Below are 144,179 nucleotides of genomic sequence, written 5' to 3'. Positions count from 1 at the left end.
CGAGTTTTAGTAAAAAAAATGTAGATTTACGTTGCTGTTTTTGAATCAAACAGCGTACACTGCAACGATAGAGATTATGATTAGATGGAGGATATTGCTTAATTAATGAGGTGTTTCCACCAAAGAAATCTATCCGTCTCATATTTTACAGTCTTGTTTATTTCCGTACAAGATTATATTCAAAGTGCTACTTCTAACCACACTCCCACAAAGTGCAACACACCTGACTGAGCTCTCCATCGCCAAACTGCCTCATTAGAAAAATGCTTTCCTCACCGCTTCCATTAAAGGATAACTTTGCTCAATTTTTGCTCAATATAGAAATCATTAGATCCTCAATGCCAAGGTTTTATTATTTTCAGTAGAGTACAGTTCTTAAATGCCTAAAACGCTCATGTTAGCGTTCCTAAGTAGGAACGTCTGCTGCATCGTAGTATAAAATGGGATCTCACACAGACCTGCTTAAGGAGCCTTGTCTTTGTGTGTAAAGTCCCGACCAATAAATGAACCCTAACAATACCAGACTAGAGGGCTGTGTCAGCCGAGCTGTCAGAGGAGCAGCTGGATTCTTTCTCAGGTGAATCTCTTGAAGACAATTGAACCCTTTATGTGTTACCTCACCGGAATGAACCTTGAAGTGGGATTATCCGGTTATCTGCTTATGCCCTTGATATCGTCTGTGACTGACTCTGCAGTCAAAAAATAAAAAAATAAAAAACTCGGAGGTGATGATAGCGCACAAAAATACAGAAGAAAGATTGTTGGGATGCCACTAAAACAAAGGCTAAAGATAGGGTGCTTCAGGGCACATAACCATGAATTCCTTCCAATCCTTCTCAGCTGGTGTCTACTGCTCAAAGGCAGCAACAGGATCACATGTGCACTCTCATTATACAGTGACAAAAGAAGGTATTCTCGCGTAGACAAGAGGACTTTATGGCTTCTAAGTATGTCTATGGTATGTACATGGGAAGACTACATAGCAGGTCACTACAGAATGTCAGGCTCATGAACGTGCTGCTTAGTTCCTGAAACATTCTCTACGAGGTGAGCATCAATCTATCACTTCGTCCTGTTTTTACATGGAACAAGTCTGGGCTGGGTTTAAAAATGGGCTGCCGGCTCAGCGTCCTAAATTTCACTGGGCCTTGAAAGGTTGATGCCATATTTACTGTGTGAAATATAATGCAATGAGATGTGGCTATTAGAATGGCTGTAGCTCTTTTTGATCAGAGCCCTCTGCAGCACAGAGCTGTCAGTGGAGCTGCGCAACGTTTTTATTGGGTTGGAGATGCACAGCTCATCAGGGAGCTGGAGTAACAGATAGATGGATCCTGTGGGGTTCCTGTACATGAGTGCGACGCAGACAAGCTCAATAGTTCTGGATGTTTCTACAGTGTTGCTTCACTTACTGTTTAACTATCCTTTACAGCGTGAAAGCGGTGACGAACACACGATAAACTTCTTGCCCTCCTGTCTATCTTCTGGAGTGCTTAAATGAGACATTACAAGGTTATTGCATGTAAAGATTATTTGAACGTGGAATTATACGCTTCTATCTGCATTCTGAGATATTGAGCTTCAACGTTTTTACATCCTAGAAAGCAAAGCTGACACACAGCAACGTTCTCTCTTATTTTTCAAAATAACAAGCACCCCGAGGGAACTCTAGATATCAATTCTGATTTAAAAAAAGATTTAAACAGGTGTTTTGCAGATCTAATGCACCTTGTGGCAAATTTGTGATATGTGATATTGAGCTACATAAATAAAATTGACTTGACTTGACTAATACTGAGAGCTCCTATTTCACTTGGAATTATAATTAAGGTGAGGAGGACAAAAATCACATTTCTTTTGACTAACAGTTTAGTCTTACTTTGTTTTAATACACAACATGAATTATATGATTCCTGAATGAAGTTATGATACAAGATATTTGGGAACAGACAACAATTCAGAGACATGCTTTGATTCAGACACTAAAACATTTAATTGTACTCTCTTTTTCTGTTTGCTGCTGTCCTTCTGTGTGCTAAATTTGACTCCACCTTTCTGTTTGGATAAACTAGAGATATCACTGTAAGTGTATGAATGTAATCCCTGTCATCAGTCTATAATGTCTGACTAAAGAACACAAGTTACAAGCAAAACAAACAGGGATCCAGTTACTGTGAACATGATAGAGTTTGTTTGGCAACTAGCAGTTTTTTTTCTCATTTCTACATATTATTAGTCTTGCCATAATTACTTTCATCAAGTTATTAATGATACGATTTGTCTTTTTAACAAACAGTAGCATGAGCAGTGTAATTAACTTTAGCTAGATATCTTTTAAGCATGATAGCTAATGTTAAAAAGCAACATTTCAAGTTCAAACAAGATTTAAAAAATGACTTATTTGGCATCTGTAATAGTGTTGTTTAAGGTCTGAAATTCAATTATGAGGAGCCTAATTGAAAGAGATGATTAAAGAGTAATGCAATTATATTTTTTTGACAATTTTTTTGCGCAATAGGAAAGTTGAAGAGAAATGAAGAGTCTTTGGCAATTCTCCACGACTCCATCGTGAGGTCATATTTTAAAGGGACATTTCAGATATTTTGTATGAGGTACTTGTCCAAAGCCAAAGACCTGCGTTCGGCAGGCCCCCAGTTCGGAGAGACAGACAGAAGTTAAAGCTCAGAAGCAAAGAGATGTACTTCTGTGGAGGGGGTCAGCAGCAAAAAGGTATTTAGCCACATAAAAGAAAGGCCAACCTAAAAAAAATCATCGCCGCCGGCTCCGGAGCCTACCCTTTGAGGACGCTGGCCGACCCTTCGCCTTCGCCCAGCAGCTCCTCAACTCGGTCAGGCGCTGGCTCCAGCCGGGAGTCAACTCCGCCGAGGACATCGTCGGACAGGTGGCCCTGGAGCAATTCATCGCCGGACTCCCACTCTCCTCGGCGAACTGGGTCCAGTGTCACCGTCCGGCCAGCCTCGAAGCTGCTGTCAGACTCGCAGAGGACCACCTCTCCCTGCCCCGGCGGAGCCTGCGGGCTGAAGCCCGGGCCATCTCTCATCCACAGCTCCGGCCCGTTCCAGCCCCGAGGAGGTTCCGGCCTGCCAAGGGCGCCGGCTGCTGGGGAGAGACAGGAGTGTCCCAGCTGGAGGCCAGACAGCTGTACGGAATCAGGTAATCAGTCACATAATAAATGCATGGTGATGGCTGGTTCTGTTCTCTTGCAGTAGGCTGGGTTCCACAGGAGACTGTAAAAAATAAAATGAAGTCAAAGAAGTCTGGTGTATGTATCTATAACTGATTTATGTGGCTATAATATTTGCTGCCGTCCAAAGCACTACATAGCTTTGTTTCCGTGCTGGTACTCTTGAAGACTCGGGGCAACGCTGTAAGTAATACGTTAACTATGGATAAGTCCCTCATACAACCCCATTTCAAAACACCCAAACTATCCCTTTAAGGGGTAGTGATGCCATGCGCTGAACAGGAATGATGGAGCCATTGCTCCTGATGGAGAACAATGGCTGAAGATCTGGTTGGATGAGATAAGGAGCGGGACTTCTGATGAGCTCACTGGAAGGACCAACTGGGAAGACGGGTTGGCAAGGAGTCCAGAGTTGAATGGGATGGCGGGAGGTCACTTCGATCTGACACTGAACTGACAGCTGACAGCAGCAAAGAAAGGAACAGAGGTCGAGGTCAATTCCAATTGCTATAACTGAAAGAGTGAATAGAGTAAATAGAGTAAGCGTGAAGACACTCAGTCTTTGTGATTAAACTTAGCTTCACTGAAATCATCACATGTGAGGTTTAAAAATGTCAGATTTTTCACAATTTCATGAATTAGTCAGCTCCTTTAACCTCCATCACAGAGGAGACTCAGTAAGGAGGCGGAACAGGATCTGTCCTCCGCCGTACATTTCAAACACTGATTAGTGCTTGGATATTATATTTGTTGAATTAAAGGGCCAATAATGGTTAAACAAAAAATGTAATCGACTCAAAATGTTAATATCCTATCAGAGAACAGCAACTCATTTTAAATACATACCCCCTGGATACATTCTTTTATGGTAAGCGTGTCATTTCCAATTGTTAATGTTTCTGTATTGCTGGTAGCATACTTTGGCTGCTCCAGCTCGACTCAGTTAATGTTGTTATATTCTTGATCACATCGGCTAGATGAGCGGCTCCGCACCATGGTTAGTCAGCGGTTAGCAACTGTAGCTGTTAGCAAGCCCCCTGTAGCCGGTGTGGGCCGACCAGTGATATCTCCTGTTAGCTGTCCCCCGGCGGGGCCTGAGCAGCCGGGAGACTGGGTGACTGTCCGAAAGAAGTGTTATCAGAAGCCCACGGTTCTCCCCACTTAGTGACACACCAGCTGAGAAGCCAACTCTGGTTATCGGTAGCTCAATTTTGAGATATGTTCATTTTGAGACACCAGCGACGACAGTCACGTGCATTCCGGGGGCCAGAGCGGTCGACATAGAAGCACATTTGAAACTGCTGGCTAAGGCTGAATGTAAATACAGTAAGATTGTTATTCACATCGGCGGTAATGACACGGGATTGCGTCAATCGGAGTGTACTAAAGTTAATGTGGAGTCGGTGTGTACATTTGCCAAAACAATGTCGGACTCCGTAGTTTTCTCTGGTCCTCTGCCATATCTTTTGAATGATGACATGTTTAGCCGCATGTCATCATTCCGTCGCTGGCTCTTATGGTGGTGTCCAGATAATGATGTGGGCTTCGTAGACAACTGGCGGACTTTCTGGGGAAGACCTGGTCTGATTAGGAGTGACGGCATCCATCCTACTTTGGATGGAGCAGATCTCATATCCAATAATATTACAAAGTTTATTAGTGAACCTAATCCATGACAACCAGGACCAGGAGACAGAGTTGCAGTCTTACACACTTCTCTGTGCTTCTTTCCGGATAGTCACCCACTCAAATCCCCACGACCACTGAAATTAATAAAATCAATGGTTAACAGAAGAGGAGTTATACATGAAAACCTAATAAAAATAAACACCACCGCTGCAAAAGTGCAACTAAATTGAAAAATTAAATGTGGGCTCTTAAACATCAGATCTTTATCAACGAAAGCTGGATTGGTAAATGATTTGAAATCAGATAATAAGATTTATTTATTTTGTCTCACTGAAACCTGGCTGAGACATGAAGAATATGTCAGTCTAAATGAATCCACTCCAGCTGGTCATATTAATACTCACATTCCTTGAGGCACTGGCCGAGGAGGTGGAGTTGCGGCCATATTTGACTCAAACCTCTTGATCAATCCTAAACCTAAACTAAACTATAATTCTTTTGAAGGCCTTGTTCTTACGCTCTCAAACCCAACATGGAAATTAATAAAGCCAATTGTATTTGTTACCGTGTACCGCCCTCCTGGTCCGTATTCTAAATTTCTATCTGAACGTTTAGTCCTTAAAACAGATAAAGTAATTATTGTAGGTGACTTTAATATTCATGTGGATGTTGATAGTGACTAGCCTTAATAATGCATTTATCTCAATATTAGATTCAATTGGGTTCGGTCAACTCACTGTTTAAACCACACTCTGGAACTTCTTCTGGGATATGGTGTTGAAATTGAAAGTTTATCAGTGTGTCCACATAATCCTCTTTTATCAGACCATTTTTTAATAACTTTTGAAGTCCTGTTACTGGACTACAAGCCAGTAGGCAAAATATCCTACGCTTGATGTCAATCTGATAGTGCTGTGACTAAATTTAAGGAAGTGATTCCATCAGCACTTAATTCAATACCAGGACTCAATATCAATATAATGGAGGACTCCAATGCTAACTTTAGTCCCTCCCAAATTAATTATCTTGTTGATAGCGCTGCAGCCTCACTGCGAATAACACGCTTCTCTAAAGAAGAAGATCATAAAACAGAAAAGAAAAGCTTGAGAAATCTTGAAAGTAAATGGCGTTCCACTAAATTGGAAGAATCTCGTTTAGTTTGGTTAGATCATCTTAAAACGTATAAGAAGGCTCTTCGTAATGCCAGAGCAGCTTATTACTCTTCCTTAATAGAAGAAAATAAGAACAACCCCAGGTTTCTTTTCAGCACTGTAGCCAGGCTGACAGAGAGTCACAGCTCTACAGAGCCTTCTATTCCTATATCTCTCAGTAGTGACGACTTCATGAACTTCTTTAACGATAAAATTATAATTATTAGAGACAAAATGAATCTCCTCCTGCCCTCAATTGGTAATGACTTAACTTCAACCTCTGGAATTTCAAAAACATCTGTAACTCCTGAAATTTATCTAGACTGTTTTACTCCAATCAACCTTAACCAACTAACTTCAACAATCTCATCGTCTAAGCCATCAACCTGTCTTTTAGACCCGATTCCAACTAAACTGTTTAAAGAAGTTTTACCCTTACTTAACACCTCATTATTAAATATGATCAACCTGTCTCTATTATCTGGTTACGTACCACAATCTTTTAAAGTAGCTGTAATAAAACCACTTCTTATTAAAAAGCCTAGTCTTGATTCAGAGGTTTTACTAATAATAATAATAATACATTTTATTTTGAGGCGCCTTTCAGCACACCCAAGGTCGCCTTACAGTGCATTTAAAAGTTAAAACAGCTAAAACAAAGATGGAAAACAAATTCGTCAAACCGACATAGATAAAACCGGCAAGACAGTGAATGTGAAAGGAGGATCTGTGATAACAAGTTGATTGTGTTTTAGAGTTGGTAGGTTTTGAGGTGGGATTTGAAAGTCGTAATGGAGTCAGACTGTTTGATATGTGGAGGCAGAGAATTTCAGGGCGCGGTGCAGCTAAAAGCCCTGGCTCCCATGGTGCTAAGGCGGGAGGTGGGGACAGTCAGGAGTCCGGCTGAGGATGAGCGCAGGAAGCGGGAGGGGGTGTATTCCTGGAGGAGGTTTGAGAGATAGGTAGGGGCAAGGTTGTTGAGGGCTTTGTATGTGAGCAGAAGGTTTAACCAACTATAGCCAACTATAGACCGATATCTAACCTTCCCTTTCTCGCTAAGATCCTTGGGAAAGCAGTCGTAAAACAGTTGTGTGATTTTTTTTTTTACATAATAATAGTTTATTTGAAGTTTTTCAATCTGGATTTAGAGTTCATCATAGCACAGTGATGGCACTGGTGAAAGTTACCAATGACCTTCTATTGGCATCAGACAAAGGACTTGTCTCTGTTCTTGTCTTGTTAGACCTCAGTGCTGCTTTCGACACTGTTGATCATGACATTCTACTACAGAGACTGGAACATTGTGTTGGCATAAAAGGAACCACACTAAGCTGGTTCAAGTCCTATTTATCTGAGCGATCTCAATTTGTATGTGTTAACGATAAATCCTCCATGACAGCCAAAGTCAGTCTTGGAGTTCCGCAGGGTTCTGTACTTGAACCGATTCTATTCACCTATATATGCTGCCTTTTGTCAATATTATAAGGAACCACTCTATAAACTTTCATTGTTATACGGATGATACCCAATTATATCTATCAATTAAACCAGACGAAACCAATCAATTGGCTAAACTTCAAGCATGCCTTAAGGACATAAAAACTTGGATATCTAGCAACATTTTGATGTTAAACACAGACAAAACTGAAGTTATTATACTTGGCCCTAAACGCCTCCGAAATGCATTTACTAATGACATAGAAGCTCTGGATGACATTAATTTGGCCTCCAGCACCACCAGTAAGGAATCTTGACGTTATCTTTGATCAGGTTCTGTCTTTTAACTCCAACATAAAACAAATCTCAAGGACTGCCTTCTTTCATCTACGTAACATTGCAAAAATAAGACAAATCCTGTCTCAAAATGATGCAGAAAAACTTGTCCATGCATTTGTTACTTCAAGGCTGGATTACTGCAACTCATTGTTATCAGGTTGTCCCAAAAAGTTGCTTAAGACTCTTCACTTGATCCAAAATGCTGCGGCACGTGTATTGACAAGAACTAGGAAACGGGATCATATTACTCCTGTATTAGCTGTTCTGCACTGGCTCCCGGTAAAATACACAATATAATTCAAAATCCTTCTCCTGACTTACAAATCAATTAATGGTCAGGCTCCAGCATATCTTAAAGATATCATAGTACCTTATAAACCAACTAGAGCATTGCGCTCCCAGACTGCAGGGTTACTTGTAATTCTGCAGTCTTTAAGAGTACAATGGGAGCCAGAGCCTTCAGCTATCAAGCTCCTCTCCAGTGGAACCAGCTTCCAGTTTGTGTTCGGGAGGCAGACACCCTCTCCACATTTAAGAGCAGGCTAAATACTTTCCTTTTTGTTAATGCTTATAGTTAGGGCTGGCTCAGGTTTGCCTTGGATCAGCCCCTAGTTATGCTGCTATAGGCTTAGACTGCCGAGGGACATCTCCCTGCTCTCCTCCTTCTCTTTCTTTCTCCTCCCATGCCTCTCCCCTCTATCTGTATGCATTTATGTAAGTGTATGTTACTAACACAGCATCCGGGGCATCATCCCCGGAGTTTCTATGTCTCTCATGTGGCAGGTTGCCACTGATAAAGTTTACGTCAGGATCAGGAATCGTGGCTGCGCCTGCTGCCCTGATCCTGCTGGACACCGGGAAGCCTTTTTGACATTTTCCTGGATTCATCCAAACTTTCTCTTTTTTCAACACAACCTCATTTCTGTCAAATGTTGTATTTGTACTATCTTGTTTATCCTGTACACACGACATGTACATGTATTTTAAAGGTCTGAATAGTCTTTTGAAAAATCAAGCAGAAGTGTAAACACACCTATATATGCACACACTGGATTTTAAAAGGAGGTCACCGCATGACAGACTTTTCTGCAACACAGAAGCACCTTCCATTTCTTTGGGGATAGCAGAGAAGAAGGAGAACATAGGATGAACCAAATAACAAAGAAATAGCTGGTGAGTTCTCCAGCCCAGATCCGGCTCCATTGTGCTGGCTGACATTGACGGAAGCCCCGAGCCTTCCTATATGAGGAAATTCTAATATCTCGCAGGCTGCTGATGACTGTGCCCTTTCTTCCCCTTTTCCCCATTGTGTCCAATCCACAGATTCGATTTACAGGCCTTTAAAAATGATTCAAACTTTTATTGCACTGCTCACTGAACAGAACACCACAGAAATGAAATATCGGAGGAACAAGACAGACATATTTTATTTGAAAGTTTTACTCACTTTCTAATGTCACAGCTGGTACACAGTGTGGGGTCAGGCTTTCATTGTTTTAGTTTTTAAGCTCCATCTTGCCAACGCCGTTAAAATATACTTTACTATTTTCACAGGGAAATGGGCAGCCCTTTTTTAAAAGACAGTTCTAGATATAGTAGATAGTCAAGAAAAATGTTGAATGAAGAAACGCGTTTTGATCATTTCCGTGCATTCTCTCTTCCTCTCTCCCCTGTCTCCTTTCTTGGAAAGAACAAATCCAAGGCCTCATCAGGAAATAGAGTGAGGCCAGACATATATTCATTTGAGACAAGATGCCAATAACCTACAGTCATGATGCATTAACTTACTGTACTGGAGATGATGAAAGTGGAGGAAAAAGGTTTGAAAGCCTACTCTAATGACAGGCTACATTATGTATATAAGATAATTATTCAGACCTCTAATTGCGTAAATATGGAGAAATTATTCTAAGAGCAGCAGACGATCGAGCCTTGCTCAGGGCCACTGCATTATATATACAGTGCAGTAAGTTAGCAATGCATAAATGTATGGGGAGGAAGAAGTGTGAGTTGGTTGGTAAACTGCAGGTAGTGAGCAGTAAACACATCTCATCGACTCTCATGGCAGCGTTGCCGTGAACTCATTGATCTGCTCACAAGTAGAGGAGGGGCAGCTAAGTAACACTTGGGAAATCATATTTGACCTAAAATGTCACCAGTGGATCTTCCCCCACGTAAACTGGGCAGGGGGAAATGAATGTTAAGGGAAGAGGACAGCCTTGAGAGGATTGTCAACATGGATTTCCTGGATTAGTGTTTGGGGGCAGCGGTGCGGAGTGACTGAAGATACATTCGTGGCTACGAAGGTAATTAATTAAAAATGTTTGTTACGCACTCTGCTATATGTGATAACGCCAATGCTGATGCGATGTAGTGAGGGAGGAGGTTATCTGAGCAGACCATGCTTAGAAAGTCATTTCATTAGGGCCAACTTTATCAATGCCTTTGCATCTTTTCTCCACATTTGTTAATATCTGCCTCTACTGAAAATGCAGGACCATGTTTCTTAACAGTCTCCACAACATCCACCAATTAAGATTCATCCCATTAAAGTCCAGAGCAGTCAATTTGCCAGCATGCTTTAATAGATGAGTCGGACTTAGCGGGAGATTGGAGCTGATTGCGCCCTTGTTCTGTTCATTTGCACAGACCGCCAAATTAATTGACTCCTGTTTAGCGATCCATTGGACACACACTATCTGCTGGCAGCCTCCTCCTGACCCCGCTCACGGCAGGGAACAAAAGAGCTGCGATTGTTTAAACAAACTGTTTGTTTTTATTCGTGGCATATGTGCAGGTGCTTTGTTTGTGTGTGTAAAACAAAGATAGAGAGAAAGACAGAGATGTGTGTATCTGCTGCAGGGATAATGAACAGGAAGAGTAACAGGAAGATGAGATCGGCTGCAGAAAAGTAAGGTACGATTGATGTGGATAGCAGAATGTGCTTAATGTAAATCAGCAATTGATTCATAGCTCTATAAAAGAATAAAGTATGCAATGAACGTCTAATGAATATCTAATTCTCTAATGGTACATAGACAGCTGCAGCCTCTTATCTTTCTAGTTGTTGCACAAGATGCAATGGACATGCAGATAAAACTTCAGAATTATCGCACTGTACTTTTACAAAAGTTAACTGAACTTTTAGTTCTGGAACGAGTTTACAGACGAACCAAGAAGAGTAAACATGAAGCCATTTGGACTCTCTGGTAACTCATGATTGGTCAGTTTTTGTGACAGTGATCCTGCATCATCAGTGTTAAATGGGAAAATCTAATTCCGGGGATTAACAGCAAATCAAGCCTATTTTTCTCTAAAAGAAAGAAATAAGCATTTACTACTGTAATAATACACGTTACTGTGTTGTTGCTACGTATAACCTTTTATTGGGGAATATAAGGAAAATATATGGGGTCGGTCACAAGGCCCATACACTTCTGTTTTCATGGTTCAGTAAAAATCCTCACTCTTAAGTGCTGAGACATAATAATAATAACAATAATAATAATAATAATAATAATAATAATAATAATAATAATAATAATAATAATAATAATAATAATAATAATAATAATAATAATAATAAGCTTTATTTGTATAGCACCTTTCATACAAGAATTGCAGCCCAAAGTGCTTCACAGCAAAAACATAACAATTAGTACACAAATAGACAGAATAAGAGCATTTACAGTACAATAATCACAGTGTAGATGTAAATGAGTCTGAAGTACCATTATAAAAATAGCAGATAAAATAGCAGATAGAATAGCAGATAAAATAGTATAAAATAGCAGATAAAATAGCAGATAAAATAGCAGAATTAAAATAATATAATATAGTAGAATTAAAATTGTATAAAAATAGCTGAAATAAAATAGCAGATAAAATAGCAGAATTAAAATTGTATAAAATAACATTGGAATTCACGCCTAGTTTCCCTATCTGTGCCATACTTAACGACCCTACTGCCGGGAAATAACATTCATCACACCATTCTTGTAGTCTTTCCAGGTTTTTAAGCGTTTACAACTCTCCGCTCCATACTTGACCTTCATCAAAAACTCAAGTGGGCTTTCGACTTCCCTGGTCGATACTTTACTTCCCTTTGTCCTCGTTGTACAAAGTAAGTTAAAACACAATCGTCACTGTGAGTCCAAGATTTTGTTTATGGTAAAATCCAGATAAAACCGTTTAACCTTTTCAGTCTAAGGCAATATCTGACTTCTAGTCTTCTCTGCTGTAACTAGTGTGTTTCTGTCAGCTATCCCTTAGGCTAAAGGAGTTCAATATTTGACTACTCGTCTTCTCTGCTGTGACTCGTATGAAATACCTCTGTCAAATATCTCTTAGGTCAAAGGACTTCAGTATTTAACTACTCCTCTGCTCTCCTGTGAGGAGTATGAAATATCTCTGTCAAATATCCACCCTTGATTCCCCTTCTCCTTTCCTTACTTTAAATGATGAGAAAACCATTTCTTCACTTAATTTTTCATCAACGCCAAGCAGGTCCATCAAGAAGCAAACAACACAAAACCCACAAATTAAACAAAAACGCGTTATGGTAAATAGGGTCAAACATATATGATTTCTCGTTTCTTTCTCAGTTACCTTTACACATTCAATATTAAACCAGGCATGGCAAAAATGTATAAAATCAGTTAAATGAGTTTAAAGTGGCACCATTAAAAGGTTAAGATAAAAATATATAAAATATTACAATTAAAGGCTAAAGTAAAAAGATATAAAATATCACTATTAAAAGGCTAAAGTAAAAAGATATGTTTTTAGCTTACTTTTGAAGATATTGAGCGAGCTAGCCTCCCTAATGTCTGCAGGTAAAGTGTTCCATAGCTTTGATGCATAATTGCTAAAGGCTGCATCCCCAATTTTCTTTTGGATGTTTCTGGGAACATTTAATAAACCAGTAGTGGATGATCGTAATGTTCTTGGGGGCACATAGTTTATTAGACAGTTGGCAGTGTAACTTGGTGTGGTTCCGTTTAGGGCTTTGTATACAAGAAGGAAATCAATCAAATCAATTCTAGAAGTTACTGGATGCCAGTGTAGAGTGGCTAACACTGGACTGATGTGGTCTCTCCTCTTGGTTCTAGTCAGCAGCCTCGCTGCAGCGTTTTGGATGAGCTGAAGTCTCTCAGTTGATTTTTTTGGGAGGCCGGTAAAGAGTGCATTACAGTAATCGAGTCGGCTTGAGATAAAAGCATGGATTAGTTTTTCAGCAGCCTTTTGATTTATAAATTGTCTGATTTTAGCTATATTTCTAAGGTGGGAGAATGATGTTTTTGTCACCTTGTTTATGTGGGATTAAAAGCTTAGATCGGAGTCTATGATAACACCAAGACTTGTAACTTCAGGTTTAATCAAAGGAGTAAGTTTCCCCATGTTATTCAGCATCATCTCTCTTTTTGCTACAGGACCTACTAATAGGATTTCAGTGTTGTTCTCATTTCATTTTAAGAAATTATTGCTCATCCATTTATTTATTGCTGACAGACAGGTGGTGATGGAGTTAATAGCTGTAGTATCATTTGGTTCAGCAGAGATGTACAGCTGTGTGTCACACATTGTGTTCTCTAATGATGTCCCCCAGTGGTAGCATGTATAGGGAGAACAGTAATGGACCGAGGCAGCTCCCTTGTGGAACTCCAAAGTGGGCATCATGCTTCTCTGACACATGATCTCCAAGCCTGATAAAATACTTTCTCCCTTTGATATATGTTCTGAACCAGTTTAATACACAGTCAGAAAGACCAACCAGTTTTTCTAGACGATTAATTAGGATGTCATGGTCGATCGTGTCAAATGCTGCGCTCAGGTCTAGGATAAGAATTGAGACCATATTTGTATCAGAGTTTAGTCTGAGGTTACTAATTATTTTAGTCAGAGCAGTTTCAGTACTATGGCATGCTCTGAAGCCTGATTGAAATTCCACCAGGATGTTGTTTTCTTTAAGAAAGGAGTTTATTTGGACAGAGACTATTTTTTCTAGTATTTTGCTGATGAATGGAAGGTTAGATATTGGCCTATAGTTGGTCAGCGTATTACTGTCTAGGTTAGGTTTCTTTAGCAAGGGTTTTACAACGGCTGTTTTGAAGACGTCTGGGAAGATGCCCGTTAGAAGAGACGTGTTTATAATATTTAGGACGTGACTTGAAATGCTGTTGAATATCCACTTTTAATGGAGCAACAATACCAGGGTAGATGACAAGGTGTTGTTTAGATTTTCAACCATGAGATTTAAGGAGTAGTCTGAGCATGGCTCAAATGATCTCATGATGTTAGAGAATGCTTCCTCTGCTGTGTCATCTAGTATTCTTTTTTTGACCACTGTCTCTATTTTGGTCTTTGTTAAGAGTAGGTTAGCATCAAAAAACACACAGTGATGGACAGATATTGGTAATTCGATTACTGAGACCTTATCGATGTCCAGCCTTGTCGTTATCACTAAGTCTAGCGTGTTACCATGCTGATGAGTAGGTTCACTGATATTTTGTATCAGCTGTCTAGTAACTTTTCAAGTTCAATAGTCTTGGGATCATTCTTCTTATTTACGTGAATATTTAGGTCTCCATGCAGGATTATTCTTTCACATCTAGTGATGCTGAGTGAAATCAGCTCTGAGAATTCCTCTAGAAATAGTGCTGAATATTTTGGTGGCCTGTACAATGCAAAGATAATTCTGCTTTGAGCTTAATAGCAAAATACTCAAATGATGTAACTTCACCCAGGTCAATGTCATTACATATAAGACGCTGATAAGATAGCGGCAATCCCTCCACCTTTCCTATTTTGCCTGACTGCCTGATAGTATTTATAGTTTGGAGGACACGTCTCAGTCAGTGTTGCCACACCAGTAATGTTGTTTAACCAGGTCTCAACTAGAAACATACAGTGCAAGTTCTTTTGAACTATCATATCATTAATCAAAAAATATTTGGTAGTTAGTCATCTGAAATTCAGAAGAGCCACTTTCAGCTGCAGGGAGTTTGTGACAGGAGTCAAAGCCGGTCCTGGCTGTGCACTGATATATCTAAGATAACCAGATGCAGTGCGTGCTGAGCGCTGATTATTTAGTCTGGTAGTAGTCAAGACAGGAACGGCATGACCAGTTTGGGGGGGTGATGTCCTTGAGTGTCCATGTGCGGGCTTTTGGCATAAGCCAAGGGGGAGGTGTGGGGGACGTCTGGGAGGGGGGAGAAGAATGGGGGATGATGGTGGGGTATGATGGTTTTGAGCGGGGGGTTATTTGAGGTGTCAGTTTAAGACCACCTTTCACCAATTTGTTCATCCTGTCACTAAAAAGGAGGAAGGGAGAGGAAGATGAGGAAGAGGGGGAGGGGGTAGGGTGTCTCAATGCTACTCCACAAAAATTCAACTTCATCCATGTCTGGCGGTGGAGTTGAGGGACTAGGGTCCTTGGTGTGCAGGCTTGTTGTGGCTGGTACTGCAGCAAGGTCACTCGCTCTAGTTGTTTGGACGTAATCATGGTGGTTATCTGGTGGTGTGGGGGTTGGTGTCTCCTTGAATTTAGCCAAAGTCGGGTGGCTAATGGCGTGATCCATATTGGAAGCGAACAGTTTTTCTCCAGATCTGTTGAGAGAATGTCTATTTCTTCCAAAAAGGCCTCTACGCTGCTAGAACAGATTGAAGTTGTCAATAAAGTTCACTTTGTGCAGGGGACAGGCAATTGAGAGCCAACTGTTGAGCCCCAAAATTCTTCTAAAACGATTCACTCCTGACCTGGCAGGTGGGATGGGACCACTGATGTATGTTTCAATGTTTTTAGAGCCTACAACTTTTAGCAGTTCAGTGAAGTCACGTTTTAGTGTTTCCGTTTCTCCCCCTTGAGATATCATTATTCCCAGCATGAATAATGATCTTGTTCACATATTTGTGGACAGACAGCATTTCTGGAAGTTTTTCTGTTATGTCACAGATAATTTCATCAGGGAAGCAGTATGTTTTGGTATCTTTCTTACCGTTAATGTTAATGCCTGATACAGTAGAGTCGCCGATAATTAGTGTTGCTGGCTCAGTGATCTGTGGTCCTCTGTTTGGCGCACGTCCTCGATCCGCTGTTTGCTCAGTGATCCGCTGATCGTCCTCCGTCTGTTTCTGTGGTCCTCTGCTTCTCGTTCTGCCTGGCGCGGGACTGACAGGCGAGCTGGGTCCTCCAGTGGCGATCCAGACTTGGTTTGTAGCGGTAGGAATCTGTTTTCCAGCTGTAGAGACATCAGTGGCGGCGGGGCATTCCTTGCCGTGTTTACTGCTACAATCCACAGTTGCGTAGCGGGGGTTGATGTGAGCCGTTGCCGGCATGATGGCAGTGGGGGCCAGTCTCTTTCTGTCAAGTCGGGTTCTTCTAGTTTGTTAGGGGTGGCTTTAAGTCCTGCTCCATGCTTATTCCAGACGTCATCTATATGACTGTTCTCCGGGGCAAGCTGTAGCTTCACCTTTGGGGTCCATTGTATTGTTGTATCCTTCTCTTCTAGATGAAATATCTTTGCCTGAAGTACGGCAATCTTCTGTAGATGTCCACGGCAATCCGTGCAGGGGGGCATATCCGTGAAAATTAAATTAATATTAGCAGAAAGATGCAAGCAGAGGTAAGCAGGGGCAAGAGGGGCAGAGAAGCGTCCGCACAGTATACTTGTTTCCATGGTTACAAAACAATCCTGTTGATCGCTTCGTAAGAGTTTGAGATGTCGTGTTCTTAAGGGTTCACAATCAGCAGATGGATTGTAGTTTAGGTTCTAAGTTCATGTTCGATTCACAAATCTTCTATCATAGAATCATTGGCTTTCACATAATGGACAAACTGCACCAGACTCGGCCTTGATCCAGTGTTTAGTCTGCACCATAGTTCGAATTATAGTTTTCACACCAAACTAATAGAGGTGGAAATGATGAATCACTTTTATGATTCGAAGCGCCTGCTGCCCTGGTCCTGCTGGACACCGGGAAGCCTTTTTGACATTTTCCTGGATTCATCCATACTTTCTCTTTTTTCAACACAACATAATTTCTGTCAAATGTTGTATTTGTACTATGTTGTTTATCCTGTACATACGACATCTATTACAGTCTGTCCGTCCTGGGAGAGGGATCCCTCCTCAGTTGCTCTCCCTGAGGTTTCTTCCATTTTTTCCCCCTTTAATGATTTTAGGAAGTTTTTCCTTGTGAGATGCCAGGGTCTAAAGACAGAGGGTGTCGTAACCTGTACAGTCTGTAAAGCACACTGAGACAAATGTATAATTTGTGATATTGGGCTATACAAATAAATTTGATTTGATTTGATTTGATTTGAAGTTCAAAGATTTGCAGTCATTGACTATGTAGTGTATTCACTTCTTTCCCGAGATAAGCCGCTGCATAACCTCAGAAAAATACACTCTGGTACAAGTGAACGCAGAGTTGTTTATAAGGTTCAGCACTGATTCAGACTGACTTCAGCTCAGTAATACCTTCAGTCTGTTGCTTTGTGCTGCAACATTCAGTTTGGTACAAGACTATCCTACACAAGAGGTTAATGGCTCAGCAGACTATTATTTACATCTGAGTGGTCAGCTTATTATTTTTTCTGTGTCTTTAATGGTCTTTTAATAAGCCTTTAAATAGAAGGTATATGTACTGGGCATTACATTCACCAGTGAGAGGAGCTCTACTACTAAAAGCTACTTCATCCAATGACAACAGTGGTTTAGTATAGTCACTTCAGTTTAAAGATTTGTAGATTTGTTCACAACTATTCAGTCTAAATTTACTGCACTAAACAGAATGCGGCAAAAGTTTATTTTGACAGAATCAAATAGGTTAGGTTACGCACCCTCAGCCTTCATCAGAGTGGCCATACGATTGTTTCATTCAATCCAACCAGAAGAAACATTTGTCAGACCACCAGTGGTAGGAAATTATTGTTGACTGCAACTCTGGCAGGTACTGTAGTCTTCACTCTGGCTTTCATATCACAAAGCATTGACAGTGTGCGACTTTCTTGGATTTCACAGATTGAGCTCTGCAGGGGTCAAAGTTGACCGATGAGCTTGTGACAGGTGAAGCAGACACTTGTTGGCAGGCATGCCACAGGAACAGAAGTAACCATGGCAATCCAGCGTGAACACGACAGCTCCGGAAGCCTGAACACGTTCTGTTCCTCCTCTATCATTATTCTGTTATGGATATGCCAGCTGGAGAACAGAGCCACAGAGAAGAATTCAAAACAACCAAAACAATAACCCATCTTGTCCACTGAAGCCGGATGATGCTGGAATCAATGTCGTTGTGCTGAGGCCAAATATTCCCCACTTATTTTTAACATGAAGCATATATCTGGATCCAGCGCCACTGCTTAGTGACTCACAATTTTGGAAGCAGGGCATTGGATTTCACTCATAAATGTTTTGAAATCCAGCAATATTTATGATCATCCACTTTTATGGCTAATCTATAGCAGAACCATTAGGAATGCATTAGTGAGTGAAGTATATTTGACCTAATCCTGGTAATCATTGAGAAGTCAATAGCCTGCATTAAGCCTGCCTAAATAAAAACTATGGCCTGGCAGTGTTTTTGCACAAGTCAATTGAGTACCACTTTCAGGACCCTCTCCCTCCACGCCCTGCTAATTGAGACATTCAGAACGCGAACATGATCCCTCTGTGACTATTTTAAACCTCAGGGACACAGAGGAAGAGGCAGGAGAGGGGGAACGCGAGATGGTTGAAGAGAGAGAGACGAAGAGAGATACAGTAAATTAGGAGCGGAGTATGAGTATTCATCGAATTACCTCTCCTTCAAATGACCTTTATGTTTATTATTACATACAGTTTAAACATTATTTGCTGGATTCTTAAAACGCTCCGAATGGGCTTATCAAATTTGTGTTTTTTCAATCATCAAAGCAGAGAGCAAATACAAAAAAACTGGATTAGTGGATTGATGGTAGCTTCTATGAAAGCAGCCTCATAGGTAATTTGGCGTCCAACTGAGTGCACTTCTAAGGTACAGACTAAAATATGAATATAACTGTTTTCAAATGCCACAGTGCTTCTTTCTTGCTACTTACTTCTGAGTCACGTACAACCACTGAAAATAACAAAAGGCAAACAAAGGATGAAATTTCTCTAAGAACTCCTGATTTTCACTCTAGCAAAGAAATGGAAGTCTGTCGGCGTGGTTCCACCTTCTCCGTTTTGACAGCTGGCTGGTACAAACCAAGACTTCTGCAGTATTGTAGCTTTGGGCGTACGTGCTGTGTTTGTGAGATAAATGGCGACGTGTGGAACAGTCTCCAGAACACTCCACCTCCTTTGTCACCGAGTCAAACTCTCAGGCGCTGCTCTGGATCAGCTGTCTGGCTGAGGTGAATGAAGACATGAGGGGTGGGACGACTGTCAGGAAACTGTTCCCGGCAGCCTTCGGCCGCTGCGCCTAATCACACCCTCAAGTGTATTATATCTCCGCTGCTCCCCTCACGCCCAGGGATCTACTGAGAAGTACAAAGGAAAACATGCACAAAACTATTGGCTCAGTTCAACCAAGATGTTCCACCAGGCTGTCTCCCATGAAAATACACCTATAGGTTTCAGTTATGGCAACATTGTTAAGGCAGGCTAATGAGAAGAGACACATTAAACTGATTAAAATGCAAATGACCTTTGCATTTTCCCCAGAGCTTTTAAATGTTTTTTAGCCAGTGGTTTTAAGTGGTTTAAGACGTTACATGTCTACTATTTGAATCCAATTTATAGACATATTGACCCATGAAAATCACATGCAAATGGGATCAGTCACGCTGAGGTTAAGTGAGCGATCTTGGCAGCGGGTAAGAATGTTACGGCTCACAAATAGCTAACGGATGGTTGGACGTGGCCCGCTTGAGTTACTCTCTCTCTCTCTCTCTCTCTCTCTCTCTCTCTCTCTCTCTCTCTCTCTCTCTCTCTCTCTCTCTCTCTCTCTTCTTCCTCAATAACTCAGCCTTGGCATGAATATAAATGGAGACCGGTGAAGTGCAGGGACCGGGTGCCGGTGAATGGCTTTCTGCTCGGCCTCCGACAGCAGCGCTCCCCTAATGGGTTCAGCCTGACTGGATTCAATCATGTCCCCTGATACCCTCTGAAGAGGATGCAAATTGTCAATCAGACCGCTCTCCCCTCCCCTCACGCTGCCCCATCTTTTTCTTGCTGTCTTCACCACGTTCCCTGTGATCATCTTGCCATCATTCACCTTGGTCTTACTACATATTAGCCACACCTCCCGCTTCCTTGTCAGACCTGTCTCGATCTGCCTTGAAGATATTGACATGAACTACCTCCAGAAATAATAAGTGCGGAGAAGGTCATATACATGCAAAATTCATCAATTCATAGTTTTGCGAGCTATAAAGAGAGCAACGCTTGCCTGGGATGCATTTTTCCGTGTTTGTGTGCACATAAAGGTCTGTGGCATTTTAACTAATAAAAGCATCCTTCCTTTCTAATAATTGGAAGATAAACTGAATATTTTACACGGGCATTTCTATTATTTCCATTCAACAGAGAGAAGTAATTGTTCCACTGATTCATAACTGGACAGCCTCATAAAAATGAAAGAGGATAATTGTGCTTTTGTTTAATCCAGCAATTTTAGGCTAACAACAGCAGCTAGGAGGAGATGACATGTTTTGATTTGTAAAGGTTAATGTATTTGTTGGATTGCCTCATAATGCAATCATATTTCATTAGCCTCATGTAAAAACAATCACACTGTGAAAGCTCTTGCTCGGGGGCAGACACAATTATTAGAAAATTAAACATATTTCCACAAAGGATGACAATTTAATCCACCCTGTGGGCTACAGGTGCACCCAGCTTCCCTTCAAAATAAAGGGTTTCATGAGACTCATTAGTTTGTGCCATGCAATACTCACGCCTCAAGACACAAGGCATCTGCATGCTGGGGTGTCCTTGTGGCCTAATGGTCAAAGACAAAAAGCATGTGGCTGAAATTTGGTTGGACTTCAGCTTGGAAAGGGAGGCCCAATGTGGGGCCGTGGGCCAAAGATGGCCTCCCATAAGTTCCCATTTGGCCCAGCAGATGTTTTTAGCAGAAAAAATAAAAATATTAATTAAAAAAACGTATAATATAAATCGCTGTTTTGCCGTTTTATGTTTTATGAGGACAATTTGTAGGATCCAACATTTTGCATAATTTTTTCGTAATTTGAGCACGGTGGGTAGAGTGGCACAGAAAGTCAGTTTGGTGCGAGTGAGGTAAGAAAACAATGGTAAGACCAGTGTCTCCAACAAGTCATTATACTCTAGTTGAAAAACTAAATAGATAATTTCTCACAGCCTTTCAAAACAACCCATATGTGTGCTTTCTCACAATCATAGTACAACTTGAGACCTTCTGTCTCTAGACCATTAACAAACACAAGAGACAAAACACTCAAAATCACACACATATTTGTGTCTATCTAACTGATAACTGCAACTCACATACATTCATGTCACTCGCTGTTTGGGATGAATAAACACAGACTCACAAAAATGTAAATTTGTGGTACACCACAATAGGTTGCGTGTCAGCACAATTTTCCACCAATTCACAGCCTCACACTGTCAGCAACACTAGACTACTATTCACTGGCTTCCCTACACCATCTACTCCAAAGTTGAAATAGAACAGGATGGTGCTGCCATGATCGATGACAGGGGTGATGCACTGCAATTAGCTGTGATGAATTGCAAGGCTCTTTAGATACTCTGTAAATAATTGATTTTAAAAAGAAACATCAGATGTAGGCATTCCAAAACTACAAGCATCAGTGTCAGGAGGTGATGTATGGAAACTCAGTTAAGAGCCCATTTCGCTCCCAATCCACCGGGAGAGGAGAGGCCGCAGTAAATAACCACTACATTGCCAGAGGGGGAAAGGTAGCGAGTGGACAGGAGGGGAGAAAAATCCCTGTAATCTCATCACCTTTCTTCCTCCCTCTGCTTCCTGCTTATGCTACTTCATGCATTCATATTCACCTGATTCCCTCTCTCCCCATCTCTCCTATGTGTGTCTCAATCTCCTTTGCTTTCTTTCCCCCTCAATCTCTCTCCTTTCATTCCTGCGTGCCTGGCGGACGATTGCTGAAAGGAAGGTGGAATTGGATGCCTCCTTCACAGAGCTTTCCTTTGAGACTTGTAGGAGATTTTGTTTTGCTGGAGTGAGTTGTTACAGCTCACTGGCTCATCCAAAACATCAACTGTCTGCCATGGTCAGCAGTGGCCCTTAAGAGTTCAAAGCATTCAGGGCAACAAACATGCTTCTGTCACATCTTTACGACACACACTTGCCATTTAACATGATTAATTCATCAAAGACATCCGAATGATGCTTTACCTTGATGGTTTTCATTTCCTCTTGTGTTTGAAGGGATGGGAGAACATGTTGTATGCTCTTTCAGTCCTGTCCTAGAGTCAATCAGCAGTCATTATTATCTAGATTGGGTGAGTCACTCTAGCAGATGTGTGCTCTATAATGCTGCTTTCAAGTATAGCTGAGTCATACTGAATAGCACTCAAAGAAGAGCTCAAAGTCTCTCTCCAACTCCAGTGAATCGTATTGGAAAAAACAATCCTTCGTGGGTAGAACTCTGGGTGTTTGGAATTCAAAGATAAAAGATTTTCCTCAGGGCTTCACCGACACTTCCCACAGATCATAATTGTCAGCAGAGGGAAAATGGTGAACACCCTTGTCTCATGGCTGACGTAAAAGGTCGCTTCAGTTCCTCCATATTACCCTGACCTGCTCAGCCACCGGTTCATATGACGCCAGGTGGTTGACAACTCTCCCCTATTTTTCCCCATCTCTTCACAGCGAAGCAACAGAGGGTTTAATCCCTTCCCAGAGTTTGAACCCATCTCCTCTCTTATCTCCTTCTATTTCTGCTTCCTTGTGAGTGATGGACAGGCAGCTTGAGCCGTTATGGAAGGCAGCCAGACAGGTCAAAGGTGAGCGAGCGGAATAATCCCTTTTTGAAACCCTTCTCCCCCACTGAAAAAAAGCTGGCATAAGGAAGGTCAGCATGTAGGCTCTGTCCTTCCTCAGCATCATCCAAAGATTGTACTGCTCTATTCACTCTCTTACCTTGAGAAGCACACAGCTGGCTTATCGCCCTGGAATTGGCTGTGCAGCATGAATGCAGTGGTAGAGAGAAGCCGGACGAATGTTTGAATGGGAGTCGAGTGTGAATGCTTTACCTGTTTCACTTTATCTGCCGGCCAGCTTCTCTCTATCCTCTCTCTCTTGTTTCCCTCTTACTTTTATCTCAATCTATTCTACCACACATTCAATAACTGTCGGTGATCTGTGTTTTTAAGAGTGAAGATGGAGTCTCGTTGAAATGGATCATGCCTTTTTTTTACGGGTCAGTATAGGATCAAACCCACATTCCTCTACACTGCGTCCAGGTGTATGCAGTGAAATCAGTGGAGAAAAAGTTTCCAGGGGCCATAAACATGGCTTGATGCTAAATTCCGATTTCTTACCCCTGATCATATCTTATACTGTTCACATTCATGTGACCTATATCTTACATCTGTGTGAAGGGATCTCTGACCTGACACGCTTCAATGACTTGCATGCAACCACGTTAGAACAACAAGAAAAAGGAGTCAGGAGTGGTGGGGTCACAGTGTTGAGGGTTTTACTGTATGGAGGAACAGCTCCTCCAAAATCAATTGTTCAGGGCTACATTCCAGTATCTCTGTCAGAGCTCACGACAAAGCAGCAGGACTCACAAGGCAAGTTATCACCTTCAGAAAGCACCTGGCAGTCGGTCCTCTATTGGTTGGCGATTGTAGTTTCAACGGACACCTCTAATGTCCGTTTTTGGTTTTGATTCTCCTATTCTAAATACTGCTCCTAATCATAGACAGAAATAAAGATATAGTGAAAATGATGTTGCTATAAAGTTGCACCAAACAATATTCTTATATTAACTACTGTATCTTTAATGTGAAATGGTTGCTTGTAGTGATGAACCCAAAGTCATTGTGAGTCTCTTTGTGGTCTCTTTGCAGTTGTTTTAGTCTCTTTTTAGTGTTTTGTGTCTCTCTGTAGTCAGTTTTATGTTCCTTTTGTGGTCAGTTTGTGTCTCTTCTTGGTTGGTACTTGTCTCTTTGAGTGACATGTTGCAGGTGAAGGCCAGGCTGGGGCCTGACACTTTGGGCCCCTGGGCCTGTGCCCAAGCATCTATGCTTGAAGGTAAAAACAAAAACATTTGCTTCACTTTCACAGCTTTCATCAGCCTCATTTCCACACAGCAGGCGGGTTAGTGACTTTCTGGTGAACACAGAGGAGCATTTAGAGATAGATATTTCCCTCAGGAGAAGTTGGAGACAAAAACGGAGAGTCTTTAGATGAATGGTAATGCTGGTACATGTCTGCTGGATGTGTAAGGCAAACTGTGTGCAAACATATCATCTTGTTAATATGTCAATGTCTTGTTTACAGCTTGTTGAAATTCCCCCGAGGTGGCCAATAAATCAATTAATGCAAGCTCAAAAATCAGCACTGGATGTGAAAATAATGTAAAATGCATTTTTGCTCGGTAGCTTTTAATGAATATTCACAACGTATAACCAATTCTTCCAAAAAGACTCACAGACTCAGCATCTGAATGTTATACGGTAACTCTGGAGTAGAGTCCACATCTGTATTAATCAAAGAGTCAGATAAATCACTCCCTCTTTAACTAATGTGTGATCAGTAGAAGTGGAGTTGAGGAATATTGACAGCTGCCATTCTGAGGAAGTCTTGTGCAATTACATATCGGTTCCTTTTCCAATTTGAAAAGTGAAAAGCAATGGGTGCAGGGTGTTTATGTCTCCTTGTTCTCATCAGTATTACTCTCTTTATCACAATTTTTTTCTCTCTGTGAGTCCCCTGTCTCATCAGTTTAATAGTAGTATATTGAGCAAAGCATTTCCACAGGTGGTCTCCTCGGGCAAGAACCCAACCCCACTGTCCCTGGTCCAATTACAGCAAGAAGGAGAGGACATTTTTATTGGTCTGTGAGGGGACATTTCCATGGCTGCCATCATTTCCAGGAGTAGAGTCGTCTAGCGCTCAATTACTCCTCCATCCTGAACTGGCAAGGGAAAGGATACGTCCCCTGCTGAGACCTGGTGAGTCCCAGCGCATTACCAGCACAGAATTTCTGACCCACTTCAAACACAAAAAAAACCCACAACTTATTTTCACTGCTACCTGCAGTATATGATTGAATATGTGGCAAGTAAAATTACCTTGGAGTTTGGGTACGAAGGCACCAGCACACAGACTTTAATAATATACTTTTCCATACAACACATAAAAAAAGCATTTAAAGCAATTTCAATACCCTTGAGTGCAAAGATGCCATAAGTAATACATTATCTCAAAGGTAAGGTAGTGAAAGCCAATTTAGTAACACTAATAACTATGATTTGTATAGCACTTTACAGGCCGACATGTGCCTACAAAAGTGCTTTATATTCAAACAACCAAAATAAATGAATCCATGCCCGACTAGAACTGTTTGTATGCAGATGATTTGATTCCTCCCTGCTGTGCTGGTTCTCAACAGTAAACGTACGGTACGAATGTATGCAAAATAGTGCTGACAAAATATACAAATAATTTACTGAATAACATGTGGAACAATGTTAAACAAATAGTCTGCTGACTGCTTGTGAATTTCAAAGTTGCCAGTTGATGTAAAAACGTGGCTTCTTGTGGTTCTTTAAATGCTGCTCGTTATAACAAGAGCAGCATACAGTTGACTGACAGTTTCGGATTTGTTTGCCAAGATTAATACTGCTAGTCATAATATGCCCAAATGTCAGGCAGTGATAAGGAACCTCGTATATAAATGCGTATGCAGATAGAGAACAACATAATGTTGCATTAGCAAATACTACCAAAGGTTCCACACATTATACGTCTGACAAGTGGTGATGTTGGTGCAGGAGTATACATTTTAACAGTGGGTGACAAGCATTTGTGAAGAAATGATCTGTAGTTAGATAATATAGATGGGATGCAAACTGTGATCGCTGGTATTGAATTGACAAGTTGACTTTTTACAGCAGTAACAGTGTCAAATGTCCACGGAGGCTATTAAATATCCAACATTTAAAATCAGCCAGGCAGCTTTACAGGGAAGTGAAACATTTGATGTTTTGATTCAATTTCATAAATATTTGAATGTGGACATTTTAGCATTGGAATGGATTTTGGATTATTTGTCCAAATAGTAGCATAAAAATACAAAATTGCAGAGGACTTAAATCAGAGCCAAAAGGAATCCCATCATTTAGAGTCAGTTAAGGATGTTCCTTTAAGTCCTCTCACCAGCATCAGTAGCAGGGAGGAGATCATGTGAGGTCATGTTGACTCATCTGATCAGTTTAAAAAAAACATATCTCTTATTTCTAGTTCTAGTGAAAACTACGTGGTTAGGTTTAGGAACAAGGTCAAGGTTTGGTTTAAAATAAGTATGCCTACGTTTGTTAAGTTTGCCCAATCCATGCCCAGGTTTCGTGACTGCATTGCATCAACGTCGCTGAGGCCTGACGCCTTCATACTGTTAGAAGTCTCCAAACTGGGCTACATGTTTGAGCTGACAGTATAACAGATGATCACAGAGCTGGAAACAAAAAACTAAGTTGAGAGACAGAGCAGCCATAGTATAAACAGTTCTTACCGTGTGTAGAGGCATTCTTATGGTCGGCAGTGTGAAGGCAGGCAGGACTAGCAAACAAATCGAAAGGGCTATAACAAGCAAACAGGTCATATAACAACAGGCACAGGCAAAACACAATTTAAGGCTCGAATTCCAAGACAACATACACAATCTGGCCGAGGAGGACCACTGGTAACAATCTACTTGTCCTGCACTAATGGGACTAAGGGGCAGCTGTGCTGACAGATGACAGGTGATGGCCAGGGAAAGGAGATGGAATGAAAAAAGCCCACAGACACACATATACAGTAGTATGCCCAACCTCCTCCCTAAGACTTTATACAGTGGTATAATGTCACACTATTTCTGAACATAAAAAATGACCAAATTAAAGAAGAGTGAAGTGTGTCAGTGACGAACTGACTGGAATTTGCCTCTTGTTGCAAATGAGAAAGTAATTAGGGACGCGACAGCAATATTTCTGTTTATGGCTATGAAATAACAATTTTCTTTTGTGTTTTCCTTGGAGGATTTACACTGACATGTTAGCGTTTATTCTCTCAGGATCTGCTGACAGTAGAGAAAAGCTGAAGGTAAAGCCTGAGAGGTTTCTGTGTAGAGAACTGTATATCCACTTACCTTACCTTATACACTTAAAATTATATTGTTACAAATCGACAATATCCTAATGAACACCTATGAACAATTGCAGATAAAGGATGTTCTGATAAATGTGAAATACATTATTTCTACAGATCACGCTCCTTTGTTACATTAATCATCTTCCCTTCACCATCCACCACTGAGCAAGAGTTGCCACTGAATACTTCTTCCAAATTAATTTTCTCTCCCTAGCTTAATCTGTCTTGCTATTTTCTTTCTCTCCCTCTGTCTCTGCCTCCCTGTGTCACTCTACCTTTCTCTCTGATAGAATATCTTATGGAGCCCATGTCTATGGAGAGTAGGTTTAATAACACAACAGCTCCCCTCAAGAAATGCTTGGTTTGCTCCAGTGAGAAATGTTGAGACGTATGTAGGAATAATAGTGGACAAGAACTCATTTTTTATAGGAGAGCAGAAAGCGGACGGGGGTTTAAAAATTATATTTTGGTACAACTAGCGGGTGCATATTGAAGCTTGTTGGCTCCACTGGAAGGAAGAGTTTTATTAGCCAGAGGGAGAAATAGAAAGACAGAGAATGACAGAATGGGAAAGGAAGACGGAGAGCGAGAGACCGATGTTGGCACACCCTGCTGTTTAACAGGGCTGCCCAGATCCAAACACAGAGTTGGCCAGTGATTGGTCGGTTGTGGTTAGGGCTTGGCACGGGCTGCAGCGACAGCTGTTTGGAAATGATGAAAGCCCCTGAGAAGGGAGACAGGGAAGAGCGGGAACAGGACAACAATCCAGAATTACTGTGAAATGCTTCTGTCCCAGTCCATTCTCCCTACACAGCTTCGCCTGACGTAGAATGAAAAATAAGAGACCGCAACAGATCAACAAAAGGAAAGAATTAAGATACAAATGGGAGACTTTTGTTAGTACTGCACGTTGGAACTGGAAGGAACATGCAGTAATTGGATGCCTTCAATCTTAAGTTCTCCTCTGAGGCTTGTTTGTGGGCCTGTTTCATTTCACGCCTTCATCTCAGTCCAATGGGACAGATCATAGAGACATTACGACAAAATTAAATTCAAGCGTACATGCTATTAATGCTCCTTACAAAAGGAAACATCAACAACTATGCACAAATACAAATAATCCTATTTATTGGTAATCAAGCCATTCTGTGCAAATATAGCTTGACAGTGTAGGAACACTAATCAATGTGGTAATTACTCTGTAGCTCCTGCTTAATGTGAATCTGGTCACTTAACATGTGGTGTGCTTTAACCCAACAGAAATCCAGATGGCAGCTTCACATTTCATATCTGCATTCACATTAGATTTTTGCAGATCTATGTGAATACAAAGGACGCAGTCCAAAGGCAAAAAACACATCAACAAACGGCTTAAAACAGGAATAAGTGCCGCACCGCTCTTATTTTTTATCCTTTTTACCCAGTTTTCAGCCATAAGAGGAAGTCTCTGTTAACAGCTATAATACCCAGTCGGGTACTCACATCACACTTTGAATAATACAACAGAGGGAATAATACCCCCCCCCCACACACACACACACACACATACATACACACACACACACACACACACACACACACACACACACACACACACACACACACACACACACACACACACACAGACACACACACACACACATCTCTTCCTCCATTTTGTTACATTGTGCTTTTCTAAATTCAGCTTCTTTCTTCCCTGCACATTGTAACTCTGTGAGGCTGTGCACATCTGGCTGTCAAATCACATAATGGCGTGTAAAGAACAAGCAGAGGTGATAGCAGTAGCAGCAGCAGCAGAGATAGTTCAGGCTGCCCTGTGGCATGGCACAGTGACCAGCAATTAAAGAGCTTATTAACCATCTAACAAATTCTACCTACGATACTTGACAACTGGATCAGGAAGATGATAGTGTTACTGTGCAGGCTGTAGACATACACTGTTCATAGCTATACCTACGACACGTAATGCACTGTAAATTGTGTAAATACCAAAAATAATAATTTGTAATAAATTGTGAACCAGGAGGTATAGTTATTCTAACCCAAACCACAATCTTTTCCTGTCAAGACGGAAGACTTTATGCATGTAATAAGCGAAAATTGACATGTGTTGCTGGACATTCTTAGGAGAACTTTAACTTTTTGAAAGATATTATACAGACGGTTGCATGAGGATACGTTGGGCTCGGAGGCATACACCGACTGTATTTACACAAACCCTAGCAAGCAAAGAAATCAGGGTGCTTTAACAGCTCCGGGACAAAGTTTTATCCAGATATTCATCATCAAGTTCATCTGTCTGTACTCCCCCACAGAACCAGCACTATGCTCACTGTCTGCCAGTTTATTTAGCCCCTCAGCTGTGTATTGTTTTGAGTAGCATAGGGTTCATTTTCAGTGAAATGTCAGACTGTGAGTGAGTCAGCCATGGCAGGTGCGTGGGATTTGCATATACTGTAAATTTTCGCTTAACAGTGTAATAAGTTAAAGGGGAGCTCCTCCACATGGAAGGAAATGTGTTGGAGGAAAACATACTCCACACAAACAACACTTTCACCTGCCTGCCTGGCTCAGGCCCAACGGAAACATACACATGGAAACACCGACGGCTGTCTTTCCTTCAGAGGCAGCGGGTTCAGTTAGTGAGCATGTGACAGAAGGATGCTCACAGACTCTTTCAGGCTGCCGCTGCAGATGCAGGTTTGTTTCAGGGTGGTAAAATATCAAAAAAAGGACAGGCTGTAAAAACAAATCACCATCACCACACAAACAGGTAGAAGGAGCACAGCCAGCTCGTAGTAGATACTATGGTGATTGCTGCGCCCTGATGGAGCACTCTGCCTTCTATTAAAAGTGCTGTGCTTGGAGCATATTTCACTCTCACCCCTTAAATGCTGGCGGGCCATGACTAAAGAAAAGGCACATTTAGTCATCTTCCCTCCACACCCTTTCCAACTCACACAGATGCAGTGCAGATGGATGCACTCAGACACATTCAAAGTGAGCTGAAGGCTATACTCGCACATCTCCTGACGTTGTGGAAGGGAGGCTGGGATGAAAAGAGGGGTGGGTTAATAAAGCATTCTGCATTTGCTGATGAAGTCTTGATGCAGAAGTGGGCAGTCTTGCTTTAAGACATGTGATCTCTCTCTGCTCTCGCTCTCTCGGCTCTCGCTCTCTCTCTTTCCAGCTGGGCTACATTGTAATACACGCACACACACGCGCGCGCGCGCCCTCACTCACACACTCGCTCGCTCTGCCTCTCTGACACAGACTCTCTACTTAGTGCGTTGGAGAGAGGACTGAGGCTCACACTATCAGCACAGCTTCTCAATGGGGGGACGCAGCCAAGAGCAGACAGAATAGTCATTCCATTGGAGCCTTCCGCCGCACGCGTGAAAAGGAGTCGACAAGTGAGGGGGGGTAAATTAGCTCCCTGTCATCACAACATAGGAGTTCTACTGACGGAGGAGAGGCACAGACTGAACGGAGGAGAGGACAGGAGATCTTGTACGTATATGGCAGAGACAACAGTGACATGATCAACCTGCCATCAACTCAGCTCCTAGTCAGTTTGTGACACAGACCTCTGGGTGTTTTTGGTGACTGTGTTGCCCGACGATTTCAAAAGGAACTCTGCAGCGTGGGTCCAGAAGAGAGAATAGTGTGGAAGGAAAAACAACACAGAATTTTAGCCCCTTTTGTGCTGGTGATCGGCTTATCTGGTACTGGAATTTCTTGCGGGAGTCCCTGGCTTCAAAGTATGGATGGATTTAAGACGGAGGAGTGAGTCTGCTTGGCAGGGAGGCAGTGATTCTGACTGAGCTCAGGTAAGGGTGTGGAACTTTCGAGGAATACCTCTGGTGTTTGGGGAAAGGGTGGGTGAGCGCTGATGTACTAGGTGACTTAGGGCTACAGAAAGTAAAGACTTGTATCCATGCAGAGAAATATGAAAAACAGCTTTCACTAAAAACACCCTATAAATCACAATACAATATTGTATTTGAGTTGTTATACAAGTTTCAATTGTATTTGAAACAAATAAGGTACATAATAATACTACAACATAGCTGAAATACGTACTATAAGTGCAGTCCATTTAATAAAATCCAAAAAAGTTCAGACGCTTTCATAAGATGGCAGCCTAAATAATGTTGTGACACCTCGATCCTCCTGCGTTTTCGAGGAGTCTCCACAGCAGAAGAAGCGCAGGCTGCGAGAAAGAAAAACGACTACTTGTGTTAAATCGATGTTGTACGCAGGTGCCTCGTGTGCCTGCAGGTGTGACTGCTGTTTTGTACTCCTCGACTGCACTTACTCCCCACGCTGCTGGACTTACCAATTACGCATAGAGGAGCTGTCCTCCCTCGCCTTTACGCGACACTACAAAACTGAGAGTAAACTGTTTTACTGTCTTTCTTTTGCGCATTGAAAACAAGATGGACATTTCTATAAAAGATCTCGCGCGCTATGGAACAGGCTGCAGCAGCGACTAGAAGAGTTATGTTATCCTGAAAGCTGCTCTCTTTTCCTCCCGAAGTTCCCTAAAACGATGCTGTTCGTTTTTATTTAAAGTCTGCCGTGCATCTTCTCCTCTGGTAAATACGCCTCTGGTGAGAACCACATTTTATTTTCGCACGATTCACCGGGAGGAGCTCAGTCATATCTATGCAATATGCAGTTAACCATACAAGCGCAACGATGCTTATGCATATGAAGCCAGTTTGGCGAACAGAAATACTGTGTGGATGAAAAAAAGAAGAGGAAAACATACCCAGGGGACCAGTTCACATTTCCACAAACCCGCGGATTATGGTGGATTTAGTTCAGGGGTGGGGATTTACAATGTGCTGTTCATAATTGTATGCTTAATTTTCGCTGAATATTAAGCAGTCTCAATGTCACTGAGGGCACAGAACACATGGGGCAACATTTAGTAGCCTAATGGATTTAATCTCAGATACACATCAGAACACAAAGTGGTCTAGTTGGAGCAAAACAAGAAAGCAAGCAGTGGCTTCAGTGCTTTCTGGAAACAACATATTGGCTCTGGCCTGCCTTTATTCTGCAGACATGTTAAACATTTCTGTTCATACAGACTCCTTTATTTAAACGTGAAATATGCATGGTTTGAAGTTCATATTAAAGAGACTTCCTGCGGCTCATGTGTCTGCTTTATATTCTCCTGTGTATTGAGATATTGTAGAATCAAACATTAAAGAAGTGTTAGATTCACACTGTCATATTTGAACAGCACATTCACTCACCTCAGTGAAAACTGACAAAAGTCAAACAAATGCAGTTAGTGCCTGTGATATCTGAGGGATACAGCGAGTGATTTGGATGAAATATATTCTTCTCAAAACTGATAATCGGTCCAACGATTATTCATTTTTCTAAACAGTGTCACTGAACAGAATAGTCGGCAGGGAGCCAAAAGACACCAAGCCACAGTTTAGTTTAGAGGAAGTGGGCTGAAGCTTTTAAATTTCCCTCTGCGGGGTCCTGAATGGATAGGAGCACTGCTAACACCTGGAAAGGAGGAGAGCTTCATTATTCAATGAGGGCTGAGGCGTGTCTCCATATGCTGGCCCTCAGCAGCTATTAGGCAGTCGTTGAACAAGTCGGCAAGAAGGCACTTCGTGCTTGGAAATCTTCAATATTTTAAAAACATTTAGAATATTGCTGCTGTTGTTAACACAACTGAAATTTTCAAAAAGGCAGGATTACAAAATTATTCCATTCTGAAAAAGTATTTTTTTCCTTTTTCTGCACTTCATGATACATGTGCGTGTCCTTTTCAGACTTTGATGCAGAAATATATTGACAATATTAACTTTGTGTTTGAGTCTGCAGGGTTTTTATTGAAGCCTCTGTCTCCTCTTTTTCTTTTCACTCCTACTGTTATTATAAGAAAATGTCAATACTCATACCTTTTAAATAAATCTAGGAGAGGTATTGGTCTAAATATTTCTGGGTGATATCAGAAGATACAGCAGTATACTATGTTGTTTCTTTTGTTTGCCACATTAAAGCAAACACAGTGTGTGTGTAAATATGTACGGATACATGCTGTAATATGACTGTTTTCCTAATGTTTCTCCCCCGCTGTGTGCCGTCCTGCAGACTCAGCCTTACCATGTCCTGGTTGTTGGCCATGTGGATTAGCCTCGGCTTCCTGCTGTTGTGCCAGGCCACACTCTACCAGACCATCCAGCAGCACCATGTAGCCCGGCCCGGCCGCACCGACATTCTCACCCTGGGTACGTGTACCTCTTTGTTACAGTGTTGCAGTGTGAGACGTTGCCCTCTCGATGTGGCGAGCAGTTTGGCTGTTTGAAAAGCAACAGCAAGAGGCTGCTGCAGTATGTCAAAATACTTTGCCATGATACGATACTGTAACGTGATGATTCACCGTATTGTCACTACTAATTGTGCATCTAATTGCATGTTATGTGCTTGTACTCTATATATCTACAAATATGCAATTGGTGCTATTTATGGAAGAAATATGTGTACTGCTCAGTGTTAGACTTTGGTTCTGTGGTGAGCGGCACACTTCTGTTGAAATCTGAACATGGAAAACCCTCTAAGACAAACATTGTGAGTTAGCTGGTAGGCAGATGATTTGTGTGTGCAGCGAATCATTTTTGACTACTGCACCCTGAATCTTGCTGGCAGACTGTTACGAGTAGGACAAGCTGTAGGCAAAAATCCCTATTACTGTGCTTGTAGCCAAAGGAGCTTTGATCACTGTGGCTTAGATAGAAATGACAATTATGTTTCCCTCTTTTGCACTAGGAACATTTGGCAATTAAGCCTGACGCCTGCTGCACCGTAGGGGCAAGAAGGAGGGTAGACGGCGAGGCGGATCTAATTCTCTGATTATGGAAAAGCTTACCAGCATTGCTTATGGTGTATGTGGGAGTGTAACAGGGAAGGCAAAGGTTTTCTTGAGCAAAGCAAAGGCTTTCTTTAAGCTTCTAACAATGAGTGTGACTACCATATTGAACTTTCGTACAGAGTGGGGGCTCTCTCTCCAGAAGCCAAGTTAGCTGTTAAACATTGATGCTATCTTCAGCTGGGTTCCCTTTCATGTGTGTCGCATTGCCAAGCAAAAATGCAAGTAATTGAAGCACAGCAAGAGGGAAAAAAAGTCCAGCATTGAATTCCCCATTCTTGTGTTGATCATTGGTGACTTTAAGCAGCATGTCGGAGAGTTGGCTTACTTTTGCTTCGGAACAGCTGACACAGGAAAATCCCAACTATGATGGAGAGAAAGTTCTCAAAGTATCCCTGTCGCGTTAATTGGAACAAGAGGGTGAGGGATGAGCGACAGAGAGCTCCGAATGAATTTTTAAAGACTAGCTTCTAGTTCTTTCTGTGTTTCTTTTTCTCTTTTTGACTGGTTGGCAAGTCGTGCTTGGTGCCAAAGATGTACAAGGAAGTGCAAGGCTCAGTAAGTGTCTCTTGAATAATGCAGTGGTCCCAAGGGGAAAGGAAGGGGGAAAAAACAAAAAAGAACCTCCCTCCAATCACCACCCCTGGCGTAGATCTAGAAGAGTCTTCCAGGCAAAGAATAGTTATGGCTGAGGCTTCTCTGGAAGGTTTCCTGTCAGACAGATGTACTCACACACCTGCTGCATACAGCACGGAGGAGGGTACGGACTCGCACATGCTCACACATTTACAAACCGTTTTCTCACCGAGGCCTTTATGGTGTGGCGTTTCCATGGGCCCTCTGGGGATACTGGGGTTGTGTTCAGAACATATCAAGTGTAACAGGATGCAAGCTTACACTCTACAGATGGATGATAAACACACTCTGTTGACTTGATCTTTTTAAGTCTCAGATTTCCTTCATGTTATATGACTGATTTAGGCTGAGCCAGTCAATTTTGAATGATGACTCCAAGAAGTAATCGAAAGAGAGATGTGCTACAGTATACCAGTATTGACATTGGGACCGACGCTCTGTTATGTTATTTTAACGCAAATAATCTCCAGAAAACTTTTAAAATCAACAAACTATGATGGATGACAGACATAATTGGAGCTGACAATCATAATGTGAGGATATGTTGTGATATTTTAACATCCTAATCAGCAGGCTTCCCGGGGATAATGGTCTATCAAAACTGGGCACTCGAAGAGTGCACATCTCGGTCTGTTTTTTTTCCTTCTCTGCTGCTTGGCAACTATACAATTTACAGTATATCATGTTTTTTTTTTAAGAGGATTAAGCTGACATCAATCTTAGTCAGCCGTGGAGTGGCGTTAACCGATCCAACCAGAACTGCTCGCTCAGAATTGAAATGCCATGATGAATATTTGAATTAGAATTGATTTTATAATTTGAGAAGCTCTCTGGTTTCATTGAGGCCAAAACCCTCAGATATAAATAGATATGGCTATGTAGGACGTATGAAAAAAAAAAGAGATGTCTTGCCTTGAAAAATCCATTGGCTTTCATGCTTTGCTGTTTCTCCGTAATCAAATAATGCTTCTGTGTTTCTAAAGGACGATGAAAAGATGTGCAATATACTCTCTGCTATACAGAAAATTAAGTTGTAAAATGGCTTTCGTTAATGAAGCGTGAGGAATACAAGATTCAAAATGTCTGTGCTGATAAACAGATTAATAGAAATAATGTGTTATCTTAGTCTCACACGTACCTTCCATCTGCTGAGATTATTGATTCATTATTTTTTTATTGCTTGATGACAAGATAGGTGAAGCTGCTCTCCTAATTTGGCATGCTTTGCTGCATTGTCTTCTGGACACATGATACAAGTTTTGAAGAGAAATAGAGGGTTGGTATTTTATGGGAAAACATGTCCCGAAATACATTTTTGTGGATGTTGGCATGCAGCCCGGCTGACTGTCTGAGAGACCTGGTACAAAAAATCACAAACCATGCCACAGAGATAAAGATACACAGACGAGGGGCTGTGCGGGTATCTGAGGGGGAAGTGAAGGTTATGTTGATCGTGGTATGGATGTAATCCCCCAGCCTGTTGAAGCATCTAACAATGTTTTAGAAATCAGCGTATCTGCATTCTGCAACAGCGAGCTGACTGTGCATACCGAAAAAAAGAAAAGGAAATGTGACTGCTGAGATAAAGTTTCCAGATTCCATTTATTTATTTTTTTCAAATGTTTCCATGACAAATCGGCATAGTCACCGCTGAGGCGGAGATTGAGTAACGAGTTGCCTGACTGCTTCGTCACCTGCTCAGGAAGCGGCGCCGCTCCCTTTCCCATGAGCCTCCGCTTCACACAGCCTCCCCTGCGTCCTGCTAGTGCGGCGCAAGATTGATGGCGGCCTGATTCTGGGCAGCCAATTCTGGTCTCTCAAGAAATAATCCACTACATTGACAGATGAGCTGAATGTGACATGGCACACACACAAGCCCGGTTCTGCACTCTCCCCACCTGCCAACACAGCGAGCAGAAGTGCTCACTGCCAACACCGCTGCTACACAAACCAAGACACTTCTAACACTACTGGACTCAATTACAAGTCAGTAAAAGTGTGACCGATTTACATTGACAGTGACATCGCTGAAGTACATTTGGTGTTAAAATAAAAGCGCTCCCTAATGTGTTGTCAGTGTAATATAATATTGTCATTAAGGTCAGGCTTAGCAGGTACTGTATTTATTTACCCTTGTTCAGCTGAAGTATGCATACAGCAGCCATGTTCATAATGTTTCAATACCCAGAGGAGCAGTCTGAATATAACAACACTTTAGCTGCTGCTTTGTTTTATTATGACTCTGACAGGGCATTTTAAGAGTCTCAGATCTAATAGAACAACAGGATTCCTGTTCCAGGTGCCGCTGTAAAACTAACTCTACTCTGCCTGTTACACTTTGATAGCAGTCTGTTGCTGACCTTTTGTTTGACCCTTGTTTTTGGCAGCCATAATGACAAGGCAGTGCAGGTGTATATGGGCACTTTCGCATTACTGCACTTGGTATATTTTTTAAATTATCTGCTTTTCATTTGAAAGATTATCATAAGCAAATGGTGAAGATTCTACTGTCAGTGGCGGCCATAGGCATGCTGATTTTTGCACGTACATGAAAGATTGTGACACAGCACACAAAATGAGTGATGGTAGAAGGCGGATAACTAACACAGTGGTGCTGCTGTTGTGTTTTCATACACTGATTTGAAACAGGCTTGTGAAGTCTAATCGCAGATGATTGGAAGGCATTTTAATGTGCTCATTGTTCAATGTGACATAATGCTCCCTAAATGTAAAGAACTCTTTGAGGTGGAAGAAAACATTTTAATTACTTTGATTAGGCAAGTTGCATCATATGGTCAACAGGAGTTCATGGGCAAAGATGTGTTAGGCAAATTAAGAAACGCATCTCCGACACCCTGTCAAAATACTATAGTGCTCAGCTTTAGCTTTATGTATCTATTGAAGCTCTAGTTTTTTAACTTTAGATCTAAGGGTTGGAGGTTTTCTAGAGTAGGGAATATCTGACAAGATACAGGGTGTTGAAATAAACATTGAACTTGATTTAGGACAGCTCTCTTGTCAGTGAGGACGGGGTAGAAGTTTGGAAGACATACATACGTACGAAGTGATTATTTTTTCCGTTTTCTTTCCATTGCCAAATGGATGGCTGCTTCAGAAGATTGATGGTTTTTCTGCCAGTGTTTGGGAATGTGAAGAAATTAGCTCCACTGGTTCAAAAACTGAACACACATACCGTTTCCAAGTCGGAACACATTTCCATACATCTCAGAGTCCTCATTACAACAGTGTTAGCGACAGAAATGCAAAAGTGAGCTGCACTTTTTCAAGGCAGTCGTCTTCAAAGTGGTAATCTGCAGCTTCGCTTATTCTATGGAGGTGTAAGAGTTTTTATGAACAGCAAATCCATTCATACTACCCTCAGGAACAGCTTTTCATGCAGGCACTCTGTGTTTTTGTATTGCCATTAAATCAGCTTTATTTACATCGCCATTAAACTGTGGGAACTAATTAGTGTGAGAATTAATGGTGAAAGAAATTCAATTAAATTTGAATGGATGACGCCTTAATCATATTTTCCACAACACGTCCAAGTCATTACTGTCCAAGATTGTGGAATAGCCTTTTCTTTGGTTGCATGTTTTCTCTGCTATTTTGTTTGATTAAATATTGACTTGTGTCTGTATCCTGTAAAACTGTTAAAAGCTAAATGAAACTATAGTGCGATGGAAATCAGATTTTCTATACGACGCACATTTAATTTGAACATACATTTTTTTGAACATGTTGTTCTGCAAATCCTGCCTTTTTCCAACAAGCGACGTAAATCCTGTAATCTACCTCCACATGGGATTATAATTGCTTTGAAAACTGTGGGCTTAGTTAGAGCGCTCATATGCGCTATGTGATCTCCCTTTCTATCACACAGCATGCCCTTCGAGGTAATGAAAGCAACCTTTCTAAAAACTAGGCAATAACTGCCTGATCATTCAGGTCCCGAGCAGCTCTTTCTCCGTGTCCTCTTCCCCCAACCCTCCATCGTCTTGCCCCCCCCGCCACCTCTACCTCCTCCCTCCATCTCTTCGTCTCTATCGGCCCCTCAGACGATTTGTCATGGATCAGATGAGACAATTTGTCATGGATTAGTGCACTTAAATGTCTGTGTGATAGTGGAAGCAGTCACTGGAAAAGCTTAGGAATCCTATTACATTGCGTTTTATGGCCGGCAAGAGGGGAGGTAGGAGTGGAGGTTGAATTGGCACTTTCTATGGCCTGTGTGCCATTTCTTGACTTTTTTCTCCACACATAATCAGATATTCACTTAGAGGTGAGCTCCACTGATGTGTCCAAACTGGGAAAATAGACCAGAAGTTATATGTTCTTTCTTGGTTCACTACTCGCTCAATATGTTGACACTTAATTGACTGTTTGCTAAGCCCCACTATGCCTGTCAAGCTTGACGTTCTCCACAGCACATAAGCAGTTTACAATAATAACAGTGGTGGATGTACCACTAAAATATTTGTAGTCACTTTTGAAACTATGGGTTTTTGAATCCACACAGAAGTCAACAAAAGCCGGCTTTGTATTTCGAGCTGACCGTGTTGGATTTTGTCGGCTGAAATACCAACTAGCTCACAAATTTGATTTTAAACTGACTTTTTAAAGTTTCCAGAGGATTTGTTTTAAAACAAGAACCCTGTTAAAGGGATATAAATATGTTGTTGTTACTCTAATCTCTGCTAGCAACAGTAGGATGTTCAGTCAGGTTTCTAACATTACATGTAATCCCAAACATGCTCTTTGCTTTTGAAAAGTTCTAGGTTATTTCTGTTGGCAGCATAGACTGTAGTAAGTGGGCGTAGTCAACGTGATGTCACGCATTTGTTTGGGTCTATGGTTTTGAAGCCTCGATTTCAGCATTCTGGCTGTCGCCATCTTGAGTTTTGGACGTTGCCATCTTGTTTTTTTGGAACCAGAAGCGACATGAGGAGCTAAGTACAACTAAACGTTGACGTTTTTAGGAGGCCAAAATGTTACCTTTAACTGAAATCACACTGTGAAAGGGTTAAAGTTAAATGGCATATCCTGCTTTATTGTCTATTATAACCAAATAGGACCATCATTTACATCATGCTGTATTGAAGAAGACTTGAAACTAGCAAATGAAACAATTAACTACTTAGGAAAATGTTTACCCCCTGCTGGCCTTTAGAAAGGATGCAGGTTTAAGGCACTTCCACGTTGGTTTGGTTGCCTCTTGGTAGGCAGTTAGCTAGTTAGCCAGGAATGCTAACATTTGCTGGTGAAGTTGCACAAACAAACTATTTATTCCATTTCTTATACCTTTGCTCTAGTGTTTTGTAAAGGCTAAAAACCACACTGACAAAACTCTAGCTCTAACTCTTGCACTACGCTTCTCTCTGTGGAGAAATTAAAATCTGTGAATTAGGATGTTGTATACCTTTTCAAGATTGTTTCTGTACAAACTTTACTCTCTACTGTCCCTACTATTAGTGATACAAATGTGAGCAGTCCATATTATGATTGCCACTTACAACTATAAATGAGTCAGCGAGAAATAATCTGTTTCTCTCACTGTTTCATATTCTGTGTCGGCTAACAGACTCTGATTCACCTGTGGCAAGATTGTTTCAATATCATCAGTATTTATTTACTCAGCAGTCTTTTCTCAAATCAAAGCCTTTAACTGCGTGTCCTCTGGTGAATTTTCTCTGCTGAGATTAGATTGTAGTAGATTAGATCCTATTTTTCTCTGATGTCAGATAATTGTATCAGACAGAGTGCACAGGTGCTGTTTAACACATGTGGCTCATTCCCCCAATTATTTCCAATGAATGGAAGAACATGAAAATAGACAAATCAGTCACACAGTGTTCGAGCAAAACGTCTGTGTAGCAATATCTTGAGATACACGTCTGTGTGTCACAGTTAGTCTATTTGCTTGCTGTCTGTTTTAAATAGTGCACCATGTGTACTTTTCTCCTGTCAGATTGTATTCATTCGAGTCCCTTGCAGCTTTATTTATACTAAACAGAGCAGCAGAAAGTTACTGTATCAGTACCATCTTTATTCATACAATATCTTATGCAGCTTCTCTTTCACCTCTAGGCCCCTCAAGCCTGTTAGCAGTGTCTCGCTGAAGTGAAATAGCTTGCTTATGTTAATGGAGCAAAGAGACACACTGGCAGGTAATTGTGATGCAGCAGAGCTACGTTGTGGCATCATTTAAAACCACTGCGGGGGACAAATGTTGCTCATTGAGTGTTTTGTTTGCAGAGGACTTGCTTTGCACCAGCAACTCATTTACTCAGTGGCAGTCAAATTAGGTTGTCTTAACCATACTACTAATTTACTTTCTAAATCGTTTCAATACGCTGCATTCCTTTTTTTCAATCAATTTTGGAGAACAAACATATGTAATAAATTATTTTTAGCATATATTTTTTGTCACAATTCAGAGATGTGAAGAGACAGCAATTAGAATCTAAAAGTGGCATGTTGACCCCAATTGTCCTTCCCATAGAGCTGGATATGTGAATATTTTAATATCTTTCTCTTCTCTGTCTTCACTTCTGACATGTTGAGACACAGATGGAATAATTGATTCTGACTTTCAGCTTCTGCATCCGGATTGCCTTCTTCATTGACATTACATATCTGTATTTTTTACTTTAAATCCGCTATAATACATATTGTAATATTAATAATGGATCTCATGTCTACTTGTATGCGAATGGAGTTGCTCTTAGTGACAAACCCACAGACAGATATTGCCCAATATTGTAATTTTATGAAGTGAACACAGACAGGGAAACTGTGTCCCAACAAGTTCTCCATGTCGACTGAATAATATGTCGGTGTTGTGTTTACGGCTCGTTTTCTGTTAAAATCACTTCATGCAGGTTTAAAGTTATTTTATGTTCTCTCATCATGCTACCCCTCTAAACATACACACACCTCACCTTACAAACACTCACAACATGTGTAAAACACATTTCCTCTTTGCATCGTCTGTGTTTCAGAATAGTTTTATGATAACATAAAATTTGAGCTGCATATATTCAATGTGTTGCCAAGGTGACCTGCCTTCTCAGTTTGGCCCAGTGAATCACTCATTCGAGCCCTGACAGGGGACGAAAATGGATTATGGGGTTTGGAATTATGGAAACAGAAATCCTCTTGCTTGAATATGTCCCCACTTGTCAAATGAATGATTGAAAGTCTGTCTAAATTCTCCACCAGGGGTGCTCTGTCAGCATTAGCCGAGGTCTATTTGTCTTGTCTGATGTGTCTGGATGAATCTACGTAGCGGCTGTGCCGAGGCTGCAGCGTATTGTCTTATCACAGCTTTATCTGACAGCAGACGCTCTAATAATGGAACTTAGGTTGAGATGTCACAGTTAACTGTTTGTCACTGCTGTACAGAATACGACACAGGAGATGGATGTGGAGAAATACCTGAATAAAGTGGAGAGGATATTTTATTATTCTGCATTAGCCGCCATGCTGTGGTTTTCACAGTATTGTGTAGCTTGTATTAAATGTGCCAGTCACTTGTACTGTACACGGCAAGAACGCTGACAGACTGTTGAAAATGTAGGAGGACAATTAGTAGCCACTGTCCCTGCAATGTGTCTTCATTTGCCACAATATCTCCAGCAAACGTCAGGTTCACTGAACATGGCTCAATGCCCTCATACCTTCCTGCTCGGCGCCTGTTGGCCAGGAGAGTGCAAGAATGAAGGATGAGATGGCACTTGCATGTGTCTGTCTGTAGCCTAATGACCCAGAGGAGCCTTTTTCCTCACACACGCTGTCTCTCTCCTCACTTTTATGCTCTTTGTCTTTGTCGTTCTCTGGACACCCCGTCTGCCTATTAGCTCCGCGGCTCATCTGCCTCGGCTCTTATCTCAATCTCATTCTTTAGCTCACAATATATACGTCAGTCTTCTCTGTGGACTTGCCAAAAAAAAACACATTTAAATTTAATTATCTTGGGAAACTGAGCAAAGTTGGCAGTGTGTATTTGCAAGGAAATATTATTTAAATTTAAGGCAGCAAGGCAGGCTAGGATTTTGTCTTCCTCATCTCATGTCCCAGAGGTTTAAGTGGTATCTGCTACCGAGCAAAAAAGACCTTTGACCTTCTATCTGTAAGTTTGGTGAGTTTAGTTTAGATAAGAATTAATGCCTGATATAAGGAACTTCTTCAGCCTGTTCTCTGAAGGCATCAACATCAGCAAGTATGAGGATGGCATACGTGTGTGCAAAATAAGAGTGTGATTGGAACTGAGCTGATGGAACTGAATACCTTTCCACGTGCCATCTTTGATCATAAAATCTTTCCCTCTTCCTCGTAGATTTCAGCCCTCTCCAAGGCATAAACCGCATGGCACACATGCATGGTAAACAAAGAGTGCTGTAACTGTAATGATGTACCACTGTATCCCTCACCTCAGCTTTTATCATTATTATGGTTCCTCTTCACTGTCCTTGTGGAGTTGTGCCTGTGAGCTTAAGCTCCTTTATGAAAGACATACAAAAACAATAGTTTTTATAATCTTGCTGCTGAGCTTTTATATTTGTTGGACATCCCGGCTGATTCAGCAAAATAAATTCATCCCTATCATCCAGAAAGGGAAAACAAAGGGAGCTGCTTCACCATGTATGCGTCCAACATTTGGTCCAAAACTTTGCACTTTAAGGCATACTGTCTATACCACACCAAATGTTACTATTTTCTCATGTTTTTGTGTCTAAGTGACTTATCGGGAAAACTATTTTTGTGTTATTGGTTCAGTATTGAGCGAAAGCTCTGCAGCGAAACGGGCTGCAATGTAATCCTTCTGAGCACATTGTCAATGTACATCCAATAAAAGTGCTTGTGTTTGCCACTGACAGGCTCAGATTGTTGTTATAAGTGTCTGAAAACCTTTTGCTTGATCCGGTCCGTTTGTTACTGTGTCTAACCAAGTCTTGCTCAAGGAGAAGTCTTGGTTTTGAAATCCCGCGAGAGGATTAGGCCTTATCCACATTTTTGAAATCAGCTAAATATTCAGCCATGACCCTGAAAATATTTTAGACAACAAACTCTTCCCTGGCACTCCTCTCTCCACTCTCACTCACATTTCCACTGTTGTCTTCGGGCAACAATTCACCTCGTGAGATTTCAGCAGGAGACTTATCCTGACGTGGTGAGACACAATAACATGGGAAAATAGGGTCCAGGTTTAAAAATACAAAAGTTTCCCTTGAAGGCAGAAAAATCAATGTACTGGATATTCATACGTAATCTCCAAATGCTGATATTTTACCTTTTTCATGCTGTAAAACGAGTTCCTCAGACAAGCAAAGTGCTGCTTTGATTCTTTTTTCTTTTTATCATTGACGGTCTAGGTTCCTGTAAATGTGTGTGACTTGGTGTAAGCGTGTAATGAAAAGTCTACTCAGAGCTGAGCCAACGTGCTCTGCTCTCGTCAGGATCAAGGGCTTTAGTTTCGCTCTCAGCAGATGCAAAGAAGCACACTAACAGTGTGATGTTTTGCTGAAGAGAGAAGAAGTACCTCTGGCTCACTTACTGTATATTAGCTTTTAGTATTACATTCCACCTCTTCCCCTGTTTTGCTGAGTGCACGCCTCGCATAGCGCTGCGCTCACATCTCGACACGGCTCCCCCTCTTCTCTTAGGTGCAATCAAAGGCTTGCGCTTTGAATAAAATACAGAAATGTTTTGTGATACATTCAGTGGAGTGAGCAGCACCTCTGTCTAGCTTGAATGTTACACTTTTTCTCTTTTCTTTACAGAATGTATGTCAGACAGAGAGCTGGCAGAAAGAGAAGCAGACTCTGTCTCAGCCCTTATATTAATCACAGTCACCAGTTTTATTCATTCATATCTTAGCCACTTGTGTCATACTTCTCCACCTTTATCATCCGTCTGATTGCAGTTTAGATTTGCTAACATGCTATTTGCGTGAAAATAATTCTCTATACATGACAGAGCATCACCTTAACAGGAAACATGGCTCTTGCAGGAGTTGCTGCCTTTCACAGTTTGTTGGGATCGAGAGGAGCTGTGCTCTGTCAGGGCACACACCAGTGTCGCACCACACCGGGTCTCTGCAGCAGCATGTTGCTGTCATGATGTTATTACAGTTTTGGATGGTGAGAGGGCAGGCATGCAGACACGATGTCTTTTCTCGGCTCTTCAGCAAAATGAAAAATGTGACCCATAGCTGCAGCTGCGGCAGGCTTGAGGGCGTACACATTCAAAGAGATAGGACTATTTGTTCCACTGTTGTAATGTAGTTGAAGGTATACACTGGAGAGAAGAGGAATTACACATTAAGAAGGGTGGTTGTAAATACTTTAGGATGGCAGAGTGCTGAAGAAGAGGGCTCATTAGGGGCTGGAGTTTAACTTGGAGATTATGGCTGCTCTCTGCTCTGACACTGTGACAACCACGCTACCAAAATGTATGTGTGTGTTGTGTCACTGTGTGTGTGTCACGCAACATTGTGCCTTGGGTTGAGACGTGCAAATAGAAAAGGATCAGTTTCACTCAAGCACCAACTGAGGTGAAATAGTGTTTTCATTTTCAGCCTAGAACCTTCTGTGAGATTGTACCTTAGCTTTTTGATAACTTGGTGTTGATAACGTGTCGCACAGATTCCAGTCCACAAAACACTGTCAGACTTCTGTTGACTTTTCTTGCAGTAGAACAGTCGAGTCCCTTCTCTTAGTGTCTATATTACCTAAATACTTTTACAGTGAGGGCCACTTTCTTATCTAATGCTGTGTCATTATTTGTATTTACTTATCTTAGGTTGCTTTTACAGGACAAACTTTATAATGTCAAATCTATCTTTAAATGATTTGCTGTTCTGGTTCACAAAGACACCTCAAATAAAGATAAAGGGATGTGGGAATAAGGTTTAAAGGCAGCATGTTTGAGGAGGGTTATTGCTTGTGGAGACCATGTCCCCCTATGAGAAGCTGAAAGCTCAATGTAACACACTCACCAAAGATGTCCGCCGTCAGTGTACAGCTCTTATTATTTGATGTACTTATTTATTATATAGTGACAGTTTTTACTTTGTTATAAACTTTTGAGGTAAATAAGACTTGACCTTGTTTGGGCTCAGGTCTGGTTAAAACTAGATCTCTATTGGTTTGGACTTTTATCAAAAGTGTACCTGAAACATTATCTGGTACTATTAGGTCTATAGATGTATAATCTGATATGAAATAACATAAAAAAACAAAAAAAACAAATTAAGGGTTTGAATTTCATCTGAATTGTTGAATCATTTTACAAAGCAACAATGCATCTGAGGGTTTTAGCTTCTCCAGTGTAAACATTTGATGCTTTTCTGTGTCAAATATGATCATAAACTGAATAGATTTGGGTTTTTGATTATTGGTCAGATAAATCCAGACATTTGAAGACACCACCTAGTGATAAACTAATAAGAATATTGTTCACTATATTCTAACGAACAGTGAATTGATAAATCAGGAAAAACAATTGGCAGATTTTAATTATGAAAATAATCATTATTTGCAGCCCTAATTGTGATGACTGTTTAAACATTTTGACATTTAACATTCAACACAATTGCATGCTTTTCCCCTCTTTGTATCACTGCTTTAGCCTTTTAAGGGTAAATAATCTCAACCAAAACATAATATCTGAGCATATGTCACACTAACCTATTGAGCAATACATTCAATTATTGTTCTTCCTAAATGGTGAGAACCATCGCCAGGATGGGATGAAGAAACCTGGAATTACCTTGAGTAACACTAAATCAATGAGAGGAGATTTTCTGCAGCCCGAGGAGATGAAAGCCCTACAGTTGTGCCTGAAAGATGTTATTCATCACCAGCGCTGGAGATGAACGGACGTATTTTAGCCAAAGGAGCGGTGTGCTAATGTTAGTAGTATTGGTGATATTGGAAGGTGAATACGAGCCCCTCGTAAGGTCTTATAGGCTCCCATGAACACGTCAACTCATCCTGAGGTGAATTGGAAGAGGAGCGGGGACAGATCTTGTAAGTCCCCTCGAGGAGTCACGGCTCTCTCTGCAAGGGCACTTGTAATAGGTGTTTTACACATGGGAGCGCAGCAATAAAACATCCCCATATTCCTTTTCATGAGGAAGAGGGGATTGTGTAGTCTTGAATGAGGAATTTGGCTATTATACTATAACATGTTGGCCAAATCAGCACTAGAGGCATAAATTGTATGCTTAACATTAGTAAAGTAGTGTAAGGCATATAAAAAACATAAGGTAATAACTTGCCAATCTCTTATTGTCAGCCAGGCAGAATGCTCGTGCCTCTGCTTTGTGGCTGAACAAGAGGGTGAAGACAATTAGATTCATGTTTTCTGTGGTTGGATCCTGTTCGAGCCTTGCTGCCATTTGGAAGAGGCAGCAGCATGGTTGAACAGCGAGAGAACTTGGCCGATCAATCTCACGTCCCCTGTCCAACGACTAGACTACCATCGATCATCGTTTGTCCGTTACATCTCATTCCAAGCAAGATGCTAGTTGCCATCTTGTGACATTTTCCTCTGGACAATTGCATGTCTGGCTAAATCCACCTGTTTGTGTGTGTTTATGAGAAAGAGGGGGAAAAGAGGATGAGGTTATGTGTATGCAAAATAACGAGATAGGATGTGTCTGTCTGAGCCAGCCAACCAGCTTGCTGCGGTGCTGTTTCTGAAGCCTGGCCAGACAGATGGCATCCATTTGATCAGGGAGATGCTGTAATGGTGGGCCAGGAGCATCTAAGAGAGGCTGTTATTGGGTCTTCATGAGCAGACCATACTTCCAGTCAGCCAGGGAGTGACAATTTTAACCTTTTTAAAAGCTCACCTTATTTTCCCCTACTTCTCCACTGATCTGTTGGCTGATGTGCCAGATCGTTATCAACACTGTGTCAGAGCTCACAGTGTGTCTGTTCATTAGTGTTCGCATGTGGACATGCCTACGTATCTGTCCACACTTCAAAGGTAATGCTAGTGTTTTTTGACCTTTTATAATATCCACAAGATCTCTATGGGACCAAAATCCACAATAATTGTTTAACTCGGGAGCACTTCAGAATCAGAGCGTTTTGACCTGCCCAACTTTCAGGTTTTGTCTGTTTTAATTGTTTTTATTGTTGCTATTTCCCAGTTTGTTGAGCTGACGCAGACAGACAGAGTCAATACTATTAAAAGTCCAGTTATAAACGACTTGGATCTAAGATTTGCAACACCCGGTGGAATCCAGGGCTTATCAACAGCATGCTAGCAGCTCTGTGAAGCTGCACTTGAGCTAAATGCTAGCAACAGAATGCTAACATGCTGATGTTTAGTAAGTGTTTACCATGGTCATCGTCTTAGATTAGCGTGTTAGCATGGTGATATTTGCTTAATTTGAATTTAACACAATGTACAGCTGAGGCTGATTGGAACATCACAGTTTTGAAGGTATTGTATTGTAATGTACAAACTTTAGTGATCCAAGGGGAAAATGAGTGTGTTCCAAAAAGTGATGGCAATCACCGCTAGGGTCAAAGTCAGAGGATCCCTTAGGTACGGATTTTCTGTCATGCTGTCAACGTGCCTAAAAAGTATTGAAAGTCTACAAACAAGCCATTATTTTTGGATCTGGTGATCACCACAAGGAACATGGCCAGTGTACAGTATATTATTGTGAAACATCTCACGACAACTGCCTTTGTGATTTCTGGAGTAGCTCCATTTTGTCGAGATGTTATGGAGCTGCTCGAAGACGTGGTTTTGTGGTTTGTACTGTTAAAAAGAATAAACTAGGCTGGCAGTGCTCATTGTTATAAGGAAATATGTCTCCCAGATTCAACAGTAGGGCTTTGTATGTGTTCTAATAGTTTTTTATGATGTTGTGGCATGGGCTTTATCAGACTGTGGCTCTACAGACAACACATATTAGTGGCTGTATTTCACTGTTTGTTTTGGTCTTTTCAAGGAATTTGTCGACAATAGTGAAAAGATAAAAATAACGCCAGTCTTATCCTTTAAATGTGGGCAATATACCACTGTATGTGATACAATAGGAAGCCTATGCTGGATCCCAACCTATTTATTTGATTTACAAACAGATTTAAAGAGAACAATTCTTTTCTCTGTAAAAGTGAGATCTCAGTGTTGTTTGGTACTGTCACCCAAACAAGCTTGTTTTCACTGTTTTCCAGCACACCACTGAAACAGATGGTTTCTTTAAAAGGTGTTGGATTTTATTTAGAACTGCGTTGTCAAAAACGTTTTTTTTTTTATTTGAGTTCAACACAGGACACTTAGTACTTAGAGTATTAATGTCCCTTGTACACACATGATGTCGTATGACATGAAAGACATGAAGCACAGTGTGTTTTTACTATGAACACTGTGATTGTCTCCACTTCTTTGTCTCCCTGTTTCTTGTCACGGGGTGAAGACATTTTCAGGATCACATCCGGCCCTTATCTAGTCACACTTCCTAATCCATTTTTAAAAGGTTAGACATTAATGGCAAGAATCCCCTCCTTCCTCCTCCTCCTCGTCTCCCTCCCACTTCTCAGATATGAGATTACACATTTCACCCTGAGCAACAGACAGAAACTAATCCCTGGTCCATGTGCGATATTAGGCCTATGCTTACTGTGTTGCTGACAGCTCTGCAGGCCCCAGTTTTGATATTGGGCATTTAACAGGCCACTGTAAAACTCCAGCTTCAGTTAGGCACTAAGCCACACACAGATGCGAATGCACGCAAACTCCCACACACTTGCCTTTGCAGCGTCCATGTGCTTAAAGCAAGATTGAAAAATACAAAAATGTGCTTGAACTTCCCCACAAACAAACCCAAAGCAGATGTTTCATCCGAGTGTTGATGAAAAACTATGAGGCGTGATTTTGAGTCTAGCAAAATGTTAAATAGCAAGATAGGCATTGGGCATATCAGAGTAAGTGATAAGTATCCCATTAAGTGCCCTATGGCTTCCACTTTCTTTCTGAATCAGTGCATCCTAAGTGGAGGAATTAATATTTAATGCCTCTGATAGAGTGCTACAGACTCTTCCTGGGTGATTGCATCAAACTCACAGTAGGTTTGACAATATCAAACCAACCTTTACACTCGTCTTTTACAGCAACTGGTTTATCAAAAACTGCAGATACGTTTATCATCAGCATTCCTAAGCACTTGCCCCTTTTTACATTTAGACATAGACTGTATGTAAAGGGTGGACGTAGCCACCGTGACATCACCCATTGGTGTGTGGATTAAGGTTTTGACATTTGCCATCTTGGTTCTTGGCCATCTTACTGTCAATCACAAGGTAGCACCGCCCTAAAGCTTTATCATCTATTTTTCTCCAAAGCGGACCTTCATTTACAAAATGATCATCATGCTGTATTGAAGAAGACTTAAACAAAGTGATTGAGAACCTCTAAGTGGCTGCTTTTAATATTTTAATTTGAGATATAATGACTTAAAGAAAGGTCATGCTGATAGGAAATGTTACAAATGAACCAGAGTAGAAACATTAATAAAAACTGTTTTTAAACAGGAAGTCATTCCAGTTTTCTTTGTCATTAAGACGTATTCATCAGACTGTGCAGAAAACCACATTGACTGTTGGCAGTTTTTCTATTGAGTCACATATTGTACTGCTTCAGAACACTAATAATGGCAGCAGTATCAAACACATAGTATTAAAATATGAGTAACTAGTGGTCACTCTGTTTTAATGAAAGAATGACTGGACTGCAGTTTTAAGAGCCAGAGGGATTTAAGTCGGCATTCATCATGCATATCCAATTCATTAGCATCTAGTGCTTTATAAGGGTATAATACATTTCAGATTTGAATTTTAACATCAAGATCTTAGCCTTATTAACGAATTGCCACCACATCATAGAGATAAGTCCAAACCAAAATGTCTGTGATTTGAATAAATCAATGCAGGGTGTTAAAATATGGCACGTCTTTACGTTTGCTCAGAACATGAGCACTTGCATGACATTACATTTTTGTGATGGACCACAGGGTCTGACATTGAATTATTAAGTTATTTCTAAATGTTCAAGCTATGTTTTAAGTCTTGTTGACATGACCCAAGCCTCAAAACAGTAAAATCGCAAAATTTGAAATGGAAGAATTCACTTATTTCACCTCACGTTCTTTTCCCCTTATTACATGCTGTACTGAAACTTAGAGCAGCATGTGAAACAAGCATTTCAAAAGCAGCAAAGTGTTAAGCTTGTGCTCATTCCTTTGCTTGGATTAAAAGTTGTTCACTGGATATACAAGATCATATCAGTGACTTGACTCGTGTTTTGTCATCTGTGGACATGTTTCTTTGAGACCCCGTCATTCAGCAGCACATTGATGAGATTAAAGCACTTTATGTCTCTTTAAAGTACAGCACGCTCCCTGCACAGCCCTCTACAGCATATAGATGCCAGTTGATAGAAAGCCAATTTTTCTATTGTGCTTCTGTTGTAAATACAGCCGTGAGCTGTGGACCACGTTAATGAGTTACTGTGGGTGTGTTTAAAACACGAGCCAACACAGAGCCAACGCTATTTACTGAGTTGCAAACGTGTGTAGGGAGTGGGGGGGGCTGTCAGCTTGTGTGTTTATAACTTCCATTCACACCAGTCTGCTGGTCTAAATCCAATTCATCAGCCCTTAATGGACTGCACAAATTGTCTCTCTAGGATCTTAACTCGAGGAGTGGACAAACTAAGCAGGAATGGAGTGGGAGCATATGGTCCATAGTATTGAGCACAGCATAAATGCAAGGGCTGCAGAATTTGTTTTTGTATCCACAATTTAAAAACAATTCTCCCTTAAATAAGAGAGTTCCAGGCAATTCAGAAGAATTATTAGAAATCAAACATTCACTCTGGAGAAAGTCTTTAATTCACACTGAGCAATACTTTTAGCAAAAACAAAGCCCCTTGAGGTGCATTTGTGATATTGGGCTATATGACTTGATTTGAAAATGATTGCCAATTACCCAAACAGAATTTTTTGTTAAGAGCCAAAAGTCTCAAGAAAGGTGTGTCTGCTTTGTGCTTCACATTTGAACTTGTGCAAATGTCACGCTCTCCATTGTGATCACAGTTTGGAAGAGCGGAACGAACGTGTGTGTAACTGCGGTTGTTTGGCTGAATGTCACTGCTCACACTTTCTGCAAACACCTGCAACTAAAATTACAGAAACATGGCATGTTTCAATGTTCAATGGGCGGTGGATCCAGCTGTGAGCATTGTGGTGGAGATCTGAGAGCTATCTTTTTCTCCTAAAAACCCATTTACTCTCCCCATTTCCCTGCATTTGAACATGATCACACAGCTCACAAGGCTCAACAGCAGCAACAACAACAACACTGGGAAATTGTCACTCATTTACTCAGGGGCAGAAACACTTACTGGGCACTCCGTTCAACTCCATCAGGCCTTTGATTCAGTTGTGAATGGCATGTGTTTATGTATGTGAGTGTAATACACACACTTCGCAGTAAGAGTCAAATATTCTCCTGATAAGGTACATAATATCAGAGCTTTTAAACCGGAGCATTTGGTGGAGAGAAGTTTGTTTTGCAAACACACCTCTTTCGCCCCCACAGGGTCCCGTTTTGTTTCTCAGCTTGGTTTGTCTGCCTTCTCTCCAGCTGTCAAATTATCTCCATTCTGACTTGTTTCACTACGATTGATTACTTTGTACTATTTGGGAAGAAGAGTTACATAGGTCTCACTTTATCTCTTTTACTCTCCTCTCCAGTAGGAGAGAATGAACCCATCTGCACCAAAATGACTCATCAGTCCTTTTCCAAGGTTGATAACACCTCTAACAAACAGTCCTCCAGCTACAACTGCTACAACATCACCTGTTGTCAGAAAACATGCTGCCAAATCCAGACTGCACCTGTCAACACACAAGCTCTGCAGGGGAGCTCTTCTCTTTCTTTAGAAAGAATCTCAGCTAATAATGGAAAACATGTGAAGTTGAACTCTTGGATGATATTCCTTCATTTATCTCTTAAGGTTTCCTGCCAAACATTTGGCTCATGGGATTATAAGGCACCACTATTTTAAATACATCCTATGGTCTTACATGTACAAAACATTTGAAAGCAAAAACAAAAACAAGTTAGTATCCCCAATGAGCTGTCCACATAAAAACTATTAACTATCTACTTCTTCTCTTCTCCCAAGCTCTCTCCAGATAACTGGCTAATTTATGTTTCTCATGTGAACAACCATCTCAGTCTTTGTGCATCATCCATATTTACAAAATCTATTTTTATTTTGTTAAACAAAGCATTGCACTGTTCACAATAAAATGACAAGAGAAAACTAAATGGAACACATTTTCACAAATCATTTAGACAACACATCTGACAGATCTCTAGATTTCCATACTCTCCAAGTTTCTCAAATGAGCTGAAGATGAAGATCTTTGCTTTTTAGACATATATACAACATAATTCTCCATACCATATTCAGTTTTTATCCAAATTTTAGTTTGGTCCATATATCGTCAGCCCACTGTCCTTAGTCCTTGGCAAACACAGACAAAAAAGCCTCACTAAACCAAGAGTTGCAAAACAATGTACATATATCTTTAAACAAAGAACCAATGCTTTGTTTATCCCAGATGAATATCTGCTTCTTCAACCTACTTTCATCCGCATTGAGTAACCGATTCCATAACTGGGCTATACATATCTTCCACCCAACCTCACATGCTATTATTAGTTCTAATCATAATTTTGTATCTGAACTTGTTCCCGGCTACTGTGTTACAGGTTGGTCTAGGATCAGTGATTCTTTTCCCTAAAGTGGTGGAGCTTCCCCGGCTTTCCCTCCTTTGAATGAGGGACTCACCTCTCCTCTTCTCCGCACTCTTGCATGCGGCTCTACTGACCTTACTTTCCGCTCCGCTTGGCAGGAACACTTAAAGACTTCTCTCCATCCATCCTTACACTCCCTCTCCCACACCTCCGCCCTCCCCAGCCCTGGCATAACTGAGGAGATCGACTCCTCATGATTTTTTTATATCTCCCACATCTTGGGACTCTGTGGCGGAGGTGAGCAGTGTTTTGTGTGATTGGTGTTTTCCAGACTCTACATCTCGTTTTTATCATGTCCCCTCTTCCTCTTGTGTCTCCTGAGACACAAATGCCTTGTCCTTTTCACTTTCCATCCATCACCTTTTTGTCTTGCACTTTTCTCTCCACCTTTCCGTGAAGTGTGAGGATGTTATTTAAGTCTTCCCTGTGAGAGGACTCCTCGGGTAGAGAGAAGGTGTATGGTGTGAAACCAGGGAGTGGTTTAACCTGGAGGTCAGTTACGTGATGCGTAAGTGGAGTGGAGGCCACGGTGATGCGCATTGATCGAGCTGAGCAAATCATTCACGGAAATATCACCAAATCACAACTATTCTTTTATTTTAACCCTGTGAATGTATTCATCAATTTATCATCCAGCCAGAAGGAGACTTTGACGCCTTTGAACAATGATGCTAAAGACACGTGTGAGATGTTAGCTGATGTTAACACAATGCTGCTTTAACACCTCACACAGAGGTGCAAGGCAGTCATATTGACAATGTCCCAACAGTTCAGAGGCAGAAGAAACCAACAAACTTCCAAGTCGTATAATAAGGCATGGTGTCACAGTGAGAAATAAAAACTTCTTTGTAGATTTGAGTTTTCTTTCCCTTTTCTTTCACTAACTGAGACTTTGTGGCTTCACTTTGAGGTAAATATTGTCATTTTGTGGATCAGAGAGGCAAATCCTGTACAGTGCAGTCTATTAGAGGCTTTTTACCTCTCTGGATCTCTGGCGCTCTGGTGTAGGTTAGATCAAAAGCGCTCATCAGATCAGAGGGATGCCGGAGCAGTCCTGAACCCGCACTGCAAAGGTCACGGTTCACTCCATTATTCATCAGGCTCCCATGCAAAAGCCGGGGAGTGTTAAAAAGAAAAGAGAAGAAAAGAGAGAGATCGAGCGATTGATTTAGAGAGACGTCCCCCTTTCTATACCTGTACTCCCTTCAGAGACCACATGCCAAACGTCTTCCTTAGCTATTCCAAAGGCCCCAGCTCTCCTTTGGGTAAGCAACAAAGTGATTGAGGGAGCATCAGAAAGAGAGAGGTAAAAGAGGCCTCCCTCTTGTGTGGCCTGACCTGCTACCTCAAACAGCCCTGCTCTTGATTTGGACATCTCTCCTGTCCCCCACCGCAAGGAAGGAGACCAAAACAGAAAGATGCTTTTGATCTCCCCAAATATGACACCTATAACGGCACCTTGATGTCCATGGCTCCTAGCTTTACTTTGCTCCAAGACCCTCGTGCACCGGCCAAGATAAGTAGAGTTGCAAAGAACAGAGAGAATATTCATTCGGTTTCTCACCACACCAGCAGAAGTGGCAGCAGCTCGGCACCCAACAATCCCTGTGTCATCTCACCCCTTACTCAACCTGTTATAGGTTCTCTAAAGGATAAAAAAAGAGCTGGAAACACAAAGCACAAAAAGAAAAACACATTCACACTTTCCCCGAGAAGTCTAAATACATTTGGGGCCCTTGTTGTACATTCTGTTCGGCTATTGTACTCCCTGTGGAGCATATTTGCTTTAGCTGTTCCTGGTTGTTTTATTTATTTTTCTGGGCTTAGCATTGGCCGTCAGCAAAGCTCTCTCTAAACAGTAACCCCGTGCTATGCAGCCTCTCTAGAACCCTGACGTCCTCTCTACCCGGGGGAATGTTTCGGGAGAGGAGCCTGAGAGGTGAGATCTATAACTGAACACATAACACTTTCCCTCTTCCCCTCCGCCCCTGTGTGCTCCCCTATCCTGTCAACACAAACCCATACGCGCCACCTCTGCAGAACAATAAGAGGATTATGTGATCCCCTGTTGTGCAAAAAAAAAAAGCTCACTCCCACATTCAACTTCTTTTTTTTCTAATAGCGGCATACAGTATCAGCAGAATTACTGCGGCTCGGCTTCGACGCTGCAGCAGCCTTGCTAGAGTGTGTCATGCCCGGAGGGGTTTATGTCTTTGATCTTACACAATACCCAGTGTGTGAGGTGTAAAAGTGCGCACACACTCATACGCAAATGAGTGCGCGGCTCACCCGCAAAATGCTCGTAAAAACACATACACCTCCACAGGCGCACACACATCCCCTTTGATATAGTTCCAGGCTTTTAGTGGGTGATTAGGAGAGGCGACCCAGCTAAGGTCTAGAGTGATAGGAGGAAGCAGGAGCCTGCTGCTCTTTAGTTAGAGGAAACCAATACTCTGTCTGTAGATAGAGGAGTAATTATGCTCAAGGGTTGAGGGGAGAGAGGAGTGAACATTTTGGAGTAGAAGCCAATGAGTGGAGGAGGATTAGGGTGAGGGTGAAGGAGACTGTGCTGGGAGTTGATTTCAGATTTCCCACTGTGTCACCCCCACAGATAGCAATTAAAATTCCTCTAGAGGGATTTAAATGTGTATTTATTGTGTATGTGTGTGTGAGCGAGAGAGAGGCTAAGCATACAGTATGTGTGTTTTACATTATGGTGCAGGGTGTGGTTGTGCATGAATCCATCCTGTGCTGCATAAATGCAGTCGAGGCTGCCGCTGCGGTGCATGCACAGATGTGTGTGAGAGTGCACACGCCTGTTTACTGAATCCACTCCAACACTTGTTGGTGGTCTGAGGGCTATGAAATATTAATGCGCCCTTAATGATTCATAAATTGTATTCCGATACTCGCCATTCTGCTTCTCCTTGCTACTTTCCACTCCCTATAATTGGACTGTTGGCTTGGTTAAAAAAAAAAAGTGTGGAGCACCAGAGGAAAATCAAGTTTTCCTCCCTCCTCACACTTTTCAGGAAGCCGCATGTGCTGAGGGATCATAATATCAGTAAATAGTATTCATGAACAAAAGCTCTCCCAGGGAATGTGTTTTTCATCATTCGCACCAACACTGAACCGTGATGTGTTTTTGGCCGGGAAAACCGCTGCAGACTGCCTTTGACACCTTACAAAATACCAGCTTCAGCAGACAGGGAGACGAGGGAGGGCTTTATTTACTGGAATAAACCCTCCATTATCAGGAGAAAGTTCAAATATTTTTTCACTCTCTCTCCTGACATTAAGATACGCTGAGGCCCCACTCTAATGTGTGCTAATCTAAAGGAAACAGATTCACATTATGTTTGCTTTATTTATTTATTACCCAGCATCGATCGGAGCCGCGGAATCACCACTCAGGACTAAATGAAAAGAAAATAAGCTTCTCACTCTATGGCTTCTTTATCTGTCATTTATTTCGTTCTCCCAGCCTTCACCTTGCTCTCTTTGTGATTCAATAACACTATCAGATGGCACCATTAATATTTGGACAGGAGAATATCCCCAGTGGGAAGAGATTGGCTCCATTAGATGTTTTTTTCTCACCACCATACTCAGTCTTTAACTCTCTCTCACACACACACACACACACACACACACACACACACGCACACACACACACACAGGCATAACTAGCTCATCTGCAAGACCAGCTGGGTGTCTGCTTGCAATAATGGGCGAAGTAATAAACCGTAGAGCTCTACTTATTTCAGTGTCTCAGTGTAACTCACTGAGCTGATTGGCTTTAGATGGTGACATGTCGTCACTCAGTGTGAGCATACATTTGTGCTTTAGATGAGCTTTAACGTAATCACCCTCATTACGAACAAGCACACATGTAATGAGGGATAAGCTGCAAAGGCTTTCGTAGCAGGTTGGTTGCCATTCTTGTCGATGTAGAAGAATCAAACAAACATAAATTCAGTATGGAACACTGAACTGAACACTTGAATGCAGCCCTCCTCGATAAGATACAATAACATATTCAAATTCTTCCAGGTGTATGTTCAGTCCCGCTCACATATTCGTTCAAGGATTCATCCGGAATGATCAGTACTGCTGTCATTTCCTCCTATATGGTGCTCATGAATTGCACATGTTCTGAATATTGCTGATCATCAATCATTTACACACTAGAATGATCTCATCACCCTTATCTGTAATACATAGAAGACACTAGGAATCAGTGGTGGAAGAAGTGCTCAGATCTTTAAGTAGTAAAAGTGCTGCATTCAAAATGTTAGTTAAATAAAAGTACAAAATGAATAACATCAAAAGTAAAAAAAAGTTAAATTACTCATTATGCAGAACAGCCCATATGATATTATTGTATTATAATTATTTATGCATTAATAGGTACATAGGTTACATGTGGGGATTATTTGTTTATCCATCTTATCTTTATCCATAATATATCATAATATATTTGTTAATTATATTGATCTGAAGTGACTAGTAATTAAATGTATCAAATAAATGTAGTGGGGTAAAAAGTACAATATTTAGCTCTTGAATGTAGTGGAGTAAAAGTATAAAGTACCTCAAAATTGTACTTAAGTACAGCACTTGAGTAATTGTACTTTACACTACTGTAGTTGAATCTAATTGTGATTTTTGAAAAGAGAGCAAGCAACTGAACAATCAGCCCAAAGATTTAGCAACAAGCAGTCAATATACCAGGGCCAGGTGACTCCTCAATCACCCTGCAAGCCCTACCAACTACAGCAAAGGTCAGTTCCTCTGAGAATCTATCGAAACGACCGGCCCTAGATATCTTTGCCAGTGACAGGCACCTCCACCTGAACCCACGCTGACCAATGGCAAATAAAGATTGATCCAGTTTATTATGGGCATACCAGCTTCCAGGAGCTAATATATCCTGCCAGTGCTATTGTGCAGACAGAAAGACAAAATGAGAGACAGGTAGGGAAAAAGGTGAGAAAGTGCAGAGCAACAGAGCTGTAGGGTTGCTGATGCACCCCTTTTCCCTCCTTGCGCCGCAGATGTTTTCCTTGGGAAAGCATTGGGGCTACGTGCGTCAGAGGCCAGAACTGTGGTGATGTGTGATGTAAGACCATGATAGCAATTGCTGCAGGATTGGAAATAAAAATAATGTTTCACAAGACAAATAAAAATAACAGAAGAAAATATTGACATGGTCTGGCGTGTGGATATGGCATCCACACACGTGATCACTATAGTGAGCATATGACCAGTGTGTCACCGCACTACACGTGTCAGTACAGACTGAATAGCCTCCCACTTGCTCTGTGTTTTCATGATAATATCACCCACGCGCAACAAGACAAGTTAACATGGCTGCCAAGGAAAAACACGAGTGTCCACTGGCGGCGAGATTCAGCATTTAATATACAATTATTCCCTTAATGCATTTAAGACACAGCTGAAAAGGGACATTTAGATTCTCTCCAGGACGGGGGACATGCATGGGGTTGGACAAAAGCATGAGCTCACAAAGACATCATCATTTGGACAGCGTTGTATTTTCTTTCCTTTTTTTATTTATTCCTTTATAATTATTTTTAATGAGTCTAACAGAACAGAGTCTGGCAAAGAGAGAAAATAGAGAGCTAGCAGGGAAAGCTTTTTATCACTGGGACAAAAGTAAAGGTTGGCTGGCCACCAGCGTGATGCAACATGGTGACATTTTTATCATCCGTCCTTACGTAAGCTGTTCCTGAATACAGTAGGTATAGTCCTATTTTTTATTGAGGTAACTCGCAAAACTCTCACTTTTCTTTACAACTCTGATCTTATCCCTTCCTTTCTTTTGTGCACTGCCACAGAAACACAGTCACGTCTGCGCTCTCAAGCGTACAACGCACAAGTCATTAACTGCCCCCACATTTCCTCTCAAAATGAGACACAATGCGTTCTGAGACATGCAACCATCTCCCTTCTGTATTCAAGCCAGCAGCAACCACCCCCGTTCATCTTTCCACCCACTCTGGGCGGGGGGGGGGGGGCTTCCACATCTGGATCCTGCCACTCCCGGTCTGTTCCAGCAGGCTGGTTAGCTGCAGTGATGCCGCCTCATTCCCGTGTTGCTGCCATCTTCCTCTGGTTGGGTGGTGGGGTACACCTCCGCCAGCTGACATGGATGCTGTCCATGTTTATGTATGTGTTGGTTCTAATGATGTGGAGTTCATTTATGTGCCATGCTAGACAGTGGTGAACCACCATAATGCGACTTGTCTTGCACTCTGACCCGCCTGTCTGCTACATTTCTGTACTGCCAACCAGGGGCATTGACTGAGCATTGTCTGTTTATTCACTCGCCTCAGGGTGTTCCGGCACAAGCTGCTGCATAGACTATAAATGCCTTCCCAACCGTTCCTGTCGCTGCCTCTCACCTCCTCCACACATGTCAATATGTCATATTTATAGTATGCATTGCACAGCATAATAGCAAGTGCTAGCTTTTGATTAGGTTGATGTCTCACGGTAATGCAATTTTAAGCTATGTATAGAGGGGGAATCGAAAAAAGACCAGTCTTCCAAGACGTCCTTTACTGCCAAACACTTAGTCTGGAATTATGTTTTGCGCCATGTTTGAGGTAGAAGAAAAAAGGGAAGGAGAGGCCAGGAGCAGAGAGGAGTGGAAACCTAATACTGAGGGATTGCTCCGTGACGCAGCCCTACAGAGAGAGATAGCCCTCCATCTCACTTATCTCCTGTTTGCTCAATTTCCTCTGTGTACGACAGTGCACCTGGGGTCTGGCTGCAGCTTCCCAATGCTCCTCAATGGCAGCCCCTCGAGATAATAGCCAATCCCGCTCTCCCCACTCCCAAATCAGACGGGGCCAAAGACCTTGTGCTTTGTTTAAGATTTCCAATGAACAAACCCATGTCCCTGTGGCGGCAAGCCATTACAAAACCAGACAGACTTATATCACACTCCTTTTTGCTCGGCTAACAGCACAAAGAAGGGGAAAAAAAGAAGCTCTTTAGTCTCAGACAGAGGTCGCGCCAACTGAAAGGGGCTATTTGGGTATTGTGTGCTACAGGATGATGACTCAAAGGATGATAAAAATGTTCTTTAAACAGTGTAGTTACCTTGAAGTCAATTATCCATAGAGTCACCTCAAATCAGATCTTTACTTACAGTATGATTGGCTGTTAATGGACGCAGATTCTGTGAGCATCACGACGCGCCAATAACAGCGATAGCAAAGTAATCTGTAAACAAATGTACAGAGCTGCCACTAATGCTTTGATGTCCTACCATTATCCTCCCACTCGACACCCTGTCTTTTGTGTTTGTCGAAGGAGTCAGATGCAATTATTAGACAGCGCTTCCGCTTGCGTCAATCCGTCTCCCGACTCACAGATACCTATCTCCTCTTTCAACTTGGATGTCATACCTGTCATTATTATAACACAACAGCTGCCTTTTATGAAAGGTAGTCACACTTCTCAGTTCTCTCAAATGCATGTGACTGTTGATGACCTCTACTTTGGCAAAAGGCTGAAGAAAATAGCTGGTAATTGGATGTTTTTTCTAGCATTTATATCCAGAACTGTTGTGAACAACTGAAATGATTGCCAATAATGAATTCTGAATTTGTTTTCTTTCTATGGACATGTTCAACAACAGCCAATTTCGTCACATTTTATCTGTATTTACAGCAAAAACAGGAGTTTATGTAAAATGCTCAAGTCCATTGTGCCAGGCTGATACTTTGTGTGGATCTGTACTCCATGTTGTCTTGGAGTGTCTCGGCCTCACTGCAGCAGAGATAGCCAAACAGATAGACCGATATAGCATACAGTAACATCCCAAGGGTACACTCTTTCTGGTCAAAGAGGAAAAAAACCGCAGGTGAATCGTTAGGAAATCCAAACCCTCAAAAACCCAAGCACAAATCAATGAGCAGAGCTGCCTGTAAAGAGTGTCCTTCCGATTGCCGCACTATCAACATGAAATGTTGATGTGACGGGATCAGCAGCACGCTGGGAAAACCACTTGGGCCCTGTCCGTCATGGTGGAGACATACGAGCTGCTAAGGCCCCTTAGAGATGAAACACAGATATTACCTTCACACACTCAAACACGCACACATATGCATACATTCACATATTGTGAGCAATGGAGCTATCTGAGCTTGTAAGCTGCAAATCCATTTGATACAAGACATCCGAGCAGAACAACAGGATAATCAGCAACACCCTGATACGTAGCTCCTCTTTCACTTCTCTACCGAATTTCCACATTTTCTTCCCCTGCTCCTACAATAAGCCTCACTCCAAAGGAATCCAATCTTAATATGTAGCATACTAGTGAAGGCTTTTAATGTCTCCTGTTTCTGCATTTGAAAATGCCAAATCATTGCTAACCTACTTAACCCAGCACCTCCGGAGAGGGTAAGGGATTACAGCAAGACTTTTATCCCTGTAGTAAAACCACAGTTGCCAGGGAGAAGAATTGGGCGGTGAGGTTCTTTCTTAATAGGCCACTCTCTAACTAATGCTCTTAAGTGATAGATTAAACAAGGAGACTCTTGGTGGTACGAGGGTGGCGGGGAGATCCAAGAGATCCGTGAGTGAAATCCGAATTAGAGACACATGGTGAGGGTGAGGGAGGGAGATGCGAGCAGGAGTAGGAAATGCAGACTGCTGGAGTTGAGTTATTCAACACTTCTTAATAATGCAGGTTAAGGCTCACAAACCCCTCATAACTAAGATGCTTTACCACATGCAGTCCTCTTACTAATCAATTACAATTTATGGGATGAACCTACAAGCCATGTTAGGTATGATGGGGGGCAGTTTAAGCATTTTATGGTATTTTATGGTATACGGTGGATGTTCTTTAAAAGTAAGGCCTCAGTTTAACAGTCGTCTCTGTAGAGCTGCAATTAGGAAGGAAGCAAAAGGAGGTAGTAAGTTAGACACACTCAAACCAAGGATCATAAAGAAACAGATGGTGCTAGGCTTTCGAGTTACACTACTAGTTTTAACTGCTGAGATATTAAACACACCCACACTGGTATACTCACAATCACTCACATTAGGCTGGAAAGTCAAGAGAAAGTCAAGAATACTTGCTATTTAATAGAATATCTGTCGGCATTGTAAAATGCTGCAACGTATCACTGAACATTTATTTTTTGGGTCCTGTTATTGCTCAGACTCAGCTTAGACATGCTGCAGTCACTGTTCTTGTGTTTTTACGACAGCCAGGAGATGTAAGTTACCTTTCACAGTTAACATCTCTGTGTCCATGCTAAGATATTTCCTGCTCCATGCTGTGCTTTCTGTCACGTGATGCTGCGTCTGCGCCTGATCACAGATGAATATTCATGTTAAATGTGCGTTTTTAGATACTTATGCACGCATCCGTTGTAACTGCAACGCTTCGGTGCAGTACTCTGGTTTCAAACACTGTCCTCCAACCTCCTAAAGCTTGCTCTCATTCAGTCGCTGATACCCTGTTTGGCTGCACCTCCCAGCTCATTAAACGTGCCGGTATCTTTTGCCTCACAAGCACCGCTATCTAAGAGATGGTCAAACACACAAGTAATGACTCACCAACATGTAATTATATCAGATTATTGTCACATTACAGCCTCTTTATCATATGCAATATATGCAAACCCCCGAAAGCTGTCGTCCTTCTTTTACATCGAGAAGGCATGTGCTTTGACACGATGGAACATATAATTAAATATAATTGGTGATGTTTAGACCAGACCTTATCCTCTCAAGAGCAGCCTGATGATTACTTGTTGAGATACATATCTCTTGCAGCACCCGGACACTGTGCATGAATGTCACAATTTATCTGTCAGTCCAGTAGTCACACTGACAATCCTCATACTCAGAAAGGCACAGATAACTCTTCATTATCTGGATAGGATACTGTGAATTCTTTGATTCCATTATGTGTCCGGTCAGAGACAAGGAAGCTCTCGTATGATTTGCTTTTTGAATGATTTGTCCAGGGCGAATTATAAGACAGCAAAGTATTATTTGATATCATGACAAATCAGAAAGTTGCTGATGGAAAGGTAGAGAGGCCAGAGAAAAATATAGATTGCAGAGACCAGAGCCTGCAGTCTATAAATGTTTCAGAACAACTGATACTGATATTGATCAAATGCTTCCTTGCCGATGTATGATAAATGTCAGCACTGGGTTTAAACATGAATCATGGTTAATGTGCAACCAGCTCCTGACCCTCCACATATTAAACATAAACACTATAAATGATCAATATTTACACTTTACTTGTATGCTGCGTTAAGTGGTAACAACATGTCGCCTTTTAAACTTCACAAAAAGGTGTAAAAATACCCTGACTTTGCTCTGTTTGAGTAGTCATGAGCTAAGTTAAAAATAATACTTTGGCAAACAAAAGAGTTATTAATCCCTACTATGGTGTTTAAAAGGACGTGTGTGCCTCAGAGGGCAGACTGCAGCTTTTGTGATAGTTAAAAACTGAAAGCTATTAGACAGCCATGCAGGCCTTGGAAGTGTAATTAGGCAGCTACCTGGCAAAATTCTCTCTGATGCCAAAGTTTTCAAAGCCCACCTTGCTTCAAAGCAAAGGACCCCGAAGAAAGGAATCAATTAATTCATTATTTATTATTTACTGACTATACACCAGGATAAACAAAATCTTTTTTAAGCACCTCATGGAACCTCTAAGCTAGGCTCCTCAGAGAGTAAACAATGGCTGGTTTTAGTGCTCCATTTCTGCACCCAGTCTCTGCACTTCCTTTCCATTGTGTTTGCTGCTCACTGCACTCTTTAAGAGAGAAATGTTGAAAAACATATCTGCTGCAAAGCAAAGAACGTTGTTTACTGCTTACAATTTTATGACTTATTTGGAAGAATGTGAGAGGAAGAATATGGATGGAAAGGATAAAAGAGACAGTGAGAAAAAAAGTGTCTGAGACTTGGCACTATTGTGAGAAATGGCAGCTCTAACTCTGACTCACCTTTGGGTGAGGGCCTTGTAGACACTGGGTGATGCTGATGATGAGTGGCGCAGCAGCCCATTGGCTGATGGTGGCTAAACAAAGCGCACACTTGACAAGCTTGGTGACTGAAGAAAGAATCTTGCATTCTCACCATGCATTCTCTGTCACACAAATATTTATAATTGCATAAAGAAGGCCTTCTCATTTCACTGTGACATGCATTGTAACACATCACAGCTTAGCAATACATCCACTTATACTTCCTTCATGTTTTTAAACCTACCCGGGCATAGATGTTAACGGAGCAAACTTGCAAATAACGAGGTTGTTTGATGTGATTATTGAGGTGTCAACATGATAAATGTTTTTGTTTAAGTCTAGAAATATATTAGATGTTTCACTGACCATCTTTAATGTGTGTGGTATTAGAACATAACAATGATACAAGAATAATGTATTGTCATTCTGCAACACAGGGTTGCCCATCGAAATGCAGTTGTATTCCATTTATTCTACATAAGAAAAACATGAACAAAAAGAACAAAAACAGTAGTGCAGTTTTTGAATTTGCATCAGGAGGAATGTAAACAGCAACAGAGACAACAGTGAATTCTCTGGGCAGATAATAAGGTCGGTATCTTAACATTCGACATCAGGGACACAGTGTCCATCGACTTTGACGTTTGAGCACCGAGCATCATTGATGTAAACAGTCCGCCTCCTTTCGTCCCACCGGAGTCCTGCGCTTTGTCCTGCGGTCCGCCCGTCAAGTACAATAGCTTGAACCGGAAGATGTGAGCACAACAGTCTCTGATCTCCTGTTGCTGGGTTATCCTGAGTCTTATTGCATTCATCTTATTTTCAAGCGACCGGACATCAACCAGGAGCAGGTTGGGTAAGAAAAAGCCTTCGGTCCCAGCTGGGTTAGCTTGGCTCACATTCTCCTCTCCCTCTCCTCCCTCTCCTCCTGGGGTGGTTACTCCGCGTTTGGACCAGCAGGTCTGGCTCACTGGTTGGATGGTCATAAGATGCCATGGGCGGCTATCAACTCAAGGTCCACTGCACTTTATCCAATCCCGAAGCTTCCTTCTCTGATGCTTCCTTCTCTGTCATATGCCATACGTGCTCCAGTAATAAAGGCAAAAAGACAACACAACAATTAAGAGAGTTCCTGGGAGCTACTGAGAGTGCATCTACATGGCCGCCACCACTATGACAATAACACAACAGAATATATAACCAGACAAATGTGAACCTCAAAATGAACCACTGAGCCAATCAGTGTCTTTTGAGGTAAAGCAGACTTTGCCTTCAGCCATTGCATTACATAAAGTCAAGTCAGGTTTTTTAACTCAATCAGCCCTCTCTCAGCACACATTTAGAAGTCTGTTTGAAGATTCAAGCTGAATTAAGTCACATGCAACAAGAGCAAATATGTGTAAGAGTGAAGGCACATACACAAAACTCAGGCAAGATGACGATGCACAAGAGATTTGCACATAAGACTGTGCGGGTCGCTGGGGAACACACTGTAATTTAATGATTCACTGCACATGGAAATAGCAGGAGTGCTCTATAGAGTATCAACAGGCCTTCACAAATGTATGTTCTAAAGCCAGCAGGATTTGACATGATTGCTATCAGCTCTCACTGCAGCAGCAGACACTGAGAAGTAAATCACTCTGCGGAGATGATTCACAGATGATAGATTAAGTATTCAACATCTCAGGGAGAGTGCTGTTATTGTAAATAATGACCCTATCAACCTCCCGCATTATGCACAAAACCTGTTCTTCAAACATTACAGCACGACTGTTGTTGTTATTCAACATCAGTCGTGCTGTCACACACACTCACTCACTTAAAGCTTTTCTCTGACAGCCGTGGCATTATTGCCTAACACTTAATTAGATAGCATCCTTGGGTCTGCCGTGTGATTCAGCAGCTATTGAGCAATGATTATTTCCAGAAGAGCCGCACATTGTAAAAGAAAATGTGACAATGTATTTATTTGAGCCAGGCCTTCAAATTGTCATCCTTCCATCAACAGTTGTTAAGGAAGTGTGTTATAATTGTTGCCCTTAGATGCCGAGAGCCATGCAATGTTATGCACTGCTGCAGATTCTGTGCGAAAGGGTTGAGGGGTTACCATGGAGACGGGTATCTGGACTACCTAAGTTATGATTTATAAAAAAAAACAACTCAGGTATGTAGCCTAGATACTTCTCAGAGGAAGAAGCTCGCAAGGCGTCTGGTCGGTCAGAGAATAGACTGTGAATCCATCACTAACATATTGGCGGTTTTAGAGGCGACCTTTGAGACATGCTGGCTGTTGTTGAGATATGCAACTTGCCATGTTGGTGACATGTATGTTCCGCTGACCTGGCTGAGGCATGCCAACAGTGTGACGTAATGGATAATAATGGGAGCAAAATCTGTCACGACTTTCTGAGTTTTGGAGTCAGCTCAGGGGATGTAACCCAAGTGAACTGGAATCATTACAACCTCTTTGACCTGGCTCTGCAGAAATAAAGCTCTGTGCTCAGAGTTGAGGAAAAGAAGGTCAGGGGCCAAATGATGGCTGGGGAATCGGTCAGTGATTAAAGTAAGAGGCCTGGTCGCTCATCGATCTCTCGGCTCAGGCTAGAGCGGGTGAAGAAGTGGAGCTCTCACAGACACTCGGAGACAAAAATGGAGCTGATGCAAGGAAACAGGAAGAGATGGGGGCCAAGGAGAGGCCAGGGACACGGAGAGGCAGAGGCACGCACTATGAAGTCTTTCCAAATGAGAGTAGGAAGGGCCATGTCAGCGAGTGTAGTGTAGAGGCAACATGAAATGTGTGAAGTGAACCAGAACTGAGCACCCCTGGAGAAATGTTCTGTTCTCTGGTCTAGTGGTAAACTAAAAGAAACAAACTTAAATTCAGTGTATTCAGTTTTATTCCTGTAACATTTGTGTACATTTGCACACTCTTTAAATATAAGCTCTACCTTGACATGCAAAATACTTTTGACTGCACCAAAACTTTAATTACTTTCAAACAGTGCCGTGATTATCTAGCTTGCAACCATTTCTTATTGAGAATCACAGACTAATGTAGTCCAGTAATCACGGTGAGTAGGGCTTATTGAAAAAGCTAATTGCCTATTAGGCTCAACTTGTTGCCTTGGATTTTCCTAGCCCAGTTATGAGGCTAAGCACTAAAGGGCTTGAGAAAAATATGAGCTGATGTTTTCAAACTTCAGAGAGAAGCTGTCAAGCTGTAATGGGAAATGCCAAGTTCTGCAATGATGGTTTTACACAGCCAGAAAATATTTATAAAGTTTGAGTCACTCCATCATGCTCTGCCTGTGTAAAAAGACCATAATAGAACAAGCGTACCTTTTCTATGACGCTTACATTGAAACTAACATCAACATTTACATACAAATTGAGATGATTTAGCAAATGTGCTGGTGAAAATAATGTTATATACAGCTATTCTTTGCTTCCACGTGTTTGCCTCATATTGGCTCATTCTGCAAGACAAACAAGTTCATAGCATCCATACACATTAAAAGAAAGAGTACAGTTCAACTCTGACACACGGGCATACACACACAAAGTAGACAATCTCATGAAATTGTCCAACCACTCCCTCAGCCAGTCCCACTTCTTCTCTGCACTGTTATTTTCCTTTCTGAGCCCTTTTCTTCCCAGTCCTTCACAGTCATTTTAGCCCCGCTGAGTTAATTAGAGGTTGAGGCTGCAGAAGTTGTATAGACTATAATTTACACACACACACACACACACACACACACACACACACACACACACACACACACACACACACACACACCCACACACACACACACACACACACACACACACACACACAAACACACACACACTGCACCTGTACTTATATAGGTTACAATCAGGCTTGGCTCTCTCCTGTGAGTGGAAGTGAGGGCTGGGTCAGGCAGTGATGGGAGACTATATTGCAATGATGATGGCTATCACTACCTGATGGTACTAAAGCTGCCCACTCAAGCCTCGGCTCCTGGCCGCGTACAACCCACTGCCGGACACATATTATATACCCGAATCAAATCCATCATAAAAATGCAAATAGTTGTATTTCGTGCTTCATAAAGACAAGAAAGCAATTTCTGAAATTTGCGGATTACCATGCCTGTCGAGCGATGGGCTTTACAAACAGCCACTACCAATGTTTCATCCCAGTGCTTACAGAAAGGAGCAGCATTGAGCCAGAGCCACCCCCGACGGAATGCTAGTGGGTATGCTAAATATAGAGACCATTTCTTTCATAACTCTTTTCATCAGCACCGGGGCCATTGCCCAGCATATCATTTTCTCTTCATGCAAATTGGCAGAAACCTGTACCATTTGCGTTGTTTATCTATTTTGGCAGAGACAGACTGTTCACTAGAGGAGGCAACGTCACAAAGCTCACTGGAAGTGTCTGCTTGTTTATTTGACTTCAGTATTTTGAACTGTGGTGGAAACTGAAGAATATCAAAGTTAGAGACAAAACTAAAAGGACATTTGGAAGTGTTATTTGATCTGCTGATGTATATTTATGAACTTAATGGTGCAGTGGCATGTGAAGAGTGGTAGAGGATACATGCTCTGTGAGTCTAAATTAAAATGGAGATGTGTCCTGCTGGGTCCAACTTAAACAATCATTATAAGTCTGCTGCCCCTCATTGTTTATGATTGGTGGATATTCTACTAATTTGTAAATAAATCATGACAGCTTCAACAATAAATGCAAAAGACTTACGTATATGTTAATTTAAAGGGAAAGAAGGCAAACTCCATCCAAACTGCCAGAGGCAGGAAAAGTATTTGCATAGTCTGCATGCTGTTGGAAAAATACAAAGAAAGAAAGAAAACATATAAATGAATAAGTAGCTGATGAAAGCAGTGTGATAGGGATGAGAATACAACAAGAGGAGGAGTGTGTGTGCCAGCAGCTGGATCTGGCAGGATAGAAAAAAGGGGGTGAGGTGGTGGAAACAGCTTTGTAATGGATCAGATTGCCACTAACTGCAACTGTGTTGTCACCTTCACTTCTCTTTAATATTTAAGAAGGGAATGTGTAGCCAAGAAATCTGTCTGACAGGCTCTAACCTAGAGTGAAACCACTTTAGAATCAAAAAGGTACAATGATAAGGCAAAGATATTGTTAACATGGAATTAAATGTACCCCTTTGCTCTGCAGCTGCAGCAGTACTCACATAGTGAGCAGGGCACAGCAGAAATTCTGTATTTCTTGTTTTCTCCTTTTCATACATTAAATATGTTTTGATTAGTACTTGTCCAGAGTCAGTGTATTACTGGCAGTAGATGAAGGTCAGTACGCCCCCAATTTCGAGAAGCAGACGGAAGTTTCCACACGAGAGAAATTTACTTTATTAACCACCTAAATGAAAGGTCCACCTAAAAAAATCAATCAGTTTAAGTGTACACTATATTATTTAACGCTTAATCTCGCCAAAGCCAACAGACCCAATTAAAATTGTTACCTTGCAGAACTCAGGTTGCTTTTGTATCACTGCCTGGATCAGGCAACAGTATTGTTGTGTGAGGATGCTCAATCAGAACGTCACAATGACACAAACAAACTATCGAGGCAGCTTCCAAGGATCCAAACTATCCCTTTAACGTTCTGTTTACTCCCTTTGTCCTAGAAAAAAAATACTTTTGATGAGCCCTTAGAATAAAGCAGTTCATTGAATTTTAAATCTCAAAACCATTTTGCATGAAGAAACAAACAAGTAGCGTTTTCTCAAATTGCAATGACACAGTAGGAAATACTCATTTGTCTGTAAAAGCCATGGATTGAAAGTTTTACCCAAGTAAAAGTACATATCAGCAACATGTTCTTTAAGTATCAAAAGTAAAAGTACTCGTTATGCAAAATGTCTTATATCATATTGAGTAAATTGACACCAATGGCACCAAGGCTACATCATTTAAAATATTTTTATGATTAATGATTAATTCCATCAGATTTGGTTCACTACGTGTTCGTTGATTCAAATGCTAATTGTCTGGTGACTTGCTGCTAGCTATCTCACCGAAATAACAAGATTAATTCACGTCTTTGGTGATAGACTGCTGAATATGATTTAATAAATTTGAGTATGTGTATTAGGAGTAAATGTGTGACATATTATAGAAATAAAAAAAGTGGTAGATGTCTTCTTGATTCATTTTCAGCATAGTCCCTCGACATCACTTTGGACAGATTATTGTATTCATTTCAGATCATTTTAATAATTGACCATAAGTACAGAAATTTCAAAAGTGGTAACTTTTTCCAGTAGTGTACCATATGCAGCAGGCTTTTTAATGTCTAAAGATGTCAACAGCCTCCACAGTAAAAAACCCTTTGACCAAGACCAACACTTTATTCAGACTCACGTCTCGGACTATATTGCTATTCCCTACTGCAGAACACGATTTTTCTTTTATAAATGCCAGAGTCTTGTTAGATTTTGTTTTTCCCCAGCAAGTACATTTTTGCCACAAACATCGAGACTTTCAGTGCTAGAAATTCCAGCGTAGAAAAGAACTAGTGTGTGCTCAAGGGGGAGAAGAAATGTCTCCAAGCATGTTTTGTGAGATGAATGATAAAATGATGCCCACAGGGAATGATATTATAGTTGAATAGTAAGCAGAAATTTCACTTAAATTCAACCAAAGTTGTATTTTCCTTCCTGTGGTAGGTACTAGATGCCTGTCTGACACTTTATCCACCGTAATGTGTGTCTTTGAACATATTTCCACTCCTGATCTCCTAACGCTAAAAGACTTGTGGGTATTTTTTGCCATAAAGAAGGGGCAGCACTTGTTTATCTCTTAATTACTTGGTATCACTCATCTCGTTTTTAAAAGCATCTATTCACAGCACCACAGCTTGACACAGACAACAACAGCAATGACGGTCTTATTGCAGGGATGGAGGAGAGAGGGAGGAGGAGGAGGAGGAGGAGGAAGTGTGTGCGTGTATGTGGTATGTCAAGTCAAATTGTTTTTACATTTCATCTTGTTGGCTCCTTATCTATTCAACTGTTTATCTGCATCTCTGCTGGGATATGTGCAGGCTCCTGGCGTGTGTCTCTGTGTGTGTTTGTGTGCAGCAACTGCCAAAGCAAGGAGGCAGGCAGCTTGCTGTGTCAAGGGCTGTAGGGGGAATGTTCAAACCTCAGTCAGCGGGGGATTGTGTGTAATACAGATGTTGAAATGGCTCCACTGTTTGCCTATTGTTATCACTGCTCCTTGGCTAAGAGAAGAGCAGTCTTGAGTTTTGACTTGACAAGGGAGAAACGGAATGATAAATTACCAGCTTTCATCCAACCCATAGCGCCCCCTCCTCTGCACCGTCGCCCCACCCTGCTGTACATAGCATAGACTAACAATAGATTATAAAGTAATTCACAGACAGTTACACAATAAGCAGAGGAGATAGGAGTCCCCACCCTCTTGTCTCACCGGCTGCAACACAGGAAAACACGGCTTCAGTTAAAGGGAAAATATGTAACATGTCTGCGTTCAAATGTCTAAAGCCTGACTAAACCTATGTTGTATATTGTATTGAGTTGTGTACTTACATTATCCCAAATGTTTCCAACAATGTTCAAATCTGTAATTTTATTAAAAGTAAGCATTTCATTTGGTCACCTGTCGGTGGCGTCGTATCCCCTTTACCCCGTCTAGTTGATCTTACTTCGGTGGAAACACCAGATGATACGTCATCTTATAGTGACACAAGCCCTAGGGTACTGTAGGTTTAAATCATACAATGTCACAGAATTATACTCACTTACAGTAATACAGCAGTTTTCTGCCACACAGCATGATTTTTTTATTTAGTTGCATGACATTTTGCAACACAGTTATCCCTAGTGACCTTTATTGAAATGATATTTCAATATCGATCCAGCTTACTCCAATGTGCCACAATGACAAGTGCCTCCTGCCAGCTAATGCGTACGGTAACATTATAATGTTCAATAGCTATTTTAAGAATGCGTTTTGACCACAGATATCAGCGCTGGACTATTCAATGATTTTATTTGTATGTTAACGTTAGCTACTGTAGCTGTATTGGTAGTTGTATAATCCAGTGGTAAGTTAGCAAGTTAATGTTACGTTTGCTAACGTTACTTGTGGCCGTTTCATTAGAATGACATAACGTGATTAGAGGTAATGTGACTAAAACTGATATGAGCTATTTTGTTGAGTTGCCTCTTAGCGAAATGCTCCGAATGAATTTAAGTTTCCTCTGGTAAGCAGTGATGTTGTGCATTTGTCTAAGGCTATTATTGTGCAAGAGTGGAAGGAGTGAAGCTGTTGCAATAAAGGCTTTGCTGTCTTGGTCCAGAATACGCAGCCTCTGTATTATTATTTTATTACCTTCATAAGCATAAGCGCAAGTCATAACCCTCGGCTACAAACTTTTGTTTTTAACACATTACTGCTTACTGCCCGAGTCACGTCAGATAGATTTTCATCGGCAACAGTAGTTGTTTCCCAACTAAGACGGTCATGATCCCATGCAAAGTCTGCCTTTTTTATTGTTGTCATAGAAAGAACCCTAGCGGCAGTAATTACTGTACTTTAAAGAAATATGTTTATATAGCTACAAATGTGCATGTGTCATGAAATGAAATGAAGACATTAACATTGTGTAGAGTGGAGCACTGTTTAAAATAAATATGTATTCTGGGATTTATCCTCCTCATGATAATGATTTTTGCAACACTTATTTTCCACTAGTGGTATATATTTACATACTAATTAGGTAGAAGAACAAAGAAGTCAACTCTCTGATCTCTCCCGTTGAATGCTGACGGTGGGCAGTTTTTCTAAAGCAGTAATTAAGTCCAGTATGTAAGATGCTCGACAAAGTAACTTGTAATGTTCCTGTTTTGTTTTTTTAAAGAAGTAAAAGGTAGACACAGATTATGCTTCAGATGCATCTTTAGCAGATATGTCACCATTTGAACTGTATGTGTGACCTCTGTGCTGGCTGACACTGCATTAAAGAGCTCAACAATGTTAGTTTGACAGTAAAAATAGCGTTAAAAAAAAGTCCTCTTGCCTAATTAAAGACCTTATACATAACAAGAACAACGTTAGGTGTTTGTCTGAGGTGGGTATGTCCGTGCGCTAATTAATCCCAAGAGACCATTGACATGGTTGTGGCCATGAATGTTGCTAATGAATGGGATTGAGGAAAACTTATATTAACATATGAAAAATACTTTTATAGTGTGCATGACAATGAGAGATGTTCCTAAGACATTTAACCCAACATGCCCATATCTCTCTCGTGAATTGCACAATCCTTACCACTATCCTCCCACTCACCCAAACACACACATAACACACACCACGCGCCATCCACCTCCTCAAAGGAAAAGGAAAATATCTAAATTCCTTCACCCTGAGCTGCAGGAGCACTCTGGCTGATGTGTAACATTAATTTCTCATGATGTGAGTCAGCTTTCATCAGCGTTAAACTTTAGTATAGCAACAAGATGACCGTCTGGGACAGACGTGGGAAAATACCGGAGGGCTATGTGAGAAGATGACTGTAGTGGTATACCCCAACCCCAAAAAAAAGGGAAACTTATACATTTTAATATCTTCTGCCTGGATGCCTTCCTATAGCTTTGTGGTCATGTTTCCCAGTATGCCTTCCCTGGCTTTGCAATTACAGCAGACCTGGGCATTGTACGGCCCGCGGGCCACATCCGGCCCTTTGGCCGGCCCTGTCCGGCCCGCGTGAGGACAATCGTAAATTATAACATACATGAAAAAGTATATATATATTTCTTTTAACAGCACCCTTTTCAAAATAAAAGCAACACCATTGTATTGCGTGCATGGTGTAAATAACTTTCTCACTGTGTTGCTATTATTTTGAAAAGGGTGCTGTTTTTATTTACTTACATACGCGCGCCGCGCGCGTGAACAGCTAGAAGTAATGCTGGCCCTCAAAATGTCCGCTCACGCCAAAATAAGAAAGATTGATACAGAATGCCGCGTTTTCAAGAAGACATGGACTGCTAAGTATTTATTTACAGAAGTCAAAGGTAAAGCCGTGTGCTTAGTTTGTGGTGCGCAGGTCGCTGTGTTCAAGGATTACAATTTGAGTCGCCATTCAAGAACTTGTCTGATGAAGAGCGGGAAAAGGAGTCGGTGCTTTGCTAGCTAAACTGCAAAACCAACAAGGACTTTTTACAAAACATTACACATCCAGAGATGCAGCTGTCAACACAAGTTATGTCTTATCCCACAACATCGCTAGAAACAGTAAACCGTTTTCTGACGGAGAGTTTATCAAGGAGTGTTTGGTGGATTCTGCAGCACTCATATGTCCGGAGAAAAGGGAGGCATTTGAGAAGCCATGCAGTCAATGAAAGGGACAACAACAGGGAGTGATGTGTTCACGGAGGTAAATGCATGTGTGGACAAGTTGGGACTGAAATGGGACAGGCTGGCCGGCGTGACACCGGATGGTTGTTCAAATCTGACGGGGAAACATGTCGGACTTTTGAAGAGAATGCAGTATGAAGTGACAGAAATGAACCCTGAACAGAAATGGATATTTTTGCATTGTATTATACATGAGGAAGTGTTGTGTAAGTCCGTGTTAAAAATTAACCACGTTGTTGATGTTGTAACTAAAATAGTTAACTTCATCAGGGCATTGAATCACAGACTGAACATCGTGACAGAGGCTACCACGCCTCTGTTAGGTGGCTCAGCCTGGGCAAAGAGTGTGCCCAGCCTGGGCAAAGAGTGTGCCCAGGCTGAGCGTGGGACCTGAGAGACTTCTGTGAGACTTCTGTGTGAAGAAAGGAAAAGAAGAGGAAACTTCTGTGTGAAGAAAGGCGTCCCACAGCTTTCAGATGCAGACTGGATGGCAGACCTTGGTTTTACTGTAGATGTGACTGCACTAATGAATTAACTAAATGTCAAACTGCAATGCAAGGGCCTTTTTGTGCATGAAATGTACAGCGCAGTGAAGGCTTTCATGAGAAAGTTGCAGCTTCTCAAGTTAAATGGAGGACAACATTCTCACCCACTTGCCAACACTGAAGGAAGCCACACCATCAGCTGATCACCTCCACAGGTACTCATCCATGTTAGAAGCACTGCATGGTGAGTTTGAGGCGATTTCAAGACTTTAAAACAGTTGAGAATGAAATGCACATGGTTTTTCCCCATTTACATGCAATGTGGATGATGCACCCAGTGATGTTCAGCTTGAACTCATCTGCAGTCTGACACACTTCTGTCAGAGCACTTTAGGTCAGTCTCACTGCCTGAGTTTTACTCTTCCCTGAAAGAGGAGAACTTTCCACACCTGAGGAGACATGCTCAGAAGATTCTGGTCCTCTTTGGATCGACCTACATATGTGAACAGACATTCTCAGTGATGAAGTTCAACAAATCCAGATACAGATCTTCTATCACTGATGATCACCTGTCAGCTGTCCTGCACATATCCACCTCAGACATTCAACCAGATGTCAGTGCACTTGTTCAAGCCCAAGACAGACTGGATGTTTCTCACTGAACAAGTGAAGTGAACTGAAAAACAACAAAAGCACTTATTGCTTTTTGTATAAAGTTGATTCATTGCTTATCTTTACATACTGTAAAACACCTTTTTAGTATTGGTTTGTGAAGAATACTGATGTAATGATTGTTTTTACTGTTTATTACTTCTCTAGGAGTATTTTCATATTTGACCCACTCCACAATTTCATGTATTTATTTAAAGAGAATATCCTTATTCTTTTGATTACCAGTAGCAGCTAATCAAAATATATAATGTACTGCTTTTTACAATGGGAGAAAATTAATATTGAACAGAATTAAGTTAAATTTATTGTTGATTTGGCCCTCCAACACAGCTCGGGTTTCTCATGTGGCCCCTTGTAAAAAGGAATTGCCCACCCCTGAATTAAAGTGAAGACCGAAACAAGAGATGGGAACAAAAGTGTGTAATGGAAACACACTGGTGGTTGGTGTAGGATTGTGCTGGGGCTGCGTGGCTGGTGCTATATAGTTTCTTTCACTAGTAACCAGGTGCAGTATTTAGATTCATTTTTATATAAAACAGTGATGTAAAGCCTTATGTAAATCTAAACAGTGATTGATGATTATGGTCTTACCACAAGGAGCTTTCATTTTGTTTATTTTGGCAGTCCCTGTGGACAAAAGCGGTAGTGTTTCCAAGTGCCTTTAGAAAAGCTCTGCATCAGGGTCTGACAGTCTGCCCAGCTCAGTCCTGGTTCTGCTTCTTCTCTGCCTCCCTTCCAGTGGACCCAGTAATACTGGCTGGGCCTCTAGCGAGGCGTCGGGGATGGCTCCCACCTTCTGTTGGAGAATGGGACACGGTGGCACCGGCGACAAACATTAAGAATAATTACATAAAAATGGTCAATCTTGTCACCGATGGTCTTGTTTACTTATGTATAAGGGAAACTTATAAACAGATATCTACATATGAACACAGAATCTGTGGGCAATGGGACAAGATGTTGGTATTGGAAGCGCTATGTTTTCCTTTCGTAGTCAGTTTGTAGTCCCATCAGTAATTTTTGGTTGCATGCAGGTCAACAGTGAATGCGGAGAGCAGAAGAGGCGCAACGCATTGACTGAAATGCAATCTCGGAGCCCATCGGCTATCGATCTGACAATGATTCAACTTTTTATTAGATATCTGCATTCAGATGCAGATATCTGTTTAGAGGGATGACATCGTCTCTTAACTCCCCCAGTTTGACCTCATAACATAGGTAGCCGATAGCTCCCGCAGGAACAGAGAAAGAAATCGTTAACCAATAGTGATGTGGTAGCTGGAACTTTAGATGCTGTCTGCAGGGCTTAGCAGCTTCCTCTACTCACAGTGTTCGGCCTTTGTGGGCAGAACAGTGTTTCCATCCATCATTCATCACCTTTCCATGATAGCATAACTTTCACAGCCAGCTAGTTTTACATTATGTATTGCGAGCCAAGTGGTCTTATGCAGGCTTATTGCCACTAAAGGAACAGCCAGCGCCTCTTTTATTAAAAGGATTTTCTTTCACTCTTTGTCACTTGTTTGCCTTTTTGAATTCCTATGAAGAGGAAGAGGCTTTTAATGTAGCACATGCTGGTGCTACACAGAGAAAGACCTTCAATTTTTCATCATTGGTTCAACTAATCCAATTGGCCATGGCTAGACAGGAGTAGAAACATGTCTCTGCGTTATCTTGCAGTTTTTTTAGCTCTGAACTTCAGTAATGTTTTTATTTATGGGTTATGTGGGGGAGTGCTCTTTCATCTACCCCAGTCATAGTATTAGTCTATTAAGAGCCATGAGTAATCCTTAAAAAAATCATTCCCTAATGCCCTGTCCCCAAAAAAACGGGACGAGGGTAAAGAAAAGTAAACAGTTATTCTATTTTTCAGATGGTGGAGTTTGTGATACCCTCAGTTCATAGTCGAAAAACTATAAATGAGCAATTCATGGTGGTGGAAAAAATCTCTGTTTGTTTCAGGCTGCTGTCAAAGAAGTCTTTGCTATGGCACAGAGAAAAAGAATCTCACCTCACACCGTTTCAATGAATGACTCAGTAAAATGTGGTTCACCACACAGTGTATAAATATTCCGTCAACGTCCGCTCCCCATAGGGATCTATGTGGACTATCAATATGATGGATTAATCTTTGCCTACTGGAGAAAAATATAATTACTCAAAGCAATAATTACACCAGCCTAATGCTGAATTGCACAACACTCAGCCAGTAGATCAGATTTCAGTGTCAAAGTGCTGAAGTGAATTATATACAACTTGAAGGACAAGTAGACATCAACAAACTTTACAGGTTATCTGTGTAGATGTTTTTCTGCCTCTTTTATTTCTTGAATATATGACATCTTAATGCATCTTATATAGTCCAGGTTAAACCATATTTCCATTGATTCCACCTACCAGGGACGTGGTGAATAATATACTCGCCTGGGAATACTTTGCATAAAAACTATTCATACCGGCTGCGATGTGAATTTGTGAAAGTTGCAACACTTGTTCAATAAAAGGTATGAATAGATTTGCACAGGCAGAGGACCAACTATGGGGACCTTATTTACCGGCAGAGCTGCATCTAACAGTCTGTCTGAGATAAATTGTTAATCTCCTGTAAGTTATTTAATTGAGTGAATTTGAGTTCCCTACAGTTATGCAGTGTAGGCTATATGTTTAGGCTCTTTTATTGTTAAAAGCAGTGGCGGGTCGTGCATTTCCCAACTAGGCCTTTAGTGATGTCCTACACAGTCCTACCTGAATTATTCCCCCTCTTAATACCATCATTATGACGCCATAGCTCTAGAAACTATACATTTAGACAGAAATGCAGTATAACCGGGCGTTGCATGACCTTAACATAGTCAAGTACAACAGAGTTATTTTAATATTTACGAAACATTTATAATCAATAAATCCGCATGTACAATTAAGAGTGTTAAACTACCAGCTTTAAGATCGCTTGGATACTTTCAAAACTTAAAGATAAAAGGCGCTTTTAAGGGATTAGTCTACAAAGTTTTACTAAGTCCACCAAAAGTATGTGACCTTTAACAAGTGTGTTCACTAAACAGCGCATTGTCGCACCTAAAGCAGTTTCATTTAAGAAACGTGGCGATAAAGAATAAAGACACATAAACTATTTACTGAAAATAAAAGAAAACAAACATGAGGATATAAATGTGACAGTGATGAAAGTGTATTCCAGGCATTCCCTGCAGTACAATGTGCAGTGCCTCTCGGAGGCTGTGAGCCGGGGGTACCGCTTGTAGTTAGTGATTTGAAAGTGGCGGACAAACCCTTTTCCCAGCTGTGATAGGCTCGCTAGCGTCGGGGTTGGTGGTTCTCTTCTCACGATGTCTAGCTTTTCATGAAAGGTTCGTCTTGAAAATGGCGTTGTAATTATATCTGCAACCAAATCGATCTCTTCTCCTCCTTCAGCCATTGTGGGTTGAAAAAAACCAGCTTGTAGAAATCTACACAAATTAGCTCGTTCAAGGTTTGCTAGCTCTGCATAGCTCTGCCTCTCAATAGTGCGTATCCAATCAAAAGACGTGCACATGCTGACGTTATCGTACGCTTGCTAGGTGGCCCCGGTGTCCCCAACTCTAAATCTGATTGGCTAACGCCACCGTTTTGTTTCGTTCACTTTAAGCGACAAGCGCCCGCACTGTTGATTCTGAAGGCCTCAGGGCAGATTTCGTGGACCCTGGCAACACATGATGGCTGAAATATGATTGGATAAAAGCTCTAACATAAAGGCCAACCCTCCAAATCTTGATCTGAGGCTGGAAGCAGCGCAACCAAGAGGAAAGCTATGAAATGAAGAGAATAGACTATGGGGAATAATGTAATACCTATTTGTGGAACAAATATATAAAAATTACATTTATATTCTGATGATGTTTAGGCCAGCAGAGAAGGCCTTGCTGGTCCTGACGGCCCACCACTGGATACATTTAATAACGGAAGAAGGGGATCTGGTATACGTTGCCTTTGTCAAGGAAGAAAAGAGTAATAAAGTTTGCCGTCTTGGTTCGTACTACGGAGCCTACATGTTGTTGTTTTATAGTACTTATCCACAACATGGTGTACGTTTAGAATATGTCTGTTCGGCACAATGTGATTGGTTGATGCCTTTATTTACGGGTCGAAAGCTTAGAGAAATCGACTTGGTTCCGGAAAAAAAACATGGCATACAATATTTGACCTCCCCCACAGTGTGGCAACTATCCAATCCCAACACTCCTCAGAGCCAGACATGTTCACCACAGCTTCTGGTTTTCCATTATCCCTGCTGAAGTCACTGGTTTCCCTGGTTGGGCAGGGCCAAATGTTACCAGCACAGATCATCTATTCACTAATAACTGCTGAATATTGTATAGCAACACATAATTTGGTCAAAGTTGACAGCAGGCAGTTATGACTGTTGGATAATTGGGTACAAATTTGAGAAATGACTGAATGTAATGCAGCATCGTTACAACCTCTTACAGTACATTCCTCCATAGAGCTGTTGGGCTGTCGTGCATATTAATAGTCACCCCTCTTGTGTTTTGTACAGTACACAACCACACTCAGCGTTCTGTTGTTGATATTTTCATCACATTACTGAACAACAGCAGCACATTCAGCAGTTTAATAACCCCTTTAATGGCAGAGAAAGCAGTTTGATTATAACTTACCAACTGGTGTTATGGAGCTTTGGACCTCTGTATGAGCCTCTGTGTTCACATATATGCATGCATGCGAGTTCATCGTATGGTGGAGATAAGCCCGTAGCTAGTGAGGAAACAAGCAGTGCTCCAGTAATTAATTTATTATTGAGTGACAGTTGTGCTCCCGGGCAGAAGCCCGCCTGTTGTTGATAAACAGATAGGAGTTCATTTATGTAGAAGTCCAGGGCGTGTGCGCTTATCTTTGTGTGTTTCTCTGTCTGCTTGTTTCATTTTGGTAGACATGCATGTGTGCGTGTTTATACATAATGCAGTCACTACAGCAGCTGCCTCTAGCTATGTTTTTATTTAGGTTTTGGGAAACTTCTTAAAGTTGTTTCATGGTGGGGGATCCATCAAGGAGAAGAAAACAACAGGGGAGCAGAGGTCAATTCAGAGCGCATTGCACATCAGAGGAAACAATGGTTGCTGAATTATTGAGTCCTTCCTGTCCCATCAGCCATTTGTCCCAGGGCTAATGGGTTTCTTCTCTAAAAGGCAGTGTGAGATAAGGCAAGAAAAGTATTTTACTTTTTTTTTTCTAAGGTAAAAAAACAAAACAAAACTGGGCTTTCCTCCTTAAGACAGGAGCCTCCTGCCTCAGCTTGTTTAAGAGTGCTGCATTCAAAATGAACACTTTCACTTTCTCTTTGGCTTATCACATTGCTTCAAACTAATAGAAACATTTTGACTGCATTATTTATCCAGAGGATCAGTGCCTGAACTGCTCTGCAACACTGAGATTAGATGAGATGGTGCATGGGGATGAGGGAGAGGGAGTTTGTTAATACACGCCCGCATACACACAGATATGTATTGAAAAAGAGGCATTGACCGACCAGCTGTCTGCAGCTGTGGAAGAATCTGTCTGCCTGCTTCTTCGATTAATCCACACTTCCCTGGGCTGTTTAGCTCTAACTCCCATCACCCTGCTATCAGTCAATATGAACTCAGCGCACACAAACATGCACACGTTTGCACGCACACATCAGAAATGTGTCCAGTGACACAGAGAGACACTCGGTAGATACACAGTCACTCACACACACACAGACACACACACACACACACACACACAGACACACACACACACACACACACACACACACACACACACACACACACACACACACACACACACACACACACACACACACACACACACAGGCTTCACACCTTTTGCAGCATGTAGGTTTTTATTGGGTGGGCAGCCATCCAGCCATGAGTTCAGGAATCTGGTCTGTCAGCTGGCATTCAGGACTTGGCAGGTGTCTCCTCAGCACAACAGTGAAGTCAAGGGCCAATAAACAACCACAGCAGGAGAACCCAGGGCCAAATCAATAGCGAGACCATGTATTCTCCCTGCACGAGCAGCAAGATCTTCTTAATCATAGAAATACTCGCCTGCTCCTCGTTTGAAGCGGCACATTCACACGCACCTCCGCCTCAGCGACATGGAAGTGACACGCCGTGGGCTGCAAATGTCTTCTATGGAAATGGCGCCGTCAGTCGGTATATGCTCTCCCAAGACTACAGCTGTTGTCCCCCAGTGTCTGTTTGGGCATGATTGCTGTCAGGTCATTCAAATCAACGCTGATAAAAAGCGGCTCTTTTCACACAGTATTAGCTGTTCATCTAATTCGCTGAACCGCTAATATTTTATCTGGTAGCATGCAACGTTTTCAAATGGACAATAAATGTTTACGTCTTGTGGGTTTAATTCCAACTTGCAAGATGTGCAATTCTTCCATGACTGAAAATGAGTGGAATAGATGTATCCAAATACGTTGGGGAGTCAGTTGGTTGGATGAAGTTTTACTGAGCTTTGTGTCACTCACAGTGATCTCAGATGCACTCAGACATGTGGTTACTCTGCTGATAATGTTGAAAATAACTGTTTTGCCCATATGCATGTTAAGCTCTTGTGGAATATAAAGTGCAGGTAGAATTGTAGGACAATGACTCAAGCACCTATGAGGAAAAGATATCAAATAATTCATACAGTAACAATAGCTTTAAATAATGAATGAGAATGGTCGTATAACCTCTTTCATAATATAGTTAGAAATATAAAAGGACAGTCAGAGTGCAACATGTTCAACCTGCTCGTCGGGCTTCTGATTGACTTCTACTCCATTTTCAGTGGTTTATTTTTACACCAACTCAAAAACCAGATTTTCTTTTATGAAATAAACATTGCATGAATTCATTAAACCCATTCATAATGTAATAACCAGGATATAACGGCACAATACAACTTGTCTCTTCCTCAGGTTATTGTTGCACCTTAGAAAAATATCTTTTACAGCTTTCCTCCCACAGCTTTTAAATCTCCCACATTCGTTGGTTTTACGGTGGCTGGAAATGTACTTCCCCTGCCTTTCGTCTTTTATTCTCTCTCAAGAGGTGCATATATTGCTACTATATGCATGTACACATATACCCTCAGACTTCAAAGACGCACGCTGTCAGCAGCAATCAGAATCTTAATCAGGTAAAAATGGCTCGCCTATAGAGTCCAGTACAAAGCTGCACAGTTGAAGAGCTGTGGAGCCTTGTTGCCGCTGACTGGTGTTTCCTCAACCTAACAGATCTAGTAGTCAGACGTCAGTCATAACTTAGAGAACTGTTGCTGTAATACAGTCAGACCCAGCACAGTCACTCTTAATGTATTAACTAGAAGGGCACATGGAGAGCGTAGACATCTGCCAAGACCGTTTCCATAAATTAAAAAGAATGTGTGTGATGGCTCTGTGATTCGGATCCGCTCCAAAAGTGAATGGGCCTTTCCTTGGCCCATGCTACACCCCTCCATCAAGATTCATAAACATTAGGCCAGTGGTTTTTTCAGTGATACTGCTGACAAACAGAAAAACAAACAAATCGAACCAACCAACATACTTTGACAAAGGAAATTAAAAATAAAGTGGTTGTACTGTGTTAGATTATAAACGTATAATAATATCATAATAAATTGCTAAGGCAGCAATGTGTGCTGCTTTGTCTCATGATAGCTTTGATTGATTCTTGTACGTCATCTCTAGCATTGACTTTAGAATAGAAAGAAAAAAGGCTTCTACCAAGTTGCACAGTGCAGCACATGGGCATGCAACAAGGCATCTTCAACAAGGCAATCATTTAGCACCATTCTGGGTGTATTAACTACTAATTGGATTTGCAAGAGGAAGATTAAGTATGTTCATGTGGTTGTGTGTCAAAAGACCTGGGATAGTAGATTTGATTGTGTCTCCTGGTACCCGCCCTATGCAGAGTGTTCTCCACTGCTGGGGACATAACGCTCTCCTTACTGCACAACACGTAAATGACTGGTGAGAAAATAGTCTCAACACTTGTACCTCAAAGAGTACAAATATAGACCTGCTCTTTATGAAAAGTGTCTTCTGATAACTTCTGTTTTGATATTTGGCCCCCATGTAAGGAGATGCAAACCTGGGCCTCATTCTGCATCAGGCTGTTCATAGCAAATGATGAAATGATGTGTAATATATCTAGCAGAAGAATATTGCAAATAAATAACATAATCCATGAAACAAGCTCCCCTTAAATTAAAACACAGCGTTGAATCAACAGCTTTAGCCTGAATATATTAGATTTATGTCAAAACATTAATTTAATTCACTATAAATGAAGCAGGCCACTATACATGGAGAATATAGCTTGAAGTGCAACACAGAAAATACATTTGTGTATGTGAGTCATATTTTTTGCCAAGTGAGTATTAACATAAGCTGCTGTAACAGATGAAATGACATCTGGTCTATTAATGCTGTTTTATAATGATGTAAAAGAAATAAACAGATAAACATATTGTAAACATACAGATCCACTGCGCCTGTAAAACATAACGCCCCTGATGAAAAATGCTGACCCCTGACACATTAACTGATGGTTTAAACAAACCGGTGATGGTGGGTCACTACTTCCCTATTCTTATAGGAAGGACTCTCACATTCTTCCTTGTTTTGCAGCAAACTTAAATAAGTATATAAAAGATGAAAGAGCTACATACAGAACTCTCACACACTTCTCTCAGTTTCTTTTGGTCAGAATTAAAACTAACATTAAAGCTGGCTTGGCATTTCAGTAAACTAAACATTTAGTGGTTAGTGGTTTAACACCCAGTGCACTGGAGTAATAGCCTCACAATAGTGCTTCTTTTTCTATCCATTTAAATTGAGAATCAAGAATCAATTCTAAATCAAATTGTGATTCCACGAAAGAAAATCAACAGCTGAGATTCTTTAAGATTTCCCTCGATATTGATCAGCCAACTTCCTGCTTACCTGAACTTTCAAAGCCTCTCAGCAGCAAAGCAACAACGCTTTCTTGTGACTATTGAAATAGTGTTTACGTGATTGATGCTTGTATTCAGCTCACTTAGTGGGCCTTTAAACATTTACATTTAGTTGCATTTTGTGACATGACAGCAATTTAAGAGTAAAAACATAGCTGAAAATCTTTTTACAGACAACAGATACACATTTAAAGAAGCATCCAGTCTAATTATTTCTTCATTTTCAAATATCTGGGACGTACCATTTTGAGTGATTTTAAGTAATCAAATGGATTCTTTTATAGCTAAACTTTAAGCAATTATGAACATTAAAAGTTAGCATATTGCTTTATTATTTCCTTTGAACAGATTTACACTTTCCCCAGCTTGTTATATTGATGATAACCGTCTTAAACAACAGCTCACAATTTAAAAGTTTGATATCACAGAGTATTTGACATTCATTCAACCAGGAAAGATTAACCATTTTTCATAATTTTAGTCTCTGCGTCAGTCTGCAACACTTCCCTGTTTAAAGTTTTATCGTCAACTCCTCCCTTTAAGATTAGAAAATATTTATTTCATATTTTATACAGTATTTATGGGTGAGAAAATGCTTTGTTGGTATGAGCCAAGAACCTCTAAGATGTCTCTTCTACGGAGAGGGAACATCCCCTGTGTGGGATCTGTTATACACACCCTTTAGCTTAGAAATTGTGTTTCCTTTTTTAAACATACCTCCGCAGCCATTAGCGAGGATTTGCCCCTGCTTGAAAGACGTTTTGATACTCCAGCTATACGGCCACATGGCTTACAGCCATTATCACGACTTGGGATCCACCAGAGCCCGAACAATTACGAGGCCCCGTGTTCTTGTGAATATGTGTCACATTAAATTTGCACTGACATGAAGGAAGGAGGGAAGTGAGGACTGAAATGGTGTAGGGATTAATGTTGAGCTCGGAAGCCCATTTCTTCAAGGCATTAGCTGCCTGGTGAAGCGCTGAGGGCCTGACAGGGAACTATGACACAGCGCATTGAGCCATTTGGGAGTCTTACAACTGAAACACACAAGTTTTCTTGAACCCTGAGTGTGTGCGAGTGTAAGCTACAGCACAGATCACACACCTAACACTTGTACCTCAGAGAGAACGGATAGCTCCGAAATACTCGACAAAATGTAGCATTAGCATGTAGGACACACCTTGAAAAGTTGTATTTTCGATCTAAATAAATGTGTAACAATTTAATTATCATTACAGAGAATGATTTTTTTAATAAATGGGAGAGGAGGACATATTGTGAACAGGACCCCGGGGCACCAAACACAGAGGTAAAATAGAGGTTGATAAATGATGCAGAATCGCATATATCCACCCACAGCCGTCTGTGTCGTATGTAAATAAGTTTGGCCTACAGGTTTGGTCTATTTGAAGGGACAGAGCTCCAAAAACAGGCCAGAGGATTTCAGATTGGTGTTTTAACGGTGTGACCTTTGAGTGAGTTGAATACATGCAGACAGCAACGTGGAGTCTGATGAATAGCTTGGGTCTTTTCCCAGCTGGGAGAGCAGATGCTGAGAGGAAAAACAGAACATGTTTTTCTATCCTCCTGCACTCTCTTTTTCTCCCTGCTTCTAATCTTATATTAGAGATGTGGGGAGGGGCCGGGTGGTTGGTTGGAAGGGAGGGAGGGGGACTGGGGGCTCAGGAGATGACACACTATTAACTCTCCTGGCGTTAATCTTAATGCCTCATGCTAGAGGACTATACACAATCCATTTTAATGCAATTAGCTCTTGCCAGGAAGGATGAGTTATTCAATGGGAGCATAATTGCATCCTCAAGTTTTTACACTGGTTCATTCCAGGGATGAGATTACTTTCATACATGGTTTAACACAGGGCGCCACTGACACATACAGTATGTACACATACTGAGGCACTCGTGCAGACACATACACAGTCATATGAAATTAAATTGACACGTAATACATCACACAATTTTACCTGATTATTCAAAGTGGAAAAGTAGAATTGGCCAGCATCAGGTTTCATCAGTGTTGGCATTCACATAGAATTCCCAAGCAGCAGACCCAGACCCAGTGGGTTTGGAGATTGATGGGCTGGCTTTGGATTTGTCACCCTGAGGGGGACAACTGTGTCTTCCTGCTGTCCTACACAGCTAGCTGCTTTGTATTAAAATCAGGTTGACAAAAGCTCAAAACAGTACCCTTTGATATTTCAGGAGAAGATAAAGTAGGATGCACAATACACATGCTGGCATTTTTCTTCCTCAGTCTGTTTAGCCCTTCCTCTTCTCTTGCCATCATCATTCTTTTTGGCTTTAAAAGTCAGTTGTCTCTAAAGTATTTCCAAGAGACTTGGCAAAGGTATCCTCAACACATCCCCCCCTACCCCACCCAGCTCTGCTTCCCATGAGTTTTCTGTTTATGTATTTCTGTTTTAAAGTTTGTCAGGTTGTGTTTGTTTGTTTGTTTGTTTGTCAGCAGGATTACGGAAAAACTTCTGGCCCGATTTTCATTGAACTTGTTGGAACAATGAAGCATGGGTAGAGGAGAAACCCATTATATTTTGGAGTTGATCCGAATCAAGGGGCGCATATCGCATTTTTCACTTAAGGAAATGGCCTTGGCGGAGATCTGCGCTCTCCTAGTGCCCTTCTAGTTCATTGATTAGTATTGTCTTTACAATATATATGTGTGACAGATGGAAAGTTGAAAATGCCTATTCTGCGACTTGATTTCCTTCTCCCTTAAGGATAATAGACTTTGAAAACATGAGGACGTTGCAAGATGATGACATCTAGTTATGAACTATTGCAAGGATAAAAAACACAAAGAGTGGTTTCTTAAAACTTGATAAATTCTCTTGCTGCTCACGGTGAATAGCTTAAACACTAAGTCCCCGTTCCCTTTTCCTCATATTGTAGTATATTACACAGAAGGCAAAGATGGAAGGCTTACAGCATTGTCCCTGCGAGGCCAGTGCTTAACGAGTGATGTCTGTGTAAATAAAGGTTCTGTGTAATGGGGGGGGGGGGGAAGCCGGGACATAAGCCCAATGAGCTGCCGCAAGGGAGATTGTTCCTCTGGTCTAAGTCTATAAATAATGGAGATGAAAGGGAACTAGGCCTTGAAATTATGTGGAGTGGCCCTGGGCAGCCCATGGGCCCTTGTCAGAGCCGGAGGGAAGCAGGGCCCTACGTCCACCCACAACTCCAGTCCCAAGCCTCCAGCTAAATGTGGCATGACAGCAATGCTCAGCCATTTACAATGAGGGGGTGATCAATTGTTACGCAACTGTTTCACTTCTCTTACCACTGTATATTATTGAGCTAAAACAGCTGCAGAACTCACAGCTGTTTTAAAAGCTTGTAACATTTCTTGGCACCCAAGGATATACATTTGTCCTAAAATGTTAACAGTTATGCATGATGTAATTAAAAATCTGGATTATGATGATACATGATCTTAACTTTACAGCCTTGGAATGGTAATTTCTCTCAGGTCCTGAAAAAGATGTTTGCATTTAAACTCAAATTCTCTGACATGGCTGTTGGAGGTCGGGCCCTCGGTGCTCCTGTGAACCATGTGCCCTTCACTGTGGCCTTCTCTCGTGCCCTCATTGCGTAGCAGAAGCATGTCCAGATGCACTGACCCCTGCTCTGTGTAGCAAATCGCTGACAAGCCACTTTTTCAGGCAAACTCAACATATTTTGCGGTGTTGCCTGAGACCCTTAGAAGACTTTGCCAATCCCCCAACCCCTGCAGATAGCATGACCTTGACTGCAGAACCTGGTAGCTCTATCGTATATAGACAGATGTCAGAGCTGTCTTGGCAGAACTGCAGCCAGAGGTCACTGATGATGGGGGAGGCACATCAAAACCCCTTAAGCATGTGAGGCACAGTATGACTGACACCTGGACACCTTGGATCTGTCATCCCACACACACAGACATGACACCTTTCCTGCTGTGTACCACACACATTTCATCCAGGTGAGCTATTATGTCTTGGCACTGGAGCATCAGATGTCTGCTGTTGGGTTCAGGCTAAAGCCTACAATGGACCACACATACGGTATATTTGAATGTGTACGCATGGACAGTTGAGCCTCAGCAATCTGACAGTGCCTCATTGCCTTAATCCCATTCACCAGTAAGCCACGGAAGTCATTATATTGACCTGCTCTTACTTCCATGTTTCTTTTTTCACCCTTTTCCCTTCTCCAGTATGTGCCAGGATTACATAGATATGTTTCATGAATTGAATGGTTGCTGTGCTATGCTTTAATACATGTTTGTCTCAGCACAGAAACACCTTTCCTGCCTATTATTTAAATTGGAACGGAGACCCAACACGAGGAGAAAATTTACATGGCTGCTAGTGTGAGTCTACATAATAACCCTCACCATAACCCAGTTCCCTGGAGAAAACTGACAACCAGCCAGAGCTAGCTTGTGTCTATTATTGAGCTCTCGCCGTGCTCAGGCACGTCTCATGATGCAGACATCCCGCCAACTCATTTATAAATGATCTGAGAGTATAATACAGCCTTAGGAAAAATAATAAAAAACGTGTAACTGTCCAAGTGAATTTTACTGACATGATGCTTTATATGGAGCAGACTGGGCTTCAGAGTGGCGAGAGCGAGAGAGTGAATTCCGTTTGGTGTTGAACGCCACTATTGTACCTTCGGGCTACAGTCGTGGACGCACAGATCCCACTGTGACATTATTTCACTGACTTGGTGCTACACTATTTACCATTCTATTCCAGCACACTGTGAAAGACACCTTTTCCTGTTATTGTCTCCCTCGCCAATCCTGCAACGTGTAAAGCATTTTCCAAAGATGAAGAAAGGGCATTGTTGGGAGTTAACTTTCACCATTCGCCTATCAATCTTTAGCAGTGTGAATCTCCAGCAGCACATGTCTGCATAATGATAATGCTGTAAGCAACATCCATCTCTGGAGGAACTTTGTGGAAGTGGAACACTACTTGTGTTTATCTCTGCATGTCCCAGGGAGGCATGTGGGGAATGTGACAGTGGTATCTCTTGTAAAACTGTGAACCCATAGCTCCAGCTTTGGCAACTATATAAATAAAGAAGCTGATACACACATTAGCAGATTGAAAGTACCAGAATAGAACAGAATGACAAAACATTGAGGATCGAAGGAACAAGGCGGTCTCTGATGAAAATATCACCAAGCTCTTATAAATGCTAGAGCCAAATATTTTTCCGTCATCAATGAACTAGCATTGTTCCTTTCATGCTCAGTTCACCTGCTTATAACCTCTACTATTTATCTTGCCAGGTTGTAATTATTTTACAACTTCGTTTGTACTCCTGATCTCCATGTGAGAAGCTCTACCTGCTCTCTTGAGATAACACCTGGGGAACGTTTTCAATGTGTTAATGGTACAATTAGTCCCAGCATATTCGCAATTAAGAGCTAACTGATGACTCTTTCCCGTATCCTGTGAGCATGCAGTTGTACAGCCTCTAATGAACACAACAGAAACCACGACCAGCCAATATCCTCTTGTTGTCTGAATCACAGTGACAGGAGATAAGACGTGAAGGTCCTGCAGCTGCAGTTTCATTGGTCACCGATCACCAGCAGCAGTTTAGAACTACAACTAATACTTAATACTAATTGATAGTGAATGACTTTGTCTTTGATCTGTGTGTACTATGCAATGCTCTCATCTAAACATGCGTGAACAGAAATACATTTCACTGCAAAGTCTTGTACTTGAAAATAGTTTGATGGACATGAGCTGACATCCGCAGAAAAGGTTTTCCCATAATAGAGCTGACATGAGGTGGATAGCAGCTGTATTCCTTCAGCAGTTGCATCATTGATAGTCAGCCTATATTTAGGCATGTTGTATTTGAGTCATACAGGACAAGTTTTATTGTTAAATAAATGAAATTGTGCAGATAAGAATCCACCAGATTAAAATGTTTCATGGTGCATGCATGTCAACAGAGAAGAGAGAATGGGCCCTGCTGGCACCAAAGCATATTCAAGCCAAGTAAAGCCACTTCTATAAAACAAACATTTATAAAGCAGAGCTTAGGTCGCAACCTGTTTACTCTGACTTTCAATTAAGCTGTCCTCTGTTCATTTCTGACAAAGCGATGCTCCCAAGGGTTAAGCCAGGCACATTAACCTTGCCCATCCTCCTGGAGCATCTGCTGCAGGGTACCCTCCATCAAGGCTGCTCTTCCACCAGAGGTCGGACAGGTCCTCTGTCACACCTCTGCCTTTACAACTCGGTGCTGAAGATGGATGTGTGTGAGCCCCAGTGCCCAGGTGAACTATAGTGGGCCCCTTTCTGCAACGGTGCTGCGAGCTGCCAGTCCACTAGCTGACCAGGCTGGAGTTGACAGCTACCTGGCCCGGGCACACAGTTGGATTAGGCAGGAGAGAGCTGCCAGCACACTTTTGGTTCTAGGACCTAAAGCCTTACAGCAATTACTAAGCAGGTCTGATTCTGTGTAAAATGAAGCTCACCTACAACGTCTACTAGGTATCCAGGCTGCAGGCACGCTCAATTTGTTTCTTGAATCAGATTTTTAAGACAGAACATCTGCAATGTTATTTCCATGTTAGTGTGCTGTGTTAACGTTGTCAGTAACTACATTAGTAACTATGTAGCTGCGCTAGTGACGCGGCTTTCCAACGCAAAAACATGAGAAATGGAGGTCCGTCATTTTGTCCTTTGGTGGCTGTCCACAGACTGTTGTTTTCCTCCACGTTGTCCTCCATAGCGCTCTACTAGTGGCAGCATGGATTCTTCTCAGCACTTCCATCACTCTGGATTTGACGTCATTGTTTTGTGTCGCGTTGCAAGTGATGCAAAAGACGCTTGAAATCCGATGTGAGTGGCTAGATTGTCGGGACTGAGACACATCTGTAGAAATACCTGTGGATTGAAACTACCTCCAAATGTGGTTTGGAACCAATTAGCAAGAAATCCATTTCATGTGGTTTTATGCTGTCCAGATTTCCTAAAAAGCAATCTGGAAATGTCCAAAAAATTGATTTGAGCTGGCAATCTGAACAATGCCTGAGTGTAAACAGTTACTTTAAATACCCAAGGTGACTCCAAGTTGGTACCCCACTGCCTATTGTTGTCTGCAGGGTAATGAGTTAGCGTGATTGATCTGAGACTGTCAAGGGACATCAGCTGGAGTCTGGTCAGTAATGCTCACCAGTCAGCATGGGACAACCATCAGAGGGCAGCCATGCTCGGACACAAGCTGCAGGGATGTCCTGCACCACATTGCTCACTACATCAGACTTTCAGACCAAAAGGACTGAAGAAATCCCACATACTGTTTTTTGTCTTCCTTTTTTTTGGGTTTGTTTTAAAGGGTTGACCTATGCTGCGTCACAAAATGTTGTCTGTGCTGTGTTCAGACGCCTGTGTTGTGGAAGTGTATTGTGGTGTTATGTTTTTCATCTTCCTGGATAATGTGGTAATTGCCTGGAGCCACAGATAATAACCGCTGTGGAGAATGTTAGAGGAGAAACACATTTTTCTTTGTTTTCTTTGTCAGCTCTCTGTTGGCATCTTTTTTGCGCCATTTTTTCTATCTCCCCCTGTTGTTTTCACACTTATTGTGTGAGTCTCAGGAGTCTGTATTCATAGTCACAGTAAGATTGCCTCTAAACAGACTGCTGGTCTCTCTTGGTAGGAAATGGAGTCGACCATTATTCAGGCCATGGCTTCTTCCCAGCTTGCCTGGTCACCCATCCCCAGCTGAGTGACAATAAACCTGGGCAACAGAGGAGGCTCAGGGAGTCGAATATGACAGGGAGCAGGCGGCTGTGAATATGGATGGAAGTGCTGCTCGGGAGGTGTAGATGGTGTTTGGTAGGAGACGAGGAGGAGGGGAGCCAGGGACCATTGCTTGCCTGTCAGCGAGGTGGCAGAGTGGACAGACTGCCTCTGTGCTGAGCTCTCCCTGCTCAAGAGCCCAGTAACGCTTAACCACCATGGAACATCCAAAAACGTTACTGCTCAGTGACTGCTCAGCACAGGACTACACATCTGAGACGCGACGGTGCCCATCGGTTCAGCAGCGTGAAGTGTAACTAATACAGATGACAATAGAGATGATTGGCCACCACACACTTAAAAACTTAAGACATTGTTAAAATGATAGTGATTCAATGCTCAGTTCAAATAAGGATCTTTTACTCCACACTGAAGATTAACATGAAATATTTTCCCATAAAGATTATTGATCTGTGGGTTACAGTTAGTGCTGTAACCCACTACAAATGCACATCATGATAAGAATAAATGTTCCTTTTGAAAATTGATAATACTCTGCCTTGGATCCAGTCATATTGATGAAAAAGATTCATGGCCGATGATGCAGGTTTTAAAAATGACAGCAAAATTACAATTCTTGTCTCACCTCACCACCCTGGCTTTGGTTGCAATCATTGTGGATATTGCGGAAAGTTTTTTGTAGCTTTTATTTGAGCTTTCTCTGTGTTGAGCAAATAAGATATATCTGGGATCTGTAGTTGATCTGAGCTGCCAAGAATCCAACTGCAAACCCTGTAATTATTTCCACAAGTGATGTACACCCATAGGACTCGAGGAGGGGGTATGGGGGTGGAGGGGTGGACTGTGTGAGTGCATCCATGGGTTCACTGAAGGGTTTCTTTGCTTCTTTTTTCTGTATGATGCTTTTCTTCTTGAAGGTTAATTGAATCTGTTGACCCCAGAAACACTTGTTTTTTTTCTATTCAGGAAAAAACAAGCATTAGTTTCATTTCCAGCTAAGAGCAAAAGAAGACAAACTCAAAGCAATATACCAACATGTTCTAGCCATACTGCATTTAGCATTGGGTTACCTGGCTAGCGAAACCAGGTATCAATCTCATACACTGAGGTACTTTTGAATCCTATATTGTGTGGCTAAAAAACTTCTGCAAGCAACCCCAAGTGTTACTGTGTGTGCAGCAGGTAGAAACATTTCTATGAATTATGCTCCACTCCGCTATCATCGATCAGCACTTCTGTGTGACGGCAGGAAATCACATCATATTACTAGCCCTTCGCTAATGTTGTTAGCGGATATTGTTCTGAGGCGAAGTGTGGACTTGCCCAATGTGATTAGGCCATATGATGAATTTGCCCTGTTGTTTGGAGACCGTTAACTGACTAGAATGATTGACTTGAACCAAGAGCCTTCTGGGCATTTATTGATGTTCCCCGAGTGTTAGTCCTTTAATGACTGCACTCTGATCATTGCCAGCTTTATGGCTTGAGGGAAGCCAAGTTGAGTTTGCAAAGTTAGACTAAATGGAGTTTTAGAGGTTCATGGTCACCAAGCAGGGTTACAGTGCACACATGTGGTTTGGCAGAGTGTTCATCCCCTGGACTGCTGTTTTTAGTGAGTGTTTGTGATGACTGTAAGGGCTTTCCGATTGGTAAAGGAGAGCCAAATGACTGGAGGGCTCAGTTTTTGTACAGCTGAGTATGTTACGTCTCTCCTGGGGTGAGGCCTGGCAGTTCTAGCTAAGAGAGAGTGTTCATGAGTCCTCTAGGTTTATTTTCCGCAGCCTCCAGAGGTACAGGAAAGGGGAGAGGTCAGAGGCTTGAGAAGTACCCAGAGTTGCAGAGTCTAGTTAGAGAAAAGCATCCAATATACTCCAATATATCCAATATACAGTGTGTGTGTGTGGGTGTGTGTGTGTGTGTGTGTGTGTGTGTGTGTGTGTGTGTGTGTGTGTGTGTGTGTGTGTGTGTGTGTGTGTGTGTGTGCACACTCTTGCAATAGCCTTTAGGTTTACGTGTAGTCTGTCAATCAGTGGGTTATCTGTGTACTCAAGCAGTCCCAAGAGTCAGACCCTTCCCTGTTAAATTGACTCCCCCCCGGCCATCTTGACGCTGGGGAATGTGAAGAAACATACAGCAGAACCATAACAATCCTCCCGAACAGAAGACGGGTAGCAAGCGTATGAGCGTTCTCCCTCCTGCTCACCGGAGTACTGTCTGGACAGCCAAGGATTGTTCAGCTGAGTTGCATGGTACAAATGAACACAGGTCTAAGTTGGGGGAAGAAAGTTTGCTATTCACATGAGATTTCCCAGCAAATCAACAATTTCTTTCTCTCCTCTCATTTGCTGTTATTTCTCTAATGTCGTCTCCCTAACAAAGGTATACAAATCTCTGCACTAATGGAACATGTTATACTATAATTTCAAATCTGTCTTGTAAAATAAATATGTGGATTACTCACATCTTCAGTTTTCATCCCATAACGTGTTTTTTTTTGTCATTTTTAATATAGTCTGATGAGAATTTATTTAAATAGATTGTTCACAACTTGGTATTAAACTCAAGTTTCAGCCATTCAATTTGACATAGCAACCTAAACCTAAGAGCGGAAACATTGCCCACAGTGCACAGTTTATGTGGTGGATCACAGCCCTCCTGTATCAAGCTGTTGCAGTCAATATGCTGCTTAATTTCTCACATAGCCAACTTCTTTGCTTAAGAACACACATGCACATGAGTATATGTCTGGCCATTAGTTGCCAGTAAACCTGGCTGTCATGTCCATGTGGTCAACTCGTGGTGAGCTCCAATCCCTACTCCATCCCCCCACACACACACGCCCACACACACACGGACCATGCACATGACCACCACGCAACATCCTCACCAGCAGAGGAGAAAAGGCTGACCGTGCTGCATGTTGATTTGAAAACAGCCACACGCTGACTGCCCACACAGTACAATAAGCTCCTGGCTACAGGTATACACATATTTAAGACGGCACATTGTGCCTCATGCAGCAACCTTCTCTTGAATAACTCTTATATTTTCTCTTAATTTTCTCCAGCTGCATCAAACGTTCTTAACCATCCAAATCTGCTCTTAACCAAGTTAAGTGATAAATCCCACTGGACCATAAATTAGAGTTGTTTTTTTTTACTTGTTGGATAAACAATTTGTGGACTGTAAAAACAAGATGTTTTTTCTTATGTTGGTAAGCGTGCTCTCGACCACTGGTACGTTTTTTATTTGTCCTAAGAGAAGCGCAAGAATAAGAAAACATTGGTCAATCTCAGATATCAATGAGTTCTAACAAAATAAGAACAAATCCTGGAAACAAACAGAAATAAGAGGACATTTGTATTTATATTGCTTGCTGCATGAAACCCATTGTTCCTGCACAAAGGGGGAAAACGAACAGTACACTCATGCTTCAACTTTTATTATTGTTATGTATTATAGGCATCATGTAGTATTGTGTACAAATAATACCATGTGAGTAATACCAGTGAATAACAAACTGCATGGTGACCTGTAGTGACAGCCATCAGCCTTAACAACAAGACTTGCATCAACAAGAGGGCGGAAAGGGGAGAATTGAATACAAGTCATGAAGCCAGAAATAAATTATTATTTATCACTTGTATGCTCAGTGTTTAAATGTGCATTAGTAAACACTGTCTGTCTCAATACACAGGCCATTGTTGCAAAAAGTCATTGAATGTGACATTTGTTATATATTCCTGAATATATAACACAAATGATGAATGCATGTATGCCTAATGCTGTCATTTGATTAGAATGTATCATATATGCAGTCATTTTGCTTCTATCCCATATTCCTTAAAATACCAATTTGGGAGTGTTTTTGCATTTTGCTCTGTCGCTTTCGATTGTTGCTCACACAGCAGGAATATTATCGCTACTTTAACAATGTAGGGATTGGAGAATCCATGAATACTTAATAAGTGTCTGGTAAAAAAAGAAGTGATGTAATGGTGATGTAAGTCACTGAAAGCCATTAATCAGAACAGTTAAACCTGAGCCTTGTTTTCCGCTCCAGTTCACCTTCCGGTAGTATCCTCATGAGTCCTCAACGGCTTCAACGGTGTTTGTACATACATTTTAGCGAGAGTGGGGTTTAATGTGTGCTTGTCTGTGTTTGTGTCAGGAATACTTAAGTAAATTAATGCATACTGTTAAGATTATATACGACGGTCCAGAACACAGGCTTTTGGTATTCACTTTGAATGTCTGTTCAACACTGATGTCAGCCTTTCATATGCTTGAATAAAACATCGTAGATCCCTCACACAGTAGCCCTGAGCTCCGCCATACGTTTGCATACAAGGATCTGAGCCTTAGTGGGCTTGACAATATCATGACTCACTGTACGTGCACAGTGGTAATCCTTTGATCCTTATCACTTTGAGTATTGGATGTGAGACACACAGTGGGACAATGGGAGGCATTTGGCCCTCGCCACAGGGGACACTGATCCACTTCAAAACAGTAATAATAGTAACTAAGGATTTACGTTTTGTGCAACTTTATACTTCTACTCCACTACAATTCAGAGGCAAATGTTGTACCTTTTACTGCACTAAATGTATTTGATAAGTTTAGTTGTCACTTTGCAGGTTCAGATTAAAAATACAAAATACAGCGGAAGCCGCTCAAAGCTTTGTAAAGAATCATTCCTATATAAATGCTGTTTAGATAATTCACTTAAAGTAATCAAGTTATCCGTTTACACTGTTCATTGTGGGTCTTTTCATACAAAACATATGGCAAATAATAAAAAAACTCTATGTAATTCTATTTTCATTACTTGACTCTCTTGATACTTTGCCTCGCAGTAACCCAGCTGCTTTCCGGTTGGCTACCTGAGGCTGGTGCTGCACCTGTGATTGAAGCTGTGTTTGAAACAGCTGTACTGTCATTTGAAACAGTCAATACAATTCTTTAAATAGTGAATAAATTAATTGTGATGTATTAAGTATACAAATGTCAATTAGATGGTAATCTGTTTCACAAAAAATAAATAAGAATGTAAAAGAATGGTTTATAGTGATCTTCTGCTTATAGTGATCAATGTGACCGGGACATATGTTATCACTATACGAGGTTTTCATCGTATAATCAACAAATAAATCTCTTATCAAGTGTTCACAAACTACTCTGCGGAACATAAAATGATTAAAATTAGCCCACCTTTACAAGCTGCAACATAAAAGTGATGTACACAACAATGCATCAATTATAATCCCATAACATAATATACACTTTTCTGAAACAGGCCATTGTGCATACTGAGTACATTTGCTGTTGGTACTTACAGTGAGTTTAGATGCTAATATGTATGTACTTTTACTTAAGGGGACACACTAAAAATAAGTAACTAATAGATATCACCATTAAACTTCCCCTGTTGATTACTTACATTAACACAATTATTGTTTGTATTACAAGTTTTCTGAAATGTGATGTTAATGTAAACATGGGGCATTAGCTAATGCTAACTTTTGCTGAGTTCATCTGTAATAAACACCTAGATTTTATTTCCACTAGTCTGAAAGAAGACATGTTATGGAAGGTAAATAGCCCAAACTCTCAAAATTGACCAGTGCATGTAAAACAATGTTTTTTACCTGGAGTTTCTCTCCTTAAGTAAAAATATTATTTTCCCAATGTATACTTGAACCAAAGTATTTTTACACTATACTGCTAATTTTACTTCAGCAAAAGATCTGAGTACTTTTTCCACCACTGCTCAATGGAGCCAATTAGAGCTGAAAGCACTTAGTGATTCATGCAACATTTGACACATTCCAGTGGATCTCCCCTTCCCATCCTTCCTCCCTCTCTCCTTGCTCCCTTTCTTTCAATCGGTCTCTGTGTATGCACATGTCTCGTACTGGCAGATGAGAATGAGACTCCTCCATCCTGTTCAACTCCATTAAGCAGCTAGTGTGCCTCAGTTCACCACAAATCATAATCTGTTCATGGTAAGAGGAACTACTCAGCATGGATGGGACTTGACGCCAGAGAGTCACATTGAGTTTAAGTGAAAGAGCGTGTGTGAGTGTGTGTGGGGGTTTGCACAGAGAGATTGCATATCACACCTAACACACATCATACCTGCACTCGTGTCACCCCGTGTACCAAACATGTATCACTTTCTTGCTGTCTCTTTTATGACATTTCTTGGCACATGGATGACTGCGCTTTCAATCTTTGTCACTCCTCACTCCTGACCCGGATGTGCCCGGGCTTCCTTCTCACCTCAGCATGGGATGGCCGGGGGTCAGATCAAGACCTGGCCCTGTGCAGACCTCACAGTGGGACGCAGGAGGACTTGTCAGCCACCACTTCAGCACATGTTCTATTGATAAATCTCACACAAATTCAGATACGACAGGCCAGCATGTCACTGCAGCAAAACACTATTCCCCACGTCTCCCGAGTCAGCAAGATGGATCTATTGTTGTGCTGCTTTTGTCGAAACTGTTTCATCTGATTTCTCTGTTTTTGGAAGCTTGTCGCAGATTTTTCCGTTGTTGGTAACAAGAATTGCGAGTGATTGACGGAGAGTGTAGAAATGTGCAGAATGAAGAGATTTAAAAGAAATACAGAAGCCAGTTGATGATGTGGTTGCTGCCTGTTTGCTCTTTCTTAATATTACTCTCTTTCTCTCGTCCACCCTCTTGAAAGCCATTACTTCCATGCATGAGTCTTCTGTTCCTCAGTGCTCTTGGGGAGGCTCTCAACCAGCCAGTTCATATTTAGTCTCCTGAATGAAACATTCATAACTCAGGTATGCAGTCTTAGAAACAATGAGTGCTGCTGCTTCAGAAAGGCCTGCATCAATCGCGGTGCATCAAACCTGGTGAAGCCAAGCATGAGATAAAAACAAGCTCCCTTGTCGGAGCCATTTGGGCTCACCTCAGTGGGGGGGGGGGGGATTCTTTGTGGGATCCACAGGAACTAACAACATCATTTGAATTTTCCGGGACCACCCATGTCTCTGTGGGATTATTATTTTCGTCTTTCCACTGGTTTATCTCTTAAATACACAGAGCCACCACTGTAGTGCAGCCTCATGTTAACTCTGCCTGGTTTATTTTCAGCCTTCAGCCTCCCTCGGTTGTGTAACCTTCCTCTCAGCCCCCGCTATTTTTCTAAACACATTAGTGCTGAATTATGGGTATGCATCATGTAATTATTGAAGTAATGCCCACAGAAAGGGCTCTCCCGAGAGACTCAACTGTTGTTATTGTTGTTATTATTATCATCATTACTGCTATCAGCTTGTCTGCAGAATAAATATTCCGGCTCTCAACTGTAGGACAATTGCTGATTAATCTATTACAAACAAGGCCTTGCAATTTCTGCCTCAAGAATAAACACAGAGAGATCCTGTGCTCAGCAACTCCCTCTATCTCACACCGCATCGGCCCTTCTCTCCCCCGTCCTCCAAAATGCTGTTAAATCTTTAATTAACCACTAACATGACAAAAAGGGAGCATCCTGGGATGCTCTGACCACCCAGTGATAAACCTCTATGGGAAACATCTCCATCGTCTTTGCTGCTTCTCTCATTTGCAGTAATTCTCCAACTATTGACTTTGATTATATTAAATAGTACATTTCAATTTGTGGTCCAATTGGCCTTGTCAGACCCCCTACTTCTTTGAATTTCACATCCCTGTGGGTTTCCTCGCACGAGTAGCTACACACAGGAAAAACGCCGTTTATATGTAGTGTGCATAGAAAGTGGATGCATGCCGATCCTGACACTTTCAGTAAGTGGTGAACAGTAGCCTACAGCACGCTGCTTGCTTTTCCTCTCTTACTTGCTCCCCTTTTTTCAGATTTGAAATATCAGAGACAGCTGCCACACAAATTTAGCATGCGATCCAGGTGCTGTTCGGTCGTCTAAAGTCTCCCCAGTGCTAGAGAAAAGGCAGAGCCTCAAGGTGTCCTCTGCCAATAAAGAAGGGGAACAGGTGAAAACAGGAAAAAGTAAATTAGTAACAGTCTGCTCAGTCACACACACGCATTTGGCAATTGCCGTCTCCCAGAAGAATATACACATTCTCCAAATTGTTTGGCTTAAAAATGCAATTTTGAACAAAGCGAAGCAAAACAGGGGTTATATTGTACATACTTGAAACTGTTTGGTAAAGTGCCAGCTGGTGTATTCAGCAGAGCTCTTCTTCCGATGAAAATGTGTTCCAAATGAGAGCTGGTGCGCAGCTTCAATCAGAAGTGAGGGTAAAGACGGTGTAAAAATAGTGTTGGCAGCCAGTAGACGTCACTGAAATATGGTTTGGATTTTGTTTTAAAGTTCGTCTTAATACTACACTCACATGCCAAATGTCCATGCTGGCCGTTAAGTGATGCAATATATCCCCAATGCAAATGTGCTTATTCCTTACCATCAGAGTTGCAGCTTAAAGAACACTGAGGTCGTGTCATCTGTATTATTTCTGGATATGTGGGAGGTTTAAACCTACAATAATAATTACAATGAAAAAAGGTTTGCCCACTTTGAAGCAGCGGATGTAGTTTTATAACCCGTGTTACAGGCATATTACAGCATATTGCATAAGGAAGGTATTCATCGCCAGTATGAAGGAGGAATTATTACATTCTATAACACAAGAGAATTGTATTAAAATAGACTTTAGAATATCTGAACATATCCTTTAAGGCTGATAAATTACAGAGGAACTTCCATGTATTATTTTTACCAACAGAATCATTAATATGCACGTTTTAATATATAGTGCATCTGTCATGAATAAATACACCCACCCTGTGCTGGCTGCTATTTTCAGAGCCTGAATATACAAAATCTTACTCAGCATCATTGACCGCTGCTCTTTTCCTGTTTCCGCGCAGGCTGCTTTCATGATGCGGGCGGATGTCACCTTAGAAACGAGTGTGGGTGTTTGAGTGGAGGAGTTATTGAAAGAGGAGAGACAGATATGCAGAACGAGTCCGGTTGTGACAAAAGTGAGTCAACCAATGGAAACAGGGTTGGTTGCTTCCTTCCTTCCTCCTCCTCCTCCTCCTCCTCCTCCTCCGCTCTCTGCGGGGATTTAGTTATTGTGTATATTCTCTCCTGTTTGGCAGGTAATTTTGCCTGATAAATGAGCAGCATTTGAATCGAACAAAGCGAGCAGAGGAAATTGCGTTCAACAGTAAAAAAGTGTTCTTATCCTTGTCTTCTTTCCACCCTCACTTCCTCTATTTTCTTCTTCTTTGACGGTAACAGCTGAGCAGGCTAGGTGACACTGTGTGGTGGAGCTACTAAAGCCTGGAAAAGAGTGTGTGTGGGGGGGCATCTTTATGTCTTGCAAAATGGAAATGTTGAGAACTGGCACTCGCATACTGTACCTGCTCTCAGTAGAAGATGCCAGAAACAGGCTCATTTTCTCACTGAAATGAAGAAGAAAAAGTCTTTCAACCTACATCCGCTCTTCTATGCCGAGAACAAGGGAAGCTTTCAGTTGAAGTGGAGAATTCAGGCGAAAGAGTGAGTGAGAGAGGAACAGGCAGGGAGGAAAAGGAAAGTGAAGAAGGCAGTGAGCTTGGTTCGGGAGCCATTTCATTACTCATTGTGTTGTGAGACTGTCCCACTGCTCGGGCTCAGCGATGCCAACTGCTCGGAGGAAAGCTTCCTGCTGAGTACTGTCTATTGGCTGCCACTCTGAGAAGATTTGAGGCAACATAAAATAGGCAATTGTGCATAATACTAATTCTGTTCTGAAGGAGAAATTTTGTAAACTTCTCGGTTTTGTATCTCATGAAAAGCTGCCAATTTCAGCCTTTAGACATTAATGTTTCTGTTACTATGGCAGCGCCTCTGGACTGCTGGGACGTTGTCAAACCTGCCACGTAGTGTTTGAATTCTAGTCACTTTATTTCACTTCAATTCAAACAAGGGACATTATACTTTTGTTACCACTGCAGGTGACCTCCCATAGTGAACATTTTGTTTTAAATAATGACTCGCCCAACTGTGTCTTGACAGTCCTTGTTTCTTTTATACTGTGTCAGCATTTCTTGCTTCACATTCGGTTTTCTTTTGTTCACCGCTCTGCGTCCTGCAGGTAAGGAGTCACATGTGACTTAGTCTTGTGTAAAAACAGGCGTACGCGTTAGAAGCATGTTTGTGTGCAAGCAAGCATTTGTGTCCAAATGTGTGTGTATGCTAATTGCCCCAGTGAAAGGCCGATTCCTTTGCAGCCAGGAGCTTATCCCTGCAACATGATCCCTACGTCTAAAAAGGTTCACCAACATGAGACCTTCATTATACCACAGCCCCATACAAATCAACCACACTGACAAACTCCAGTGTTAAAAAAATAAAAACATTTCTGAAAAGGTTAGATGGGGCCCCTGTCTGCCCGTCTCCTAGTCGTCCTTTTCCAAGGTGAGCTTCCCAGCGCCATCATAATTGAAAATTAAGTATTTGCCGCGGTATAATTAAATGGTGACTTTTGAACTCAAATGAGACCTCAGACGCATATTAAGAGATTAGGAGGCTCGGATCTTTTCACACACACATGCTCACACACGTTGAAATGCACAGTGAAATGCGCACACATAACGACGACAAGGTAACAAACGGTGACAGCTTCTTAATTATCACCCTGCCTTAGTCGTTAAATAACAGCCTTGTGCATCACCTTTCAATTTCTGCAGCACATAAGTTCAGGGAATATCTCATTTATTTTTAATGAATTATCAGATAGGACCATAAAGGTGGTGTTAATGACGAGGGAGAGGGCCAGGCGGCTCATTCGGGGGGGCTTAATTCATGAACTTTGAGTTTTGGGTGAGGAGATATCAAAAAAGTTGTGACTTTGTGTTACTCTTATGAAAGCAATATCTATTTAAAACACTCTTTTCGGTGGACAAACACTTAGGACTACACCATGAAGGTTTTCCTCTTGTCGACACGCGCACAAAGAATCCCTGCACTGCGGTGTAATTGAAACAGATTAGTCAGGTTGAGGCTTCTGGACCATCTTTTGAAAGTGTTCACCAAGTAATATTATTTTGTAATGACTCATAAATTAAAGTAAGATATTTTGATATGTGGAACAGAGAGAGAAAATTGCCGAGAGCATTTTCCCATTTCAACAAATGGAATCATCAATGGAGTTTGGTTTTTATAAATCTTTTAGCAATGTTAATATAAATATGATTAATGATTATGGATGTAAGCATTTTTATTCATACAGAATGATCCATTAGTTTGATAGTTCTCACTTAAATCATTCATTTAATTTCCCATTGATTGCCTTTTATTCCTTTTCGTATCCTGATTGCCCCGGTCAGGTCTTGTAAAGATCTATGTATGAGGATATCAAGCCATCTATAAAGTTAAAATTAAACTGACTGATATGTTCTTTTGGCTCTGCTGTTGGTTTTAGGTTTTGCGGGTCAAATGGCAGATGGACTTAGTCTAACAATAAATAGCATAACACTTAACCGCACAAAACCACAACGCTCACATCAATCCCTTTACACAAAGTGGGAGGGGATGTTATGCGTGATGCTTTGAGCTCAGCAGTGGTTTAAATTGATTAGCAAGCAGTGTCTCCTACTCCAGAGAGGAGGTCTGCATTTAAAAAAAATCACAACAGCTCTTAATCTTGGCCCTGAACGAGGGCAGAGCAAAGGCAATCAATAGCATTAGTATGTAGTTCTTACCCTCTCTTATCTTTGACTCATTCCTTAATATAAGCAGTAGAGAGAACAGGAGTCTTGAAAAGGCTCAGTGCATAATTCAAGCCAAATGTCAGCATGCTATATGGTGATGTCAGGAAATATGGTTCGGCCCGCAGCGACTCAGGGAGCACTTAGCACAGCACACGACTGGCCGTTCAACCGAATATCCCAACTGGCTGCTTCAAAGATTGAGTGAAATCTTTTGATATTGACTGGATTTTGGACTTAAGTGTTTTTTCCTGTGGCTCAACCTTATTCACTGACTGCATGGGAAATATTTCAATGACATATTACACTTCATTTTGTATCTCTTGCCTCTGTCCATTGCTGTATATAGCCGCCTGCGCACCAAGGATAAATCACTTCCCAGCCAGCTTATTACATGAAATGAAGGAATTCATCATGGTGACAGTCGGCCGTTGCGAGGCGTTCACTGTGATTTATCTGGAAGAAATTGATTGATTCATTAATTCATTCAACTGAGTGAACAGTGCTTTGCTGTGGGTGCGGCATGGCGTACCTTGCCGCATGCCGCTGTACGTGATGAAGGAACTCGTCTGCAGTATGGAGGTCTTAGCTCTGGCGTCCCCTGTAGCAGCATACACAGGCTCCTATGTGGCCGGCTCAGCTCATTACCTGGCCAGTCTACTTAGTGGTCCAAAGCTGTGAGCCGACACTTTCTGGCAAAGAACAAAGCACTCTTAATTAGTTTATCCGTATGCCTACCAACATAATGGAGACTGCATTATAATATGACAAGGCATTCTGAGCTAACAGAGAGTTTCCATTGCAACAAAAAGTGCACATACAAGGCTGAATTACTTCAGCTAGCATGGCTGATGCTACGGTGAGTCATATGTGACAGTTATGAATGACCTTTACAGTACTGTATATGCAACAATCAATAGTTTGAAGCTTTGCTTGAGCGAGTTGAGAAATTCCTATGTGTCATTTCCAAGACTGCATTGTTCGTAAATGCATGACAGAGAGATTTTAACAGAGAGATTTTTTAACAGAGAGATTTGACAACTGTTTTTATGATGTTAAAGGTTTTTCTTTTCCTCCTCCTTGAATATTTGTTTAGTCAATGGTGCAGGAAGATTAAGTCATTCCTTCCGTTTAAATGCAATAATGAGTAAAATCGGTTTCTTCAAGTTTTGTTCTGAGGAAGTTTTTTATTTCTTCGCAGCCAGACTGCGCATCAATAGTTTTGCGATTGATAGTCCTCAGATACTCCAGCGGAGCTGACCCATATTTAGGTTCCTGTTTATCTCCTAAAAAGGGAGCACATAGATACAGGGGGAAAGTTTTGTTGCGTCCTCTAAGAAAAGTTTTAGTAACATGTTGTGACAAGGTCAGTGAGAGACCTAGTCTTGATGAAGAAAGGAGAAAAAAGGGATGTGCCTTGTGATGAGTTATATGAAGAGACACAACAGTATGGCGAGCTTGCTGGCTGGCAACCTGTTCCATCTGTCTTTTTACCCGACTTCCTGTTCCTCCGTCTCTTTTAATCCTTTTCATCTGCCGCTCTCATAGGGCTTGGCTGAGGAGATTCGTCTATTGATTATTTTTAGGATAAACTAATGCATCACTGAATTAATTAAATGTTAAATCCGAAAAATAGCCAGAAGAATAATGAGCGATGCAAATGCGAGATTCCAAAATGGTATTCTCAAATTACATATTTTTCTAACTCGTTAAACAATATGCAAAAGAGAAAACCAGCATTTTCACATTGAGATTGCTCCAACCAGCAAATGTTTGGTGTTTTTCTGCGTGCTTGCAGCACCTTGCTCTAGAGTCAGTCAGCTGGTCCAACACTTTGGTCAAGCCTGAAATATCTATAGGACAGATTTCCATGAACTCATTGTTTTATACAAAGCTAATTACTTTTCCTTCAACCTCAGCCGTACTTTGTTTGTAGTGCTAATTACTGTGTGGGCGTCTCCAAGTGTACCTGCTATTTTGGTTTCCGTATGTGCATCAGTGCAAAGTGCAAAAGAGCTAGGAAATCAGAGGGTGTGATTATTAATAAATACACTCTTAGCCAGACACTTCACTGGGAAGCCTTACTACAATACCTCGACTGAAACTGAAGCCAGAGGAAGATGGTGTACTTTTATAAATTTAATTTGTACACTGATGATAGAAACAAGAAATACAAATGTTGATATGATCGTAATAATCCAACGCCATTTATCTTAAATTCCCCTGTATGTCACATCCTAAATGGTATCATCATATTGTCAAATGTGACACAACGTTTGAACCGTTAAGGAATAAAACATTAAATGTGACTTTATGCTAAAGAAAGTCCAAAAGGAGAATCCAACGTCTCCTGCATAACAATATGTACAGTAGTGTGTGTGTTTCTTTTTTTTTTCTAGCAGCGTGATGTCATTTGTGTGGGATTTTAATCAAGATAAACATAGTTACCGTGGCTATTACAACACTGTGTTAACCAAAGTAATTGTCAAGATCTGGGAACAAAGTGACTTTATTACAACAATGTATGACAAGGACAGAAACAAATTATCACCAATAGAAATCATAGCCAAAACTACGACAAAAAAAGAGCCAGGTCATACAACACTTTAAATGATAAATTACGATAGATATCAAAATGTTCATTCCTCCTTCCTCCTCTGTAAAAGATGATGATGTGCTGTAATGTACTGTGGGCACTGTGGTTTGAAATAACTCTGTAAGTGAGAAGTTATGTGACAAATAACTCAACGTTTGGGTTAACATAGCAACACGTTCTTCTTCCTGTTTCTTGTGTTCTCTATTTCAAGCTGCAGGTTTTATTTAAGTTTAAGTAAGAACGGAAGTTACACGTCCAATAAATTCTGGTCTCCTGTGTGAAAGTCTGATGTTGTTGGATCCGAACCGACTTCTTCCCTACTTGGATTTGTGGCTCTTTATTCTTCCATGGTTCACAATTACGTGGAATACATATGAATTGACTTTGTAGATTAAACACAAATGACAGTTCATTAACAGCCTGACAACAATCTGTGTGTCACGCGGTTCCTCCATCTTATCGGAGCCTGCAGAGGCATGTAGGCCAGAGAAGATGAGACCAGCTCTACTTTTGACGTCACCAAAACGTCTATTCAGAAGGCCACATGCCAAAATTTGAAGGTGATTAATTAAATTCCAAAGAGAACGGGCGGGTCTGAAGACATTTCTATTTTGTATAGAGTTGGCATCTGCCTCATGCACGGCAACTCTGAAAATGAAAGATAGGAGACCTTTCAAACACATTTTAACAAGCTTTCCATTGTAGGCAGCTGAATGAGTCTGTTTGGTTTAAAACACACAACAAATTGCTGTTGCAAAATGCCATCAGTTGTGAAAATGGATAAATAATGGAGCTCTTCCAGAAAGGTCTGTGCAGATAAACATAGGAGTGTCATAGTACAGTAACTACTGGGGATTTACTCTGCTTGTTGTGATCGACCATCTGTTTCTGAGTCTTGAGAGCTGCACTCTAATTTGATTTGTGTGCAAGAAGCAGCTGGCAAATATTGTTATTGCATTTCCCTGCATTTAGAGTGCATAGGTGATGACAGATCAGAACAATAATGTGAAAACTAATGTACAAATTACCCCGTGATGAAATTAATCAGAACTGTACTTATTTGCAGCAGTGTCAAGCAAAAGACTTTCAGTACAATTCCATTAGTTGACATTGAGGAGCATTTACTTACGCCGGGCTGAATGCCTCTTTTGTTTGACAGACTTAATTGCAATAATTGTATATAATGTGTGTGTGTGACCTACATCCATAACACATAATTGTGCTTGTCCCCATTCTGCATTTTCTCCATTTTCTGTTTGTTCTCGCAAAAATGACGTTTCCATACAACAAAACTGCAATGATGCAATTACATATCAAGGAGAATTGTATCTTCACATTTGTTTGTGACGTACCTCGAGTCTGTAGTTAGGAGGAGGATGGAGTGGATTGATTGGTCAAATGAACACAAGACTTTCACCCAGGAGGACAGTGTTTGTGTCCCGTGTGAAACTAAAAGCCAATGGTGACTTTTTAAGATTTAAATCCATAATTTAAATAAGGTAACAAAGACAAACCATGATATTTTACTAAACCTGAACAAGTAGTTTTGCTCCCTAAACATAACCAAGTAGTGCTTTTCTGCAGTTAAGCATGGAACCCAGGCTTTTTTTTGTTAGGGTGTTACCCAAAAGAACACAACATAAGGAAGAAAGAACAAATCTTTTTAAATCTCTGTCTCCTACAGGCAAAACGCATGATAGCACTTTCATGGAAAAATGTAAACAGTCCAAGTATTGGTAAATGGCTAAAAGAACTGTCTGCATGTGTCTCATTAGAGAAAATAACCTATTCAATTAAAGGAAAACAAGAACTATTTAAAAAAGTATGGGGCCCGTTCCTTAACTATCTGGAACATGCAGATCTAGAGAGCACTCTGGGTCAGCAACTTAGAGATGATTAATGTTCCTATGCTGGGAGAAGGATTGAAGCCTTTCATATCTGCCTACATGTTTGTATATCTCCTTACATAGCCTACAAACATGTTTGTGTAGTTAATTTAATTTAATGATGTTATTTGTGCGACTGTTAATGTACTTCATTTTGTTATGTCTTGGATTTGGAAGTTTGTGTACTGTCTTATGTAGTGTCTATATATGCTAAAAAAAACAATAAAGAAAGTGTTTTAAAAGTAGTGCCTTTCTGCTTTGTTTCAGTTTACAACGTTAACCACGTGTTAAAAACACAGGCATAATCTGAGAGAAAATTAATTTCCCTGGAAACGTAATTGAAGATGCAGTGTAGTTGTATGAAATGTCCTTTTGCAAGAGACAAGGTTGCCATTTTGCCATGCATCCCTATGCATGTTTTTTCTGCAAAGGTGCATTTGTATTGCAACAGCTGCCAGCCACTGACCTCTGGTCAGCGAGCAGGGGTAATTAGAGCCCTTGCATGGTGCGATCTGCCCTCTCTGAACATGTCACAGCTCAGTTCAGTCAGATGCTGTACCTCCCTCCTTCACTCCACTGCTGGAGATGTCTTTAATGAGGGAGAGACCTGGGACATGAGAAGGGGAAGGCAGGCATCGAGAAAAGTGAAATGGAGACATTCTAAGACGAGAGTGAAAGATAGCGTTGCAGTTTGTGTGTGTGTGTGCATGTGTGTGTGAGACACAGAGAGGAGTTGATGAGTCTCTAACAAGCGGCTTCATCAGAGTGAGGAATGAGCTGCCAAGCCGGATCTTTCTTTTGACCTACCTTGGAGAGCAATGGATGGATGGACAGACAGATGGGTGGATGGATGGAGAGAGACATAACAGAGAGAAATAGGGAGAGCATCTACTGAAGTGCTGTGCACAGGCTCCTTCCTTCATTGCCTGTCAAGACGGCTCTTCTGTCTGCCAGGAGACAATCACTTATCTCCCAGCTCTGATCCCACAGTCATGACTTAGAGCACCACCAGTACACAGGCAATGACCAGGGAAATGATGCAGGGGATATGATGGATAAAGAGGATACACACGGTGACTGCTGCTTTTGGCACAGTGCCAGCTGTATCTCTTCCCGAGTTGATGTGTTAAGGAGGGGTGGGATTTTTGAAAGTATAGTGTATGGATGAAAGGTAGATACCAGCATGGAAAAGTAGTTAAGGTTTTATGTACCTGAAAATTGTGTTTTTCTCCCTGGATAAAATATTCACTAAATGTCAACACAATTCAGTTTTGCCAATATATTTATTTTTCTTTGAAGGGACATTTCCTCTGGTTCTTGCTCTCTCCCTCCTCTTCTCTCTCGCTCCACCACAGAGCTCAGTGCATGCATTGCTGTGGCATTAGTATGCACACAGAGTTCAGTCACACTTTGATGTGCAGCCACATGATTTCACAGTCCACCCTGGTGGCACAGATCAAATTTACAGGTATGTCGAGGCAAGGCTGATGACGAGATTCATTTCATCTCTACTTAAGGGTTTCACAGTTACCAGACAATATAATGGCAAACGGTACATGCCCTGTTTGTGAATTCCATCATTCGGTCGTTTTGTCACCGTAACTTTGCATAAGCAAATTATGAGTTAACAGGAAAATGCATGGGAAACTGTTTTTAAGCATTTCATTAATTCTGTCTGTGTTTCTTTGCAAGTGAGTCGTCTCCTAAGCGAGAACGACCTTGAGAAGCAGCGTGGGCACGAGTTCAAAACAAAGTCATCATTCTAATCTTTATAATTAATGGGTACAAGAGCCTGTGTCATTCATTACGGCTGATATTTAATCTCGTAGATGGAGGGATAGTTTCTGTGACTGAATCGTGCCATATTTCAATTCATGATTGATTCTTCTCTGCAGAGGATTGCTATGGAAGATGAAGTGATCACTCTCAGTCAAAAAAAGAAAAGAATGAAAGTTAGGACATTCACCAAGCTCGTGCATTCGGCAAGTCAATTCACCGTGTTGCCAATGTTGCAGCGTTTGATAAGAAACCACAGGAAGCTTTAAAACGTTTGATTGCAGTATTATCTCTGCACAGAAAAAACCTGTGATTCATATAAAAGCACTCTTAATAAATACTCCCAGCATATAAAAGTATTTGATCAAAGAGATGGGAAGAGTGGTTAAAGTTTGTTGCTGTTTTCATCTCTGCAGGGATGTGAGATGGAGGCTCGTTAATGATAAACTTGTCAATCATTTCTGTAACGAATCATCTCTCTCTTTGCTCCGGTACGCCGTTCATTTTTCTCTGTTGTGGCCTCGACAATAGAAACAGATGAGACTGAGACTCCTCTCCCACTTGTGTTACCACATCAAGATGTTATCTCCAGCTTAAAAGCTTATCAAGCCGACAGTAATGATACTGAGTGACTGAATTGTGTGTTTTGATGGATATCGCTGTGAGTAATCTGATGCCAAATTGTGTTCCAGTTCTCATATTGTTCCGATTTCAGAGTCTTCAAATAACTACGCTCCCCTTCTCCTCTCATTCCTGTCGCCAACAACCCGCCCATCTCTCGTCTCGCTTATAGTCATTTGTCAGAGCTATGATTCTTTCCCACAGGTGAAGAAATAGGTTGAAAACCCATTTTAGTGCTCTGTGACACAAAAATAGATTATCATTGTCCGAGGTCTATTTTGCCCCTAGTTAATCTGTCGCACATTGTGTACTGTGCTGGATTTCCAAAGGTCTCTATTCTGTTCTGATAGGATTCTGAAGCCGTCTCTAAAGGTACCTGCAATGCTTTATGAGGAGAATAATTAGCTTCTACAGTAAAGAAACACCGCTGAGGATGGTGAGAATTAACCGTGTAGACTCCTCTTCTTTAAATCAATTACATTTAATCATGTTTTGGGGATGTTTGAAAAGTCTCTGTGATGTGCTGTGAAAATAACTAGTTCGTACGAAGAAGGCAAAAGTTTTCTTATGTTGTTTATAAGTTCAGATGGCCACACTTGAAGGTGAGAAGATGGGTCTCGTGGAGAGGGGCAAGACGTGATCATTTAAAACATGAAGGGCATTCATAGTGTTGCACTTTTGTTGCACAATTAAAGATGACCTTATACAACCATTTACCATTTTAGTGATGGCTGCCTTGTTCTGAACACTATGGAAACATATCTAGCGGTTGACAAATTATGGGAATCTAATGACAAATGGTTGTCATCTTAGTGAAATAACCCTCACACCTTTAATGTGATATATAGATTATAACAGTCATTATAAAAATGGCTGTTCCATGACTAAATGAAATAAAATGTCTTCAGTCGAGATGATTTACAGCTCTCTATGACAGCTTCACGCTCCTGTCTATGGCCACAACAAAACGCTTGTCCTTGTCGCTAGCGAGAGCAAGGTCAGCCGCTTAATGCCACATCTGACATTGTTATTCTGCATTGTCAAACGGGAGCTAAGTGTTCAGCACATTGATTTTCCTCCCTTTTGCTCTTGCTCAGATTGATCATCATGCGGAAGTCAGTCTTTGGGAAAGTGATCAATGTGCTGCCATACAATTACCATCTCGCGAATGCGTTATTTACAAGCCAATATCCGTTTTAATACGGTGCTTAGTGGAAAACTCTCTGTCATGCACATGTCAGGAACATGACACAGGACCTAAACAGAGACTACAGGCAGTGAATCTTAGAACCTGTGCAAGAGCTGCTCCCATTAATAGATCTTTGCAGTTTGACATGACATACATGCTTGAGACCATACTGTTTAGCTTAAATGAGCCTCAATCAGTAGCTTCGTAAAGGAGGGCACTGTTCACAACTTTGTAGCCACATTTGCACTAACAGCCTGGAGTTATGTGTTTGTAAAGCTAGCGCATTTAAGATGCTGTTTGTTCCTGCAAGTGTTTACAATAAAATAAATGGATGAATAAATAAGAGAGAACATTAACAGACAGACGCTGTAGCCAACTGCCTTAATGTTTATAGGCAGCATTAAAACATACAAACATGCCAGTGGGACAAGGAATATGAGCTTATTAACATTTATTGCATATGGGGCCCAGTTATGCAAAATCCTGCAACTTCCTGATTGCTCGGCTTTACAGAAAGCGGGCAGATTATTTGCACAGTAAAGTGCCCTCTCTCTACATACACAAGGCCTACTCTGGGTGGTTTTGCATGCATCCATAATTTGATGTTAAGTGCCTGCTGATGCATTATGCATATTAGATAATGCATTGTGTGTAATCCAGGCAGACCTCGCCTGAACCCAGAGCGACATATCGTTCCAGACCCCACACGCAGAAGCCTCGGTATGGCGTGATTGCTGGTTGAGACGGCCACTGTGTTCTCTGCTTCACACCACCTCCACGGTGTCATTCAGAGTCACACAATGTTCCAAATAGACCTTCGACCAGACAGAGGCTCTGATGGATTGTACTCAATAACCCTATGTAGCATTTTATAACTTTATTATGAGCCATTTTCAGAACTTTTTCCTTTCATTTTTAGAAGAGGTGAACTGATATTCATGGTCTGTATTCAAGCCATTTTCCAGGGCTCACAGCACAGCTCCAATTGTTTCGGACCAAGGAATGTCACTTTTTGAAGGCTGCTCTATGGCGGCGTTCAAAAAAGTCCGTTTTGTGATTTTGAATGGACAATTTAGTTTCTCATTTCACCATCCGACTCTCATTTAGAGAGAGCAGTGACCTGTGTCATATGGACATTAAATAGAGGTCAGGCACCGCCAACTGTACTACAGGGTGCAGTAAAACACAGAGAGGTGCGACCACACCTGCACGCCCGGATCTCACGGCTGTGTTTACACGCACACCATGAGAGAGGAATAAAGTAAGAAGGGATAAATAGAAATTTGCTGACTTTATCTAATGTGTCTCGTTATACGCTTGTGACGGCACATATTCAATTCTGTACTATAGTGTTTCTGGCACTGAACTACACTATTTCTGGCTTCACCCTCCTGTCCTGGAAATAAGATAAGCGGAATGAAGGGACAAGAGCCATCTTTCCCCTTTACTGCAAGATTTTATTTAAAATGCGACCGAGCTCGTCTACATACAAAATCTAACTGTCATGTCTATAAAAGAGTATCCAACAAACGTATCCTTACACCTGAAAGACCACAGAAGTAGGTTACATCCTGCATATATTTACCATAATCACCCCTTTTTTCCATTCATCTGGAAGGTAACTTCTGAGAACTTTTAATGTGTTTTCTCCAATGTCGTGTTTTTTGTTTTTTTGCTACCTGCCAGCTATTAGTTTTCATTGCTTTTCTGAACAACCATGTGGGTAATAAAAGCTTGAATTGACATTTAAGCTATAATGGTTGTCAGCTGCCCCTCTCTCAGCGGGCTCGAGCTTGGCAGTGGGTCTTCTTGCAGTGAGTCCATGACACAGCGAGTTATATATGCCAAGGCATTACCGAGCCCTTCTTAATCCGGTTTGTCACGCTGCTCCCTCTGGACTGGGGTAATTTCATGGTGCTGAACTGGTATTGATAGAGCCTTGGTAAATGAGGCACGCAGCAATCGTTAACTTTAATAACCATAAAGATGTGAGCATTGGAGTCATACAGGACCACGAGAGGAAACCCATACAGGTGATTAAGAATCGACCAGGGCCGTGGCCAGCAGCACCTCACATTTCGTATTCGTACTAATGGAATTACCTGTTAAATATGTCAAGACTATTACCACCAATGGTGCAATTGCTGCACTATAACTATTCAGTAAACTTGAGCCTATTTCCACGTCTCCATGCATGAACAATACCTGATAAAAGCAAGCTCTAAGATGTTCCTTTTTTAGGCCTTTTTTATGCCTTTCTCCTCATTTATTAAACCCATTCATAGTATGTTTCTGTAAGTTGGAGCAACTGTAGTATGGCAGTATTTAGTATTCTGTAAGACTAGCTAGGATGAGAGGTGAGCCATAGCAGCAAAGGGGGAAAAAACAACATTGATTTGTCTGACTCCAGTATAGCTGGGTCAGTTGTTCCTGTCAGTCAGCTTGAGCTCTGGAGTGTCTTTCTCCCCCTCTCCCCCTCCCTTCCTCAGGTTTGTGGTAGCTCCAGGGGCTACTATAGCTACTATGTCCACTTGTTTGTCTACTCCCATTACTGTGGGTGATGCTGCCTCGGGAGGAAAGTGAAATCCAGGCCACAGTAGGGTCAGTAAGAAACCAGCCTGAAGCCGTCACACTGGCTGAGGTCAGAGAAACCATACGGATCACTGCAACAGGGTGCTGATGGGCACTTGATAAATGGTGGATCCACTCCTGATGCATCAGTGACACGTGGTTCAAAAGGTTTCTTAGATTGGATAAACAACGGTTATAAAGGCCTGAGATGAATTTGTTTGTTATTCTTGGAGACAGTCTGCACTGTCCCACTTTAGATGTGTTGGAGTGGTGAATTGTGCAAGCTCCTTTGGTAGCCTTCCTCCTCGAGGCTACCTTTTATTATTCATTGGTGGAAGTCAGTCCTCTGGGAAAGGGCTTCAGAGAGAGAACAAGTGAGCCTTAGTGGACGATTTACTCTCAAAGGCCAGGAGAACTTCAGCGCTACAAAAAAAAGTATTGCATGTCCAAACCATAAGAGGAATGTTGTCTCTTCATGTTTTTACCAACAAAGGACTCTTTCTTATGTGGAATACACAAAGTCGGTGTCCATGTTAACGCCTCCAGACAGTGACATGCATAACAGCATAGCCCTAATGTGGCACATGGACAAATATATGCTCTATGCATGCAGTCTCTCACTCTCTCTCTCTCTGCTTTTTCTTATTATTGCTACTTGACACAGTCTCTGTGAGGTGTGATGCAGAGAGCATTAGCACCGCAAACATGATCTACTCCATCATGGAAATATAGTGGCCAGGGTCTAATTCTGCTCCTCCCAGGCATTTATATTCACACACACTCTTCATTTGAACTGCTCCTGTTACAGAAGGGGAGGAATTTGAGCAGTAAACGAGGGTTGTGTAATTTCTGATAAAATACCTAAACTGTATCTGTTGCCAAGAGGGTAGAACTGAAAAGTTGTTCCCTGGCACTGCCTCGAAGGCCTCCATTTAGAATCCACTCAACAGTGCTTTGTAGCGTGTTTAAACATTATCCTAAGTAATCAGGGGGAGTGTTCATGAGGTTCTAACTTGATGTTTAAGTAATGACAAGCTAAATTCTGATGAGCATCATTAAACATATATGCATTGGAACAGCTGCCCCACAGCCACTTTGATGCCTTTGCTTTTTGAAACAGATCATTAATATTCTTCTTCTATTTTTTCTTCCATCAAATCTGAAAAACTAATCAGGACAAACAGAATAGAGCTTTTTTTCATTTTGGACATATCTGACAACTTTTCAATCAGAGGCATTTTATTATGTTTAAAACTGTTGATAACAAGTCATACAAAAAAGGGTCATTTTCAATTAGGCATCATTTCACAGAGAGAGAAAAGTTGACAGAAAAAAAACAACTCAATAAACAATCTGCTGCTTAATAAAACTTTACGTGGGTTTGAATTGACTTCTCTGGCGCACAGTACAAAGTTACTTTGTTCACTTGTAAAAAGGCATTTTTGGCGACCGAGTCTCAATTTGTCTTTCAGATGTGCATATTTTTCACCAATGATTTGAAATGCGGCTGCTTCTCGAATAAGGAACTGTGTCGAATTTACATTTCTTAGCGCTACACGTGTCTGCATTTATTTACTCACAATGGAAGCCATAATTCCTGTTGCCACCTGAGATGTAAATTGACAATTAGAAGTGTAACACAGAGGCACTGGAGAACAACAACAAGCCAACAGAAAAGAAGGAATTGGGAAGAAAGATGGACTGTGGTTGATGCAGCAGCTGCCTGTCTGACAGAACAAAACAGGCACTCCAGCATGCACTCTGGCGGAAACGGCTCATTTTCACCTGAGTGTGCACTGATTAAGTTGTTATGACGAGTCCTTGAGAGGCTTAAGTTTTCCCGGCTGCTGTGTTTCTTCCCTCGGCCATATGTCATTACTAAAACTGTAGCAGTGAGAGGGAGAGAGCTAAAGAGAGTTGGAGAGTGAGGAGGTGACAGAAATGTTTGCTGATGGCGAGCCAGTGATTACTGCTCTTGGCCACTCTGCATAAATTATAGTTGTTGACGCTGAAGCTGAGCCAAGACGGCAAAATGTTTTGTAGTGACATTGTCACAAGCACCTGCATTTATCTCTGTGTTTAAAATTGCCAGATACAGTGAGATCAGAATGCAGTAGTAGGTTGTTTGTCACCCAGAGGATGCAAATAAACAGTTCCTTTCATGCCTTGTGAGTCTTTGGCTGAATAGACTTTAATGGCTTTATTACTGTGACCTTGACGTTAGGCGCAGAATGCAGCCTACATGGGTTGTGGCTCTTAAAGGTGATGTGCATGGGTGTTAAGCATCTAAGGTTGACTTTATTGGCTGGAATTAGGAAGACCCTAATTATAAAACAGCTGCTTTTTCAAGCACCTGTTTTTGGAAACATCACTGTTTGACGATACAGCACACTTTCCAACTAGTTATATGGGGAAAGGTTCCCTGAGATGCTTTTATTCAGGGAAAAAATATAATTTTCTCTCATGAAAGTGAAACGTGAATTAATACCATTACAGCATAATGTAAATCCCACATTGTCTAGCTTGTCTATCAGTCCACATACTCGCACACTCTCCTGTCAGGCTCTTGGAATCGGTCAAAATTGTCTTTTAGAGCTCCTCATCAGCTGTGACAGCTGTAATTCTCAGCTGCTTGACAGATGATTCGGTCCGCGGTCCGACGCCTGGAAACGCTTTGGGCTCGCTTTCCCTCATCATGAATTCATTTCCTCCGTGGCAGCAAAACACAAGCCTGCAGAAACCTTTGTAGGTTGAACTGGGCTATCAAAACACTGACTTATGCCTAAAGTTATGCTATAAACTGACTTAAAGATGATAGGCTTGCAATATTGATTCTACATAGTCCTACAACTCATAATACAACACTCTCTGTAGGAGTCTGTGTTACAGCGGTACAGCTGAGGATATGATATGATATAACCCCCACTCTCAAAATATTTCAGTTGATGTTCTGGACAAACTGATAGATTTATGTAAATGTTAAAAGGAATGCCTCTTTGCATTTTTGATGTCTGTAAATGTTCCCATTCTTCAGTCTCTCAGTGCTCTGCAGAAATTATTCTAATATGAAGTATGGCTTTTTATTCTGAGCTCCCATTCCTTCTCTTCCTATCTATCTCCACATTTTACAACCGTACCTCATTAAAAGGCTCCTAATTGGCCGTTAGCTAAACTGAAAACAATGAAGCATTGATTTCCTTAAACACAATCACCTCATCCAGTCATTAAATGGCTGCTGTCACTGTGGGCCGCCAGGAGAAAAATGACTAGTCAGCGGTCCCATCGATGCCCTTCACCTCCCCTTACCAAAGGCTACAGTGCACAGCCACCCTCTCCGTCTTAGCAGGTTGGTTTAACCCCTTAAGCTGCCTGACAGGCTCCGAGCACTACATCCATCACAACCTGCAGCCACGTCTCGAGTTGTTGTGATCCCGTAATGTACACACAGTAACTGATGTGCACTTCAGCGTTACAGTATATATTATGGAATGCCACAACTTATCATATGTGTAAATACACACACAAACAACACAAACGGACATACACACACTCAAAAACAGATAATGGATGGTCCTTTACCCCAACCCCAACTCCCAGCTACCTGAATGAAATTATGTCTCGTCCAAGTGGCCATTTGTCGTCTAAGTGGCTCTTGCGACTGGCTCAGTGGTGTCATCATGGAGCCATTTACACTGCTCTCTCTTCCACATACCAGATGGTTCATAGTGATCGCGCCTAATGTCCACCTGGCTGATGGCTGGTCCTTACCCCGTCGCTGATAGTATGTGTGTGTGAGTGGGTGTGTGTGTGTGTGTGTGTGTGTGTGTGTGTGTGTGTGTGTGTGTGTGTGTGTGTGTGTGTGTGTGTGTGTGTGTGTGTGTGTGTGTTTGTGTGAGTGTGTGTTGGAGATAACTCAGATTTATAGTGGCAATAATTATAATAATCATCATAATAATCAAAATAATATGGTCTGTCCAAATTACTTATTGCTTAGAATTCAGTTAGTGTCCAAAAGTGCAACATCCACTCTTTCCGTTCTTACCTTTCACAATAAAAGTGCTAGACATATACACTATGTAACTCTTTGCCAGAGGGAACTCAAACTCCATTAGAACATTTCACTGAAAGGAATCCATTAGTTTTTCTGAAAAATGAGCGAGCGCAAATCTATTCAAGCCTTTTATTGAAATGTTGCAACTGTCGCAAATTTGCATCGCTGCAGGTATGAATAGTTTTGAAGCATTTGTTGCATTGTCTGGTCGTTTATTCGTCACGCCTCTGGTGTGTAAAGGCCTTAACTCTTCTGATACCCTGATGCCAAAACCCAAACCTCCTTTATGTAACTGAAGCTTTAGTATTGTTCTCCCAGCAAAACCCATTTTGCTTCTCAGGTTCTTGTGTTACTGTGTAAGCATTAGCAATAAATGGTCAACACAAACTTGCTTCTATCGCAGATCAGAAACATTAAATGTCAGTGAAAGGGAATTTAATATGAAAGGGGTTTCCTCTCAGTGTCCCTTGTCAGATGTTAGCTGTTGTGCTAACTTGCAAATTAAGTTTTGAAGCTAGCTGAGGGGATTTAACCTAATTCAGTATTCTGTGATGCATTGTAAAGTCCTCACTTATTCAGTGATCTGCTTTGACTTGAAAGCAAGTCTGCAGGTCAGGAAGCTGTCGGTAAAATATTCAACAAGCCAACACATTGTGGAGTTTGGGGTTTTAGCACACTCAAGGGATTTCTCTCCTCACTTTTATAGTCTGTGTTCTGCCTCCTCCTGCCCAGAAATATCTAACAACAAGCGTCCAGAGAGTGACATTAATACTGCACGACAGCACGGTCCGGCAGGACTGCAAATGTTTGCCTTTTAATCTAGTATTCGGAGCCCTTTGGTCTGGCCACGGCAGACATTGATGGGAATAGGAGAAGAAAACTGTTGCCAAACTTGTCTAGGCTGCTGGGAGCTCAGTTCCGTAATTCATGACTCGAGCCATTTCAAACATTTGCACAATCAACCCAGCTTGAGAAACACACACCGGTTGTAGTCATGCCAGTGGAAGAAAATGCATCGTCTCACCGCGGAAGGATGTCCTCTTTAAAACTCGGTACGGCCGAGTGAAATAAGGCACAAACAAGATGGAATGTGGCATTTGGTTGTCGCCACTTCTTTTTCACTCTATCCTCTATCGAGGAGGGGATAGATTTAATCCTCTCCTCTCTTTTCCTCTTCTCTTTTATCCTCTCCTCTCTTTTCCCCTCTTCTCTCCTGATCTCTCTTTTCCTCTCCTCTCCTCTCTTTTCCTCCCATCTCCTCTCCTTTCCTCTCCTCTCTTTTCCTCTTCTCTTTTATCCTCTCCTCTCCTGATCTCTCATTTCCTCTCCTCTCCTCTCTTCTCTTTTATCCTCTCCTCTCCTCTCTTTTCCTCTCATCTCCTCTACTTTCCTTTCCTCTCCTCTCCTCTCTTTTCCCCTCTTCTCTCCTGATCTCTCCTCTCCTCTCTTTTCCTCTCATCTCCTCTCCTTTCCTTTCCTCTCCTTTCCTTTTCTCTCCTTTCCTTTCCTCTCCTTTCCTTTCCTCTCCTCTCTTTTCCTATCCTCTCTTTTCCTCTCTTCTCTTTTATCCTCTCCTCTCCTCTCTTGTCCTCTCATCTCCTCTCCTTTCCTTTCCTCTCCTTTCCTTTCCTCTCCGCTCTTTTCCTCTCCTCTCTTTTCCCCTCTTCTCTCCTGATCTCTCCTTTCCTCTCTTCTCCTCTCTTTTCCTCTCATCTCCTCTCCTTTCCTTTCCTCTCCTCTGTTCTCCTCAGCTCTCTTTTCCCCTCTTCTCTCCTGATCTCTCCTCTCCTCTCTTTTCCTCTCATCTCCTCTCCTTTCCTTTCCTCTCCTCTCTTTTCCTCTCATCTCCTCTCCTTTCCTTTCCTCTCCTCTCTTTTCCTCTCCTCTCCTTTCCTCTGTCCAGGGATGAGCTCCAGTTTAATTGTTGGACGCTGGTGTCTGTTGCGGTGGCTGTCAAGGGAAGATAAAGAGTTTTTCCTGGGGCGTAAGGAAAGGGGAGTGCGGTGATGGAGGGCCTCTCTCCTAAAGCTCCGCTGGCTGCATTAGCCCCACGCTTTATAATTGTGTGAAGGGGGCACTTCCAGTGGCTCCCTCATTACTCACTGGCATGGCCAGTCCCTGGCAGCCATACACACCTTGTCCTCTAGCTCTCTCTCTCTCTGCCTGTCTCACTCATTTCAGGATGTCCCTCCGCTCTATCACCACCTCTCCCTATTGTTATTTTTGACCCAGTACCGCCATCGGCGCATACCGCCTTCTCTTTTCACGGAATCTTTTTGACATCCTCTTTTGTCAGAATGGGACCTATTGTACAGCATTTGCTCTCACTGATGTCACCTATGCTGTGGAGTTAATGCTTTGTGCAGTATGGTTCAAGACTGTATTGGCTCAGTCATGGGAGTCAGTCATATAAGGCTATGACTGAAGCCTATAACTGCCCGGTCTTCCCTGGAGAGGAGAAAACAAAAGAGTCATCCATTTTTAATCATATTTACAACATATGGAAAATATCAAGGGTGCAAAGGCAGGCACGTTACTACAAGTGCATGGTGTAGCTTCATCATAGTCTGATTGGTATGGAATGAGGACAGCCAGCGCTGAGTGAAAGGCAATTAGATGACATAATTGAGATGCCTCGAGGGCCAATTTGTTACACATACTTACAGTGTAAGTGCCCAATGATTTTACTGCAGCGTGCCTCACATGATATGATGAGGTGAGGTAGTCAAGTTTCCCTAAACCCGTTTCCATTCACATAATTGTTGCTTATTTGGATTTTTTATGTTTTTGAAGTATACAACATTACGGTAACATTGAGGTTGCTGCAGTTCATTTTCAGTGACATGTTTCCTCTCACATTACTGTAATCTCTCAAATGTACTAACCATGTGTCTCTGTGTCTGTCTATCTGTCTGCAGAGGGAGGTACGTGCGAGGTGATTGCCGCCCACCGATGCTGTAACAAGAATCGTATTGAGGAGCGTTCTCAGACAGTCAAGTGCTCCTGTTTACCGGGGAAAGTGGCCGGGACGACACGCAACAAACCCTCCTGTGTGGATGGTGAGAAACTCTCATGTGTTTTTAACATTGTGCTGCAGCTGACCTTTTATTACTAAAGCCTCTTGTGTGGGAAAAAGTGTATATTATAAATACCTGTTGCCCCCAGTCCAGTATCCAGAGGAATAATGTACAAATGATATCCAACATACTAACTTTCATCATAACCGCAGATAGTATGTCCTATGTAGAGAAGCAGAAAGTGATAGTATTGAGGTTGTTTAAGAGCAAGTAGGCTGTTTAATGCAGGAAGCCAGAATGTGCCTCTTGACACAGACCTTCAATCAACTTTCCCTTGTTTTATTACCTTTAAATTGTACAGTAATTGTAAGCACACAGGAGGTCACTGAATTTCTCCGCTGTATTTAATTAATTATAGTATTACTTTTAATAAACATGCATTATTGAATTATTACATAAGACATTCCTCATTACTCATTCAGCCAAACTGCAGCTGTCTACATGACATGTGCGGTATAAACATGACATTTCAGAGACAGAAGATGGTTCCAAGGTGAGATTAGCATCAGGTTGGAATGAATTATTTAAAAGAATACTTATTATTCACATGCTTCAATAAACACCTCAGACAAAGACCCACGGCATATTGTGATATAACTTTCTCTGCTGTCTCTCAGTGATTTTTCTAATAATAAAAATACATTCAACCATTACGAACCCAGTAGCTGCTGGGCATCATGGGAGACAAAGGATGATCCAGTTGGACTGTTGAACACCTGAGCAGGGAGCATGTTGCAGATCACATTGCCTAAGGCAGTTCAGGCTGATGGAAATGAATAACTAATAAACACAAGTCAGGCAAGCTCCAGTCTAGTGCACCTGAATTACCTCAGCTGAGAAAAACAATCAGACAGAGGCAGCTCTATGAAAAAAAAAGTCGACAGGAAGTCACAAGTCTACTGAGACAGAACTGCGATGCCCCCTTCACTCTGGGAAGCTCATTTATTGCTCCTCAGTCTCGATCTATACACCCACACCTTCAGCATGGATCAAAGTCATCTCTCTGAATGCCCTTTTGCCAGGATATGACACCAAAATATCTTCATTATGAGGGATGTTACATGAAGGGCCAGACAGGCCTGCTCAGTGGGCTTCACAGGGTTGGTTAGCCACAGCTGACACTCAAGAAAACCCTAGAATATAAATTAGAAATGAGCCAAGGATGACACAAAGAACTTTCTCTCTGTTTGATGAAGAATTACCTGAAACCCTATAAAACCTTTGGCTAAGCAGCTAGATTGTTAGTCCTTGAGACTTTTTGTTCAGGAAAGGAATGTGTATTGCCCTGTGGTGGGACACATCTCCTGAATGAAACATTTATAGAGCTCTGACCTTGAGACTTGCAGACTGTGTTGTCCTTGTAGAGAGAGGCTGACAACCAGATTCTGTCTATTCCACAGCACCTAACAGACACAAGACTTGTATATCCCCTTACATTTAGTGTCTTTCACTAGACATGGCATTAAGACAAACTTAATAAAATGTCTGAAAAATGTAACAACTCATTTTCTTTTCTTTGCCTCAACTAAAAATGACATGTCAGTTGCGAGTAGAAGTTGGACAAACATATACAAATTAAAATCCCATTGACTGAGGATTGTAGGCGGTAGATGTTGTTAACACTTCATGCCTCTGTGCCTCAGGCTCCCTCAGTGAGAGAGTCCTGGCTGTTTGTGTATTGATTAACAAGCACTTATAGATGGAGTGGTGATAAGAATGGAAATGACGAGTCACTGAGCAGCATGTATTGAGTACCATTGCATAACATTGAAAGAATTAAGAGGAGCTGACCTCTTGATAATTCTATTTCCTTTAGTTGGGGCCTTTGCCTCTTCTCTTGGATAATGTTCACCTGCTTGAAAGTGAATCAGGCTTTTATTTATTTAACACTGAAACCACCACGGGATAGGGTCTGAAGGGCAGACAAATAATTGCGTGATTATTCATAAGAGCTCATCTGTAGTCGGAAGTGTCGCGCTTTGCAAACACGTCATTTAATTAGAAGATCTTTTTTTGTAAGAATGGAAATAAATGGACACAGGAGGGGGCAGCACTCCGTTCAAGGGTTTAGATTACCGAGGAAAGTTATACGTGAAAGTTGTACATGTTCATCAACCGGGCCCCACTGGCTGCCGTTGCGCTATGTGAGGGATTATAGACTTGTGGAGTCAGTGGTCTGTTCCCCTCAGCAGCGCACCGGCCTGGCCCAGATGGAGCTTTCTCCCCAGGTCCCGGCGTTATTAATGTTCCGTCCAGATGAGGAACGATGCCGCAGCCCAGCTCATCTCACCGCCCCCCTGGGGGACACCTGCTGCCCCTGTAACGTACACACGTTATGTTCCGACAAAAAAATAAAAGAATATAAAGAATTGCCAGTGCTCTGATAGAACAAGTCAAAAGTATATCTTCAGAGGTCATTTGGTTTGGACACACATCCAGAGCCTGGAGGAATGAACACTCCTTTATCTTTGGCCAAATTTGCAGGAACAGACCGTGATACGCTGTATTATCAGTCATTAGCATCAAACTCCATCATCAAAGCACACAGTCAGGATCAGCCCCATTGTCGAGTGTTGACTACCTCGTGAATGCGGGCCTCGAGGGGTTATTGCAGTTGATATTGGTAACTGTTTGGGTTGTTATTAATATATGGGGATGTGACGACTTGGAGGTGTCATGCTCATTGGGGGTCTGCTGTCAGATTATCCTTCTAGTGGGAATTGATTATTAGCTTTGACAAGGAGAACTATGGCCCAGTTATGTCAGGGCCAACGAGGCTCTTAGTGAAGAACATCCCTTTTAACAAGTCAAACGCTCATATCTCTCCTGCCTCGCTGGGCCGATCACATGCACTCGGATTAGGCGCTCATCACTGCACCACTGCTTTTATCCCAGTGTATGAGACATGTAAGCCCTCAGCCACAGTATGGACAAACACACACACACACACACAAACACACACACACACACACACACACACACACACACAGACATACACACAAACATGCCCTGATTTACTCAACACATGCATGCCGATGCCCTAATATCCACACATGCTACCACTTTGTGTTGTCATGTAGCTGCTGTAGCAGTAAACTCTTTCAACAAGAGATGCACGCTTGCTGCTGATCAGTGATGGGGAACGAACCCTTCTGTTTGGCTGCAGGCGCGTATAGCCAAACATGACAGGTTGTCATGGTACATTTGAGATACATCCAGGGGGGGAGACACACATGAATGCTATTTGAGGGGAGGGACAAGACATTCTGCAGTTCTTCCACATACATCACTGGTCAAACAGATCCAATCAGTATACTGTATACTTATATATATACTTATATCATAAGCATGCTAGAACAGTGGCTCCCAATCTCCTTTGTCTGAAGTACCCCAACAGCCCTGTCAGATGAACTCAAGCACCCCTTCATTGACAACACATGTTCATGTTTTTTAACAACATTTAACACTATTTTGTTTTGTTTCACTCAATCAATCAAACAATGTTTGAATCAGTTTGGTCAATTGCATTTTAACTACTACCACCTTGATTGGCAGAAGCTGGAGATTTGACTATTTATCCCACTCTCAATCGCAACTGGTGTTAATTTGTATTTTCTTTTCTTTTGTCGAGTTGTATAAAAAAATCACTTACCCCCTGGCAACTGCAGAAGTACCGCTGTTGGGAATCACTGTGCTAAATTATGTTTTAAAGACATGTTCTTTAAAACATATTTGTTACATTACAAGAAAAGCAATCATTGTCATGTAGCGGGATTGTAGTTTATCAAACAAGTGTTCAATACGGGCAAACCTTTTACTTACATACAGGACTGTCTCAGAAAATTAGAATATTGTGATAAAGTTCTTTATTTTCTGTAATGCAATTAAAAAAACAAAAATGTCATGCATTCTGGATTCATTACAAATCAACTGAAATATTGCAAGCCTTTTATTATTTTAATATTGCTGATTATGGCTTACAGCTTAAGAAAACTCAAAAATCCTATCTCAAAAAATTAGAATAGTTCCTCAGACCAAGTAAAAAAAAAGATTTATAACAGCAAAACAAAATCAAACATTTGAAAATGTCCATTAATGCATTCAGTACTTGGTTGGGAATCCTTTTGCACGGATTACTGCATCAATGCGGCGTGGCATGGAGGCAATCAGCCTGTGGCATTGCTGAGGTGTTATGGATGCCCAGGATGCTTCAATAGCGGCCTTTAGCTCATTAGCATTGTTGGGTCTGGTGTCTTTCAGCTTCTTCTTCACAATACCCCACATATTCTCTATGGGGTTCAGGTCAGGGGAATTGGCAGGCCAATCGAGGACAGTAATGCCATGGTCAGTACACCAGTTACTGGTGGTTTTGGCACTGTGGGCAGGTGCCAGATCATGCTGGAAAATGAATTCCTCATCTCCATAGAGCTTTTCAGCAGACGGAAGCATGTAGTGCTCTAAAATCTCTTGGTACACAGCTGCATTTACTCTGGGCTTGATGAAACACAGTGGACCAACACCAGCAGCTGACATGGCTCCCCAAACCATCGCTGACTGTGGGAACTTCACACTGGATTTCAAGCAACTTGGATTTTGCTCCTCTCCAGCCTTTCTCCAGACTCTGGCGCCTTGACTTCCAAATGAAATACAAAACTTGCTTTCGTCTGAAAAGAGGACTTTGGACCACTCTGCAACTGTCCAGTGCTTCTTTTCCATAGCCCAAGTCAGACGCTTCTTCCGTTGTCTTGAGTTCAGAAGTGGCTTGACCATGGGAATACGGCTATTGTAGCCCATTTCCCGGACACGTCTGTGAACAGTGGCTTTTGATACCTGGACTCCAGCTTCAGTCCACTGTCTTTGAAGCTCCCCCAAATTCTGGAAGCGACTCTTCTTCACAATGCTGTTAAGGCTGCGGTCATCTCTCTTGGTTGTGCAGCGTTTCCTGCCACATTTCCCCCTTCCAACAGACTTTTTGTGGATGTGCTTTGAAACTGCACTCTGTGCACAGCTTGCCCTTTGAGACATTTCTTTTTGTGTCTTACCCTCCTGATGGAGGGTGTCAATGATGGTCCTCTGGACAGATCAGCAGTCTTCCCCATACTTGTGATTTAGTTTACTGAACCAAGCTGAGTGTTTTTCAAGGCTCAGGAAACCCTTGCAGGTGTTTCGAGTTAATTAGACGATTCAAGTGATTCGTTGAACACCCTACTAGTATACTTTTTCATGATATTCTAATATTTAGAGATAGGATTTTTGAGTTTTCTTAAGCTGTAAGCCATAATCAGCAATATTAAAATAATAAAAGGCTTGCAATATTTCAGTTGATTTGTAATGAATCCAGAATGCATGACATTTTTGTTTTTTTAATTGCATTACAGAAAATAAAGAACTTTATCACAATATTCTAATTTTCTGAGACAGTCCTGTATGTTCGGTGCACAAATACATATCTGACTTGTACTTGCTTGCATAGATAGCAAAGTACAAACTGATGACACCCAAGAACAGCCAAGCAAACATCTCATCCTCCTATTATAAAATCCCCCCCCCCCCCCCCCACACTACTGTATGTGGTTGGCAAGACGTAAACCTACTGCAGATACTGCCTGAGGGGATGGACAGGAGAATCAAATTATACTGTACAATAACGAAATAATAATCATTGTTCTTGCTGCCGAACACACACATAGTCAGACATAAGGAGATACTGACAAGCAGTGAAATCCTCCTGGATCCAAAAAGATGTTTGTTTCTTTGGAGAAGTTGAAAATAATGATTGTGAAGCAGGTTTGTCTCCTCCATTTTGTCACATCACACTGAGCTCTCACAGCGTTGACCATGTGATCAGTGATTAGACTCTCAACCTTTAACCTTTCAGGAGAGGACCTGACCCTCAGCTGTAGGTCTACCTAGTTTAGTTTTCTCTCTCTGTCTCTTTCTTTAAGCAACATCATATCTCCTTTCTGCTCTCACTATAACGGAGCACCAGTCTACAGTTGTGCTGAGAGAGAAGTAAACATAAAGCAGATCTATGTCAGCTTTGAGGGAGATATATTTTTGTAAATCGCTTTTGTAACCACATAAAGGAAAGGGAATAAGCACACAACAAAAGGAGTCATTGTTCAACCATTAATAGGCACACAGCTACACACACACACACACACACACACACACACACACACACACACACACACACACACACACACACACACACACACACACACACACCTAAGTCTCACTCACTCACGGGTGCACACTGACATACTCAAAAAGGAATCTTAACATTGAATAATGTCGGTACTGTACAGTTTACAATGTAATAGCAAGTTATACCACGTATACATTTTGACCGAGAATTACTCCATGTTTGCCTCATGAATGCCAGCACTTCTTTGTATGTGTAATTGCACATTCCAGATTTCCTGAATTAATCTGAGTTCATGCAAAGTACAAAACCTTTTCTGTGGCATTTCCAATAATTCATTTGAATAAATAAAATTGGAAAATAATCAAATGAAAAAACAAGAATTTTTCTTGCAGTCTGTGCGTACTTGGTGACCATTAAAAATTCAGACATTCAAAGAAACCCTGTGATTAGAAAGCCAGACAATATTTCCTGAAGAGGTAATCAAACCTGGGCTCTCTGGTTTCTGAGAGGGGGCAAAGAGTAATGCAGAATAATGACTCTCTGAAGCTGACCTCTGGTTCTGGGCCTCAGAAGCCTCAGTCCCGCTGTAATTACAAGCTTGTTTTATTTGCTGCATGCTCCTGTGACCCTTTCAATACATTACCACTGTTGCACAATGCTTGCACTCAAAGCTATGTCTCATTAGGATGGAATTTTATGTTATTTTTTTATTCAAGCAGTCCACTGTATCTGTCTTTTCTCACTTGTATGATTATGTAAATGAATGGTGATTGATTAGCCGTTTGTTTGGTAAATAACTGGGTAAGCGGGAGACTTGCAGGGCACTGATGAATACTGGCGAGAGACAAAGGAACTTCTATGTTACATAGAGGGCCTGATTGAGTCAGTGAATGAAAAGAAGTGAAGCTGGCTGTTTACCGTGATCTTGTGGGAAGCATCGATCCTGCATAAATGTAAATTTAACCAAACAAAATGGAAATAGAATTTAAAGTTTAAAGTTTAAAGTTGCTTTCTGATCCAGATATTGGCTGAAGGCGGCCAATCTGACTCACCAGAAAAAGAAAAAAAACTCTGGGCTGACATAATTGGAAAGCCATTGTTTTTGCTGTGATCAATTTAAGTCCACGGAGTGATGTGCAAGCCACTCCAAGTTAAGAAACATTAACTATTCATTGAGTCCACAGACACGTATTCACATTTTGACACTGACAGAAATCAATTCACTTCCTCATCCGTCAAGGTGTTCAAACATTCTGCTACCTGGCAGGGACGTGTCAGCCAGTTCAATCCATCACAGTGCGCGCTCACCAGTGATCTGACAGATGCACTTGTAAAAGGTCCATCGCTTCATGTTTTTCAATCAATTTAAGTCCCACTCTCGGTTGTTTGTCTATCAAAGCTAAAGACTCCAGCCGGCTACATGGCTAACATCTTGAATCAAACACTCATTCAGTCCTTGTTTGCTGATTATTCCAAGCCCATCTGTCATCTTTGACAGTATACAGCAGCTACTTTATGGCAACATGCGAGGATCGTGTTAATTGGTGTTGGTAAATCAAACGGAAGGCTTTCAGATTGTTAACAGATGGATCTGAAAATTAATAGTCGGCCCAAAAAGGTAAGTTGGGACAGTGTTCAATTGTCAGTCCCCCCTTTTCCTCCCTTCCTCCCGAGCAGACACGGAGTTTGCTGATGTCGGAGCAAAGGTTATACCCTCTGTGCTGACGGTTACGTTGGGAGTAGTTAAAATAAAATGACTGTTGGAGGTCAGTGGTCACCAGATAGTGATGCTTGGATCTCGGCCCAAAGATGGCTCTTGTCCAGTGGTCAAGGTCAGAGCCAAATGTCCTGGCCCTGGTTCAGCCATGGAAATGAAGAGCGTTTTGACATTAGGCTCAACTTCTCTTTCTGTTTTTTATCCTCGAGGCCTTCAGACCAGACATGTCATTAACAGTGGGTTGTCAAGTTGTCTTTGATGGACCTGCTGTATTCCACATGGACTGACTAAAAAGATATTTAAGGCACAGATCAAATTTGAACATGAATATTTATAAGATGGATTTCACTGCTCATTAAAGTTTTACTCTCCTTTTAGTACAAGCTGTCAAGGTATTAATTAGGGTTGTGCAAAGTTTTTTTTAAAGATTGTGCATTATCAATCTACATCATCTTGTCTGTGCTGTAAAATAATATTAACAGTAAATTTTATCTTTATTTCTGAACACAGCACTGCTCTAGTTTACACTTTCTGGATTGTGACATTTTTTGCCTAACAATGCAATTTGGCAAGACGCTGGTGATCTAATAAGCAAACACTAAGGAGGTGGCGCTCTCTGTGCTTTGATTTTTATGCTAAAGTATCATGAAGGCTACTTAAGCACAACTTCTTTAATACTTTTAATATATCTTAACTTTTTTCTAATTGGATCGTCTTTGTAGCCGAGAGGTTACAGCGCACGCCACAGTACCAAAATGTCCCAGCTAACAACATGGAAAATACATTGACATGTGGCAAAACAAATCACAGAAACATGTTAGTAGACAGAAAATGATGATCAATAATCCAGGTTCAGGAGTGACTCTTCCCTTAATTCAAAAACATTGTACAGGAATTTAATATTGGTCATCATAGAAATAAATGATAAAGGCAAAAAATAATACTGTGAAAAACTTCACACGTTTGTCTAATGCTAGACTCCTTTCCTTTGTATAAATTATCCACACTTCGTACGCATTTCAGGGCAGAGAGAGTGAGGTGAATTAATTTCAGTAAATATCATTCAACTTTCATGCAAAGCGGCTCTCATATTTCAGCACCGCGTGTGAAGCGGCTCCTGCCTCGTTTCTGATTCCTTCTTCTCTCTCTTTTCCTGCTCTCTCCCTGGTTCCCTGTGAAGGAATTGATTTTTGCTTCGCAGGTATTACTTTAGCATTTTCAATTTCAAGAGGATTCTAAATTCACATTGTTGAATCCAAATCCACCTCAGTGTGAGGTAGGAAGCCAAACAACTTCTCCACCCCCCCTCGCTCCATAGCGGGAAGAAGAGGCTAAACAGAATGGCGATGTCGCGACATATCATCGTCACTCGGTGGAAGTGATAAAACACAATCTCCTCAAGCCTATAGTCGTAATTTACCACTTAACAAGGACTTCCTGCATAGTTACGGTGTTGCTCAAAAACCGCAGCTGAATATTAACACGGTTAATGATGTGAAATGCATATTTAGCCCATGGATGAAAACAGTGGGAGAAAAAGCGAGAAGAGGGAGCACAGTGTGGATGATGGACCAACATGTGGTAATTAGTGGATAAGGTAAACAGCCATGGGGAGAGCCAAAGGGCGGGTTCACAGCCTGTTAGTGGATGCTCTCTTTCTGGCAATGTGTATCCTCAGGGCTCATGGAGGGAAAAGCAAGAGAGGTAGTCAGGAAATGCTACAAGTTCACTGAGCAGCATTGGGGTGTTGCAGTCCAGACTGGTGTGTGTGTGTGTGTCCGTGTGTGTGTGTGTGTGTGTTTACACAGAAGTGCAGCACACTCTGCGCTGTGAGGGACTGCACTTTAACCGTCTTCTTTCATCAGTTGGAGATGGCATGTTGCTCATACTCACAATTGATTGGTGGTTGGTCTGTAACCTTGGCAACAGGGGTTGGAGGGGAAATATATGTTTTCCAAATGGTTAAAAAAAAATGGGTTTGGAAAATGATACTGGTTTAACTCATTGCATTCCCCCTGTCATTGTATCTTCATATCCTCCTTTATGGCAACATGATCAAAATAAGTTTTAAGAATATTATTTTGGTGACATATTATTTTAAACACTGCTTTTAACTTTTTACGTTTGCTGTCAGAAACCTCTGACTGTTGAGAAAACAAAAACGCACTGGTTAATGGTTAATATATAAATCAGAACTTGACTTTCAAATATGATATGATATGATTCAATTCAAAGAGAGGTTCCCACTGCAAGAAATATGGATTTTACAAAAATAAGAAAACTATATAAAATACGATTTTGCATCAGTGCTTCAAGGCTTGCTTCATATAAATACTGTTACAAGTAATGCAGTTGTTCATTTCAAATGCATCACGAGGGATTTGTAGGAGCAGAGCCTCCTCATTAATTAGTAGAACATATAAGTGAATAATGCTTTGATTTTACCTTCCACACAATGTGCAGAAGATTTCTTAAGGGATGACGTATCATGAAAGGTGTTTTCTGCTATCACCTAAAACCCGTAACATATCTTACATTTTCATTTAGAAAAAGAGGAAAGGAGGAAGGGAGATCTTGATGAGTACATGAGAACATATTTGTTTTCGTCAGATGGCTCGAGGAAGAATTCAGTCGATGTTAATGAGAGGCAATTAGTTTTGATTAAAAATGAGATTGCTCCCTTACATGCAATGTAGCCATATCAAAACAAAATAATGATTCATTTCTGTTGGTATAAGACATTATTGTCAACAGGAAAAGTACTCAAGCAGCAATGATACAATTGCTTTGAGGCTGAAGAGGAGGGAAAACATCCATTTAGAGATGCAGCTGGGTGTTCCGCTGGAGTTGCTCATAAATATAGCGTGTGGGGGCTTGTGCCTGTGTAGAATATGCACACAAGATGTGTTTGTGTGGGAAGTTTCTACATTTGTTCAACATTTTGTAATGATTCTGCCTGCTTACTCTTTATGTTTTTAATTGTACAATATTATTTTTGTTTATTTTACTTTTAATGCACATTTAAGGTTCTGTAGCACCCAAGAAATAATAATTTCCAAAAATGTATTTGCAGTTAACCTGATCAAAAATGTAATAAAATACAAAAATGTAATAAAATGGCCTCACTGATATTAGAATCACTTTTTCTTTTCTCAATAATGTACCTTATTACATTATTGGTCATTTCTAATATTTTCAGGTCAGGGCCATTAAAATTTAGTTTAATGCATTTTTGCCTGATATCAGTTTTTAAAGGAAAAACAAAGACCCACATGAAAGCTATTACATAATCGATGAAATGTTATTCCGATATCAGTCAGGACATTCGATTACATCATTGAGATCAGGTTAAGTGCACATTTTATTACATTTTCAGGAAAATATTACGTTATTGGGTGCTTCAGGTTCTTTTATTTTTATCTACTAATATTGATTTTTTCATTTAGTCAGTTATATCAGTATTTGTATTGGCATCTGTGTGTGCATACATATTGTACATGGATGTGTGTGTACACAGGTGTCTGTGTGATAAGCTAACCTGCTTTCTTACGTGTCTGTGTTCACATTCCCCAGCGTCCATTGTAATTGGGAAATGGTGGTGCGAGATGGAGCCGTGTCTGGAGGGAGAAGAGTGTAAGACTCTGCCTGACAACTCTGGATGGATGTGCTCCTCCGGGAACAAAATCAAGACCACAAGAGTGAGACCTTACACACACATGAGCACAAATGCATTTACCTGCATGCACAGATGCACACGTACAATACAAGCATATACCTGTTCTGTGTGTACTCTGTATTTAACCCAGGCATACACACACTTGCACACATATCCATCGTTGCACAGCAGCACACAGTCAACCTACTTTCTTGGACGTGAAATGAGGAAATCACTAAAAAGAACAAGTGTGTTTGAATACTTTGATTAAATGCTTTAACAAAGCTTTCCTGCCAACTGCTTGCTTAATTTTGAATTCATCTTTGGCCATTCAACAATCAAACATGCACAGTGTCAACCCTGTGGGTAAAAAAAGGAAATGTCACACTTGTATGGAGAATACTCAGAGAGCGCAGCACATCTGTGCTCTCTAGGTGGACTTGTATAAGCAACCTATCTAAGGGCCCATAGTAGTAAAGAACAAATATAAAGCAGGCAGTAAACAAACAGGTGGGCTCTGCCTCAGGCCACACTCCTCTAGGAGATAAAGTTAACTGCCACTCTGCTTCTCCACTGCCTTTCGGCTCTGTAAACTGACTCTGAATGCGGCATGCAAAAATAATGAAGGGAGCTAAGTCCTCGAAGAGAGCGGTCCAGCACTCTGTGACAGGTTGATCACCCGATTTGTATTCATTTAATTGACTCCCCACCGTTCGCAAACAGAGAACCCCTGTCTTCTCTTAGTGCATGGCGACAATGACTTTGAATAGAAGCAGAGACTTATGTGATGGTGGGGAAAGAGGGAACAGTCAATGAAGGTTAGACCACATGGGGCTTTCCAAGGTTGATCTGCAGATGTATACGTCAGCAGATAGACATAAAGCTTTCACTGGACCCCTTCACTGCCACCACAGGCCTAAAATGTTCAGAAAGATGTTGATCCAATGCCGCCCTGCCAAGGTAAGGTGTAGTGCTTGGTTTGATCTAAAGAATGCATCTCTAATTCTCAATTCAGTCCTTTTGCACAATTTGAAAAAAGAAAATCATGATTGTCTTGATATAACAGATTGTTTTCTTTATTCTCTTGGGATACATTATTCAAATCGTTTCTGGAGAAGGAGCATTAATACATATCTATGAGTAAAATGGCTTTGGTCTAACATAATTAAAATCTTAAAAGAAGAGGGCCAATAGGTTAGGCGAGAAGTTGCTTTTCTACCCAATACACACGTGTCCTTTTTTCTTGACCCTCTCTTTGCAGAACACCCAGCCATACTCCCCTTTTTAGCTTCCGGAAGCAAAATGCAGAGGATGGGTCAACAGAAATTGAGCTGCATTCTTGCTTCTGTAAAGGTTAGTCTTTTTCTCAAGCTGTTCTATGTTTTTTTTTGTTTTCCCGTCTCTCTCACACATCACTGTAATGCACTTGAGTGTCGGCGGTAGGGAGTGGGACCAACTCATGTTCAATGACTTCTCATTAACCCAAATACTCAGTGCAAAATAATCAAGTGTGTGTTTACATGCTGTGCATGATTAGGCAAGCGTGACACAAATACTGAACGCACCGCCACCCATTGTAAATATTTATCACCCAACGCAGGCAGTGCATGCATAAATAAAAAGTAAGTTGCTTGCATTTTCATATAAACGGTGCACTATGTCAGTCAGTATAGGTGCATGTACTGTAGCAGCACACTAATGGAGTACTGTAGAAACACACACACTGAGCCAAGTCCACCCCTTAGTAGACCCCTGCTGTTTGTGAATAGTGTAATGGCAGGATCAGTCGCACTTCCTTCCATCGCCTCCTTTGTTCCATGTCCTGTTTTTGCTATCGGCCACTGTGTGGGCTTGATTACAGTGCCTTACACCGGTCTGCCAATCCTATTAGTCACTAATCTGTGACATGCTACTTGCTCCTCTCTGTGTGTACTCATAGTTGTGTATGAACGCACGTATTTTGATGTGTTTGTGTGTGTGTGTGTGTGTGTGTGTGTGTGTGTGTGTGATCACTCACACGTGTGCGCGAGACCCCCGGGCAAGGCCTCTTTCCTTTTTCGTTGTGTGGCTTCTTATCAGAGTCCACTTGATATCCTGATCCCCCTCTGAGGGTCTTGTTGAAGCAGCTATCAGCACACAGCATAGCCCACAGGCTACATGAAAGGGGTTTTATCCTGCACTCTGCTCTCTTTTTTAATCAACATTCCTCATTCACCTGCCTCTCAAGCCAAATCGCCTCATTTCTATTTGTTCCGTCACAAGCCAGCAAGCCCACCACACAGCATTGTTTTGTTTTTGTAATTCTCAGCCATTTTATTTCATCTGCAGGTTTTCATTTTGCTCTGAAAAGTGTCAGTGAAGCACAATGAGGCAGGCACACACACATGTTCACCAGAAAACAGATTTCATCCCCATCTTTGATGAAATAAATTGGCATGAAAAGTAAGAAGCCAAAGCCAAGCCAGTGCCTGACACCCATGTTTCTTCTTCTTCTTTAATGTATTTCAGAGAGGGAGCCCTTCATTGCCTGTTCTGTAGCAGACAAGGCAGGCCCTTTTGTTTGTGGAAGTCAAAGTGAGAGCGAGACTGGGGGAGCACTTTCCAAAAACACTCGCCCACCATAGATCTGCATTACCCGCTCGCTAAATAGATCAATCCATTTCTGCTCCCTCCAAAACAATTATACACCTTAAGAGAGACACGCAGAATGAGTGGGGCTGTAATGGAAGTATCTTTTTTCCCATTTGTTCTTCTCCCCTGCTTTTGATGATAGTGCGAAGAATCGAGTTCATTTAATGTGCTGGATTGAATATGAACTCAGTATCAAAGCAGGAATGTCATACATACGTAATACAGCCCTCATCAAGTATTCAATTAATTTTAATGGCCTCTTTTGTAATTCCACCCTAATCCTAACACTGTAATATAACACATTTACAGTAGTTGTTTAACTGTAAGGCCACATCATTTCCACTTTGGAATATGTTATTGTTCAGATTAACGAGTGCTGAGCGTTGAACTCGAGTGGATACAGCACCATCTTTCACACTTTGCAGTTTGTGTCCCATTCAACTAGTCCAACATGATTTACCTGCTGTTCAGAGACCCACGTGTCTCTTATTGAAAGGAGCGGAGGGCACTTTTTCAAGCAAAAGAGCACACTGTGACAGGATGTAGCCCATCTGTGAGACAGTTTCAGAGCAAAAGTGACCTGCCAGCAGACGCATCACCATCTCATTTGTCAATCGGGAGACCGCACTTAATCAAAATGAACTCCAAGCGGACATGTCACACACAGCTCAACTTCACCGAGACATCATCTGTTCCATCATTGTGCTTGACAACCCCTCTCCTCCTCCTTCAGTCCTGTATAATTTTATGAGCTGACAAAGGCAGTCAGATCAGATTGTCACCCTTATTACATTTTAAACTGATTTGGGGGGGGGGGGGGGGTAGCTACTGATTAATTTATACACATTTTCTTATACCATTGTCAATGTCACATTAAATGGATCTTGATGTATTTTGTTGTCTGGAGTCTTCTGTTTGTAGAAGGTGCTCTTTAGTGAAGTTTGAAGAGGTTTCTCAGCCGGCATGATTGATTTGTTCAGCACTAAACAAGAAAGGGGAAAAGGGTAAGCTGTGTTTGCGCTAAATTCTTTTGCTAAGGCAATTGTCCTTGGCTTCTTTTACTAACTGAAGTCTGAGTAAATTGCAATTTAATGCGGCCAGCAAATTAGAATGCAGACGGCTTAGTTGCCAGCAAAGATGGGAAAGGCAGGAAATCCTTGAGCAATCCGCTGCTACCTGCTGCACTGTTCATTTGATGCGACAGAGGACAAAAAAAAAAAGAACAGAGGACTCTTTTAGTCACACACACACAAGCATGCATGTAGGTTGAAATGACAGGATTTGCATACAACCCCTCTTCTCTCACTAACAAACCTCTGGTGGATTGTGTCTGAGGTAGAGAGCAAGCTGTAATGGGTAACCTGTTACTGCTCTGTTCTGACAGAGGTCACTCTATGCTCCAACATGTCCTACACTAGATCATACAGATGCAAATGCTGGACAGATGAGCCTGCAGGATTACTGTGTTTAAGGATCATGGGGGGGAGGACCAAATCAGGACAGAGAAAGACACTGTGACAAGACCCGGAGGTGAAATCGACACGTTAAATCTGAGACTGTGAAGCTATTTAAAGCCCACAGAGGAACAGCTGCGGTGTTACTACCTAAATAGACATGATAGAGTCAGCAAGGGAGAATACGCCAGTGCTGCTAAGTGTTTCCTTAACATGGGGCGGTGAGAGAGCTCATTTTTACATCTGTCTTGACAAGTAATTTAGTCTTCAAAAATAATTTTTCTTCAAAACAAAAGAATCTGTCAATAGTGTTTCACTTGTTTCTAGTGATGCTTCACTTGTTTCGAGAACTTCCTAGCATCCGTATCCGTAACAAGATAGACCTACAAAGTGCTCAGCATATTCCTTTGCAACATTTTTAAATCAAGTCCATTTTAAAATAGTGATACTAGTAAAATCCTGAATCTGCACCAAAAGAATAGTACCTACTTTACTCCTTTACAAAAACATCAAATGTCTTTGAAAAACTTTTAACAGGTTTTTGAAACGGGACTGGACACATACTCACCTTGAGAAAGAAGAAAAGGCAGAGCTGCAAATTACATTTAATTGATTTTCATTGAAAACTGGTGAAACAACTTCAAACCATTGGCAAACACACAGGTTTATGATCTAAATGACCTTCTAAAATTAGAACTGTTTGTAGTGTATCAAATGATTCTGTCCAATCAAACTAAATCAAATAAACCCAAATTTGAACATAATGAAGCATAATCCCGAAATAACAAACACTATGGTAGGCGAAAACACGTGCACAAAATTCTACCCTCTTGAAAATGATCATTGAAATCATTTAGCTCTCTTTCTCGCCAACATGTCCAACATGCTGGTGCTCTGAGATTCTCTATGTGCTACAGCTCACATAGTCCCAAGCAGCACCTTTCACAATCAAATCAACGCACCTGGCGACCACCTGCCAAGCCTGCTGGAAATGTCATGGCTGTATTTCTTATTTAAACAGGATTATGAGATTTCTAATTGGCCCCACAGTGTGCAGGAAACTTCCGCTTACTTCGCGGCACAGTCTGAAAGCAACGAAATGAAGTGAGGTAAAGAAATATTCTTTATAACATTTACATGCTTTTCCACAAGAGGGCAAGGATCTCAACTGTTGTAGACATCATATACACAGTGTTTATTGAGCTTCAGGTTGAGCAACATGCTGAAAAAGCAGTACATTCAATAGCAGTTTCAAGGTTGCACAATGTACCATTGAAATGTGAATAAGAGTCCCTAAACCAGAGGCACAGATAGACAGCTCAGTCTCCACAGCAGGAGCCCTGATCCCATTTAGCAAAGCCAAAGTCATGTTATCGGGTTGGAGGAAAATCATCAGCTGTGATTGGCTGTCTTGGTTTTAAGGTGCAAACCAAGGAGGGTGGGGGGACAAGCTGAGGATGGAGGGGAATGTTGATAAAATAGTCTGAGATAAATTAAAAAATATAATTTTGTGAGTCAGACATACAAAGCATCACTGGTGGACTGATGCCCCCCCATTCGAACAAACCCGGCAAAAGTGCCTATGGTAGATACAACACGATGAAGGTCCCTCTAGCATGTCCTTCCAGTAAAGAAAATGTGAGTAAGTGTCCTCTAATGTGCCCCTCTAGTAGAGAAAACCTGATTAAGTACCATCTAGGGTGTCCTTACAGTAGAGAAAACATGTTGATGTGCCTTCAAGGGTGTCCTACAGTAGAGAAACCCTGATGAAGTGCCATCTAGGGTGTCCCTACAGTAGAGAAAACCTGATGAAGTGCCATCTAGGGTGTCCCTACAGTAGAGAAAACCTGATTAAGTACCATCTAGGGTGTCCCTACAGTAGAGAAAACCTGATTAAGTACCATCTAGGGTGTCCTTACAGTAGAGAAAACATGTTGATGTGCCTTCAAGGGTGTCCTACAGTAAAAAAAAACCTGATTAAGTACCATCTAGGGTGTCCCTACAGTAGAGAAAACATGATGATGTGCCTTCCAGAGTGTCTTAACAGTACAGAAAATGGGATGAAGTGCCATCTAGATTGTTCTTACAGTAGAGAAAACATGTTGATGTGCCTTCAAGGGTGTCCTACAGTAGAGAAACCCTGATGAAGTGCCATCTAGGGTGTCCCTACAGTAAAGAAAACCTGATTAAGTACCATCTAGGGTGTCCCTACAGTAGAGAAAACCTGATTAAGTGCCATCTAGGGTGTCCCTACAGTAGAGAAAACCTGATTAAGTACCATCTAGGGTGTCCCTACAGTAGAGAAAACATGATGATGTGCCTTCCAGAGTGTCTTAACAGTACAGAAAATGGGATGAAGTGCCATCTAGATTGTTCTTACAGTAGAGAAAGCGTGATGAAGTGCCATCTAGGGTGTTCTTACAGTAGAGAAAACATTATAAGAGGCCTCTAGGGTACCCTTCTAGTAGATAAAGCTTTATAAAGTGCCTTCCAGTAGAGAAAACATGATAAAGGGCCTTCTAAGGTGGCCTTAAAATTGAGAAAATATGATGCAGTGCCATATGAGCTGCCCTACATGCTAGGAAACCTTCTGCGTGCTGGTGCCCCACCGCATGGAGCTAGTGCCCTTCTTCTTTGTTTTTGCCCCTGCCCCACAGACAGCATGAGTCTGCCACTGCACAGCATGGAATCACACAAAAAGGTATTTTTGTACAAAGAGTTTTTTCTGATATATACCTATAAATGCCAAACATACCTACATTTTCAGTGCTGTTACCACTCCACCCAATATAAGTTGTCTGTTTTTAGATGCAGCAGGAACCAGGAGGTGAGACGGGGCTGTACAAAGCCTCCACAGTTCAAAAGACTCCCCCTTGTTTTTGAAAAACGCGTACCGAGCAATTCCCCTGGGTCTAATCCTCGCACACTTGTATGCCTTTGTTCTATCTAAGTGTATGTGTGTTTTCTCTCCTCTCCTCTTCCTCCTCTGTGTTGCAGATTCATCCCAGGACCTAACAGAGAGCTCCCATTGCAGGGCTGCGTGCCAGGCTCTTCCCTTCATCTACCCTTTCTCTTCCCACCGAACGGACTAAAACTATTACAACCACGGCTACTGACTGGATTACCTGGGACCACATAAAGGATATCCATCCAGATAAAACAGCTTTGCTTGCGTGGTGCCAAGGATTTGAAACCAGACTAATCCCCTGTTTGATCAATGAGCCCCATGTTGGTGACTCTCCACTTCCACACAGCTGTGGCCAGTTTCCGACCTTCTCTCTCTCTTTTTCCCCTCACTCGTCTCCCCCTCAGAAACTGAAACAGCTTAGCAGGGGTTATTTAGAGGTTGTTAAAACATTATTTGAAGACATTTGCCCTGCCTGAAGGTAAACCAGTTTATGAGCTTACATGGACCTGAACATGGAATCCACAGAACTGAGAGCAAGTGGAGGGAAATAACCTTGGTATACCTTTATTTCTGTGTGGAAGGCATTCGTATTTGACTCGCCACCCAAGCAGGATAGTCTTGCTGCGGCAACACTGAGGAGGTTTGGTTGGGAAACACTTTCAGTGACGGAGACCAGCAGCCTATAATGAGTTATGAGAAGAATCTTTGAGAGGCTGTAGGCCCCACATGGCCTCTCCTTTATCCTTCTTGATGAACATTTATTCGTGTGTCTGCCCAATGTAAATTCATGAGCACTTCTTTTCTTTGTATGTAAGATAATTTGTGTATACATATATAAATACATCATATATAAGATGACAGATCCAAGAAGCTGAAAAATATATTTAAGACTCTATTAGGAGCTTGAGCCCCTTGGTGGAATATTGATCAGCCTCTGAATATAAGTACAGTTCATACTTCTCCAGAGGCTGCTGTGTATAGGACTGCTTTGCAGTATACGCTTGCTTTGGGAAAAGGCACAACAGAGTCATAAAAGTAAGCTTTCGTCATCCAGCTATGTCCTTGGTTAAGCCAGTTAATGCTTGTAGTTTCTGTAAAGATGAGGAAAACACTGTACAGAACTGCCTCACAAAAGAAAGCAGCACTAACAACAACCCCTGAGCGTTCCACTCAGATCCTGTAGGGACATAGAACAGCCGCAGACAAACTTGGACCTTAATCGGACAGTTAGTGTCCATTTCAACTCCGGAAAGTGGTCATGGGCGACTGCTTGACTGTGTTTGTCGTATAGATCTCCCTCTCAGACACCAGAGAGAGAGAGGATTTATTCAAAATGACAGAGAGAAAGTATTAGTCACAATGGAGAAACATATCCCCCAGTAGATATACAAGTACATTACAGGACAGCCTTATGAGAAATAAAAATGGTTTTCTATACTGATATGCTGTCTCCTTTTCCTTCGTATGGTAACTAACATTTTGAAAGATGTTCCTCATATGATGATTTGATATGTTGTAATGTCAGAGTTTCATTTATATGATATGTTAATATTGTGTGGAGTTTTTGCTTGAGTAAACAGGCAATCAACAACAACAAAATGCAAGTGTGAAAATGACTTATGTGCAGACAAGCACACACATGCAGTAAACACACAACAAATCTGTGATGCTTCATTTATACAATTCCCTTTGTGGTACAGAGGATTTATCAGAACAGCACATTCAATTCATTCGTGCAATTAGAATAAAGATTTCCAATATTGTCGCACGCGAAATTCCAGATGATTTTCAATACCAACCTCCTCTCTCGGCTGATATGAGATTTGTTTCTTCTCCCAGTGGACGCACTAGTGTACATTCATCATTTAGGAATTTGGCTAGTCTTGTGGAGCCTGGCGCCTCGCTGAGCAGTCACAGAAGGTATGAAAAAGACAGACACATCAATCTCCCAGCGGTCTTGCCAGAATCGTGAAGGAATATGCAAAGGGAGAGGGAGCAAGAGGGTTTTTTTTCCTCCTCAATGAGCCGTCCCCGTCTTTGTTTTCTCATATCTAATAGGATTCACTGTCCTGCAGTCTTATTGAACTAGTGCAAAAGAAAATGAGTCAGGGTGTCTGCAGGAAAGTGTCTCTGGGTGGTTTTTTTTGTTGCTGTAAATGAATACATGTGAGTGTATGTGTGTCTGTTTTACAAAGCTTCTGTATGTATTTTTAGAGAGGGTACCCAGAGTCTGTGAGACAGGCAGCCCGCAAACCTCGTTCTGTGAAGATTATCCTCAAATTCAGTGGTTGTGTAGAAAATCAAGGGATTTCTCCCTTTCCAACTTGTGCAAGTTCTAAGTGGATTTTTGCTTAAAAGGTGCTTGGGGATCAGGAATGTAAGAGGTGCTTTTTCTTATTCTCTTTTATGCACTCTTTAGCTCTATCCAGAAATGATGGGAGTCGTGCTGTGGAGGGAGGTCCTGCTCCATTTTAAGCAACGCAGAAAGGAACACAGCATGAATAGATAACAGGGTCCGGGTCCTTCTCCCTCTCCGCGGTGCTGTGCAATCTCAAAAGAGAGACATCCATCAAGTCCTGCAGACCTCCCACCGAGACACAGAGGCAGCCATGTCCGCATCATGCTGGACGGCTAATCAACGCTTGACAGCAAGGACAACCTGCTTCATGCAGCCAAGACGTGTGCAGAAGATGCGGAATTGTGTTGTTTATAAAACTTGCATTAGTAACTTCCAAGGGTATCTCAAGTAAAACGCAAACCTTTGCCGAGCAAAGAAGTAAATACTTGGTTGCTTTTAGGAGCTTTTAGTAGAAGCCTCTACTTTGACACCACTTCCTGTCTTTGCACTTTATCACATTTATATTCTTTAATTCATTTTGCAGAAAACTATAATTTGTGGAAAGGGCACATTCCTTTCCTGTAGTGGCTTTTACGGTCTATAATTATAGTCGTTATGGACATGAGTCACTTCAAATGTCGCCTTTACAGTTAACATCCACTGGAGCTGGACAACTAAGACCATCAAAATCATCATGACACTCAAAGTTGGTCTCAACGATAGCTGTTCAGCGATTTCGGGCATTTTTGCCATAAAAAGTAATGATATCATGATATTTAGAAAATATTTGTGATTTAACATTTTAATCATTGGACAAAAGAAATGAGAAAATGACACGTCATTACAGACAGTTACAGCTAAC

At 41.5% G+C, this 144,179-nt stretch overlaps 1 protein-coding gene across 3 annotated transcripts; it reads left to right on the top strand.

Moving 5' to 3' along the window:
• Positions 1 to 30,387: 30,387 nt before the first annotated feature.
• On the top strand, positions 30,388 to 142,420 carry tafa1b (TAFA chemokine like family member 1b). 3 transcript variants are annotated; one of them, XR_003832350.1, is made up of 6 exons: positions 30,391 to 30,950; positions 33,247 to 33,383; positions 122,308 to 122,448; positions 133,905 to 134,029; positions 135,248 to 135,339; positions 141,069 to 142,420. XR_003832350.1 is itself a non-coding variant. In XM_029432753.1 (5 exons), exons 2-5 carry the CDS (start codon positions 33,260 to 33,262, stop codon positions 141,084 to 141,086), a joined length of 408 nt encoding a protein of 135 aa, XP_029288613.1. In that variant the 5' UTR covers positions 30,388 to 30,950; positions 33,247 to 33,259; the 3' UTR covers positions 141,087 to 142,420. The 3 variants fall into 3 exon arrangements, 1 of the variants encoding a protein (XP_029288613.1); XR_003832351.1 differs by lacking the exon at positions 30,391 to 30,950 and adding an exon at positions 31,654 to 31,733; XM_029432753.1 differs by lacking the exon at positions 135,248 to 135,339 and having other exon boundaries at positions 30,388 to 30,950.
• The last annotated feature ends 1,759 nt before the right edge of the window (positions 142,421 to 144,179 follow it).

The sequence above is a fragment of the Cottoperca gobio genome, chromosome 5 (assembly GCF_900634415.1).
Source record: "Cottoperca gobio chromosome 5, fCotGob3.1, whole genome shotgun sequence".
In the NCBI taxonomy this organism is placed as follows: domain Eukaryota; kingdom Metazoa; phylum Chordata; class Actinopteri; order Perciformes; family Bovichtidae; genus Cottoperca; species Cottoperca gobio.
The sequence above is the reverse complement of the archived record's forward strand: the minus strand, read 5'-3'. Positions and strand labels throughout refer to the sequence as shown.

Bases quoted from the DNA above. Each gene is read 5' to 3' on its own strand.
- tafa1b (XM_029432753.1), top strand. From the start codon at position 33,260: ATGTCCTGGTTGTTGGCCATGTGGATTAGCCTCGGCTTCCTGCTGTTG. The intron at 33,384-122,307 runs GTACGTGTACCT...ATCTGTCTGCAG, and splicing joins CACCGACATTCTCACCCTGG to AGGGAGGTACGTGCGAGGTG. The intron at 122,449-133,904 runs GTGAGAAACTCT...CACATTCCCCAG, and splicing joins CAAACCCTCCTGTGTGGATG to CGTCCATTGTAATTGGGAAA.